The sequence below is a fragment of the Euleptes europaea genome, chromosome 12 (genome assembly GCF_029931775.1).
Source record: "Euleptes europaea isolate rEulEur1 chromosome 12, rEulEur1.hap1, whole genome shotgun sequence".
Classification (NCBI taxonomy): Eukaryota; Metazoa; Chordata; class Lepidosauria; order Squamata; family Sphaerodactylidae; genus Euleptes; species Euleptes europaea.
Genome location: NC_079323.1, coordinates 65,828,281 through 65,972,459, shown reverse-complemented (window position 1 = coordinate 65,972,459; position 144,179 = coordinate 65,828,281). Strand labels below are relative to the sequence as shown.

The window sequence follows — 144,179 nt, the reverse complement described above, 5'->3', positions numbered from 1 at the left end:
TGTTGGTGAGAATCAAGTCTAAGATAGCAGATCCCCTTGTTTCCCTGTCCACTTTCTGGAATATGAAGTTGTCGGCAAGACAGGTCAGGAATTTATTGGATCTTGCATTTTTAGTAGAGTTGGGCTTCCAACAGATATCTGGGTAATTAAAATCTCCCATGACCAGTGTGTCCTGTCTCTTTGAGAACTTTGTAATCTGGTCTAGGAGTTTCTCATCCAAGTCCCCTGCCTGGTTTGGTGGGCGATAGCAGACCCTCACCATGATATCAAACCTTTCTTGACAACACCATCTATGCATCCAGTCATTAATTTGAGTATTCTTATTTCCCTTCTTAAGCTTTGACAGGAAGAATTGACGAAAACACAACTGAGGTCATGTTGATTTTAGTAGGGCAGAGTTGTGAAATAACCAGAGGCAGATGTCATTAAGCCAAACCATTTCTCCAGCTCACCGAGCAAGTTTCAATGCAAAAGGAATTATTGCTTTCACATGATTACCCAAATTGGAATTGCTTGTGTCGCTTCAGTACAAAAGTGGTTTGCTAACAAAATTTAAATTGGGCTTATTCTGTACTACAAAACAGCTCCATTTCTGAAGATAAATTTTGCTTACATACAGATAAGAATAGTGACTAAGACTGCAATAGAAAGAATACTTTTCTGGGAGTAAACACTAGTGAATAAGATGGGATTTCTTAGTAGACCCACTTAGGATTGCTCCCTTAAGCAATTAAATACACCCCCATAATCAAATTCTTTCCTTTCCCTCCATAGGCTCATTTGCTACTACAATATTTGAAATTTCAAAGCTGTCATTAAGAAGGCATAATTCTTTCCTGCTCTTTTAAAGACAGCAACTACAGCATTTTAGAGAAATGGCTTCATTCCTATACACAGAGAAGTTTGCTACCATGAAAGACACATTATCTGTCAGGGGAAGGAAAGGGAATTTGGGGGGGGGGGGAAGAGGAACTCATTTTACTGCTGTCAAACACAAACCACAAGAAGGAACAGAATCTGATTTTCTGTGCAAAAAGGCCAAGGACAATCACATGCCAGTTGGTTTATGGAATCAATGTGAAAGTTGTAATGTGACAAGTTTCCGGACATAAATTCACATGCTAACAGATTATCAAAAAATGTTCGGAAGATTCGGTTTTAGGATAAATTTTTGCTACTACTGTTTGTACATTCATATGTTAAATGCCATCAAGTCACAACTGACATATGGCAATCCCAGCAAGGGGCTTTCAAGACAAGAGAGAAGCAGAGGTGGTTTACCATGGCCTTCCTCACCCATCCAAGTACCAGCCCCGCTTAGCTCCCAAAACCTGATGAGATCGGGCTATACCACGCCACCTTACCTCCCTTGTATATTCATTAAAGGAGCTTAAAATATACCTTTCCCCTAAATTCAAAGTGTCTTCAAAGAAGCTGTAATATGTAGACATTTTAGGTCACTGATTTATCACTAGGTTAACTAATGATTCCTTGCAAAGAAGGAGAAATGTTTTCTGGCGTTTTGTCTGTAATCATAGGAAATGTTGTTTATAACACCCTAGCAGTTATTTCTGCAGCAACACTGTACTGCGTGGCAAAGTCCATTTCAGGATGTGGCTACAACCCACATTAAAGGAAGTAGCTCTGTGTGAGATGTGCAGATATAATCAGCAAAGGGCCGCAGGCTACTGCATGAGGCTTTCTATTTATTTTTGCTTCTGTACAGGGCATTTGCACTTCATTATACCACTAGGCGTAAGGCCTTGTGTCTGGTCAAGAAATATACTCTCAGCTATGACTGATGTCTGCTTTTGTGGGCACTCAGATGTAAGAGTCCATATTTGCTACAATGTAGAAGTTTCCAAGGATTCTCTTCCAGTTAACCTATCAGACCTAAGATTTTTGGCTTTTTGTTCAATCAAAGCTCCACTTTGTAGCTTTAATGAAGTACAATGTGTTGAACTGTAGTGGTGGTAGTGGGAGGTTTTATGGTGGTGACTAGGGAGTGTGATTCCCCCCTTCCCCCTTCTTGTGACAGAAGTCACATATTCACATGGAATCATGGAAGTATACTGTTTTCGTGCTTCCTTGTATACAAGATTGTCAAGATTTTAAAAAGACATTTTCTGAAAGAGACACTAGTAGGCAGGGCAGAATAACATCATTGAGGTGGGCGTGAGAACTGGAACACTTTCCCATGGAGGAAAGGCAAGCATTCAGAGACTATAGGATTCTGCATGGTATAGAAAATCTCTCTATACCACTCCCATACTGCTAGTACCTAATGTACCTAATGAAACTGCCTCATGGAAGAGTGAGGATAGACAAGAAAAATCACATAAACATGGACAATCAGCAAGACTCACCCACAAGACAGGTACAAAATCAAAGGTCCATGGCATTGGATCAAAGAAGCAAGAACAATGTACCAAGAACAAAACAAGATTGAAAGTTCTGAACTATATGGGTAAGGGTTTGAGTTGGCCTGATCGTAGATGACCAATCAGATACATGGTTAATGATGTCAATTAATAATGGAAGCCAGTTACTAAGGATCACAAGGGTCAGAAGAGTTTGATGGCGTGACTAAACCAATCTGCAGCCTAGTCCAGCTCACTTCACAGGTTCTCTTGTCTACCTTTAAGGAGTCTCAAAGTGGCTTACAATCACCTTCCCTTCTGTGAGGGTCTGTATGTTTCTGTGTGTGTCCTCTGAGGCTCGTAAAAGCAGCCCAGTGGCCGTCAGCTCACTCAGCTCACTTTGGTTCAGGCCTTTCAGGCCTCTCGCCTTTCGCAGGCCCCAGACTGGAATGTTGCTTCCTCCCCTTCCCCCTCGCCCGCTCTGTTCTCTTTAGCTTGCTTGACCTTGGTGCTGGTAGAATGGTAGATTGCTGTAACCGCCTTTGAGACCGTTTGATGTGTCTGAGCCAGGCACCGTTATCACCAGGGTTCTCACAACATCCCTTTGACATCTGCTGTACTGTGTGGTTTATATTACTGCTTTTGAGAATTGTCTGGCACTTGCAACTTCGATCCTTGTGAGAGCTTAATCTCCCGTTGCCTCTAATAAACTTCTTTGCTTCTGGAAGATCGTCTGAGCAAATGATTTTATAGAGTTCGCACAGAGGGGTTGGGAACCCTCACACCTTCCTCTCCCCACAACAAACACCTTGTGAGGTACTTGGGGCTTAGAGAGTTCAGAGACAACTGTGGATCACCCAGGATCACCCAGCAGGCTTCATGTGTAGGAGTGGGGAAGTCAACCCGGTTCACCAGATTAGAGTCTGCCACCCGTGTGGAGTAGGGAATCAAAACTGATTCTCCAGATTAGAGTCTGCTCTAAACCGCTACACCACGCTGGCTCTTAGATGGAATGTGGTTTCACAATTCTCAGCCTTGGGAACCAGAAAGGAGTGATAAAGGGATGCTCAGAGGCCTGTTAACTCCCTGCACCTGGATCTCTTATCTGGGTTCTAAAGATCACAGCTTGCTAAGTTTCAAGCAACAGCTCAGTTGTTTTCCAACTTAAACGTTTCTTTTGTAGGCCTGAAGCCTGAACCAATCTTTGGTTCAGAGCCAGCGTGGTGTAGTGGTTAAGAGCAGTGGTTTGGAGCGGTGGAGTCTGATCTGGAGAACTGGGTTTGATTCCCCACTCCTCCACATGAGCGGCGGAGGCTAATCCGGTGAACTGGATTTGTTTCCCCACTCCTACACACGAAGCCAGCTGGGTGACCTTGGGCAAGTCACACTCTCTCAGCCTCACCTACCTCACAGGGTGTCTGTTGTGGGGAGGGGAAGGGAAGGTGATTGTAAGCCGGTTTGATTCTCCCTTAAGTGGCAGAGAAAGTCGGCATATAAAAACCAACTCTTCTTCTTCTTGAGAACAAGAAATTGCATTAAGGGAGCGGAAGTACCAAATAAAAATGACTGGGTATTAAAAATGCTGGAACTGACAGAAACAGCGAAACTAACAGCTTTGATTAATCAGAAAGAAAATGCGCAGTACTTGGGGGAATGGGAGGCTTGGAGAAATTATTGTGAAAATGAATTTCAAATGGGGAGATTCAAAGGTTATACATTGATCTAATCTTTTTATGTAATCTTATATTTCTTAGTAATTTTAACGGAATTTGAGAGATGACTAACTGAAATATAAAGTAATAATGAGATTAGTATTGTTGGGCAGAAGAGTATACAATTTATAAATAGATGGAGGAGGACGGGGGTAAGGCTAAGAGTTTGTATCACAAAATTGTTATCAATAAACACTTGATTATTTTTAATTGTTAAAGAATACTATTTAGTTGTTTATATGTTGGATTATTATGGAATAATATAAAAATAAATTCAAAAAAAAAAGAAAAAAGAAATTGCATTAAAGGACTCAGTTTCTTGACAGTGAACACTGGCTCAAATGGCTTAAAAGGGGGATTAGACCAAATTGATGGAGGATTAACAGCCACCAGCCATGACAGCTAAATGGACTTTCCATGTTCCATGCAGCATACCTCTGCCCAACAGTTACTTGGGTACAACAGCAGGGGCCAGCTATTGCCCTCTTGCCCTGCTTGCAAACTCCACAGTTGGCCTGTATCTGAACAGGCTGATGGCTATTCTTGATTTGATTTTTAGAGTTTTCAGATACCATGAACCGCCAAAAAGACAAATAAGTGGGTTCTATATCAGATCAAGTCTGAATTCTCCCTGGAAGCTAAGTGACCAAACTGAAGCTATCAAATTTGGTCACATCATGAGAAAACAAGATTCACTGGAAAAGACCATCATGTTGGAAAAGTTGAAGGCAGTAGGGAAAGAGGAAGATCCAACATGAGATGAAGCCACAGCCTTCAGGTTGCAAGACCTGAGCAAGGCTGTTAACGACAGGACATTTTGGAGGTCACGCAGCAGCCCATGTTCCTGGCCCTCCAGCCACTACATAAGGAGCCCTATGTGGGCTTTGTGGCCCTTGATGCTGGAAGAACTCCCCCCCCCCCAAAAAAAAAACCACACACCCAGACTGCCACTCTCCCCACCAGCTGCTCATGACCAATCACACAACCACTCCTTATCAAAATCACTCCATGCCACTGCTCACTTATTCACCCAGTCTCTCTCTCCTCCCTCCGCCCTCTCTTATCCGGTCTGCTGTGTTCTGACTCCTTCCTGAGGCCTAGCAGCTGCCGCCGAATATATGTCTCCATCGCAGTAGAGCACTGGAAGGAAAGAAGGGTCCTGTTTCCCTGGCCTCACCCCACAAAGGAGGGAGTAAGATTCCACTGCCAGTGTACTCAAGAGTAAGCATTATGCTCTGCCACAGAAAGCTGCATGCTGCGGTGCTTACTGAACATGTGGCCATATTTGCAATCAGTCTATTAATTATACTAGGGTCAACAAACTAATGACTTTTCATAGTTGTCAAGCTTGAGGGAACAAGACAGCAAGTATATAAAGATTCCAGTCCATTCAATAAGACAAATGCATTATTATTTTTTTAAAAAAAGTTCTTGCTAATATCAGCTGGAAAACTACACAATTGAAGATTAAAAATAATAGAAACAGTGCCCTCTACTGGCCACTATTTTTAAAAGTAATTTTCATTGTTTTTGGCATCTGCTGGCTATGGAAAGGAGTGGAGTGTGCCACAGCACACAAACTGTACACAACGTCTATATTCAGATATAATGAGCAACCCAAGGCTGGTTGGTTATGAGAACAAGCCTGCAGCTTGTGTGCTTCCCCTCCCTCCTTCTCTTATGTGGCCAAGATGGGAGGGGGGGTGGAGTCTTGGTTTAGAACAAATGGCTGTCCATTGCTGCATACTGCACAGCTACAACCAGGGCATTGTGGTGGCACTATGGATACTGAAGACCTCTTGCTTCAGAACACACTGCAAACTATCATTTGCCACAATTTGGATGCAACAACAGTTTGTTCCAAACCAGGAAGTATAAATAAGTGGGCTAAAGGCAGGAAGGAGCGCTCCCAAGTCCAAAGACCTCCCAGGCTTGGTGAAGATGGGCTGTATGCAGACATAACTATTTCCACAATTTTTTTTTTGTGTGTATTTAGAACAAATCACCATCTTCTTTATTCAAAGTCTTTTTTATTTCACAAAATCAAGCCAGATACAATTATGCCAGTAATCTGAGGACTACAATGCTAATTCAAATAATCTTCCAGTGTCTGGAAATAGTCTCATTATTTAGGCTCTGACAAGACCCAGAAGTTTTACTGTACCTGTCCAGAAATAGCACCAAGTGAGGAAACCCCAACCCTGCAATTCTCGATTACCAGCTTCGCTGGAGATTTCACCATGATGGCAATCCACATACACAATTTTTAGATGAGTAATTTACTCCAGCTCACTTCTCTACAGTAATATTTTAACTGCTTGGACCATGATAAGTAATGAATTTTCTTATTGATTATATTCACTTTGTCAAGTGTAAGTTTTGTCTATTATGCTTCACTATGCAGCAAATAGTTTTAGGTGAGGAAGCAGCCAAGTTGTCAGCTGTACGGCCTGAATGCTATCGAAAAAAGCAGAGGGTAATTATTCCACAGGCCTAAACAGTTCCAGTGTCCTGCAATTAAACATGTCAGTCCAATGCAACTCTAAACATGTTTACACAGAAGTAAATCCTATTACCAAATCAGTGTTGCCAAGTCTGCAAACTAATATGTTGCTAGCATGGACATCTATTTCATTTGCCTGTCAGCTTCAACACATGTTTTACCATAGTCCCAATACCATCAAAGATGTGATGCACTTCTGTTTCACACATATAGGCTGGAGTAGTTACCACCTTGTTGTTTGGATCCACATGGGCATCGTGGAGGACAGTTCAGGAAAACACCAATAGACATTTCCAACAGCAGCTTAGCATAATTTCAGGTTATAACAGCCAGTGGTTCCTACATTTTATGTGCCTATTAAGCATTCAACTAGTTACCAGGAAGAAATCCCCTCTGACACTTTGTGCTTCTGCCTCTCGTTCCCACATTCACAGTTTGATACCTCATCCACAGCCTGAAGAAGGATGCCTTACCAATCATTTGGCCAATACTCAGGCTGAATTTAGCCAATTAAATTTCATATGGAAACTTTACCACAAGCTGACATTCCTGATAATTTTTCTGTGGTTACTTGTATATGTTTAAGATTGCATATTTTGCATTGTGGATTCAATTGTGCAAAATGCAATGACTGAAAAATTAATGCTGTATTCATTATAACTGAATACCACTATGCGTAAAGAGACTAGGATGTCAAGTAATTAGGAAAGAAAAATGCCACTTTGTGGGCACAGGCCACTTTGTGGCATTTCCCTATTAGAACAGATTGTATACACTCATCTGAGAATAAGCAGAACATATCTTTTTTCTTGTGTTATTTTACTACTACTGCCAAGTTGGCAATAGGGAAAATGATAAAATAGACATCTCTTTCGAAATTCATTTTAAAGTGTGAGTTTACTGGTATTCAAAACATCATATTTTGTTATTTGTAAAATACTGCAGAAAATTCTGAAGTCTTAGGACAGAGTACAAGTTTAAAAACCAAAAAAAACCTCTTGAGAGCAAAGTCACAATGTTATACTCTTGAGCAAAAATGTAGTTTCCTGAAGCAATGTTTCCATACTTCTTGAGTATTCATAGCAACATTAACCAGCTCACGAAAGAATATTTACAGTGCAATCCTATCCAAAGTTACTCCAAGCTAAGTCCATTGATTTCAGTGGGTTACTGATGTAACTTTGCACAGGATTGCACTGTTATCTGATCTAAATGTATCACAGGTACAAGTTTCAAAAAGTTCTTCTATTCAATAAAAAGAAAGAATACATTTTGTATAAAAGTGTGTTGCTAGGATGTTTCATACATCCTAAACTTACACACTTTGAAGAGTGTCGTCATAAACACAGTTACACCCTTCTAAGACCATTGAATCCCACGGGCTTAAAAGGGTGTAACTCTACTAAGCATGCACAGAAAATGTATTAGTGAGTGTGTGGGAAGCAGTATTCTTCAATCTCTCAATTCATCCAAACCAAAAAAGGATATTGTTACTTCTTTAACACGGTGTTTTCCTCCCATTGCTTTAATGGTCCCAACAGTTCCAGCGTGAGGCCATTTACCACCTTCCTCTTCTTCGTGTCCTACCGTGACTTCAGTACCAGGAAGAACTTTTGCAGCCAAAACAGGTGAAATGCAGCACAGACTAGAAGAAAGTAGACAGAAAACCTCCTCTGACATTCCTTCATAAGAGGATTTACAGTGCATTCATTCCTAAAGAGAGTTACTCCAGTCTAAGCCCATTCATTTTTATGTTAGTGTCAAAAGCAAATGTAGACTATTTAGATTACACATCAACAATAAAGGGGGAAAAACTTAACCCTAAAAACTGCAGAAGTACCCAAAGGTCAAGAAAAAAACAACATCCAAGAACAAAGGTAAAGGTTATATCAATACGAAGTATGTATATATTTAATACAGGCTAAAATCAATAATATATATAAGGCCCTGCAATAGCCTGCCAAACTAACATGTTCATGTAAACATACAACACAAATAGACATAAAATCATAGAATTAGACTTTGACCAAATGCGTGCTGTGGTTGTCAATATCTTTATGGTTAAAAGGTATAGATTATTGACAACCTACAGCATTGATCTAAAATCCAAGTTAACATTTAAGCCTTCAAATGTGAGCCTGCAAATAGAGACAGACACTTGAGAAAAACAAGTTGAGAGACAGGATGTTAAACCACAAAAACCACAAAACAAGGTCAGACCCTGGATAGCTTGTCAAGGTTACTGAAAAGTACCAAGTAGTGAAAAACAAGTTTGTCTATCTTTGTGGTTTTGTGCTTTCAAGTCAAAATGAAAATAAGAATATTTGTCTTTTGTGGTTAACAAGCCTTGAAAGTGTGAGAGAGGGAATTTATTTTGAGAAAGGAAATGTTTGAGTGTTATTCCTATGACATCTGTCTGCCTGATATGAGATCAAAGTTTGGGAAAGAGGTTAGTTAGGATGTTTTATCTTTTAATACATTTAGATGTCTGGAAATTTGACAAGAATTTCATAACAATTTCTTGCTGATTCTCGTTGGTTCTCATAGCCAAAAAGTATATAAAGGGGCTTGAGATTGTGAGAGGTTGGATATTCTTGGTCAGGCTTGCATCCTGCCTGTCTGAGAATTATCCCTGGCGTGACACATTGAAGGATATGTAACTTTGCTGTATTTTTTCATTGTAATTTTTATTGTATTCCAGATCTGTGTTATCTGTTAGATTTATTCTTGTAATCTACTTTTCATATATACTAGTGAGTTTTTTGAGTTTTTCACTTTTTTATTAGTATTATTGAAGCTTGTACAATAAAAAGGATTTTTTTTGAAATTTCAAAGTTGAATTCAAAATTCAAAGTTGTGCTTGAGGTGGCTAGTTAAGTAAGATAAAGTATTTTTTTAGTGAAATACAAGATCTAGAAACATAGCCACTTATCACAGCAATTGATCTGCTTCATGCGTTTCGGCCAAATGGCCTTCTTCACTGGTCAAAACAATCAGAGTCCCAGACTAAAAATGTACATGACTTTCTAAAAATCTTTATGATTGTAGGTACGTTGTGTTCTGAAAGAAAATAAAAACAAAAAGATATAAAAATATTAGTTAAACACTTATCCTGTATACATCAATTATATATACAATTTTTAAACCAATTAAGGCTCCACACTTACTGCAGGATTACAATTAATATATATACACCTGCAAGACTTCCTCATCTGTTTTAGGCTTTCATACAAATGGGCAACTAATCCCTGTGTGTGTTTCCCTCTTAAATGAGATGTTATATTACAGCCTGAAAAACAGTAGGATTATTACAAAGTGATCCAAAATAAATACAAGAATAAAAATAGAAACTACAGTTCACCTGTCTTACCTACCATAAATAAAATTGTCACCATATCATAGTCATAAAGATGTCTCAAAGCCTATTTCTGTGTAACCTTTGGCCTTGGATGTTGATTTTTTCTTAACCTTTGGGTACATAATTCTATTTATATTCTTTCTTGAGACAAGAGAGCTTACAAGGTAAAAATACACCTCATGAAGGCTTAACTCAATTTAAGCACACACTAATAGCCAAAAAGTGCTCAAATCAATTTCCGACTGCTGACACTGATGGGGCCAGTCAGAGGGAGGAGATGCAGCAGCTGAAAAACCCTCCCTTCCCCAAGGAACGTTTTTACTGAACCGTCGTATGCATTGCCTTGATTCCTTTGACCTACTTTGGCAATCAATTTGTGGCTGAAAAAGAAGATCAATCAATTAATTAAAATCTTAACTAATTGTAAACCAATTATGGTGCTTTCAAATGGCACCTTCACCAACAGAACCAGGGAAGCAAAACCAGGAAGGACAAACTATCTTGTCAAAACCTCTCAGAAGAGAGAAATTCAAAAGATAACCTATAGCAGAGGTCCCCAACGTGGTGCCCGTGGGGGCCATAGTGTCCACGGACACCTTTTCTTGTGCTTGCCAAGTGTTTTTAGGAAGTGGGTGGGGTCAGGGTTACAAGAGGTGGAGCCAAACAAAATGTCAGGAAGTTATGCATAACTCTAATAGTAACACTTCAATATTTCAGGCAGAAGCTCTGTTTAAGAGGATGCCTTTTTAAATGCACATGCTGTATAAAAATATTTTCTTGTGTACACACAACTTACCTTCAGTCAAGCACTAAAGACTGGCTGTGGTGGCTGCTGCTGAACACAATTTTTTAAAATCTGCTCAGCCAATCTGATTCTCCAATGGCCAACAAGAAGCCCACTTTCTAAAAACACTTCCTGGGCCCAAGAAAGGTGTTGGTGGGCATCACGGCATCCATGGGCACCACATTGGGAACAATTGCCCTAGAGGGCCACTGAAGGCCACTTTTGGTCCACAGGACCTGAGGTGGAGTATGTTTAGGGAATTACATTCTCAGCACAGAACTGTTAGGTGCTTGTCTAGTCAACACAACCTGGGGTAGACACATGGACAGCGAAGTTAGGCCCTGAGAGAAAGCAGGAGCTACGGTAGGAAGCCTAGAGGCAGCGAGAAGAGTAAAGATCCCATTTTGAAATACTGAACTAAACCAGACCTACATAACTTATGATAAAGGTAAAGGTCGTCACCTCCACAAGCACCTGGTCATTACTCACCCATGGGGTGACATCACTACATCAAGCCAAAAGCCATTTAATAGCCAAGCACTGTAGCTTCACTAGAGTTGATAGACCCCATTTTAACAGTCCCAGGCAGACAATAACATACAAAAGTGTGTCTATAGCATTTCAGATACCACCTATTACACAGAAAGTGTTTTTAAGCATCACTCTTAAAATATACATACCCAATGGGCTTCCCAGCTTTGTAGAAATCTTTTAGCACACGCTCAACTTCTCCATTCACTTTACAGTCTTTCCCGTCCACAGCAAAGGTGGATCTGTCACAAAAATAGAGTGTGCTTCTTATTACATCACAGCACCAGCTTTTCATAATCTTGAGGCATCCATGCTTAAAATCGTTAAGAACCTACCCTTGTTTGGAATTAGTGAATACTTTTACAGTGCAACACCAACGTATGCAAAGGACAGCACACATGTTACATTAGGCGGGGGGAGGTCATGTTTCCATTTTTCTGCGGGCTTGGAAATTCACACAGAGCAATTATAATATTTATTCTAAGGAAACCACATGCCTGCACTAGCTGAGCTTGCTAATTGTGTTGGTTGGAGTAGCTTACAGGAATCATAATTTTCATGCAAAGGTTACTAAAATGTCCAGTTATTACAAATAAGAGATGTATTTCCTCCTGTCAGGCCCTGCTGTGGCCTCAGACCAGAGACCCTCTGCGTTGGCATACAGAGGTGGCCCCTCTCAGGTTCCTCCTAGGCCATTCACTTTACATGGAATTACTGTTATCCTACTTTTAGTGCTTGGACCTATTAGAACTCAGTGCCTCCCCACAGCAAATAGTCCTTTTCCTTGCTGGCCTACCGGGTTTGCCTCCTGTTGTTGGGCCACCTGCCCACTGTCCTGGTAACCCTGGGCTTTCAGCTCCTGGTCCTTGAGACCCTCTGAAAAGTCCTTTCCTTGGTCCACTGTGCCTAGGGCTTGCCTGCTCCCAGCAGCCCCTGTCCAGCTACTGCCTCACCACCAGGGCAAATGTTGCCAGGGCCCCTGGATCCCCCAGCTTCCTGACCCTGGCCCCACCAGCACGTTGGGTTCACTGCCCTGGTCCTTCCCAGCCTCGGTGACACGTGCAACTCCCACTGCCTCTCTGCTACCACCAGCTTCTGCAGCCCACTTCCTGGCCGGTCCACCACTCCCCTCCCCATCTCTCCAGCTGCTGGCATTTTTATCTCCTTGCTGGCACTCGCCCAACAGGGGCAGCCGATCACTTCCGGCCTGGTCCTTTTCTGTTCTGACTGGGCCGTGGGAGGCATCCAGCCACTGCTCTAGGCTTGCAGGGCCAGCTTGCTGGCCACACCTTCATTTATATCCCACCTTCCTCCCCCAATGGGGACCCAAAGCAGCTTACATTATGCTCCTCTACTGTATTTTATCCTTACCCCACAACCATGTAAAGTGGGTTAGGCTGAGTGTGCCTGACTGGCCCAAGGATGCCCAGCAAGCTTCTGTGGCACCAGTGGGGATTTGAACCGGGCTCTCCCAGATCCTAGTCCAACACGCAAATCACAACACCACGCTGGATATCAGTAACAGAATGATAAAATATCGCGGTCGTTTATAGTTAGTACTCACAAGTTTTTGGCAGCTCCGAAGCCCCCAGGAAATATCACAGCATCGTGATCTTTTGCAGTAAGTTTATTCAGGTCTGTAACTTTGCCACGAGCAATCCTTGCCGATTCTATTAAGACGTTTCTTGAAGGGAAAAAAGTACAAGAACAACAATGGTTATTTATGTATGAGTGTGTGCGTGAGTAAACGGTAACATTTTCAAAGGACATTTTCAAAGATCAACTGTGGACTCAAACTGTTACAAGTCATGAAAAAAATACACACATTGAGTCAAGTAGAATGTGGAGGCTTTAGTAAAATCACTATAGAAAAAATGTCTATATACTCTCCTCAGACAGATTCTTGACAAAGTTACAGAATTCAAGTTTATTATGGGATAGCCTCACTCAAGCTTCTTGTGAGTTATCAGACAGAACTATGATCAGAACAATAGGAATACTGTTTACAGAGATTTACAGTGCCATATCAAGCTGATTTATATACAATGTCTTCACACAGTGCATTTTAAATGTAGCTCTCACCTGGTTTCACCCTTAGCAGGCTGTCCTCTGCAGTGGTCAATAACATGCATCTGAGGAATATTTGGAGCATACATCTGAACACTGGCTCCTCCACGGCTCAAATGGACCAATATGCTATAAAACACGGCGAAAGAAATGGAAGGGGAAGACGCACACCAAAATGGGAGGGGAAGACGCACACCAAAATGATTTTGATCATATTACTGAATTCTGACATATCATATTGTTAGAAAAGGGAAGTGGTTGCTTCAAAAAAGGAGAAGCTTTCTAGCACTTGGAGGGGGAATGGGACCTGTATCAAATAGCTCAATCGACTGATCAATTAATTATCATTTTGGCTCTTTACTTTTACAAATATGCTTACGCTGAAGCTTCGTGGATTTCAGTGCCATCATAAACACCACATCCAGATAGAACCTGCAGAAAAAGACCCAGTTTAGCGATTTATATTTTTCTAGGATCACAAAGTTATTTTACTTATTTATTGAGAAAAGGTATATGCACCCTCTTCAGCTGCTTGAGGCAGCTCAAAAAATAAAACATGAAAAATAATAAAGCACCATAAAAATAATCAGAATTAACAAACTATTAAAAACCCAGCCATTAAAAAAAAAACCTGCCAGAGCACAAAATATTTAACAGCCTAAAACGATCTTCATAAAACAATCCTTAGGTTAGAAGCAGAATGTCAAAACTGTTTTAAAGGATCAAATGCTTTTGTTCAAAACCTGGGGGAAATGTTTTTGCCTGAGTTTAACTGTGACCTGGGCCAGTCACTGTTCTCTTAGAACTCTCTCAGCCCACGCGGAGGCAGGCAATGGCAAACCACCACCAAACATCACAACTGTGACTTGATGGCACACACACACACACACACACACATATATACTCAGTTTGGAATTTCAATGTGCAATTGAAACTTTAAGCAAACTTAGCAGAGCGTAAACCTTACTGACCTAGGTGAGACTTTCTTCCAAGTGTTCATGTTTAAGATCAGGCTTATGAACACCTATTCCCTATTCAAAGAACAACCAGTGCTACTATATGACTTTGTTTTTCTCAGATTTGACCTCTGTGGTTTGTTATGGTGTTGGCGTTGAGGATAACTGTCCTACAACGTTGTTGTTTTTTGCCCCAATATGTACTTCCCAGATACTATTACCTCTAGAGACCTCCTTATTAAACAGTCCAGCAGGAGACCCACGCTGGACAGAAACGGAGGCAGCAGGCTTGCCTGTCTGACTTCCCTTCCCCCCCCCCCACCCCCGGCCAGAACATTTCTACCCTGACATGAAAGATTACCACCTTTCCTCCCCACCCGGTTCCTCCGTCTTTACTAGCTGCAGAGCCAGGAGAAACCCGATGTTTGCGGCATTGATCCGACCGTGAAGACGTGAAGCTGCCTTCTGCAGAACCAGACCCTGGAGGGTCCATCCAAGCCAGCATGGTCTCCTCAGACCGGCAGCGGCTCTCCAGGGTCTCAGGCAGAAAAGGGTCTTTCACATCGGCCATTTATGCTTGGGAGGTTTTGCTGCTCTCTAGATGCCCATTTAAAAAGGTCAAGGTCCCCTGTGTGCCAGCACCGGGCCATTCCTGACCCATGGCGGGACGTCACAGCCCGACGTTTCCAAGGCAGACTTTGTTTACGGGGTGGTTTGCCAGTGCCTTCCCCAGTCATCTTCCCTTTACCCCCAGCAAGCTGGGTACTCATTTGACCGACCTCGGAAGGATGGAAGGCGGAGTCAACCTTGAGCCGGCTACCTGAAACCGACTTCTGTCGGGATCGAACTCAGGTCGTGAGGAGAGCTTCGGACTGCCGGACTGCGGCCGACCGCTCTGCGCCCCCTTGGGGCTCCTGCCCAGAGGCCCCCTTGCCCCATCCAGATTCTCAAAACTGGACGGCCGGCCCCCGCGCAGGGGGGCTTTGAGAACCGGAGGGGGGACCGGGCGCGCCCAGAGCGCGGGCCCTGGGCCGGGAGAGGGACCCCGGGGCCCCGCCTGCGTGCCAAGCAGAGGCGCCGCGGACGGAGGCCCGGGGCCCGGTCAGCGGCAGCGCCGGCCAGGCGGAGGCGGAGGCGGAGGCGGGCGCCGCACGCGGAACCCTCAGCCCGGAGACCGGCCCGGCCCGGCCCAAGAGCCCGCTGAGCGCCACCTTGGGCGGGTGCCGCGGAGAATCCCCCTCCAGGAACCATGCGAAGCCCCCGAGGCGCGCTAGCGAGGCACGCGCGAGTGACGAGGCACACAGCCCCCAAGGAGCAGGCGGCGGGGAGGGGGGCCGGACCGTGGAAAGGCAGCCCTCACGTCGCATCTGAAGCGAGAGCTTTGAGCGAGCGTCAGGATGGGGCCTGCGGGGAGGGGGAGGGGGAGGGGGAGGGGGGCGACGCACTCACCACCGCCACCTGGGCCCCGCGCAGCCGCCGCGCCGAGGAGTGCAAGGGCGCGCAGCCCCCGACGACGACGCCCCCCGGGGCCGCCCCGCGCAGCAGCAGCAGCCGGGAGGGCGCGAGGGGGACGAGGCGGGCCGCCAGCATGGCCGCGCCGGCGGGCGGGCGGGCGGGCGGACGGACGGAGGGAGCGTCGAGGCGAGGAGAGCGCTGCGCGCCACGGCCCCGTCTGCACCGCCTGCAGCCCCCGACTCTCGGTCTTTCCGCGACGCCGGACGACGCCCGGAGGATTAAGGTCGTCACCGGCCGCTCCGACCGCCCGCCCCCCCCCAGGGGCCCCTCCGCTCCAGGCCGCCTCCCCCTGCTGGCCGCGGCCGCTTTAAATCCGGCGTCAGGGGCGGAGAGGCGCGGCGGGGCCTCCCTCAGCCGGCCCCGCCCCCCTTGCTGGGTGGGGAGAGGCCTCCGCTCGCGCCCCGCCCCGCGTACAAGGGCGGGGGACCCTTGCGCTCGGGAGCCTTTGAAGACCAAGGGCGCCCGGGGACGGGGGGGCGGGGGGCTGGCCCCCTCTAGGTGCACATTTTTCCTGCCTAACTCCTCGAAACCCTGCATGGGGGCTTCTTGTGGAGTTTCGAGAATTTGGATGGGGGAAATGTGGATTTAGAGAGCGGCAAAACCTCCCGTGCGTTTTTGCCCAGAGTGTGAATCTGCTTAATTGTTTGCTCTGCATATTTTAGATTGCACTTTGTACAGCCGTCACGTTTTTGACCATTGAAGAAGAAGAGTTGGCTTTTATATGCCGACTTTCTCTACCACCTAAGGGAGACTCAAACCGGCTTAGTCATCTTCCCTTCCCCACAACAGACACCCTGTGAGGTAGGTGGGGCTGAGAGAGCTCTGAGAGAGCTGTGACTAGCGTAACGTCACCCAGCTGGCATAATGTGGAGGAGTGGGGAACCAAACCCAGTTCTCCAGATTAGAGTCCACAGCTCCAAACCACCGCTCTTAACCACTACACCACACTGGCTCCCTTAAAATAAACTGTAAGTCACCTTGAGGAACTGCTTTGGTGGAAAGACAGGATGTATAAATAATGCAAAAGTCATCCCTGATAACATGTAACCTAGTACTATACATGCTTATTTAGAAATCTCCTGTGGTGTGAGGTGTAACATCCATCCAAGTGAGCATACATACAATTGCATGTGGTCTTAGTCACAGACTAGCACTTCCACCCCACCACAAGACCTTTTGTATGTTGTTGATGCTAGCTGTGGTACAAGGAACTCAGCTCTGGGACTCTGACCTTGTGCATCTCATTTAAAGTGCACGGGTGCCCTTGCAAAGCAACAACTTTGCACGGGAAGATGCTTTTGCCTCACTAGCCACACATTCAAATCTGGCCCGAGTTGACGATATGTACCTTCAGGGGTGTTGCATGCGGACTCCCCCTCCCTTTTCCAGCAAAATCTATAGGGTTGTGATGAGAAAGAAAGACACGAAGAAATATAAGAATGGGGCCAGGGAGGGATAGGAATACTAATCTCGATGCACCCTAACATTTTCTCCAAACACCAAATCAACTTAGTCTGCCTTTAAAGTTGTTAAAATAATGCAGAGTGAAGTTAAACCATTATAGGGGAAATCAAGCTTTCCTGTTTTTGAAGAAAGGGATGGTTGTACTTTATACGTTGATACCTGCCTTTAGAAATAGCAAAAAGCACATGTGCCTATTTACCATCTTTAACCTTGTTGTCATTATCCTTTGGGAACAGTCATTCACCTACTTTGAAAGACCTGTTATGTAGAGTTAATGTTTAAAACTCTTCTTAATGGAACCTAATGTTGAAGAAAGGCTACATGTGGGAGTCAGATCGGCAAAAGTAAAGATCCTCTGCAAAGTAATTATATATCTGGTTAAACCCAGCAAACAGAAGTAGGACTGTTCTATTGTGAACCCTTGTTTAACATAAAATGTTGGGGGCCAAGATGTTTAACTCAGATTTGCAGAAAAATCTGAAATAAAAAAAATACATTGACAGATTAAAAAGGTAAAGGTCCCCTGTGTAAACACCGGGTCATTCCTGACCCATGGGGTGACATCAAATCCCAACATTTACTAGGCAGACTTCGTTTATGGGGTGGTTTGCCAGTACCTTCCCCAGTCATCTCCCCTTTACCCCCAGCAAGCTGGGTACTCATTTTACTAACCTCGGAAGGATGGAAGGCTGAGTCAACCTGGAGCTGGCTACCTGAAACCAACTTCCGTTGGGATGAAACTCAGGTTGTGAGCAGAGCTTGGACTGCAGTACTGCAGCTTACCATTCTGCGCCATGGAGACCTTGACAGATTAAAACTCCCAAAATAGAAAAATCTGTAGTTTTAAAAAATGAATGCCCATTAAGCTCTCATAAGACTCAGCGGCTATTTTCAGTGTTGCTAGACAATCTTGCTGAGCCTTGGTTTCTGTAAATTGGGGGGGGGGGAGACCGGGAGGCCAGAAGTGCCCCATCCCCTCCTTTGATAAAGTACTCAGCCCAGCAGCCTTAGTCAGCTGTTGCCAGGCCAGAAAACTGGCCATTTCGCAACTCGTTTGTGAGTTACAAGGCAGCAGGGCTGGCAGCAGCCAGTGGACAAACTCTCACGGGTGACTCGCTACGATGCACGCTGCGGGAGTTGGGCTGGCTGCTGTGTGGCTTGTGAAGCTTTGCCAGGTGTGGTGTAGGCATGTGCATGTTTCTTTAAGAGAACTGTATGCAGGTCAGGTGTAGAACGAGCCTTGGATACTCACCATGAAGGCTTCTTCTGCTCTGAGATACGAAGGGCATCTATGATTGGGTGTTTCGGCATCGCTTGCTTCGGGAGGCAGGACTTAAAGAATTTTACTCCCACTTCCTGTCTCCTGGGAAACGCCCCCCTTCCTCTCCAGTTCAAAACTTTCCGAGAATTAGAAGGTTCGTACATAAATCTCCAGGAAGGAAGCAAACTCAGGTAACAGGTTATACACCAGAAAGAACAGTAAGAAACATAAATAAGCAGAAGAAAATGTAATAATGCAATAAGTACCCAAACTATACCCATGTAGAACCTGGGGGAAAAGGGCAATAGACCAACTATCTAACTATTAAGGGTTAAGCTAACTATAGCTGCTTCAACCCTAAAAACTGTTGTCAGTATGGAGTGCAGAACGTCTGGGCGGGGAGATGCCCTTCGTATCTCAGAGCAGAAGGAGCCTTCACGGTGAGTATCCAAGGCTCGTTCTCGCTCTGAGAGAGAAGGGCATCTATGATTGGGACCTACCAGAGCTGTCCCCTAAACGGGAGGGATTAGATGTCCTGCAATACACTCTGGAGGACCGGCCTACCGAAGGCGGCGTCCGCCGAAGCTTAGAGGTTTAACTTGTAATGCCTGACAAAGGTGGAAATAGATTTCCATCTTGCGGCCTTACAGATTTCCTCCACAGAGGCCCTACGGTCAATGGCAGTGGAGGTGGCAGAGCTCCTAACTGAGTGGGCAGTGATCCCACTAGGAACTGGTAGACTACTGTGTTTGTAGGCCTGAGAGATGCAGCTAACGATGGATCGACTAATTGCTGATCTAGACATGGATTTTCCCTTGTTGGGCGAGGAAATATTAACAAAGAATGAGTCTGACAGCCTAAAGGAACCTGTGCGTCTGATGTAAATTCGCAAGGCCCTTCTGAGATCTAGGGAATGCCATTCTTTTTCTTTTGCTGACTTTGGGTTAGGGCAAAAGGAAGGTAATACTAACTCTTGTTCCCTATGGAATCTAGACGAGGCCAATAGGGGGCCACAAGGATCACTGATGCCTGAAAGTTTCGGATGCGACGCAATACTCTTGGTATCAACGGCAGCGGTGGAAAGGTGTAGAGGTGCTCGTTGGGCCACAGCGTCACCAGAGCATCGATCTGTTCCACTCCGTGTTGCTTGTACCTTGAGAAGAATCTTGGCAGCTGTTGATTTCCCCTTGCCGCGAACAGATCCACCGTGGGACGACCGAATCTTAGGGTGATTTGATGGAACACGTCGTGGTGGAGAGACCACTCGGCTTCGCTCAGGACCTCCCTGCTGAGCCAGTCCACTTGTACATTCAGGTTGCCCTGAATGTGCTCCGCCGTGATGGAAGACAGATTGGCTTTGACCCAGATCATCAATAGTCTGGCTTCTCTTCCGATTACCGCAGAGCGGGATCCCCCTTGCTTGTTGATGTGTGCCTTCGTGGCCACATTGTCTGTTCTGATCAGGAGGTCCACTCCTTGGATCAGGGGCGAGAAGTATTTCAGGGCCTTCAGCACCGCTCTGGTCTCCAGTGCATTGATGTGAAGCTTCTTCTCCCAGGAGGTCCATATTTCCTGAGCCGGTAGGCCAAGCAACGTGGCCCCCCATCCTGAGAGGCAAGCATCGGTGAACATCTCTACCGGTGTGGGTCTGATAAATAGAAGGCCTCTGGAAAGACTGGACTTTACCTTCTCCGGCACTGCCAACAGCTTGTCGCGCTTCTTCGCGATGTCCCTCTGGTAAAGGTTGAGGAAACTCTGAAGCGGTCTCACATGCAGTCTTGCCCACTGCACCTTCGGTATGCAGGATATCATTAGTCCTTGCAGTTTTGCCAGCAGCATCAGTCTGGATGATTTGGATGCCATCGTTTTCTTGGCAATGGAGCACACTTTGGATAACGTGTCCTCTGGTAGAATGAGGAGGTTGTTGGAGGTGTTGATGTAGACCCCCAAATGTCGGATGTACTGGACTGGTGTCAGCTGACTCTTCTCGAAGTTCGTCAGGAAACCATGATCGGCCAATATATGTAGGACTACGGCTGTATGGTCTTGACTTTTTTCCCTTGACGACGCGCAGATCAAAAGGTTGTCGAGATAGGCATGAATTCTGATGCCCCTCTCGCGTGCTAGTACCACCGGTGTTATCATCACCTTGGTGAACATCCGCGGAGCAGATGTCAGTCCGAACGGAAGTGCTCTGTGTTGGTAGTGTTGCTGATGAAACTGGAAACGTAGAAACTTTCGGTGTGAGGGATGGATTGGGATGTGAAGGTATGCTTCCCGTAGGTCCACTGAGGTAAGGAAGTCTCCCGGTCTGAGAGCCTCTGAGATAGACTTCAGTGTGTCCATGCGGAACTTCTTGCGATAGACAAATTTGTTCAGAAACTTCAAATCGAGTATGGCTCGCCAATTGCCATCTCTTTTGGGAACGGTAAAGAAGATAGAATAAATCCCGGATCATCTTTCTAGGAGAGGGACTTCTTCGATGGCCATGGCTCTGGCGGAAAAAACCATGGTGTCCAGAGAGGCATCAGCCAAGAAAGAGACAGCTTTGAGGATTCGGGACGCCCCCTCCAAAGCGTTCCTATCGTCTTCGGGTATGAGTTGTGCTAGTTTTCTAACCCACACTATAGCCGCTCTGGAAACTAAGGCTGCTGTAATAGAAGCGCTGGCTGCTAGGGCTGAGGCTTCATGCGATCTTTTACAGGCAAGGTCAGCCTTGCAATCCACAGGGTCTCTAATCATTACATGCCCTTCCTCTGTGGCCAGATCTGCAGAATGTAAGGCTGAAACTGGCGAGTCTACTGGTGGGACACTTAGGCTTTGGCTGAGGCCAAATTGTAAAACTTTTTTGTTATTTGAGGGGCCCGTTTCCCCCCAAGGGCTTGGCCCATACAGCTTTGACTAGCCCTGTGAAGTAATCAGGGACTGGAATACATCTGGAAGGAGCATCATTCATATGGAAGAATTCCTTTGAGCCCTTCCTTTTCTCAGAGGGGGAGTTGGCATCCTCTGATAGATCTAAAGCTGCTAACATTTTAGTCAGGAGCGATGGAAAATCACCCGCATTAAAAATCCTATTTTGCTTGTTTTCTGTGACCGTCTCCTCTTCACTAGAAGAGAATTCTCCCTCTTCCCTTTCCCTATCCCCTTCCTCCTCATCGGTGGAGAAGGGGGAGGAATCAGGCTCATGCAGGGAGCGAGAGGAAGAGGCTTGTGGGGCCTTTGGACTGTGCTCCTTTGTGCGCCTAGAGGAGGAGGCCTGCGGTGCCTTTAGGCCCAGCTTTGTAAGCCGGCTCAGATCCTTATCGCGCTTGGCAGGCAAATTAGCGCTGCGGCTACGCGGGGAGACCTCCGGGGAGAACCCGCGTTGGGAGGGGCTGGGCAAGGGGAAGCTAACTATCTTCAAACCCTCCGTAAAGGAGTCTCTGATAAGCGCAGACAGCTCGGCCCTTAGAAATGCTAATCTCCCCCGCCCCCAGGGGCCCGTTGCTGTTACGTTACCAGTAAAGGCTTCTGCTGGCCCCTGTGAAGCCGAGGCGGCGCCATCTGGTGGAGTCGAAGCGGCAGCCGCCGCTGAGTGCTCCGCGCCGCCTCTAAGAGTCTGAACGGACTCGGCCGTTGTGTGCTCTGTGGCGCCGGCTGGGAACGGAGCGGACGTAGCCACTGTGTGTCCCTGAGCGCTTAGAGGCTGAGGAGGACCTGCGCTCAATTTTGACACCTTCAGGGGTCTATGGATCCGGGCGGCAGTGAGGAGACGTTTGGCCGCTTTGCCGTGGGCCGACCCGGCTTTCTTTTTCTTGCACCCGGCTTTTTTGTCTTTCTTCTCTTTTCCTTTAGAGCCTACCGCCTGACTACAGGAGGGCTGCTCCCTATCAGAAGCCGGTTTTAAAAGAGAAGGGTCCAGATCGTCTTGGACGATGAAGAGATCGCAGCGATCCGACGCCATTTTATTTTGGCAGGAACATCTGCTCCAACTTCCCCCCCCACTCCACAAAAGCCTTCTATATAGGTAGAGATATAGAGGTGGGACAGACCACGAAGGGTACTTGGAACAAGGGAGGGGAAAGGTAGAAGGCAGATAAGAAGAAATTAGAAAATTTTCCTATAGCTGAGGCAGAGAGCTGCGAAAAAACACGCTCTCCCGATAAGCGAGGCAGGAAAGAACTGGGGAGGAAGGGGGGCGTTTCCCAGGAGACCGGAAGTGGGAGTAAAATTCTTTAAGTCCTGCCTCCCGAAGCAAGCGATGCCGAAACACCCAATCATAGATGCCCTTCTCTCTCAGAGCGAGAAAGTGGGAGTGAATGCAGCTGTAGGATGTGTTTTAAATGGTTGGCTGAGACTAATAAACAGACTTGAAATTTGGCATGGAAGTGCTATTGAATAGGCATAACCCCAGGACCAGGGCAGCCGCTGAGCAACTCCCTGCCATGTGACTGCACTGGGCCTGGCGGCGGCCACTGCATGACTCGCCATGGCGCAACTTGGCCAGGCCCAGCAGTGACCTGCCGACGCACAGTGTGAGCAGGCCTGGAAGCCGCCACCACACAGTTCAACAAAGAGACTGGCTACCAAACCTGGCTGGACTTTGCCCAGGAAGAAGCTTATGACGGGAGGGAAAGCTGAAGACAGGGGTGGGAGATGAAGGCAGGCAGGTTACTGGGTAGGAAGGAGAGGAAGATGGAAATGGGGGCAGGCTTTGGGGAGGGGAATACCGAGGAAACGAGATGCTTCCTGCAAGTCCTAATGGGTCCTCCACTTGTTTATTTATAAACATGTGAGTACATATGCACAATGTTGAGTGCTTCCCTCCCAAGTCCACAGCTCTCTTGTGGCAACAAAATATATAAAAAGAATCCACACAGATTATATTTTAAAAAATTTAAAACAATATTTTTTCAACAAAATACATAGACTCTGTTTTACAAAAGTAAAAATCCCTTTTGAGAAGGACTGGTACATTGCCTTTTGCACCCCCATTCATGCCCAGGAAAATGGCATTTTAGACCTTCCTGTTCTCTATAACTGTGTGGCTATGTAACTGACATGGTTAACTGCATGGACAGGGTCTCCCAGACAGTGCAAAAATTATCACTTTTTAAAAAAAGCAAACAAATGGAGGCTTAAGAGATACAGTACCGGCTCATTTTCTCTCTTCTCTGATTTGGTAATCAAAATGCAAAAAATTAAACACATTTACTGCAATACTCTGAGAATCACGTTATGCTTCCCACATTACGAAAAGCAGCCCAACTACATCTTCTGAACTTTGAAGGCTCCCTACCACTAAACTTTCAGTTGGGATGGAGAACAGCAAATTTACAATATGATTTCCTCACTTTTACATGTTTTATCTACTGTCAGAGAAAGAGCCAGGCCTGAGATCCAACCCCCTACGCCACTCATAAGCAGACTCACAATTTTGGCAGCACACCACGAGCTGCCACTGGAAAAGGGAAGGAGGCAGTTAACAACCTCTCCAAGTGTGAGAGGAAAACTACCTGGGGAAGTTTAGATTCTACCCCATATACACTGACACCTCTCTTGACTGACAGATCAACACAGGCATTTTTTGCTTAAAATATACATATTAGTTATGTTATTCTGCTCCTTCAGAAGAATACAAAGATACCAACTTAGTAGGCAGAAGACTACCTCTTTGCTCAATCAAGTTGCTGCACATCCATATTACTTACATAAAATAAGTCCCTATGAGGGCTGTTCATTTCTCCTTTTAAATCCATGTGAATTTTAATAAACATCTTCAAAAATTAATAAAAATAAGTGTTTTTTATGAAAGCACAACTGATTCTTCCATGAGAGAATCAATACTGGACTCTTCCAAATCCTGCTGCTCTTCATCATTTTCAGATTCTTCTGCTGTACGTTTCCTTCCCCGTTGTTTTGAAATGGCCAGAATATATTTCATGTTATAGCAATTCCAGTCACAACTGTACAAAGAACCAGAGAAAGGGTTTAGGGTAAATTTAAAGAACTGTAACCATGCATTCCTGAAGGGGTAGGGGAATGCCCACAGGAGATGGCGTGATTCTGCGCTGGTATCCATGCCACTTGCGCCGTGCAAGCTGGCACGGACTCTGGCATTGGGTGACTTATGCTGGCCCCCTTGGACTGTGGTGGCAGTGAGGCTCTCTGACGCCAGCACAGCCTCCCACTCCCAGATTAGAGTCAGCCCCACTAGTATGGGAGAGTGGGGTGGGAGGAAGGAGGAAAAATGTTTTCACTGAGAGGTGCATGATTGTCTTAATCCAATCAGTTATCGCCTCTTTCTATTGAGAGGGTAAAAGTGTTTAAAACAAAACGAATTCAAGAAAAATACACACAGTTTGGAAATATCTTCAAAGTGACGCTGAATGCTCTTCTGAAGAAACTGAATGGTAGGCAGAAGTTTTCCTGACCTGCAAAAGCATAAAAGCTTGCATCTCAGTCTGTGTAAACATTCTGTACTTTTTAAAAATAAAACTACATTGTTAATTTTTACATTTAATATTTCAAAATGTTAATGTATTAAAAGAAGCAATAAAACCTCTACTTTTTGCAGAAGTAACACACGCACCAACATCTAAAGAATGTTGTAAACATCTAAAGAATGACTGGAAGGTGCTGGAAGGTTGCATTTATAAAGCCAAGCAGAACTAGGCTCAATTAATTCCCACTGAAAATTTTCTGGATGAACAGCAGATATGTCTTTCTAAAAGTTTACAAACCTTGTTTTTAACTTGCACCCATGCAGCATAAGCAATCTTTGAGTCCACATGAGGTAGAATTCCAAGTGACGAGATGTCTCAAAGGAAGAGGCCAAAAATTCCAGGATCTTTTCTATATACAGTTCGGGGAGCGATGAGCAGATCACCTCAACTATGTTTTTAAAAATAGGAATTGTTAATAGTTGAAACAACACAAAGACGCCTGACGTTTATCTGCAGAAAGCCCTACATTATACATGACCCATCACTAAGGCTCCTAGTTTCGATTTAGTTTTTTTAAAAAATCTATGTACATTTCCACATGAAAAAAATCAAACCTAATAAATCCCCTCCCCCCACCCAATTCCTGTTACCAATAACCATCTACCACTGAGGTCAAGCAGAGGATTTGATCCTACTGACTATCAGGCCTACAGTCTGGAACTCCAAAAGGTCTTGCCTTCTACAACCATAACACTGGCTTGACAACACTTTAAAGCAGCAGCCCAGCTTACTGTCATTATATGGCACATTTTCCAAGACTTCCTGGATCAGTTTCTTCTCATTCAGTCGAAAAGCCATGACAATCGCCTTGGTGTACTCCTTCTGACGTAGCACTTTGTGGACATTGCTAGGAGTTATGTCAATTTCCAAGTCAAACGGATCAAAGACCAGACCAGAGTCCAAAGAGTAGATCAGAAGGCCTTCTGTAGTGGTTGCTGCCCAGCTTCGTCCTGCAAAGGGTTATACTAGTTAAGAGCATGCAACTCTGAAGGATAGCATGCAGATATATTAGAGGTGAACTGATAAGAATGTTTTTATAAGTGATCTTAAAATGTTGTCTATTTGAACAAAAACAAATTCTTAAACTTTTTTGCTACTATAAAGCATATGGTCTGACTCTACAACAAACAGATAACTTGACTATCTCATTTTAGGATAATGTAATAAGTGATCAAAATATCTACTGACTAAATCATGGCTAAAGTGTTCTAGCTGTAGACTAGGACAGTTCATTTATTCCATTTAAGCCACCACAAAGCAGCTCCATCAACTCCTGAGCATCAGCTTAAAACATTATTATGCCTTTTCTCCTTCAGCAGCATGACATGCTTGCCAGGCCATGGGGAGATGAATGGGTGGAGAAAACATAATTAACAAACCAGATAAATAAAAACACCCACCAGTAGGAGAGAAGCGGAGGCAAGTCACTCTTATCTCTGGTTTAAAATGTCGAGAACTCATGTCACCTGAAACAAAATGAGAAGCAATTCCATAACATGCTGGATTTATCTTGTACGCACCAACTTTGACACAGAAAGTACATTAAGTTGGCCATAATATCTATGACAAAGACAGCTCATGAATTCATTCAGGTTCATACTGCGGAGGGAACTGATAGTCATAGTGTCACGGATTGTGGCGTTAAGGGGTCTACACTCCTAGAATGTACCACTTACTGAGAAGTGGAGCTATCTATTCAGCGAGACCTCACAGCCAGAAGTCAATGATAATTCCTACTACTACTGTAGGCTTTCTATTGAAGAATGCCCGAAAATTTATGAACAAGGGACTTCCTTTAAATAACATTTATTTCACATAAAATATATATGCATACACTCTCAAAACATGTCATAAAATACATTTTAACAGTCAGCAATGCATAGCCTTTATGTTGTGTACAATTCATTATGTGTAAGCTTAAGGCTGTATTAATGTTTCATGTAAGACTCTGTTGTTCTCTGGCTTTGCCAATCTTCAGAGAATATGTCTACTTAAGAGTCTTCATGAATAAGCCTAATAGGTTCTGTAGATGTTTAATGTAAGCACTGTATTATATGTACCTTGTGCATTATCACAGAGAACAGAGATCCCCCTTTCTCTGCAGGAATATCTCTGGCCTCTTACCCCTAGGAAGTTCTAAGGCCCTTCTATTAGTTAGAAGGGACCTAGGAACAAGCACAGGGAATTATCTATATAGGATACACAATCTTCATGCTTGCCAGCATTTGGAAAGTCAGAACAGGATCAGGTTCCATTAATCCCTGCTAGGATCAGAGGAGACTCAATATACCAAATATGATGAAGATCCAATACACAGACTCCCATCTCTGTGATAGAATAATGGGAATTCTAAGGTCTCCATCTTTGTCATGAAGCAGCCTGTCTGCATTTCACTTCAGATCCCAACCCCCATGAGGACTAGAATTGCTGAGCTGAATTCCCTTTCAAAAGGGATTTCTTAGCTTTTGGCAGGAAGACAGTAAATCTATTTTATAATAAGCAAGAAATGGTCAGAGGGTGAAGCTTGACAAACAGAGTCATCTTCCCTCAATCCCCTAAGGGGTTTTACATCTCCCAAGGTGAAGAGAGCAAAGCCAGTCAGCATTCAGCTGACCTCTAGTTACTCCTTCTTAATCTCAAGCAAGAGATTTAGAAAGCTGATAGCCAGACAATTCTGCATTGTCCTCTACCAACCTTTCTTCCCAAATTTTACATCTTTGGAGATGTTAAGAGAGTGAGGCCTGACAGCATTCAGCTGTCTTCCACCAACTCCTTTCCTGGCAGTTTGGTTCCCCCTTATATTCTCTCCAGATCAGTGTTATCTGATCTGAGAGGTGGAAAACTTTATGCCTTGAGTGACTATTTTTCTGCAATGGTGGTGTGTCATAGCCACCTGGCTTACAGAAAAGGCACCACCATTTTCTTGGCATTAAGTCACAAGTTCACCAGCTGTTACACTGCTTGTGAGCTAGGTCTGAGTCATCAGAAAAATGCATTATTTCTTCTTCACCCTGTAGTTATCAGAGGAACTAAAAACCCAGGCAGAAGTAACCTTCCTGTTAGTGTCGAGGAAAAAACTCCAGCATCTCTGATAAGTGGAGTCTGATAGTATTTCAGATACAACTATGAAGCGGGCAATATTATTTATACATTGTATATCTTGCGGCTTCAGTTTTCTCAGAACAGTTCTAGCAGGCAATTCATGACCTTTACTCTACATTACATTATTCAGAAAAACAGACTTTTATTTCTATATGCTTTATTCCACAGGATTTATAGGAAAACCACATGTACAGGCCATTCTAATGCTCTGGCCGGCGACAATAGATGTTGACTGTGTTCCACTCCCTAAGCAGTTCTTTCTACCCCAGAACGTTTAGTAGCCACAGGGGGTCAGGAGGGTGCACTGCGAGGGGTAAGAGATGAAATCGCTCTGTTTCTCCCATCGGTGCAGCTCTACTCACAGAATAGAGGGGAGAGAGCATTTCCTGCCCTTCTCCCCTCCCCACCGCAGCCTCCTGATGCACGCTGCTATTAGTCTGCATGGGTCTCCACAACCCTGAGAATAAAATTTCCTGTGGTTTGAAAGGACTGCAGGAGGGAGGGGAATGTGGAAAAGATCAGCAATCCCTACATCTTTAGATTGTAGGAACGAATCCTATGTTTTCTTGTTTTCCAAGTGGAAATATAGTAATACTGGTCACTATGATATTAATATTTAAGAGACAAAGTATTCCTCATTCCATAAACCCTCATCAAGCCCACTCAGAGTAGCAAAGGAAACTCAGAGGAGCAGCAACACAAAGGGAAACGTCACAAAGCAGGGACAGAACTGAAAGTGCTGCTTGAGTCAGCCTGACACTGAGCCAAGTATTATTTATTGTGCGTGCCATCAAGTCACAACTGATCCACAATATCCCCAGGATCATGGGGTTTTCAAGGTAAGGTAAGCAGAGGTGGTTTGCCATTCCCTACCTCTGCATAGCAACCCTGGTCTTTCCTGGCGGTCTCCCATCCAAGTACTAACCAGTGCTGCCCGTGCTTAGCATCCAAGCTCTGACGAGATCAGTCTACTCAGGGCTATTCAAGACACTGAGTCAGGAATTTAACTGCATGGAATTGGCTGCTGTATCTACAGACAATTTGTGAAAAGTTAACTTCCTAAGTGCACACGATTCAGTGCAAATATTCTTATATGAGCAGTTTCACTCCCCCTGAGCAAAAACATCATGCTACTGGTTTAAACGTGCAACTTGGTTTAAAGGTGCAACTGTTCGTGAGAAGTAATGTACAATATACTTGCTTTAAATATTATTGTCCTTTCCATACCTGCATGACTCAGCAAGGAAACTTTGCTTGTCGAGTAGAGCAAGTGTCATGGGTGAAATACTGAACATTACTAAAAAGCAACAAGTACCTCTTTTAACCCCTGGAAGAGGAATCGCCACACCATCATCATCCCCAGTTCCTTCATCTATTAATGCCATGCTTCCAAATTCAGTCATCTTCCTGCGATCCAGAAACTCCTGTGAAAAATTGAGTGTTCATCACTTTACAGCCTTCAGGCTGGACAAATTTAGACCAGGTGTCTGGAATTTGAGAATATGAACGGGCTGTGGTGGTTATTTTCAAAAAAGTGATGGCTGAAGTACTGTAATACCCGGGGGGGGGGAGAGAGTTTCTTGAGCAGCACTACAGAGCAACCAGGTTATTTATGAGCCCTGATTACTGTCTTGCAAATCACCTGAGCCAAAGACTAAACTCATTATCACTTCACCACTAGCTGTACAAACTCCTGTCTCATTACCTCATTTAGGTCAATTTCTTTCCCAAACTCAATAGCTATCCCTGTCCCAAAGTTCACAATCACCTTTCCCAAATCTGTCACTAACCTCCATTGCATCTAAGGAAAGATTGCAAGAAATTTCAAATTTCTTCACGATAATCTGTTCTTTGATGTGATAAATACAAACACACTTTGACATCCCTCCTGCCAGAATGGACTGCCCATCAGCTGAGTAACAGAGAGTAGTGAAAGATCTGAAGAAAACAAAAAGTGCAAATTAGTAATTTTATTAATATATTCCAGAGTTTAAAATCTCACAATGTTTTAACCTGTCCCAAGGGTAGTTACTCTGTGGAAACTGCAAACGTCTGAAAGAAAAGTCGTAGCAGCGTATACAACTAGCCTCCCATGAAAATGTCTTCAGCAGGTTTTAGAAAGAGTGCATCACTTCCACATTTAACTTTCTTGACATATAAGTAATGGCAGCAGTAAATGAGATTATCATCAAGGGATAACAAGGGTGCAGACAGTGGAACAATATGCAATAAGAAAACCGAACGTTTAGAGCATGATTCAGTGGCACCTGCAGTAGATCAGAAAATAAAGAATCTGTCCTACCCAGCAAGGGGGACACACAGAGGTGCCTAGTGAACTAAGACATCACCCTTCTTTCTCTCTCTTACCTCCCAACCTCAGTTGAAACCATCTTGAAAAGCATGTTGTGAAGCTACTAACTAAAGAGATCTAAACAGAAGAGGTCAGGATTAAACTATAAACAATATTATGAATAATATAATGTAATGAATTCATACCACAGAGCATTAACCATCTTTTCTACTAGTGGAAGAGATGATAAGTATTTTCTCGTCTTAGACTGTCAGACATGCTCCATGCCACTTAAAGATGTACTTGCAGTAATATTTTTGCAAAAATCAGATAGATAATAAATTCAACAAAATTATTTTCTGAAGAGTTTACCTACCATTCTCTTACTAATTTAAATGGTTATACTAATGAAGAGCACAATATAGTATTGCTCTGAATAATTACTAGGTTATCTTCTAAGATGGAACAAGCAAGGTGTTAACTGTTAATATGACAAGAGCTTTAATAGAGGTGTGAGCCCTGATTAGTCTTGCAAATCACCTAAGCCAAAGACTAAACTCATTATCAGTTCACCACTAGCTGTACAAACACCTGTTTCATTACCTAATCAAACCAATATTAGCACCACCATAGAGATACTGAAACTTCTCCCTGCATCCAAGATATATTGCAAGAATTAAAAAAAAATAGTTGTAATTCGCAGATTCCAACAAAGCCCGCAGGACACACACAAAGGAGTCATGAGAGAGAAGCATGCTATACAGTTTTCCTGCTCTTCCATTAAAACATGCCTAATAAAACCCACATTGAAAAAATGTTCACCAATATTCCACCTACTTCCCCTTAGCAGCTTGTTTGGCTGTTATTTTGTCCAGTTCCTTTCTTCCCATCTGTAGATCATGTCTTCCCTCAATTGAGCCAGTCTGCACTGCATTTTCATGGTCCCAGAAGGTTATCTGTCCATCCAAGGAAGCAACTGCAAGTTCTTTACCATCCGGGGAAAAAGCAACCGCAAGCACTGCAGATTTGTTTAGTGAGAGAAGTCAATGTTAAGCCTCGTTTCAAGAAACATTCTCACACATTCTACATTCTCATGCACGGTGCAGATGTAACACCCCAGCAGAACTTGGTATATGAATAAGCCTAAGGATTCTGATGTTTGATTTTTAGACATATGCAAAGAGTGGAAGGGGCTGGGAAGAAACATGCGAGCTTGAGGATTCTCAGGCTTAGTCACATAACAACCTGCATTGCTGTTAATTTATTGTTTTTATTTATTTTCATTTTTATGTCACCTTTCCACCCATCAGGATCCCCAAGGCAGTGAACACGAAAGCATGGTGAACATGATAGCATCTTTACAAATTAAGATTCCGTTTAGATTACCTGCTAAAATGCATTCAAGTGGCAAGAGTTGCATCACAGACAAGATTTCCTCACAGTAACTGCTCTTAAGATTAAAACTTCAACCAGGCAGGCTATCCCGAAATCACAAGTATCACATGAACAACGCTTAGAGAGATTTGCGTTTACCGTCTGAGTTCAGGGCTAGGGTTTCCTTGGTCCTCCAGCTATCCAGCATATCCCACAATCTGACTGTCTTATCCCAAGAGGCGCTTGCTAGAACACACTTCATTGGGTTAAAACATAGGCTACTGATGGGGCCTTCATGGCCAGCTAAGACCTAATGGAGGAGAAAAAATACATGTAAAACATGGAATTTACAAAGAGAATACCTACCTAAACACAACATTGTATCAAAGCATTTAAATGGATGTATCTAAAGCTATACCAGGAATTTCACTATCAGGCTACAATTACATGCAAAGTTCCTCTGGTTCACACTCCTGCACCCACATGCACAACGCAAGGCATAGCTGCGTTTGTAGTCTTTTTAATACATGTACGACTCATCAACTGTGGCAACAACAAATAGGGAATATCTTTTGATGCAACATTTTAAATATACAAGTGTGTGTCTGTGTGTGTGTGGGGGGTGTCTCTTCACTGGGGATAAAGCTGGGCTTAGGAAAGGGTTTCCAAACAGTTTGAGATTACAACAAAGAAAGTCTATTTCTTACATCTAAGAGTCGTCCACTCTGTACAGACCACAGAAATACTTCAAAAGAGTCCTGAGAACCAGCTGAAACTATCTCGCCACTGCTGTCTACGGCCAAGGAAGAGAACTGAGTTGGTCGAGGGGATGTAAATGTGCGGAAATTGCGGTACCTGTTAAAATATACAGAAATATAATTTAAGCACAAAAGTTAATTCTTCAGTTTAATACTGCCAACAACTTAAATTTCACATCTGAATATTTGAAAAGCATTTTTCATTTTATTTCCTATGACATGCTGCTTCAAGGCTTGATTCTGATATGGGATACTTCAAATTACCAAGTGTACCCATGTCATCTAAAGTGGTAAAACTATGTCAGAGGACTGTACTATAAGAATTTGTATATTTAACTGTGCCTTAATTAACCCAGTAAGGAGCCCCATGGCGCAGAGTGTTAAGCTGCAGTACTGCAGTCAAAGGTTCTGCTCACGACCTGAGTTCGATCCCAATGGAAGTTGGTTTCAGGTAGCCGGCTCAAGGTTGACTCAGCCTTCCATCCTTCCGAGGTCGGTGAAATGAGTACCCAGCTTGCTGGTGGTAAAGTGTAGATGACTGGGGAAGGCACTGGCAAACCACCCCGCAAACAAAGTCTGCCTTGGAAACGTCGGGATGTGACGTCACCCCATGGGTCAGGAATGACCCGGTGCTTGCACAGGGGACCTTTACCTTTTTAATTAACCCAACAAAGGAATTAATAACATAACTTTAGAATGCATCTAAATTAAGAACATTCATCTATAAACCCACTGGTCTGTACACCAAGATAAAACAAAACTCAGCAAGACTGAAAACTAAATGGACAATTTACCTGTGGAGATCAAAAGCTCGCACTGTTCCATCCAGAGATGCACTCAAAATTACATAACCTGAGGAGGTAAATGTTACAGCAGATATGCTGCTGGTATGTTCTGTAAAGGTAACAAAGCAGAAGCCGCTGCTGGTGTTCCATACCTTAACCTGAAAACAAAAACAGAAAATCCTTTATTAAGCTTTAGACATATTTCTTTTTCTGGGATAGACTTCCACAGGTCCCCCAGCCCCCACACTCCTTCCTTAATGGAGATAAGCTCCCACCAGGTCTTCCTCTAAGCATGGAATTCAGAATCACGCCACCAGCATCTCAATGGCAAGAACACCTCCTTTCACTCGCAACTGTACATCCCATTAATGATGTGGCTATATATCACGAGCAGAGCTGCCAACTTCGAATCTAAATGACTTCAGTATAAGCCAAGTGTGGATTTGCTCCTATTTCAGAACACCACCAATGCTTTTTCTAAAAAATAAAGCAAACACTCAGACGCATCAGACCTCTTTACAGTATATATTCGGAAATTGTAGGGCTGAGATAACTACAAATCCAGTTTTCATCAACAGTGGCGGGCTTACCTTCCCATCATCCCCACCAGTTGCCAAGTATTGTCCATCAGGGGAGTATGCAAGTGACACCATACTGTTGAAGTGGCCTTGCTGCTTCAACACATAGGACTCACTTTGCCACTCCCACACCAACAGCTGTCCCAGACCTGTCAAGAGAATGGAAAGGAAGGCTGGACATTTAGCTCAGATTTAAAGGAACCAGTTCAAGCTATTATTTTTATTTATTTATTTAATTAGATTTCTACCCCGCCCTCAATCCCCGGCCAAAGCCAGGCTCAGGGAGGCCAACAACACGATATCAAATACAATAAAATACTATAAAATGCAATAAAATCACAATATCAAGAAAACATTTAACTTCCCATAAAACATCAATAAGTTAACAGACAAGTGGTGCTCAATTGTTGACCATAGAGGTCACTATGGGCCTGGAAAGGCAGTCATGGTTCACCCCACAAGTGGTTGAAAAGTATATAAACTCAAAAAGGGAGAGTAGGGGGGAGGAGCAGAGAGGCCAGCACTGATGGGAAATCATAGCTGCCCTCAACTATAGGCCTGGCGGAACAGCTCCATTTTACAGGCTCTGCGGAATTCCCTGAGGTCCCACAGGGCCCTGATCTCATTAGGAAGGAGTTCCACCAGGCCAGGACCGAAAAAGCCCTGGCCCTAGGTGAGGACAGCTGAACGCTCTTTGGGCCGGGGGCCACAAGGAGGTTGTTACTGGCAGAATGTAATGCCCTCTGGTAGGTTAGGCTAAGAGCATGTGCCTGGCCCAAAGTCCTCCAGCAAGCTTCCATGGCAGAGGGGATTCGACCCTGGGACTCCCAGATCCCAGTCAGACACACTAACCAGTACATCACACTGGCTCTCAGTTTCTGAACACCATCCTGACCCAAACATTCATTTAGTACTGCTTGTTTCTGTGGCGTTCAGCTTCTTGTTGCTATCATTCCTATTGGGAATGGTGTGTGCTTATCTACTGCTCAAACATGATTCCGACTTACTTCCTGGAATTACTGGCTTGCTTTCCATTGCAGCAAATAAGAGTCAGTGCACTGTCATGCCAGAATATCAAACAGGAATCTGGGAGTCCCAGGTTCATGTTCCCACTGTCCCCCATGAAGTTCACTGCATGCCTGTGGGGCAGTCATTCTCTCTCAAGACTAACCTACCTCCCAGAGATGTTAAATTTCCAGAACATTTGGGGGGGGGGGAGACACAGAAATTTGGGGGGAATTAGAACACATGTGATACTTTCCTATAGAACAAATTTTTTTTCCTATTTTAAAAACATTAAATGCATCATTTATAACTTAACATATAAAATGTATTATTTGGTATCTTTATGGAAGTTTTAAATATACATGCCCTCATTTTCTATAAGAAAAATTGTAAATATACTCCATAGTTTCAATTATTTATTTCAAAAGGTGGCACTCCACACCAATTTGGTGTACATCTAATTTTTTAAAAGTGCAAGTCTCCACAGGGTTTCAATGTGATTTAAGGTGCCTCCTGCCCTGGATGGGGTTGCACTTCACTTGAAGGAGCATATGCCTGTAGGTTGGGTGGTGGAGGTGACCAGGCAGGCTTCTACCAGCTTCCATTAGTTAGCCAACTGTGGCCTTTACTGGACAGAAAAGATCTTGTCACTCAGATCTTGATAACATTTACATTACTGCAATGGATTCTATGTGAGTCTGCCCTAGAAAAGTATTCAGAATTTCAAATGCTGCAGCCAAAACACTGACTTGAGTGGGCTGTAGGACCGTATCACCCCAGTCTTAGTCCTACACTGGCTTCCAATTTGTGTTCAGGACCAATTCAAAGTGCTTGTATTGACTTTTAAAGACCTGTATGGTTTGGGACCAGCATACCATAAGAACTGCATACTCCCATATGAACCTATTTGACCATTACAGTCATCTTCTGACTGTAAAGTGTATGCTTTACAGAGCAGTTGTTTTATGTTCGCAACCCGAGAGAAGGCCTTCTTGGTCACGGCACTAAAGTTATGGAACTCTCTTCCAGGGTTATTTTTCCCCTTCTATCACTGTCTTCCACCAGCAGGTGAAGACTTCTTTGTTTCATCTGGCAGTCCCTCAATGACCCTTCCTGCCTTAGGTTTTAATCGCTGTCTTTGTGTTTTATGTATGTATTTTAGTTGTGGTTTTATGATCTCTTCTTAATTATAAGCTGCCTTAGCAGCCCTGATTAGGCAGAAAGGCAGGATACAAATTCTGTAAAATAAATATCTTTGGTCATTTACAGGTTGTTACGTTTTTCTACAGAACATGAAATTTATTTGTCTCTGTGCGTTATAGACAATAGCCCCGCCGTGTTTCACATTATTTCTCAACCCAGAATCAAACAGAAATGAAATCATAAGCTTGTAAATTAGCTGGAATTTGACAGCTCTCAAGAATGGTGATTCATTTGTAAGTGAGCTTTCAGTGGTTGAAGCAAGTCAATTGTTATCCCAGCACAGCATTGATCAACAGTTGCACACCTGAGCATCCAAAGGCGATCCAGTCACCAGTACTGTTGATAGAAATAGCCGCAATCTTCTGGTCCGAAATGCTAAGTTAAAAAAACCAATAAATTTAAGTTCAGATAGGCTGACTGAGCCCTGACCTGGATGGCCCAGGCTAGCCTGATCTCGTCAGATCTCAGAAGCTAAGCAGGGTCAGCCGTGGTTAGTATTTGGATGGGAGACCACCAAGGAATACTAGGGTTGCTGTGCAGAGGAAGGCACTGGCAAACCACCTCTGTCAGTCTCTTGCCATGAAAACCCCAAAAAGGGGTCACCATAAGTCGGCTGCGACTTGACGGCACTTTATACACATATATAGGCTGACTGAAAACAAAGCTTAGCTTCTTATGCTGTTTTGATAGGGACATAATATCAGATAAAGACATTAAACTACCAAAGTAAAGAAGACAAAACAGAACCCTGGAAGCATCTAATAGACTAACATTTATTCCAGCAATATAAAGGAAAGAAGGATACTGAAGCCAGTATCTTTTAGCACAGTGAAATCAGGAGGGATTTCGTAAAACAGTGAAATCAGGAGGGATTTCGTAAAATGGATCCTAAGGCCCACTCTAAAGCAAGATACACAAACATGCATTTCTATTTTCACCATGTTTGTTTTAAAATGTCCCACTTTAACCCGAGAATATCATTATGCCGAGGTCAGTGGATCTGCATAAGTGTATGCTTTACAGAACAGTTGTTTAATGTTGTGCTTCTTTAAGGTGCTGAGAAGAGCGACAGCTTTACAGCGAATGCAGTATGTTATGGGCAGGCTGAGAGGAGACTGTCTGCATCCGCTGATGTGCATTATACTGAGGCAGCATTAAACCCTTCCAGTTAAAATACGCTAAATATGCTAATACTGTGTGATTAGCTAAATATCTGACGCTGCTTAATATCTGCAATATTCAGATTTTTATCTGGCATTCAGTAATTAAATTACACTTCATCAATTGTAAGCGATGGATGGCAGTCAGTGTCTCTCTACATTACCAAAGATTCTTTGATTTTAAAATAACAGCCTCCTTGCTCAGATACCATACAATTATAACTAGCGGCTTTTCAGAGCCATATAATGCAAAGTGTAAACCCATTCAGTTCAATACAGGAATAACTCTACCTAGGATTGCACAGAAAAACTAATGATGTTCAGTGTTTCCTTTAACAACATGACACTAAAATGTCTTCAATCAATAAGGACTACCCATACTAACCTTAAAGAATGGATGAGGTTGAAGTATGGAAGCTCATGGAGATGAAAAATTCCAGAAGCAAAGCCAGTGACAAGTAGATGGGTTTTCTTGTGATATGCTGCAGTGGTCAGGTTGTTAAAATCTCCTTCTTTGTTGAAAAAATACCTGTATGAAAAGTGAAATGTTAGGAAGCTGCAAGAGGTACTAGTGACTCATATTTAACACAAGACATATGCTAACTAGTATTTCCAATGCAAGATAGAGGACTGGACTAAACAATGTGGCAGTCCCATTTCTCTAGGCGTTACAATTTTGGGTACCTCAGAAGAATTACAGCCAACCCTACAGGTCTCCTGAAAATGACAACCAGAACTTTATAATGCCTAAATTGATGGCACAAAAAGCCAACAGGCACGGAGGAGGGAGGCTGCAATAAAAATAAAAAAAAAGGAATTGGACAGAAAAAAATTGAAATATTGTTTCATAATTCTTTCTCTTGGCTGTGGCATTCTGTGCCTAGTGGCCTTTGTGAGAGCCAATGTGGTGTAGCGGTCAGACCATCACTGAAATCTAAGGGAATCCCCACTCAGGCCACGGAAGCTTGCTGGGTGACCTTGGGCCAAGCTCCACCTACCTCACAAAGTTTTTGTCAGGACAAAATGGAGAGGAGAACTATGTAAGCTGCTCTGGATTTCTCTTGAGAAGAAAGGTGGGGTATTAAGTAAATAAATAAAATTCTGTCCTTAGGGGTTCTGTGATTCCCAGCAATGCCTTTTCAAGGACCACAGAAAGCTGCTGTGGGAAAGGAAGGGTGGGGAAAGATGTACCCCTAAGCAGGGCAAACGACTGCACCGAGGGCTGAGAGTTCTTCCACCTACTCAGCCCCTACCTCCCCATGCACAGCTGCTCCTCCTCCTGTATTGTTACATTGTGATTTAAAATCATTATTCGTTTTTTGGTTTGTTTTTGTAGCTCAGAAGTCTACTTACAAATTAGCCACTCACTTCAGTAATGCCCGTAACTCACGTAATACAGGGCACATGCTGAAAAGAAACCAATGGAGTTTGGTTTTGGCGGCTAAAACAAAAAACTTATAAATCATGGCTTTGGATGCAAGACAAATATGTTCATTAAAACAAATTCCTCCTGTACTGCCATAGCCCCCTGAAAGATCACTTACTTGGCAGCACATGAGTATTTCACTTTCTTTCTATTCTCTTGTTCAATTTCATTGACTTTTCCTCGAATCTCTTTGCCCTGTTGCTCTTCTGTGAACTCTTGGTCTTTTGTCGATTCCTCTTTGTCTTCAGTTTGTTGTTTGGGCATTATAGGTTTCAAGCCATTTAGTTCTGTATCACACTGCCACACACACAAAGCCCCATCTCGACTGATAGTGTACAGCTGGAACACAAACACATATATAACTACTACAATCACAACACAATAGAATCGAGCATTAAACCAATGAATTAAATAGAATTTCATGCCACTAATTCAATAAGAAATTAAGCAAAGGTTGGTCACAGTTCACTAGAATCTGTTAGCCACTGAAATGCATTTGTAAGACAGGGTCTCTTAAAAATCTACCTAGCCTGTAGTTATCAAAATCACTCCCTCTGTTTTCTATAGTGTTTGGGTTTTAGGAGAAAAACTGAGCCAACAAGACCTTCATATTAAGTTTATTGTTCAAATTTGGGTGCCAGATATGTATATAAATTAATATTAGTTGCCAGTGCCCAATTCTACAACCAGATTCCCATATGAGATGGGTTTAGAGATTACGAACATAATTGGGTTACTCTCAAGAGACAAGTTACTAATAAACTTAAAACCACTTCTCTAGTCCTCATTAATGATAAATTTGTTAAAGAAACAAACATTTTGACCTGAGTACACTTATGCATGTGCCTTCTCTGTTCGGGCTCCCATCTCGTGGAATGGCAGGCTTGAAGAAGTCAGGAAGCCTCCTGCTGTCCTGGCTTTCCACAAACTGTGCAAAACTGAATTATTCAAGAGGGCTTTTCTACACAGGCAATAGAGTCCCACTAAACTAAATTATTCACAAAGATACTTGGAAAAATTATGAGGGACTGCGGTCTATACTACGGTGTATAGCTTGCTCAAACCAGGATCCTGCTATGTAATTCTTGCATCATTTAATATGTCACGTTAATACTTATGCTTTACTTCAGTTCTGTTTTTAGACTTCTGGTTGGTTCTACAACTCAAATTCCTATTGTACGGTCCACTGAATGTCCCAACCTGTCAATTTTATTGACTCACTCTGTGTAATCCACCTCAAGTCCAAGTGAGAAAAGCAGGCTGTAAATAATGTACATAAAATAAAAATTTAAAAATTCCATAGTTTCCCCAAAACAAGCTAGCTGATAACCTAAAAACATAGATGATGTGAAAAAACACAAAAAATGTACATACATCCAGACTGTTTTCTTCAAAAAAGCAGGAAACTATGGAATCCTTATGACCTCCTAGAGCATAATAAATCAGATTGGCCCATCGTTCTGCACCAAAAATCCATGTTGACATATCCTTGCTGCCAACTGCAAAACATCTGCAAGAATTAAAAAAACAACAGCAAGAAATATACTTAGAATATTTGAATGGACAAACCAATAGTTACTGCATAGGTCAAGCAAACAATCTAGTACACAATACAACTGATTAACAAAACAGCTGATGATAACCATGGGAAAGACACCGAGGACTGAAGAGAGAGAGAGTTAGATGCAACTGTGCCCTTCCGTTCATGAAGGGAGCTTTACACTGGACTCTTTCCATGAACGGAAGGTAACTACTGGATCCATTTCACAGCCCCCAATTCTCATGCCTTCAGTGGTTCTGGAGATCTGCTCAGTTTAAGCTGGAATATCTACTTAGGCAATGCCTTACTGCTGATGCCTAAATTGTAAGTTTTCTAGAAATGTCCAATTATATGAGATTAAAGAGATTAAACAGATCAAGAGACAATAAAAATAATTTCAAAGTGGCTGACTAACTTTTAAAGATAGTAAATGTGGAAAAACAGCTGATATTGGTTGATCATCAGGGAACCATGTAAAGATTCATGTTTAAATAATACAGCATCTATTTAAAAATATTTGTTTTGAAAATGTCTATGCAACCTCTCCAAAATGTTTGCTCAAGGTGGCTTAATTGAATTATTAAAATGGGGATGATCCCATTATAAATCATGGGTTTATCATATCTAATGGTAAACATTATCCTCCCCCCATATTGACCAAAACATTCATGGGGGAGGGATCACCCAGGGATGTTAAAACCCCCAGGTTTTTCACAAAAATCTGAAAAGGAAAAAAATGTAAGGAAGGTTTTCAGAAAATTGGAGGTGCCTGCACTTGCAGACGTTAGAACTTCAATTAAAAAAGAACTCACAGTGTAGCACCACAACTGCCATTCTAGGGCTGCTACTGCAATAAATATTACTGAAGCATGTGGCAGCGATGATGAGATGGTGTGGGGGGGGAGAAGTCTGAGAGAGAAGAAGAAGAAAGTGAAAGTGGTGGTATGTTCAGGGGGAGAAGGCAAGAGCAAGCAGCGATGGTGTTAGGAGGGTTGGGCCAGAGAAAGGCATGGCGGCAGCAGAAGAGTGGGGAGCTGAACAAGGGGTGGGGGAGAAGAAGGGGCCAGCAGGGGTGGGTGGGATTTTGCTCCTTGCAAGTCCTTCATGGTCCCAAAATTGTTTTATTCTAAATTGATTGACATTAATGAAAGATCTAGGACAAAAAACAAAAACAGAAGTGTGCACAAGAGATACAAAGCCTAAACTGACTAGAACAGGGGTGTCAAACTTACGGCCCGCTGGCCGGATCCAGCCCCTTGAGAGCTGTTATCCGGCCCGCTAGCCAGCCAAGGCAGCCACCCCTCCCCCAGGCTGGTTGGGAAGAGGCTGGTTGAAGCACTTGCCCCGAGCATGGGGAGACGAGAAGTGCAAAAGCGAGGCTGGCTGCAGGGCAACTCTCTGTGCCTCCGAACTCCCAAGATCAGCGTAGGGGTGCGGGGTTCGTGCTCCAGCCCCACTGCCGCCTGCAACTGCTACCACTCAGCTCCCAGGCCCAGCCAGTGCCACCCGAAGTCTCTGCAAAGGGGCTGTGCCAAGGGAGGGTGGAGCGGGGAGGGGGCAGAGCGGCCTGCCACCCGAGTCCTTGGATCCCCCGCTCCCACTTCTCCGAAGGCTGGGTGGGGGAGGAGGGATGAACAAGAGCTCATCCAAAGCGTGGCTCAGAGAAAGAGCTCTACAGGCACTTCAGTAAAGCTCCAGTGAGCGCCTGCTTGAGCACAGGCACGTGGTGGCGTTGGGCGTGCGTGGGGTGAGGTAACTGCACGTGGCTTGCTCTCTCCCTTCCTCAGCGTGGTGCAGCGTTGTGCTGCTAGCGGAGCTCCTGGACTTGGGCCCATCTAGGAACAGCCCCACCCCACGCCCAGTAAGGAATGCGATGTTACCCACACACCTCGATTCCACAGCCATTTACATTGGCGTCTGCATAAATCCAGGCATGTGTATTCATTCTATTTGATCAATCTCTTCTCTCTTTTTTTTTTGCCCTCCCATGTATTCTGGTCCCCGTGTAACTAAGTGCAGACAAGAATCGTTCTCAAACATATTCCTCAATGGGGTGAAAAGAGAAAGGGGGAGGGGAGAGAGAAAATGCTGGGAATTCTTATACTTGATCACTTCAGAGGAAAGGGAGCCTGGCTGGGAAGAGCGCCACTGAAAACATCCACGGGATGTACTACAATGAAGGACAGGATTGTTCATTAGAAACAATGGGAGAGGCTGCACAGCCCATTGAAGATAATAGGAGCCTGGATAGCCAATTGACTTGCATGAGCTCCATTGAAATACATTACAGCACAAAAAGAGTTGCAAAGAAAATGTGGAATGGATTTTCCAGTAAGGTTTCTAAGCCCAGATACACTACTCTGGGGCTGAAATGACAGCCCCCCGAGTGGAATGACGGCCCCTGGGACTGGAATAAAAGTACCCAGAGTGGAATGACAGCCCTGGGACAAGCAGATGTATTCTGGGACTGGAATGAAAGCCCCCAGACTGGAATGATGGCCCCTGGGAAGAGCAGAAGAGTTCTGGGACTGGATTGACAGCCCCAGGGGTAGAATGACAGCCCCTAGGGCTAGCACAAGTGTTCTGGGACTGGAATGAAAGCCCCCAAGATAACGTAAAAGTGTAATTATTCTTTAACAATTCATAGAGGTCAACACAATTTATTGTTTTAAAGAGTTGTTGATTATATTCATATATTATATACGTTGATTATATACGTATATTTAAAGAAAAATATTTGTATAAGGGGGGTGCCATTTTATACTTTTGCCCCCCTTCAAAAAAAATGTAGATCCTGCCTGACACACACCCTCCCCGCTCCTGATCTAGGCTGGAGAGGTATGGCCCGGCCCGGCAACACTTATGTGCAAGTCTCGTAACAAATAGGTTCGATACCCCTGGACTAGAACAAAATGTCCAGAAGTTTGCAAGACTGTCAAAATGTATCACAAGAAGCACAAGTTTGAACTGATTTTGCATATATTTGCAGATTGTCTTTGATGGAGTGACAAGTTACATATTTTAACACACTTACTTTGAATCATCAGTCCAGGCTATGCATGTTGTTTCATCATACGCACCATAATAAGTTGTGTCAAGAACAAACGCATTAAATTCTCGTTTCTTCCCTGGGGCATGGTACATCAGAGCAACCTTGTCCTTTGTTACCACAAATTTCCTGTTGCACAGAAAATACAGAGTAGGCGTGTTGCATATAATTCAGCAGGGCAAGAAAAATCAATAAAACGAAGCCAAACAATATTAGGCAAGAAACAATTATTCAGAGAATTAAGTAAAACTGTGTAAACGTCCAAGACAGAAATTATCAACAATTATTTTTTGTCCTTATTCTATTATCTCTAGAATATACTTGCATACAGGACAAAAACTACATGTCCATCACTGTTTAAAGCAGAGGCAATAGAATATTTTGTTCCTCTTCTAAGAGTCTAAAGCAGAGGTGTCAAACATACAGCCTGCGGGCTGGATCCGGCCCCTTGAGAGCTCTTACCTGGCCCGTGAGCCAGCTGAGGCAGCCGCCACCCCCCACTCTCGATCCAACCCCCTCCCCACATTCCCGATCAGGGCTGGAGAGGCATGGCCCGGCCCAACCAAGTAATATTTGTGCCATATCCAGCCCTCATAACAAATGAGTTCAACACACCTGGTCCACAGATTTTATTTATTTGGCCCCTATTTTAATAATGGGCCAAATTTAATCTGGGGATAATTTCTACTTGCACAATTTTGTCAAATGCAGGGGAAAAATTGAGTTTAAAATAGTTCCTCTTACTTTCCATTTGGGGAGAAGCAGACACTATGTACAGGTTTATGAAAGTGGAACTGGTGAATCACAGATTTACTGATCAAGCTGACAAGCAAGGCAGCTCCCACTACAGGAAAGAGAGCAAAGAAAAATATGCTTCTATAGAACAACATTCAAACAATATACTCTGACACAGTTTGAAGCCCCCATTCTAACTAAAATAAAGTTAGTTTTATTCAAGGGAATTTAATTCAGTTTCTCAGCAATGTCATCTGTTGGCCACAACAGAATATACAAAACAGAAAAATATCATTGAAAGCGTATCTAATATTATTACAGCTTAATATTTATGTTAAGAAAAAACTTCTTACTCATGTTTATATTTCTCTTTGGCACCTGTCAAAACAAAATAAATACCTTCGTCAACAAGTATGGCAAGGTTTCCATCTAGAGAAAGTCCCACGCATGTGATATTGTATTGGGCTGCCAGTGGTAGCGTCTCAGACTTGTTACTAGGGGAAAGAATCAATAAGATGTTTGGGTTTTCTTTTTTAAGCATGCAAAATAATAATCAAAGTCATAAGTTTAGTTATACTCTTCAGTTCAATTCAGCAATGATGATTCAGCTAGAAAAAGACTTATGCACACAAATCAACCTTAAAGACTGCGTTTCTAAATGCAAAAATACAGCTATTGAGGTTGAGAAGAGAATAGGAGCTCTGTGCAGAAAAGCTCACCCGCCCATTGACTCACTGTGCAAGGAGGGAGAGTGGGCACAAGTGCACTGGCCCCATCCCCCACCAGACTCCTTCTCTTTCCCCTTGCAACAAAATGGCTAAAAGCACTTGGCAGAGGTTACCTGTTATTCCTTTCTACTAGTGAATGAGTTTGTGAGCTTTTGCTGTAAGAGAATCAACTCTCACATCAACCCCTCGCCACCTCAACTTAGTGCTACTCAGAGGATTTGTATACCCAAGGGAAACATGACCCTCCCCCTTTAGAAAGCCAAACAAAGTTTTTAAAGTCATCTTATTTTGAGATAAATACAGTGTGAAGATTATCCAACATACTTCATCCATTTAGAGAAGTCCTTCAAAGGCTTGCATTTTGTTTGGGATAGTTCTATTGTAACAATAATGAGAAAAAGAGCTTACTTTTTCAAGTCAAAGACAGTAATTCTGTTTCCCACGGGACTAATCAGAGAGTTCCCATCTGGAGTGAAATTCAGGTTTCCACATCGATAAACTGTGCCCAGCAAGTTGGAGAACTAGAAGATAGCAATAATATGAATGTGAGTGAACCAGAAAACTGAGGTAGACAAGTCCATATCACTACTCTCTTGAGAATTGCTTCAAATATTAATTTTTGAAGTTACAAATGAAGTATCTTAACAGAACGTAAACTTCAGAATGAATCAATATATCTAACCCTCAACGTGGCCTGATCTGTGGATTCTTAAATCCGGAGACTGGAGCCATGAAAAGACCAGACAGATCTTTTTACAAACCTGAAAAATGCCCTGGTTTGCAGAAAAATCTGTAATCTTAAAAAATGAAAACAAAAATTTCAGGGTTAACTCTCCCAAGCAGCACCTATAGCTCTAAGAAAGGAATATCCTCAGTGGCCATTCCTAGGCAACCACACAGCCTTCTAAACTTGGTTTCTGTCAGTAAAAGCCAGGGCCCTTTCCAGGGCTGTTTTGGCCTTTGAAAGAGGACTCATTGGGCCCAGGCCCAGTAGCAACAACCAGGCGACTTGCTACCACACAATTTGCATAACCAACCCAGGCCTGGCTGCTTGCTACTGTTCAATAGCAGCTACATCACCAAAGTGTAGTGATTAGTGGTTAGAATTTCAGACTAGAATCTAAAAAACCAAGATACAAATCCCCATTCTGCTGTTAAAGCCTGGGGTGATCTTGGGCCAGTTATACATTCTCAGCTCACCTCACAGAGTTGATGTGAGGATTCAATGGAGAAGAATGATGTCAGCTGCTCTGGATCCCCATTATGGAAAAAGGAAGGTGGGTACAAATGAAATAATAAATATAACTGAAGATGGGGGAGCAGATAAAATTTAGGTTGGTGGATGGGAGGGAGAGAAAGAAGCAGGGAAATGTGAGGATGTGGGGATTGCCAAGAGGAAGAAAAAAGGAAAGAGTGTGAAAAAGGTGATAAAAGTGGAAATGAGGTGCCTCCCGCAAGTCCTTGGGAGTTACCCACCAAGCAACTGGGCCCAGTCTGGCAACCAACACCACACAAAGCCATAGTTTTCCTTGGCCGAGGCTGCCCGGGGGAGGGAAGGGGATCACACTGAAGACAAGATAGCAGATAAATGTTGGTTAGTTCATGGGCGGGAAGGAGAGAAGGAAGAAGGGAAAGGGGAGATATTATAATGGCTCTCAGGGAAGGGGGAAAAGAAAGAGTTGGGGGAGAGGAAAATCAGATGTCTCCACAGTTCCTTGCAGGGCCCCTGCTGGCACACACCTATTTTCCAAACATGGTATTCATGTGAGAAAAATTTGACAAGGAGCCCAACAATTCTTCCTTGAAAAATTGACAAGACTAGAGAAAGCAGCTGGGATACTATGAAGACTGATAGTAACTAAGAAGAAATATCTTCGCAGAGAGGGAAGCTATGGTGAGATGGAACTGGAAAGCTGCTCTAGAAAGGGAAGAATACAGAGTCAGAGCACATGGAGGAGAGGGAAATGAGGGTATCTGACTGGAAATCTGCCCTTTTCCCAGAAGCTCAAATAGAACAAACATGGAAACGCAGGGATTAAACCTGAGGCCTCTTCGCGTCTCTGATGCCTTGCTCCGCCTGCACAAAAATTGGATCTGAACCATTGCTGGGAGGGGCCCAGAGACGCTCACAGTCTCTAGGGGGGGGGGAGTATTCCGAAGCGACGGCGCAGAGCGGCGACAAGGCCTTGCTCAGCCCCCACGGCCGTCGCCGCCTCCTGCGCGGGCTGAGCGCGCCCCAGGGAGAACCACAAGGGCGCTGGTTTCAAGAAAAAGAAACCCGACCCTTCGTGCGCCGAGGAAGGCTTCGGGCGCACGGGCCCCCTTTGACCTATGCAGGAGACGAGGATCGACCCGCCTCCCCGCCCCCCCCGGCGAAGACCGCGCATCAGGTCTCCACGAGCCCCGCCGGCCGCAGCGGCTTCAGTCAGAAACCGCTGGGCAGATTTCACGGCCACGCGGTTGAAAGGGGCACGAGGAAGGCGGGGGGGGCGCGGGGGGAGCGCGCCACACCGGCCCACCTGGTAAGCGAACTTCATCCTCGCGCCGGTCGCCACGCCGGAACCACAGACACATGGGGGCGAGGGTGGCCCGGAAGCTCAGCCATCTTCTTCCGCCTGGCCACAAGCACGAGCGGAGGGCCTCGCCGGCTCCCTGGCTGCGCCCCCTGGTGTCGGGGAGGGGGAAGGCGAGGGGGGCCGCCGCGCCGGCTTCCAGCGAGACGCTCCGTCCTGCCGACTGCTGAGCTTGGGGGGGGGGGGGACGTGCCGCTAGAGAGCGGCAGACCCAAGGCAAAACCTCCCGCGCCCGCGCCGCGTACCGTCTGTCCCCGCAGACTCCGGCCCGGCCGGCATCTATACTGCCGAGGGGAAGGAGTTGGTCGAATGAGCTGCACTACTTCATAGTGCAAATGAAGGAGGACGTTTAGGAAGTCATGGCAACTACAAAGCGAGCCCAAGTGAACTGAAAAGGCACACCCGCTCTGCTTGCTGCGCCAGTTCCCTGCCTGCGTGGAGATCTGAACATTTCGAGATGGAAAGACGCCACCATGCGTGGCCTGAAGGGGCAGGCTGCAGCCCACCAACGCATTCTGCGGACAAGAGCCCCGCCTGATCCTCCTGGCAGGTGGAGGACGTGCGCGCGACCTGGCGGGCCTGCAGCGCCTCGCTTCCATGGACCTTTCGGCCGCTTCGCGCGCCGCCGCAGCCGCCACGAGCCCGTCGCTTAGTGCTGCGCGGGTAGGCTGGTGGCCGGCCAAGCAAATACTGCGCGTCCACCAGTGCTTGGAACGAGACGGTGGGTTTATCCAAGAGCAGGCAGTTTAGCAGCCAGCGTCACATTGAAATCCGGTCCGAGGGGGCAATCTGGCCTCAGGGGCTCCTTTTTTGCCCCTCCATATGTTTGAGGTTGTGTTGTGTGTTAGGTTTTGCCCTCTCTACAATTGTAGTTTGTTTGGATGCATTTTTCCCAGAACCACCTTTTCTCCCTGCCATAGCCCCCCAGTTGAATCCTCCTCCTAAAAGAGGAGCTGGGGCTGTTTTTGAGGCACTTTCAGTTATGTAAAACAGGGTCCAATGCAGAAAGCCCCATGTTCTTAATCCCAGCTGTCAGGTGATGTCAAAGACCTCTGAAGCCCTGCGGAGCAGCCACCAGTCAAGAGTGGACAATTCTGACCTTCATAGGCTAATGGCCTGACATAGTATCCTGCAGTTTGTTGCTGGTCCTTCCCTATATTACCATAGCAGCCCTGTGAAAGAATGAGCCTAACCCAATGAACTTCACCAACAATACCCAGCTTCAGGTCTTTTTAGATTGTAACCCCTGCACTCTTAAAACACCAAGGCTTTGCAGGAGGAAGATCCACACAACTGTTTTTTAGCAGTGACTGGATTTTGTAGCAGAACACTAATGTGACCGTCATTCCTCATTTGCTTGGCAGAATTTTAATCCTGGATCAAGTATTCTTAGGCTAACTGGTGTTCCAGCCTAACACCGAGATTTAGTTCTCAAGGGTCATCAGCATATCTGTTCCAGTCCTGGCATTCACACTTATCTACTGCAAACATAATGCTGACGCAGTCATTTTAATTTTGGAATCCTCAACACGTTATAATATTTATACTTTAAAGTTCACAGCTGTTCTCATTTTGTCCAAAACTAACCTATCACAACCAGAATTTGAGCACATTCCTTAAGGTGATGGCAAAATATGACAAATCAATGTTACACATTTATTAATACCAGCCACAGCAGCACAGAACTAACTGTATGTAAGCCTTTGAGATTTCCAGAACTCTTCATCAGGCTGGATGTTAAGAGGGGTGGAGGCAGAAATCTTAAAGCCTTTGTGTCTGCTTGAGAGTCCCACAGGTTTAGCAACCAAAATCCCACTACTTCCTAACTGGGGCAAGATAAGGCTGGGGCAAGATAAGGCTGGCAAACCAGGACAGGCCTGGTAGAACTGCCCAAGGCAGACACAGCTCAGCCCCGAGGTTTGAAGGGGCAGAAATGGGCCAGTAAAGGGAACTGTGTTCGCTAGTAAGGAAGCTTGTGCGGACTTAGCATTCAATAAAGAAGCAATTAAGGAACACCATGGCATCTGGTGAGTCTCTGCTGCCTATGGAAGTCAGTTATCATGTCCTGCTCTCCCCCCCCCCCGGGGGGGGCACACAGGCAAAGACAAGTGCAGTATTTAACATATTTGTTTTTGAGCCACAGAAAAGCCTGGACTGAAATGAAAGTTAAAATTGGCTGCAAGCCTAGTGCTGCAAAGGGTTTTAAACAGTGGCACTTTCACTCCTCACCTCCTGGAGGGCCACATCTGTATATCCCATCAACGAAAACATTACTACTTGCACACCCTGTGTGCCACCCCAAACACGCGCACAATAACATTAGTATTAAATATGACTAACCATTTATATTACCAGAGTACCTCTGAGCATGTTGTCTGTCCATACCACTGCTGAACATTAGCCAGCCCTTCTTTATCTGGAGTGAGGGGAATGGCTGTCCTCTTGGCCTTCTCATTCTCTCCTCAGCATCAGGCACAGTCCCTCAGGCAAGAGAATGAGACTGCCAAGGAGCAAGCTGGTAATAGAAAAAGGGCAGTAAAATCACCCCCCACACACACATGGGCCTTGACCTGGATAGCCCCAGGCTAACCTGATCTTGTCAGATCTCAGGAGCTAAACAGTTAAGCTAAGCAGGGTTAGTATTCGGGAGGGCGACATCCAAGGAATACCAGGGTCATGATGTGCAGGCAGGCGATGGCAAACCACCTCTTTCCTTGAAAACCCTAGTTACAAGTCAGCTGTAACTTGATGGCACAATACACACACACACACACAAAAAGAGTAGCCAGCTTGCTCTTTACCTGGGTGCTGCCATCCTGGTTTTACTGTCTTTTATCTATGGCTAGCTGTCTCTCTTCCTGACAGCTCCATGAGTGCTAAGATGAATGTGTGCGGGATATTGGAAAGAATGGAGAGGTTGGGCTTTTTACTTCCATCCCTGACATGCAGCTCAGGGTAATTTGCAGCTTACTTGTCCTTCAGTTTCTTTCAGCAACTGTTTCAAGATGGGAACCACCTTCCAACCCACAAGCCACTCTGAGCAATACCCTTGCCCACTTTCCTGAAACATGGGGTGGATTCCACATTGGGGAATGGTGCTCAGGTCAGCACAGGTTTCTCTGGAGCCACTGAGTATCAAGGACACTCTCTTATGGCTCAGCTTCCTTTTCTAGAGCTAGTTAAGTGGAAGACTGCAGATGCCTAACAGAAGAACTACCTGAAGTATCTGGCCACGGGACAGTTGCACAGATGGGTGGCCTCTTCATACCTAGAAATCTCAAATTGAAAACAGAAACAAATCAAGCTTGAAGATCAGGAGAACTGTAAACAATTACTGTTTAAAATATTAAAGATATTTATTCACTTTTTACCCACCTTTTTTCCAGTTTCTTTTCCATGACAAATTTATTTCTTAAACCTGTTTTAAATCCTTCCCTTGCTATTTTGCTTGTGTATGTTTAATCCTTAGTGGATTATTTTAATAACAGAATCTTACAGAGCTGCAGATAAGAAATGCCACAATCTTACATTAACTTCAACAATTTCCATACTAGGAGTTAATTTTTCCAGTCACAAAGAGGGCTGTGAAATTCATAAAAATTATACTCCTTTAACCCATTTGATAATGTTTACAAACTTAACAGATACCAATAAATAGAATTCTCTTCAGATACACATATTGCAAATTTTAATCAATTATTTACATTTGTACCCAGAAATCAATCTCCTTCCCTAATATACACAAATATCTCCTCAAGTAGTGATAAGCTTATGCGGCATTTTAGTGAAGTTCAGCAGTTCCAACATAGTTGCGCAAATGTTATTCTTCTTTAAAACCTGGCAAGAGAAAACTCATCTGGGCTAACTGCTAAATAAAACTGTCTTGCTTATGGACAGTTCACAAGAAATCAAATAATTTAATATGTTGAAATTGTACTTTCATATTTTGCTCATGTCCAAAAACATTTGTTAAGTGTGTTTGTTCTGACATTGTGTAGTCTCAATTCTTCTTATACAGTAAACAAAAAGACAAAGACAGGTGATTTTGTTGCTAAATAAATGTTCTTGGATTACTGAATTTTTTTCAACTACTCAAAACAAGTTATCCAGCTGATAATAGGCATTCATGAGCATAGTATTCAAATTAAAGTGTAAATTTCTAGTCTAGGTAGAAAATGGATTTTAAATTTCACAATAAAGTACTTTTGGTAAACATTTTGGAGTTACCATTCTCCAGCAAAAATATGCTCTTAAGTTATGAAAGTAGTAAAGAGTTAACAGAAATGCTCAATGCTGGAAATGCACACTATAGAAGGACTAGATTATTGTAAAGATTTGGTTTCCTACAGCCCCCAGGGATATTAAATCTACCAAATATTCTTGTTGTTACTGTAAAATTCATTAATTCATATGCTAGAGGCGGCTAGGAGCTACATAAGTTGCAACGAGGGGGGAAACTGTGTAACCCAGGAGAGAACAGCAACTAAGATTTTAGCACTGAATTTCAGAGAAACGCTTATGTACAAAAATACATTATTTCTGAGAGATGGAAAGTTCCCACACACTAAGACTTATTTACAAGCTGTAACTTACACATCAATAAAAACACATTTATTTTGTCTTTGATTTCTGGTGTAAATTATACACAATTACATCAGTTAGACTTTTTTAAATAATCATTTGTACAACAAATTTACAACTGAAAAATAATCAGTTGGTATGGTGTGACTGCCGTTTGCTGGACCAGAAGGAGTTCAGCTGGACTTTACATCTCCCTGTAACTGCACTGGAAGAGTAGTCAAAAAGGTGCTCTATAGTTCTTGCCTTTATTTGCTGCTGCTTCTCAGATTTTTCTACAATAAGGTGCAAATATATATATATATATATATATATATATATATATATATATATATATATATATATATATATATATATATATTATTGTACAGATTTGAAGACTGTAAAGAGCCATACACACACACACACACATATATATGGCTCTGTTGTCCACAATAAGTTAACAGTAGTTGAGAAAGGGGAAACAAACAAACTTTGGTTTTAAAAAATATCAAATGACAAATATTTAATAAAAGCTATATACTCAAGCTCAATATAGCAGTTTCTAATTATTTAAATTCTCAATTTAATTTTAATTATCAATTGGAGGAGAAGCTTGGTCCAATGAACCTTTATTCCTAACTTAACCACTTATGTGCCACTTTACTACTTGCATCAAGAAGGTATTATGTGTGTTTCCCCAGTAATGTAGCATAATGTCTCTGTACATAGTATGGTTTCAGAAGAGTGTTAGTAGACTAATAAATTTCATATATCCCAAGGCACAGAAGTAGTTAAGTAAGTCTTCAAGAAAATATATATACATATTTAAAATCTTCTAGATAGAGTGATTCTGAACCCCACAGCTATTATACAGAAGTCTGAAAGCTACCCTGGTACAGGAAACCAGGCAGTCATGTGACAAGAAAGGCACACACTTCAGCCGTTGACAGACACACTGCAAGGCTTATCGTATGTCAACCTGAAATATTCTTTGAACAGAAACCTAATGTTCCCAAGGAAATAGAAGTTCTGGAAGCTGTTCAACTTAAAGAACCAACTGCAATAAGCATCTTTTATTTCATCATGGGATGGGATGGGAGGGCAGGGAAGAAACCAAAATTCATTTTACACAAACACCCTAATGTAGCAATATAAACTAGCTGACACAAGCTTCACTGTACATTTTAAATTGATACAATTGTTGGATGCTTCCATGGCCAATAAGAGTCAAGTTGCCATAGGCCTCATTAGGGCTAGAATATTTCATTGAAGAACAATCAGGTTATGATCCCTTAAAGTGCATTCACATTCAAGTCTCATGTATGTATGTATACACACATGTACCAAGAGCTGTCATGTGACATTAACCTCTAAAATATGATCATCCTTGCTGGGAATGACAAGGACCTGCATGCCAGCGCTGGAGTTGAAGACTTGCCCAGGGGAAAATGACTGCAGACGGGGCATTGGCAAGCCTTTGTGTTCTGCACTGGTTGCCGAGTGTACACTGTTCCTGCTCTTTATGCTACTGTTGTCAGCTTGATCATCCATATTCTTGTCCACTGAGAGAGTATCGTTTTCAATCCAACTGTCTGTTTAAGGAGAGAAAATGCATAACTTTACTTATTTAAAGAAACAACTAAAATATACAAAAGTATTTCAGTGAGGAGAAGCCTTAACATGTATAGGATTTCCAAATACTTAATAGAGTTCCCACATGTGAAAGGAACTGTTAGATCACAGCTCTAGTATTGCACAATTCTTCCCATATAAGCACTAGCGGCATCTAAAGATGTAATTGTCCATAATGAATGTGTTTTCAGAACAGCAGGCTTTATTTCAGCCTTCAGGCTGAACAGCGTACCGATGACTTGAAACAGAGCAGACAAAAATGCGTTCTATAGTTAAAGCCATCTAAGATGATTGCAAATCTCTGATTCATCTTTTGGATTAACTACAGCCTTTATTGGACTGAGCCAATACTCTGTTCTAAGCAGTTATACTACAATAGGAGGTTAAAAACGCCTCTGAAATGGATTAATGGTCGTCTCAACATCAGAAAACAAGAGAGATCCGTAAAGTATTTAACTATTATTATTAACATTCTTGCCTGTCTTCACTAGGATTAAAAAAGAACCCTATGCTGTACTGAGAAATGCTAAAAAAAAGAACCCTATGCTGTACTGAGACACAAAGAAACAGCACACAGCTCAAATACAATACACAAATCTATCAATGTCAACTTGCAGTAGAACATCTGAGAAGCACACATAGTGAAAATACAAAATACAGAATGCAAAATACAAGCAGCATCAACCACAATCCTTGGAGTGTCCGTGTCTGTGCTTACCTGTCAAAAATTTACGTTCCATCTCATCGGGCTTTAAATTCGAATTACGCCAGTTCTCTAACTGATCTTTTAGGTTTGTTGTTTATTCGATTATTTGCCTTTGCAAACTTATGTATGCAGGAAGCACAATAAGATATATTCATACTCGTATCAGTGAACACAGGTCGCGCATTCGATCTAGTCAAGGAAGCTCTGCTTGTGAGCCATTTCCTTGAAAAAGGACATAACAGTATCGCCCCCGTTTATACAATCATAAGGACGCACAACGGACTCTCCTTCAACATGAGATGAAGTTCATTTTTCTGTTTCAGACCTTGGCCCCTGGTGGTCTTAATACTGAATTTGATCTTTCTTGTTTTCTTTAGCAAGATCCCTTTAATTCTCCCGCTTTCCGTTTTAAACGGTACTGTCTCTTTAAACAGACATTGATTGCAGTTCCCTTCTCCTGTTCCTCATAATCAGCAAGAGCTAGATCTTTAGTGAACATACCGTTGCTGCAAGCTTCCTGTAAGAACCCTCTGTGGTCATACTGAAACATTCTATTTAGGTAGGTGTTGGTTGTTAAATGTTAAATATTGTTATATATTACATTATTATTATTATTATTCAGAGTGTTCTATAAGGTTTACCCTAGTCATAGTTTGTATGTAAGGATGGAATACTTGAGAACCACTATTAAGAATTATTATTAGACCCACATGGCACTTGGGCGTAACTTTTTAATTGGAGTTGTATGTTAGTTTGTATATGTGATGTCTTTCCATTTTGCACAAGCTTTTTGTTTCCTTAGGCTGATGAAGCCTTACGGCAAAACGTGGTCGTTTAACTAGAATACACATTCCTGGACTTTATCACATTCCCGGTGGAGTTGGTCCTTCAGCTGGACTTTTCAGCTATTTGTGAAATATGCCCGTCTCTCAGCTGGACTATTCAGCGTGGTATTGTGATCTGAGTCGCGTTTTGCTTATTTGAGGACATTTCTGTTGACTTACGACTCTCTTTCAGGAATTCTAAAGGTTTCCTGCGGGCTATATATACGGACACTCCAAGGGTTGTGGTTGATGCTGCTTGTATTTTGCATTCTGTATTTTGTATTTTCACTATGTGTGCTTCTCAGATGTTCTAGTGCAAGGTGGCATTGATAGATTTGTGTATTGTATTTGAGCTGTGTGCTGTTTCTTTATTTGAGTATGTCTTCACTATATATATATATATATATATATATATATATATATATATATATATATATATATATATATATATATATAGTATATATATATATATATATATATATATATATATATATATATATATATATATATATATATATATATATATATATATATATATATATATATATATATATATATATATATATATATATATATATATATATATATATATATATATATATATATATATATATATATATATATATATATATATATATATATATATATATATATATATATATATATATATATATATATATATATATATATATATATATATATATATATATATATATATATATATATATATATATATATATATATATATATATATATATATATATATATATATATATATATATATATATATATATATATATATATAATCTATAGGCTACAGAAGATGCCGAAGAGTCTTATTTTTGTGATGTGCTCTGCTGACCAATTCCTTATTCAGAAGAACTTGGCTATCACATAAGCATCTAAATAAAATGCCAAAGATATCCATGATTAGTCAACAATGTCTAAGGGATCAACTATTGTTTTTAAATGGAAATGCATATACATAGGAGTTTCCATGATTTTAGGGTGGAGGATCCCAACACAGCCATTAAATAAATGCATTCTTACCAGCATCAAGCTGTACAGAGTGGGCAGAGTGATGAGGGAGGTATTTAAATAATCTGACATCAGGAACAGGGAGGCATCCAGCAAAGAGAGGCATCACTTCCATGTGCACTTTGTGGGTTGCCTGAGCTGCTATGGGCATAGATATTACTCCAGAGCTCTTCCCACAGACTGCCCAGTTACTACTGTTATCTACAACTGAAACAAATGCTATTTTAATACACTATTAAACAAGGAAACATTATTGACATCTATTGTTCATATACTCATTAGTATTACTGTACAACCTTCAGTATGACAGACCTGTGCAAAACACATGAATACAGATTCAGCTGGATCAGAAAGAACCAGGCTTCTCCTATTACCCATAATCATAAAGTACTAATTTAAGGGTACCTGGCTTGCTTCTTAAAGAATTAACTGTATGGCTGAGTAGAGTAAGAGCAAGAGATGGCAGCTGGATGGCCCAAGGCTGGAAGCCAATTTTGGGAAGTGGAGGAAATTGTAGAAATGTCCAACAGCTAACCCTTCCTCATGGCAAAAATTTCAAGAAATGCTCCAGTGACAGTACCTGGAAGTCTGTTGGGACTGACCTCTACTTTGCAACTATTAAGCTACAGAAGTTACTATGTTTATTTATAAGGCTGGGAAATGAAATTCTGTAAAAAAAAAATACGCCTACATTTCCATAAGACACTACTGAACTTAGTAAATGGAAGGTACTATGAAATCATTAACTCCTCAATAACTACAGTAATCAGTAGTTAAAACAACTGAATAATTGTAGTGTTCCAGGGTTCCAAAGAAGATGCATCTGCTCTCAGGACTAGCACTGGGATTATTTTATGAAACTACCACTATATAGACCAACTGAGGTTAAGCTGAATACCCTAAACTGTCCTACCATAAAGCTGATCAACTTGCCTACCTTCATACAAAAGTTTTGTTGTACAGTATCCATCTGATTCTGTTAGTGCCTCATCTTTATCCACATCCAGGAAGTCTGAAAGGCGGGTAATTGATACTTCCAATGAGCAGAGTGAGCCCGTTTTACAATATTCTGCCCCCAATGGGGGGGAAATCTCAGCTTTCACATTATATAATGTCTGGAAGGAGCATAATAATATTTATAGGCAGTATACAAAATAAAATGCAACTCTCTCTACGTAATTTGAACTGGTCAGATAAGAGACTTCATGTATTTGCAAGATGGAATTTTTAGCAGGGTAGGAGACGTTCTCACATATAGGAGCAGCCACTTACAGTTACAAAAAAAGGAGCCCCTCTCCTAAAACCCTGAACCTCCTCACCTAGGGGCCCACCCATAATCCCCAGGGATTGCAGCATGGGATGCACGAGCTGAAAGTACTTGACAGAACCCAGAGGAGTCAGACTAATCTCACTGGTGGGCCGGGAGGCTCCTCACTAACAAGCACACACAGAGCATTGAAGGAGCAACTGGTGGGGATGTCCAACTAAGCCAGGCCAAGAGAAAGAAGGCAAGTAGAGCTTATGTAGGAAGAGTTTCTGCAGGGATGGGTGGGTGACCCTGAATGTATGATAAAGAGGAATCCTCTCCACCACCAACTGATGACTTCACCTCACCTTCCTGTCCCTCCCAGTGTGCATTCAAGGAGAAGCAGGAAATATGGTGTCCTTGCTCTCTATACATTTGCACTGGCAGGAAGCCCCAGCAAAAATCACAGAAATGGTGGCATCACAGGGATTTGTATGTGCCCCACGTGACCATCATGACCCATAGATTCAAGACCACTGCTTTAAAGCAACCCAAAATTGCTTCAAAGCTGTATGAAGGAATATTATGAGATATATTTCTCAATCCAAGTATGTCTTGCTTCTACCCTGAGAATTGTTATCAATATCATTTCAAGATTGCTTTGTTTTATATGGTTTATGCTTTTAAGCCCCTTCTTGCTTTTTTTGACATATTCTTATTTTATTGCTGTGACACTTCTATTGTTTTGTTTTAGCTGTGAGCTACATCGTACAGGTCTGGAGAGGAGGGCATACATTTTCTAAATGAGTAAGTATAGCAATGATTGAATAATCAAGCAAGTTTAAAGGAGGCAAACATGACAAAGGAAGAAGTGCAGAAAAAACTTAAGGGATTTACGGACTTCCATTTTTGCCATCAATTTGTTTTGCTTAGAGCTGATCTAAACATTACATTCACAGCTACAGGGTTTCTATAGACAAGTATCCTGTCAGGAAAAATGCCACTCGGGCGTTGCTGTACCCGGGAAAGATGGGACAGGGTGTGTGGGTGAGTGTGCAGGGCTTGCTGCAACCAGAAAGGGACAGGGGTGGCTGGGTGGGCACGTGAACCTGCTTGGGTGTCACTGCACTGGAGAACGACAGGGCAGGGTGCATGGGTGAGCACATGAGGCTGCTCGGGCCTTGCTACGCCTGGGAAAGACAGGGTGGGGTGCATGGGTGGGTGCATGGGGCTCGCTGTGCCCAGAAAGGGACGGGGGTGGCTGGGGGGGTGCGCATTTTTCACTGAATGCAAGATCCAGACGGGCTCTTGACATGAGTTCAGGCCACGTTCTGGCCACAAGTCAAGTCCTTGGTTCCCAGGGCTTGGAAGCTCCTGTGTATACTTCGTTAGTGCCTGTTATCACAGCTGTGGCGTGTTGTGTCTTCATTCATGGGAAATGCCTATCTCGCTGTTGCCTAGCAATGTTTATCTTACTCTCTTGTCCTAATGTTTTTAAGCAGGTAGCCTATACTTGCTTTCCATTGCTATCCTTGCCTCCCTGCGTGCAGTTAGTTCTTTTAATTTGCTTTTTAGTTCCTAATAAAGTTTTACTGCTTCAGATCTACCTGTCTGGATGAGTATGCTTGAGGGATGCTAGAGACAAACGCCTGAGACTGACATGCACGAGGTGCAAGCAGTCTCGCTGTACCCAGAAAGAGAAAGGGGTGGCTGGGTGGGTGGGCAAGTGAGGCCGCTCGGGCATCGCTTTGCCTGGGAAAGACGGGGTGGGTGTGCGGGGCCGCTCAGGCCTCACTGCACCCAAGAAAGACAGGGTGCGTGAGTGGACGCACGAGCCCGCTTGGGCCTCAATGAGCCTGGAAAGGACAGGAGGAGGTTGCTGGCTGGGAGAGTGGGGCCACCGCAGTCCTACGAAACCCATACATGGAGGGGGGGTGGCTGCCTCAGCTTGCAGACCAAAGAAAAGCCCTCTGGGGGCTGGATCCAGCCCACGGGCCGCCTGTTTGACACCCCTGCTCTACACCATCACTAGCTAATATCAGGAAGTCCAGTAGCAACATGGAATCCATGATTGCAACACTCTACTAGTTAAGCCCCTTTAGATGCTGTAGTTGCAGTGCAGCTCACTAGCCAAGCAGAGAATGTTTCAGCCTCTAGATAGTAAATGTAAAGTACAAACTAGCACTCTTAGACTTCTGGTACTGCAAGATATACTGTACTGACTCTTTTGCAGATTTTCACTATGCTGTACTGAACCTGTCTGCTTCCAATCTGACAGTTATTGTTTTTCTTTAGTAAGGTATCAGTAAAACTTACAAAAAAGTTTTCCAACTGGAATTCACAAATGTACGGCTTCAAAGAAAGCGAGTGCTCTTCAGAGGGAGCTGAACGGAAGCTCACTGAAAACTGGCACTGCAAGGATGAGGGAAGATCTTTTGCCCACTTCAGTTCCCATACAAAAAATACTGCTTGCTTATTATAGATATGCTGAAAGAGAGAGACACACACAGAGAGGGAGATTCATCCATAGCTATTGTACTGTATACTGTGCAGCATAATCATATACAAGAATTAGTTTGGACGAACTCTGCATAGAATTGTACTGTTAATATGTTGGTTACATTTGTAGGTAGCCACTCAAAACATGGGATATAATTTTTTTTAATGAAAGGGGAAAGAGCAAAACATTATAGCAGTAGGAATAATAAAGGTGTTTGCATTTCAAAAATGTCATTTTAATTCATTAATTTCTACTTTTAGAAAAATGTTAGTACTGCATCAAATTCCTATCTAAAATGTATGCAACACCACCCTTCATGGAGGCAAAATGAATCTTTGGATTTATGCAGGTATAATTAGCTAAGATCCCCTTGAGCTGCGTTTTTACAGAAATGACTTCTGGTTCTTTCTCATTTTTACTTTGCATGTCTTATTTTCTTTGCAACCACAAGAAGAGATCAGCTGCACACAAGTTTGGGGTTTATGCCAAAACATGAACAAGTATTCATCTCTCCCCAATGGCCTTTCTGCACTTACTTTTTTCCATAGTACATAGCAACAAGAAAAAGGACTCCAGTTTAAATCATACATGACTATACAACTAAAGGAATATTTGTATAATTTTGGTATAAGATACAAGTACAAATGTATTTTTGATCACAACATTTGGGGCTTGAAGTGTGGTATTTCAGACCTCACCTCCTTTCACATTGCCTTCTAGTTTTTCTTTTCTCTTTACTAACTGAAGTTTAGTATAGGTGACAAATTGCTCGATCTCTACCCTAAAATTGCAGTTCAAGTAACCAGCACAAATAAAGCAGCTGTTTTGAGCTTCATTACTTTCCAGAAATCTTTACTGGGAATTTTTCAGGCCCCATTATTCCCACTGCAGTAATTGATCCCAAAATACCAGTTGGAAACACACGAGCAAAAGAACCTTAACAGCTTGGGATCCATGTTTCTTTTCAAATACACTGAAAGTGTCACAGTAATTATCTGTTTCTCAAAACAGGCTTTTGTCTGCTTGCTCTTTTACAAAAGCCATGTGACCTTGTGCCACACTTCTGTCTCAAGCAATTTGTTAATGCCTCAATTCTCAGATTCCGAGTAAGTAATATAGAGCTAAAGTTCACATAATTCAATTCAGTTCAATTTACTATGGTCATTGACCAGCAAATCAAATAGTCAAAGGGATTAACACTGATTCAAGAATATTAAACTTGAGATAATTTACCTGCTCAGCTTTGGCATTTAGAGGATCCAGAATTAGATCTGTACAATTCTCAGAACTTTTTAGATTACTGTCAGATAAATGAAAACAGATTTCGGACATGTTCTGAACACAAACCTGTATATATTTTCTAAAATAAAGGGGAAAGATCAAAATATGTATTTTAATATTGGAAAGAGCTATTATATAATATATTTCATCCCTGTTACACTTTTTTAAAACATAGGCTTAAAAGCAGTGGCTTCAAAAGTATTCATCTCACTGTTTCATTGTGCTAATTTATATTTAAGCAAAGTAATTGTTGTCATAGTGTGAATTTTTTATATATATTCTAGATTCTCATTTTAAAAGGAAACAAATAAAAAAGAAATACTCCAAGATGCAATTAAAGCCAAAAGATAAAGAGAACATTAGACAGCTGGGTACAGAGATATTTTTCTGAACTCCTTGGAGTCAAATTAAATTCACTGGGGCAGTGTTGAGGTATGCCTTTATACTGGAATAGAGAAGAAAGAAGGTTACCTTTTGCCTGCTGATAATAAGGAATATTTGGCCTTAAAGGGTATACTGAATGTAAGTGCAATAATTGTAGAGTAAATTGACCATGGACAATCAATGGTTACCTGTAAGGAAAAATGAAGTTCTTATCTAAAATACTGAATATTTATTCTCCCCCCTCCCCAATTTTACACAGCTTCAACCTTTTGCAGAAGTTGTCTATCAGAGGAGGGCAGGAAAAACACCAAATAAAATCAAATCTTTTCTGCCTCTTTGCAATTTCAGTATACTATTCACACAAGCAGTGTTTTAACGCAAGGTAGCCAGACTAGGAATAAAATCATGAAGTTTGCAAATCCTTTGAATACTTTTTTTTTAGTTCAGGAAGCAATACATTTGAATGAGACTTTTTTTTAGTTTAAAAGTTACGTATTGTCCAAAATAGAGTTGTCAAGTACTCCCTGGCAACCAGCGGGAGAGGAGGTGGGTGGGGGCTTACCAGCTGTAAATTGAGGCCTAGGCCTGGTCACCATCAGCATGATAACATCACTTCTGGAAATGACATCATCACGTCACCAATGACGTGGGAGACGCTCTTGTATTTGGGCTAAAACTCTCTCGTAGAAGCTGTTTTTACCATACAGCTTTGCCCAAATACTACAGCATCTCCCACATCATCGGCAACGTGATGACATCATTGTGCCCACATTGATCAGGCGAAGGCTTTAATTTAGGGTTGGTAAGACACTCCCTGGCCGGCTGAACAAGTAGGGAATCCCCCGCCCCTTATGGGGGCCTGGCAGCCCTAGTCCAAAGTAGTATGGAAGTACTGAACTCATAAATCTTTCTAACAAACCAAAAATAATGATTTCAGTCTACTTTAACTGTAGCATGTAACAAGACATCCACCTTCCAAAGAAGAAAAGATTTTTTAAAATAAAATGTCAATTTTTTTTGTTCAATTTTAGTTGTTCTTTTTAATACTCTCCAGTCAAAACTAAGTTTTAAAATTAAAAACCTGCTATTCATACTTGCTTACTTTTTGGTCAATTGTAGCCATGAGATTGTGGGAAGTCTCCTTCTCTTTGCTTTTTCTCCAAAGCTCTTTACCAGGTAGGTTTTCGTTTTCCACCATACATACTGGGGTTGATGGTAAGTATAGAACTTCAAGCTCAAAGGCAATCACATGATAAGCAGGAGCCATCGGCAAGCTGATGCTTGTGATTTTCTCAGATGATTGAATCGTTAGTGATGCTTCTGATGCCTTCTCTAGAAAGATTTGAAAGGTTGTATTTTGCATGTAATGTGTGAACATTCAAAGTAAAAAAAGAGAACGCAGGAGAGAAATGAAGTAAATGTTATTTTATCTCTACTAAAATGCTCAGGACAGGAAGCATGGTGTAGTGGTTAAGGTGTCGGACTAGGACCTGGGAAACCCAGGTTCAAATCCCCACTTACACCATGAGATTTACTGGGTTACCTTGGGTGACCTACAAATGTCTCTAGCCTAAGGGGTTGCCATTAAGTCAGCTGTGACTTGATGGCAAAAAAGCTCAGAGCATGGTGTTCCTTTGGTGCTTCAACATTCTAACCACTGTGTAGCATCATTATACAAATTCAGCCAAGTCAATCTAACACTTTGGATGCACAGCCCATCAGTTTATAGTGACTTTCCATTAGCAACTCCTTACAGCTAAACATGATTTTGAACTCTCCTGACTTAAAACAAAAGGGTGGTCTGAATCAAGTATCACTGGGGAAGGGGGGAGAGCAGACAACATGAACACTCAAAGCAGTTTCTCCACTGAAAACTCTCACACTAAATCTCTCCTCCACACAGTGCAAAAAACTCAGGAGAGATGCAAAATAAATAATGGAAAGAATCTAACAGAATAGCTTTGGTAAGCACTTCCTGCCTAAAGAAAGAAGTTATCTCATCCGGAGAAGAACCACTTAAGGAAAATTAACAACTAACAACTCGGCTTTGAACTGCTAGGGCTCAAAGCTGCACCCAAAGTTAATTCCCACACAAGTGTTTTCCATATTGTGTGCAGGGAAGGCAATGGACAAGTAACAATATTTATCCTCTGTCGACTGCCACATGTACCAAGGCTTTTTGATGACCATGTAGGCCACCTACATGGTCATCAAAAAGCCTTGGTACATGAACTGGTACTCTAAAGTAAAAGTGCCACTGTAAAAGTGATACTTGCACAACTGTTATTACTACTGTGCTTAGGTATATTTTTATACCCCATCTGCTGGAATCCCCAAAAGCAATTAATATAATACCAAAACTGCATACCCCTGGTGTTTGAATAAATCACTGCTTTGCTCTCTGGATGGTACAGGATTGGCATGGCATCAGCATTACTAAGCTGCAAGGCATCACCATTCTTCATGGTGTAATGGCCAGTGGTCACCGTAAATTTTACTTTCTGAGGAATCCCAGCCAAAAGAATGTCTGTTAAAAAAAAGGAGATAAAGAGAAACACTTAAGTGTTGGCCTGGGCACCTATAATTAACTTATAAAACCAACAAATAATGTATGAATAGGCTTTGGGGAATTAACAACCCCATTCTGATACATTTCTCTTTGTCAAATTTTTATTGCTTAAAAGTGATATGTCATTATGCCAAATACATTTCAGTTATTCCAACCTTTCTAGATGAATGGAGGGGCCTTAAATCCAGTGGATTCAGCTCTGCAATAAGCTCCCACAACTAAAGCTATACAATCCGAAGGATACATTTCAAAACCTTTCTCTTTCAGAACCTTTCTCACATATACCTTGAACAGTTCATTGCATTAGAAGCCACAGTTCAAACAAACTTCCTAAATTTGAAAAAGGGGGAAGAGGAAAAGCAAACCGCACCGCTACATTTCACACCAAGGATATGCTCAGACGTTGAAATTAGTTATCAGAAAAGGATGGTGGTACCTTTAACTTTCTAGTAAGATGTATAAAAAGTGTCTCCTTGGTCTCACCAAGTTAAACTATAGTATGTGCATTGTCTCCAAAGAGTAGAATGGTGTCTAAGTAGAAAGGTGTCTAATCACCCAAGTCATTAACAGCTATATTTTCAGATCACTTCACATCAGCATTCTGTTTCTACCAGTTGTTAGTCAATACTCTTAAGTTATTTTGAAGTACTGTGTGTGTAATTGACTTGTAACAAGCTAGTAATTTGGATGGATCCAAATTCTCACGAACAAAAAAGTACATGGAAGCAGATATTCCCTGACTTCCCCAAAAGTCCCCTGCACACACAAGTCGAGTTTACTCCATTTCTGGAAGAGAGAGAGAATGATGTTGGTTCACCCTCCTCATTGGAGCCCCCTGCACTATATCACATACTGCTCAGAAGAGTCTCAGCAAGGACTTGAGAAGGGGGAAGCAGGGAAGATCAACTTCGATAAATTCAAGGAGGTCAGAATCCAACCCATGTTTCTTGAAGACAACATTCATAAAATTATCCAACACATTGCATTTTAAGTAGCAACTCTCTTGGACACATAGCAAGAGAAATAAACTAGTACAGCTTCTAATTAGTTTACCTACCAGTACAGGGTTCCACTTTTAGCTGTGGCTCCTGACAGTAGACATCATACTGCACAACTGGGTAAATATGAGGAAGGGCAAACTGCATTTTGCCCACTGAAATGCATAACTGCCTGAGAGTATATGTCCCAGGCTCCTTGCCCTGAAAGAAATTTTAAAAGTATACATATATTTTAAAAAATAGTTTCCCCTGGCACCTAAAATCACTGTTGATAAAATAGGAGAACACTACTAATTTGAATAAAAGAACAAGGAAGCATTGCTCATTCCAATAGACTAATAAATATGCAAGCAATCAAGTCTGTTTCATTGATTTTTCCAAGTACATGAAAAACTCATAAACAACAGTAGTTTTCAAAAATGCTTACAAGAATGCTTGTTTGGCTCATGTTCCTAAAATACCAGTTGTTTTGTTTTTAATAAAAACTTTATAACATACATAAGATTACATACATATATAACATTGGGGAAATGAAAATATATATATATCTCAATCAAAATTACATACCGTTACAGATGTAATAATAAAAGATAATGAACTCAACTACACATTTTAAAGCCAGCAAAAACATTACTTGTCTTCCTCTGCCACATATGTATCATTTAAAATAAGTTTTCCCTAAACGTAAGGCTTATAGTAAAATTAGAACCCTTTGTGAATATAAATGCCCATTTCTTTTTATCTAGTTCATATCCCAATTTATTACTCCATTTCTGTTGTACAGGTGGCTTATTTGGCCTATTTTTTAATTAATAATAAAGCATAAATTGTATTCACAGAAATTTTGCTTGAAATCAATAATTGTTCAAATTTGTTTAGGGTTCTATGAATTAATTTACTCTTTTTAATCAGAGATACTAAATAATTTCTTATATGAAGATATCTGAAAGGGGATAATACTTTTCTGCTTTCCTCAGGGAGTTCTATATAAGAGATGATTTGCTGACCTTTAAGCCAACATTTACATTTAGATATTTACATTTATCATAAGCATTTAATTTATAGGTAAGCTAAGATTGTTTAGCTATCTTCTCTACCATCAATATGATGCTAATAAAGATTTTCCTGGTATTAATTTATGCCTTATCTGATTCCATACATTTGTTAAGGTATTAACAATCCTATTATCATTGTTGTAATACTTTTATCTATGCATTTTTTATTCCATAATCATTTCTGCAGTGGAAACTGTATAAAATCTTGTTCAGTGTTAACAAACGATGTATTATCTTCTGGGGTGAGCCAGGCTAAATAGTACCCAATAAAATTTGGATACCCCGTTCCACATTTCTTTCTTAAATCATATAAATTTGTGTATTTAACTCTTGGTTTTTTATTCTGCAAAATGAATTTATTGTAGATCTGTTGCCATTCTAAAATTATTATTTTTGGAAACTCAATAAACAAATTTTTGAATAAAAAAATTAATTTAGGAAGGAACTTCATATTAAGTTAATCCTACAAAAAAAGAAATCTTAAATTTCTGCCAAGAGTGAATTTGGATTATCATCCCTCAAGTAATTGGATCACAGTTTAACTTTACATTTTTCTTTTGATCTTTACTTATTCAGATACCTTAAATATTTAACTTGGTCAACAATCTTCATCCCTTCTGAATTTTTATACTATTTACTTTATTCTTTGCAAGATCTAAAAAAATCTGTATAATCTGTTTTTCCTTTGGTTCTCGTAGGTTATCCGGGCTGTGTAACCATGGTCTTGGTATTTTCTTTCCTGACGTTTCGCCAGCAGCTGTGGCCGGCATCTTCAGAGGCGTAACACATCTTCAGAGGAGTCAGTGTTACTCCTCTGAAGATGCCGGCCACAGCTGCTGGCGAAACGTCAGGAAAGAAAATACCAAGACCATGGTTACACAGCCCGGATAACCTACGAGAACCAATGAACTCTGACCGTGAAAGACTTCGACAATATTTTGTTTTTCCTTTATTTAATTTATATTCTGAAATTATCCCAAAATTAATTTCTTCCAATAAAAATTTACTCGAGTTCTCCACCTCTGTTAATACAATTACTATATCATCTGCATATAAGCTTACTTTATGTTCAACCCCATTTATATCTATTCCTTTTATAGCTCTGTTACCGTATATACTCACGTATAAGCCGAGTTTTTCAGCCCAAAAAAAGGGCTGAAAAAGCCGAACTCGGCTTATACGCGGGTCAATACGGTAGAGGGGGGAGGGAGGGGGAACTTACCGCCGCCGCCTTTTCCCGGCCGGGAGCGGCCTCCAGAGGCCCCCTGCGGCCGCAGGGAGGCCGCTCCGCCGCCCCCGCCGCCTTTTCCAGGCCGGGAGTGGCCTCCAGAGGCCCCTTGCGGCCGCAGTGAGGCCGCTCAGCCGCCCCCGCCACCTTCTCCTGGCCGGGAGCGGCCTCCAGAGGTCCCCTGCGGCCGCAGGGAGGCCGCTCCGCCGCCCCCTTTTCCAGGCCGGGAGCGGCCTCCAGAGGCCCCCTGCGGCCGCAGGGAGGCCACTCTGCCGCCCCCGCCTTTTCCAGGCCGGAAGCGGCCTCCAGAGGCCCCCTGCAGCCGCAGGGAGGCCGCTCAGCCGCCCCCGCCTTTTCCAGGCCGGGAGCGGCCTCCAGAGGCCCCCTGCGGCCGCAGGGAGGCCGCTCAGCCGCCCCCGCCGCCTTCTCGCAGCCGGGAGCGGCCTCCAGAGGCCCCCTGCGGCCGCAGGGAGGCCGCTCCGCCGCCCCCGCACCACTTCCCACCACCAGGAGTGGCCTGGGGGGGCCTCCTGCAGCTGCAGGAAGGCCGCCCCCATCGGATCCGCCGCTTCCCGCCGCCAGGAGCCCAGAAGGTAAGCCTGCGGGGGGGAGGGGTTATAAGCCGACCCTTGGCTTATACGCGGGTGCCTAATTTTTCCCCATTTTTGGGGAGAAATTAGGCACCTCGGCTTATACGTGGGTCAGCTTATACACGGGTATATACGGTATTTATTTTTACAGTATTTATTAGTGGTTCAAGTGAGAAGGCAAATAATAGAGGAGAAAAAGGACAACCTTGCCTAACCCCTCTTGAAATATTATAAGGAACCGATAATTCTCCATTTATCCTTAGAACCGATAATTCTCCATTTATCCTTATTTTTGCATCATTGATGGTATAAAATATCTCTACCCATTTCTGAAAATTGTAACCAGATAAGTATTTACTGTCTCCTTCAAAAACCTATGTTCTACCCTGTCAAAGGCTTTCTCTGCATCGAGGAACATAAGGACTGCTTTTAATTTATACTTTTTAATTGTTTCAATTAAATTATTAACTTTCCTTACATTAGCCGACAGCTGTCTTTGAGGAATAAACCAATTTTGGTCGATTGATATATATTTCCCTATAATCTGTTTCAATCTATCGGCGAGGATTGTAGCGAGTATCTTATAATCAGTGTTTAGTAGACTAATTGGTCTACATGAACTGGGAGAGGTCGGGTCTTTATCAGGTTTTAAAATAACAACCACAATGATCTCTGACCAAGAGTCAGGGAATTTCCCTTGCTTGAAAGTGTCCTTTATTGAGTTTAAAAAGGGATTTTTAATTAAATGGGGGGGAAAATCTTTATAAAACTCTGAAATAAAGCTGTCCAGGCCTGGTGGCTTATTAAATTTTATTTTTTTAACGACTGAAAACTAATGATATAAAACAAAAATCTGCAGTCAACAATGCTTGCTCAGATAATGATTCAAGTGAATAACTAGAGATAAAAACAGTGGTAATGGTTTACTGGAGATATGAGAATCAGAAAATTATCTTATGTCCTAAATAGAGATCCATTTAGCACCTTTTACTTATTTAGTAATCCTGCTTTTAAAAGTAAAAAGTACACTTACACTAAATTTGGGGGGGGATCAAGTGGTGTTTCAATGATGTATTCAAACAAATTCAAAGCTTTATGTGGAAATGATTTTTATTGGAATAACAGCTGTAAGAAGTTTCAGACAATATAATTAAAAGCTTTTTTAACTAGCATGCTGGCTGAATGACTGGGTTGCAGCTGGATAAAAGCTTTTTTAAGCAGCATATCTGATTAACTGGCAACCTCAATTCCTTTCAGTGTAGGATGTACTTTGTACATATACAGAAAAAAGTGGCAGCACTTCCTTTACATTATTTAAAGAAAAGATTTGGCGGCATCCGCTTGCTGTTGCAGTATCTTTGCACCATGGGAATTTTTGGCTTTAAAAAAAGTTGATTAGATGTATTTGTGGTTTTATTCTTCCTGCCCAGGTTTACAAATCAATAAAACACACATTCATTTTTCTCACATGAGAAAATTCCTAGGGATAATTACTTGAAACATATTAATCACAACTTTTCAATCAAGGCAAACATTTATGATTTGGGTAAGGACTAATCCTAATTTAAGATCTTGTTTTGTACTTGTGTACAGCTTGCTTTCCGAATACTATTCCTTGACACTTTCAATTGCTCTATTGGGATAGAAAATCTTTAGTCTAACCTGCTAGTCCAGGTACACACAGAGATAACTGAGATGAACAACCTAAACATATCAGGAGCTGTTGATGTTTTTTTTTGGGGGGGGGGGAATAGTTGTGAATTTCTTGCATTGTGCAGGGGGTTGGACTAGATGACCCTGGTGGTCCCTTCCAACTCTATACTTCTATGTCAAAGAGGGAGTACTGAAATTTATATAGGCTTGGAAGCCCCAGTTATAACCACAGAGTGGAGGAGATACATTGCAGAATACCCAGCAAGTTTCTAAAAAATTTAACTTGAATATCAAGATGTTCTATATGGCCAGTGTACCAAACTGGAGCAGCATGTCTAACAATCAAATGCCTAGACAGAGTCTTGAATAGGTGGATTCAGGGAAGTAAAGTTCAGACATATGAAGAACTTAAAAGCCTAGTAGGCTTGGAACAGTTCTAGAAGCACGTTCCCTCACAGTTCAGTTGGTTACTGAGGGACAAAAAGCTGAAAATGTTGGAGCAAGCCACTACTTTGCTTGATGAAATAGAAGGGGACATGGGAGGGTTCATATTCCCAATATCCAGCAAGAAACGTAGAGTTTGGGGCTCCTCAGAAAAGTCTGATCCATCTAAAACCAACCCTGTGAGGCGGAACACTCCTCCACAAAGGAGAAAGGGAGCGATCACTTGTTATTACTTTCTAGAAGTGGGACATATAAAATTGTCCAAAATTAGAAAAAGCCAGAGCATGAACTTCTGCCAAGCCTGTCAAAGTTATTAAAAAGGCAGACCATGTTGTAGACCAACCCAATACTCTTGTTCAAGCTGATGCGAGCCAACCTGAGATACCAGCCAAAGTCTTGCACGTCTACAGAGTAAAAGAAGATCTAAACAGGGATTATATGGAGGCTGTAACTATAAATGATGAGGAGTTGGTAGGCTTGAGGGACACTGGGGCAGAAATCTCTTTAATTAAACCCCTTCTGGTACAGAAAGACCAGTACTTGCCAGGCCGATCCTATCATATTAAACGGATTAGTGCGCCTGAGTTTGAAGTAAAACTGGCAGAAATTCCTATCAAGTATAAAGACTTCCAGGGAACATGTATAATGGGAGTCTGGGATGATATAGAGTGCTTATTTTACTGGGAAATGATTTAGAATAATAGATTAAAACAGTGACTGTAATTACCAGAAGTAGGCCTCAGGCTTCAGAAGGGCAGACCCTATCAGCAGAGCCAGAAACATCACAAGCCAAGCCCAGTGAAAGTTATGTAGAGGAACTGATACAAGGAATCCATGTAACAAAGTTTCTAGCAGAACAGAGGCAGGATGATGCTTTGACAGAACTGTGGCAGAAAGCAGAAAACTCTCCAGATGAAGTGACTGTGGAGAATCCCTGCACCTTCACAATTAAAAAGCAGAGTCTGTATCGAGTGGCCAGGAGACAAAACTGTACTGTGCTTTGGGAGAAAAGAAAGCAGCTAGTCTTTCCAAAAATGTACAGGCTACAGATACTAAAGCTAGCTCACAAGACAGCGATGGCTGCTCATTTAGGCATCAACAATACAGAAGTATGGGGAAGAACATTAGAGCCTTCTGCAAGACTGGTGAAGCATGCCAGCTGGTGGGCAAAGCTCAGGGCAAGACAAAGGGACTCTTGCAACCCATACCAATCGTGAACGAAGCATTTTCCAAGATTGGAGTGGACATTGTTGGGCCAATATCCAGAGTAACCAGAAGAGGAAAGAAGTACCTCTTGACTATTGTGGACTATGCCGCAAAGTACCCTGAAGCAATACCACTGAGGGACATCAAGGCAAGGACCGTTGCTGATGCCTTGTTGACCGTTTTTGCAAGGTTAGGTTTTCCAGAAGAGATGGTCACAGATTTGAGAACCACCTTCATGTCCCAGATCATGAAAGAATTGTTGAAAGCTTGCAGCATCAAGCACCTGATGACAACTGCATACCATCCACAGGCAAACGGCCTTAATGAAAAGTTCAATGGCACCTTGAACCACATGCTGAGGACCTACACACACAAGCATCTGAACAACTGGGACCAAAGACTGCAGCATTTCCTTTTCGGGTACTTAGATGTGCCACAAGAAAGTTCAAGGTTCAGTCCCTTCGAGCTGCTCTTTAGATGTCAACCAAGGGGGCCGATGGACATCCTGAAAGAAGCATGGACGGGATAGCATCGAGAGCCAGGATGATGTCATCTATCTCCAACCGCTCCAGGAGAACTTGAAAGAGCTGAGATCAGCTTCTGCAGACAACATGCACAGAGCCCAACAGAAGCAGAAGACCTGATACAATGCCAAGGCCAGAGACAGAGTTTTTAAACCAGGAGACCAGGTCCATGTGCTGAAGCCCAGGAGAAAACACAAGCTAGATGTAGCTTGGGAAGGACCTTTTCGTGTTGTAAATACAAGTTTCCAATGTCAACTATTTGGTAAATATGAACTCTGAAGGGGAACTGTGTAGGCTTTTTTATGTAAATATGTTAAAGCCTTACTATGATAGAGGAAACCTAGTACTTATGACTAGAGGTGGGGAGAGGGAAACTATCACTTTAACAGATTGGGAAAAGCTTACTAAGGGGAGTACAGTAAATGAAGTGGTTTTGTCTCCATCCCTGACCAAGTACCAAGTCAGGCAAGTCCAAGCGGTACTGATGGAGTTTCAATCCATCTTTTCAAACCTCCCCGCGAGAACCAATCTAGCCTTACACAAAATTGACACAGGAGAGGCTAGACCCATAACCTTACCACCTTACAGGGTGACTTGCCCTAATGATACAACTTTGAAATTGTGCATATCAGAGGTAAGGATAATGTGGTAGCTGATGCTCTCTCCAGAAAAATAACATAATGTACAGGTAATTAAAATGTTGTAACTGAAATGTTTATGCTGGATAAAATCTGAATTAATGCTGAAAATGTAGTGATAGTTTAAGTATGTAATGTTTGTTATTGAAAACGTTTCAAAGATTAACTAGGTTTTGCATGTACACCCATTGCACAAGAGAGGCTTGAGATAACCTCACCTTTAGCAATGATCTCAAAGGGTGGGACAAACAAAGAGTTAATCTTTGAGAGACGCTCAGAGAAAGGGAGCAGGCAGAGCTAATGAACTCTCATTAAAGGAATTGATTCTGATTTTGGTAACCTGCGTGTTCAGTAGCTATGTTGGACTCTGGGACTTAGAGAGGATTAAACAGAGTGAGTCAATACCATCTACAAGATGGGACATTCAGTAAACAATGAAACAGAATTTGGGTTGTAGAAGCAACCAGAAGTCTCAAAATCGAACTGAAACAGAACATAAATGTTAACATGACACATAAATGATGCAAACCTATGCTACAGGATCCAACCAACAACAACCTATACACAGCAGTACAGACCACAGTCCCCAATAATTTCGCCAAGTAATTTTCTGAAGCCTTTTGTACAATGCTACCCTATTGACTGCGCAGAAAAGCCCTATTGAGTACTTCAGTTTTGCCTAGTTCGTGGAAAATCAAAAGAGTGGGAGTCTTCCTCACCTCCTCAGGCAGGCCAGTCCACAAGGTGAGGTCATGCAGAGCCAAATATAGTCCTTCCTGCACCCACCCGACCATACATATAACTGCTTGGCCACATGTTGAAATAGCCCTATGCTGCAGTATACTCCCTGAACTTTTAAAATATTTTGTAATCAATCTTGAGTTTCAACGAGAACGGCAGGCTATAAAGTAAATAATAAATAATAATTGCATGGTTGTATTTTGATGTCTGTTTTATATTAGGGGAAAGATAGTATCAGAAGTAAACAAATATGTGGACTTAAGCACCCAAAACTGAAAAAAGAAAAAAGTAATGCTTAAGAGCATAGGATTCTTTAAGCGTCTTGACATATTTTAGACAAACCTTTTTAGATTCTATACACTAACAAAATTATGAAGACAGAATGTATGGAACTTATCACTTGTAACTGATTACCATATTTTAAATGACCCTTCACCACTTTAAACACCTTAAAACTAGTTCTCAGAAAGTTTGATCAAAACCAAAATAATCTTACCTTTTCTGTTGCCTTTTTGACAAAGAATACAATAGTTGGGAAAAGATGGAATATTTATTTTAAATCTAGCTATTAGTGAAACACTTAAACTTCAGAAGAGTAACAAGAACTAAAATAATAATTTAAGTGGTTTTGATTAGTGTCATCCTGGCTTTTTATAGGTGCATCACAGAATCTGCCAGCCTTCCAGATAAGCCAAGATTTGGTGCAAGAGGGATGAAATGTAGAATCAGCCAAGCTGTGACAAGAGAGCAATACTGCCTTACAGAAAAACATACCTGAGTTCTGAAAGTTATTTTATTGACCCCTGGTTCCAGTATTAAGTTGCTACATTTTAACACATGGGCACCATCTTCAAGAGTAAGCCCTGTGGGTATTTCCAGAGAAGAACTGCTCTCCTGCCTCCGCAACAGCATATGCACATTTTTGCAGATGATGCCTGTAGTGTTCAAAGAATTATCCGAGGGGCTCCTTTCATACATCTCATACAATTCCAGCATTGGCAAACTAGTTCTTGAGAGAGAGAAACCTACAACCTCATTTGGAAAGTGTATAATACCATTGGAAATCTTGTGTTTTGTGAGCCATTCAGCTGTCTTCCGGTAGCTATTTTTTTCAATGCTGAAGTGGACATTGATGGCAATCTGATCCACATTGACTGTGATGGGCATTTGGTTTACCAATTTCAGTTCAATTGACAAAGTTCCACCCACATGGATCACAGCATTAGGAGGATCAAAATGTAGATTCTTCAACTGTGCGAAGGGATGCATGGACAGTAAAACTTTCTGACCTGAAATGAAGATAAAATTGAAAACTGGGTATTTCAGTTTAACCAAACTCATGCTTCCATTCACAAATACCCATAAGATGAGGGGAAATGTCTCCTCTGAAGGGAGGGCTAATCAAGGCCAGTATCAATCAATCAATTTTATTAATGTTTTACTCACAGACCTTAACAATAATCAGATTAAAACCATACAAGATATATTACACTCACTATAACCCACAACATCCAGAGTGACATTGAATAAAAGTTTTAGAATGTTACAAACATTCACATTTATACATATTATTACTGATTTAAACATTATAGTTCCTCTAAAATATTCTTATGAGCCCCGTGGCGCAGAGTGGTAAGCTGCAGTACCGCAGTCCAAGCTCTCCTCACAACCTGAGTTCGATCCCAACGGAAGTTGGTTTCAGGTAGCCAGCTCAAGGTTGACTCAGCCTTCCATCCTTCCGAGGTCGGTAAAATGAGTACCCAGCTTGCTGGGGGTAAAGGGAAGATGACTGGGGAAGGCACAGGCAAACCACCCCATAAACGAAGTCTGCCTAGGAAATGTCGGGATGTGATGTCACCCCATGGGTCAGGAATGGCCCCGTGCTTGCACCTTTACCTTTTTTACCTTAAAATATTCTCGCTATGGCAACTTCGGTGCCTAATTTTCAACAAATTTCTTCCTTAACTTAAACAGTAACATAATTTTTAAAAAGCCACACTAAGCGTGATCTTAGAATTAATGTCTGCCATTAAAAATCTAACTCTACCCTCAACTGTATCTAATACATCTGGAATATGCTGGGTTAATTTGAAGCGAATGGAGTCATAAAATGGGCAACTGAACAGAATATGTGAAAGGTCCTCTGAACCTGTGGAGCAGAGACATAGCCTTAGATTATGCCGGAATTTTTTATATCTGCCATGGGTGTAAACTGAGGGCATCATTTGAAATTATGCCATTGTAAATGCTCTCCTTAACGCTGGATCTGAAAGTTCCATTACATAATTTTGGATTATCTCCAGGTCATCCAATGTTCAACCTAATCCTTCAGTTCCAGCAGATTTATATTGCATTTGCCATGACAATGAAGGTCGGAAAATTATACCTAAATATTTAAAATTGGTCCTGCTCTACTTTTTGGTTTTCTATTGTCCAACTGTGACTAATCCTATGATTGCCAAAAATAACGATTTTAGTTTTGTTATAACTAATTTTTAGGGATTCCCTATTACAGTATTCAACCAGCGTCTTCAGCCTTTCCTTCAGCCCAGTTTTCGTGAGAACCAAAATAGCCATATCATCAGCATATAACAAGGTTATTTTCCTTCCAGCCAAAGTGGGGGAGAAGTATGTTAACGCATTCATCTTTTGCACTATGTCATTAACATAAAAATTGGAAAAAAAGGTGCTAGCAGGCAGACCTGTTTCACTCCTTTCGTTAGGGGAATCAGTTCCATTACACTTCCAGCGCCTTCCATTCTAACTCTAGCTGTGATATCCGTATGCAATTCCCTTATCAATCTAAAAAGCCTGTGGTCAATAGAGGTGTCCGCCAACTTCCACCAGAGTCTATTATGGTCAATGGAATCAAATGCTGAACACAGATCGACAAAGGCTACAAAAAGTTGGCATTTTAATTTGACCGTGTATTTCTCAATTAGGGCTTTAAGAACTAAACAATGATCAATTGTGCTATGGTCCTTACGAAATCTGGTTTGTTCCTGATGAAGGAGGTCTACCTGTTATGCCCAATCTAACAGTTTACACAGGTTGCAAGTATATAGCTTAGAAGCAACGTCTAGAAGGCTGGTAGGTCGATAGTTGGCAGCAACAGACCAAGAAAGGGATCTTGGGGTGGTAGTGGATAGCTCAATGAAGATGTCAACCCAGTGTGCGGCTGCTGTAAAAAAGGCAAATTCCATGCTGGCCATAATTAGATGAGGAATAGAGAATAAAACTGCTGATATCATACTGCCCTTGTACAATCTATGGTGAGACCACACTTGGAATACTGTGTACAGTTCTGGTCACCACACCTAAAAAAGGATATTACAGAGCTGGAGAAGGTGCAGAAAAGACCAAACAAAATGATTAGGGGACTAGAGCAACTGTCCTATGGGGAGCGGTTAAGACGCTTAGGGCTGTTTAGCTTGGAAAGAAGGCGGCTGAGGGGAGACATGATAGAGGTCTATATAATTATGCATGGTTGGGAGAGAGTGGACAGGGAGACGTTTTTCTCCCTCTCCCATAATACTAGAACACGGGGTCATCTGCTAAAGCTGGAGGGTGAGAGATTCAAAACAGATAAAAGGAAGTATTTTTTCACACAACGCATAGTTAAATTGTGGAACTCCCTGCCCCAGGATGTGGTGATGGCTGCCAGCTTGGAGGGCTTTAAGAGGGGAGTGGACATATTCATGGAGGAGAGGGCTGTTAGTTAGAATGGATACTAGTCATGCTGCATACCTATTCTCTCTAGTATCAGAGGAGCATGCCTATTATTTTGGGTGCGATGGAACACAGCAAGATGGTGCTGCTGCACTCGTCTTGTTAGTGGCTTCCTAAAGGCACCTGGTTGGCCATTGTGTGAACAGACTGCTGGACTTGATGGGCCTTGGTCTGATCCAGCATGGCCTTTCTTATGTTCTTATGTTGGCAGGGACTGTGTTATCCCCCTTCTTAGAAATAGGGACGATAACACTTTCTTTCCATCTGGGTGGTATCACGCATAGATTGTTAATTGTTGTAAATAGAGCTGCTAACACTGAAGCCCACCAATGGATATTCAATTTAAATAATTCTGGAAGGATATAATCTTCTCCCGGGGCTTTCCTTCCAACTAGCCCCTTAATCAAATGGACACATTCCTCTGATGACACCGGATCCCATGTGGGCAATGAATTTTGTTCTTTAAACATAACTTCCATGGGAGAAATATCCCTGGAGGTGCTTTAAAGAGAGAGGAAGTGATTTTGCCACCTATCCGGTGTAATATTTGCCATCACATAATTACTAAGTCTTATACCCTAGGCAATTAGCTCCCAAATTTTTTATCATTTTTGTTAACTACGGACATAGCTAATTCTCCCCACTGTCCTTATTATACTATAATTTATTTTGCTTCAAAAAATTCTTATATTTATAGCAAAATTGTGCCAGTCGTTCAATGCAATTTGACCATTCTGCCTTGTAAGTATCTGAGGGATTTCCTCATTTTCCTACATTCGTGGTCGAACCAAGTGTTTTTTTTTATTATGCCTATCTTCAATGGTCTTTGAAAATTAAAATTAAAGTTAAAATTCTGTGCCAAGAAAAGCCCAATTCTGTAACCTGCATAGCATGCAAAGTATATTTGTTTTTTTCTTGCTTTTGGTTGCTATGGGGAGTGACAAGGAACTATGCAAAGCTCTGAAACATTGACCCCACCAACTCACGCCCCTAGCCACTGGAAAACATGTTCAACCTAATCCTTCAGTTCCAGCAGAAACATATTTTTGTTTTCATGTACCGGTATATCTTCACTATCACAAAGACTAGAAACTTGTTTATTGATAGAAAATGAAAGATGAATTCCTGGGAAACTGAACACCTCAGCCACATTAGGCAAATTTTCTGTATGCTTGCAGAATCATATCATGAACACATACTGGTTAAAGCCAGAACTTGCACTGAAATTACAGGGGGAAGGCAGGTCTCCCTCTTTTGCATAACAGCTTCTTTAGCTACTGTTTTTAGAAGGGTATCAGGGAGGTATGATTTGATCATGATCCATTAAGCTCCCCCTCCCTCTACAATTTGAGCCAGGATGCCATGCTACTCTCTAATTTCCTGAAATTGCTAATCATCAAACGAGACACCTGATGGAAGAAGAAAAGTATTTTATAGCTGAGGAAACATTAAAAAGAAAACTGCAAGCACATGCAGAAAGTTACTAATAAAAAGGTGAAGTGTTGGCATGCTAGGGAACCCAAGTCTTGCTTCAGAAGCCCATCCTATGAAAGTGCTTAAGTTTTACAACTAGCCTTTTTTCAGAAGTCTTACCTTTGCCATCTGAGGGCTGTTTGGCGAAATTTAAGATCTCTTGGCAAAAGTGTTTGCGCTTTTCTTCTGTTAAGTTAGTATCAGCAGCTAAAAGGCTGCTTGTTTGGAGATAGCTGGCACAGAGTTCAGGCATAACAAGAGAGATTGTGATGTATAGACAAAATGAATTAATATTATATTTATAAATATTTATACAAACTTTTGTCATCAAACTTTATGAAATTTGCTCAATGCGTTCATTTCATAATACTGAGATTGTTTTATTCTGAAAGATTTAGGATGGAATGTGGGGCAAAAATTTAAATTAAAAATGAAATCAATAATCCTAAAACAACTTACAATTTAAAATTATCTTGTATAATAGTAATATTTATATTGTATCCAACTCTGCCAATTGGCAAGCCTGCTACTTTACATAAAACAGCAACAATAAACTATTTAAAGCAATTAAACAGAAGGGGGGGAAAGATACACCAACTTCTCTGTCTGCTATTGTTGCCATTTCCCAAGTGTTCACTGAACTAGAAGTTCAAGGAACTAGCACCAGCAATCACCATGCTATCAGGGTAGAAGGGAAATCAAGTGAAGTAACGTCAGGCTGTAATCATTATTTAGTCCACTACCCAGAGAGCCAGATGGGAAAGACTGCTAGTGCTATTTCCCCCTCTACAGCAAAGAGGTGTGTGTGTGTGTGTACACCCTGTGTGCCTGCTTCCTTCTCCTTTGCACCAAAGAGAAAAAGGAGAGAAGCTGCTCCAGTAGCTTCAAAGGGAAATATAAGAGTGATTACAGCAACCCTGGAGGAGGGGCAGAGCTACTTTCAACTTCTTGGAGAGTCATTCCTAAGTGACTTTCTGCCCATCCCTGTATTAGATGAGAAAGGAAAGAAAGAGTTACTAAAGGCAGCTAGACTAACTGCACAGAAATTAAATTAACATTGTCACTATTCACTGAGGAAAATGTGAGGAAGTTTCCGATGCTGGAACCAATATTCTCAGGGGGATGGCACCTGCAGAACTGAGTCAAATGGAGGTGATTCGCTCTGGGGCTAAGGCACAAAGGCATAAGCCACCAAATCTGGACGATGTACACCTTGGGTCTTTTGAGGACACCAAGGAGAAATTGTTAACTACCTAACAAAGATATGCAACTTATCAGTGAAACTGGCCTCCTAGCGGTGAATTGGGAAGCAATTAAAAGTGAATACAGGAAGTAGAAGGCCAATTCGCCTAATGTGTGCTCAGGCTGATTGGTAGAAACTGTTATTAAAGAGCTATAATTATAGAATTAAGCATACAGAGAAAGAGGCTTTACTGAGGAAAAGGACCAGTATGGCTTCTAAGAGAAGTTCTATCTGATAATTCTTCAGTAACCACTATTCAGTGACTTAATCCATCCCTGTGGCTCTTAACATTTGCTTACTCCTCTCACAGTTTTTTTAATAGCCTCTCTCTACCACTTAATATACCTTTTATCCATTCATATTCTAATAAATATTTTTGTCTACTTCTTTCATTGAGTATTATGTGCAAAGCTCTCTGCCCCTCTTGGTGGCCCTAAATGCTAACACTGACCACTCTTCCTACACACTTTACACTGAGAGACACTGTCCTTCAGTGTTACTACTCTGAAGATGCCTGCCACAGTTGCTGGCGAAACGTCAGGAAAGAAAATTCCAAGACCACGGTTACACAGCCCGGATAACCTACAAGAACCAACTGACCATATGATTTTTATCAAAAATTCTCAGTCTTTAACAGCTACAGAAATGAAAGAAATTGGGCAGCGTCTGTTCAAACATATTTTAGCTTCTCCTCCACACCCTTTCCCTATAAATCAACCCCCAACCTTCCTCTTCTTTTGAAGGATACTTCTCAATTTGTCCAAGGTGTTTCTGACAATCTGCTAGTTGTTTCCGTGTATGTGTAATAAGCAATGGCCACCCCTCAGCAAGGTAGGTTTTTAATGCTCCTTGAAGATATACTTCAGCCTTTTCGGGACTCCTCTTCTTCCTTTGGAAGAGTCACAAGTGGGAGAAGAAAGAAACAACAGCAATTTAATACTTAAATTGTTCCTGCTACCAATATGAAATACTAACAAAACTGAGTGACTTACAGCACAATCCTGTGCAGAGTTACTCCAGTCTAAGCCCATTCATTTCAATGGGCTTTGACTGGAGTAACTCTGCACAGGATTGTCTATGGGGCGAATTGTTAGAATATCTCTGAAAGCTTTTCAGTCTCTAAAAGCTTTTCAGTCTCTAATCAGTTATACTGGCCATAAATGTAACTGACAGAAAAACTCACTTCCCCTGCACCACAGATTCCTTCTTATGCAAATTAATGTATGTACTGCATGTTATACATTCCTGAACCACAGAACAATTATTTCTTTGATTGAGATTCCATATCCCTGCAAAAGGAAAGGGAATGGAACTTGGGGGTGTAAGCTATCGGTATAGCGAATTAACTATTCTAAGCAAGGGTCTATTGCTGTAGCATGGAGTAACAATATTTGATTTGCCATTACTTTGCAGAACAAATGCTTAACACAGCAATCCTGATTGGGGAGGGGGTAGTTGGGCCAGTCCCAGAGACAGCATAGCTGTACCGTCTCCTGAGCAACTTGCTCCCAGGCGCAACAAGCCAAAAATGCTTTTGTTAAGAAAGCCTCATGAAACTGCTCCATAGGGTTTCACGGGGCTGCAGCACAATTTGTGTAGGCACAAGTTGGCACCTGCAAAAGGGGGTGTTCCTGGGGTGAAAGGCTTAGGTCAGCTCAGTCCCTGGGAATGCCTCCTCTGGCAGCAGCACAAGCCTGTGCCAGAGCTATGCTCCCACAGCAGCAGTGCCGGTGCCCAGGTGGGCCCTGCGCTGGTATAGGTGCCACTTTAGACTGCGTAAGTGGCATCTACGCCAGAGCAGGGGTCATACCACTTCCTGAGGTGTTTCAACCCCCCTTAAGGATTGCTCTGTAAGTTGCTTTTTAGTGTTCTTAGACATGCCCCTTTCAGAATATGTTTTAAAGAACAAACCATTAACAATTTAAGTTTTAATTAGGTTGAAAGGTCCTTTGAAAACTTAAGTTTTAAATGGCATATAATTTTAAAGATTTATTTACATATAATACTCTGCCAGATCCTTTCCAACAAGCTTAGCTGAGCGGATTCGTCCAATGTTTGTGTACATTTCAATGGTGGCATGGGAAAGATCCTATGTAAGAGAAAGGAGAAGGTTTTTAGGAAAAAATGTATTATGGTAGATCTTTGCTTCCAGAATCCACAAGAACGGTCTTCAAACCAAGGGTTGGGACCCTCAAGGGGTCATGAGCCCCTGTAGAGCCACCAATATATTTTGTTTCCTTTTGGAAATATCTAGATGCAAGCGAGCATGCACAGTGTGCAAGGGGCACCATTCCTTCTGCTTCTCTGCTCACATGCTGATAGGAGTAGCAGGAGAGATCATTCAGCAATGGAAAGGATTCATTATAGCGCTGAACCTTAAGTTGTACCTTACTATGGTACATCTTCTGGTGCTCAGTTTGTGTTTCCAGCGTGGTGTAGTGGTTAAGAGCAGTGGACTCTGATCTAGAGAGCCAGGTTTGATTCCCCACTCCTCCACATGAGCGGAGGAGGCTAATCTGGTGAACTGGATTTGTTTCCCCACTCCTACACACAAAGCCAACTGGGTGACCTTGGGCTAGTCACATTCTCTCAGCCTCACCTACCTCACAGGGTGTCTGTTGTGGAGAGGGGAAGGAAAGATGATTGTAAGCTGGTTTGATTCTTCCTTAAGTGGTAGAGAAAGTCGGCATATAAAAACCAATTCTTCTTCTTTTGTTTCCCTGGCTCTCTTGGCCCATTAACCATAATCCTAGCCTTGAATAGTGAAGCCATAATTCTGCTCCTCTTCTTCCCAGTGCATGACTCTAATGATATGACCTCCTATCGCATACTTGCTGCTCAATGGTCTCATGTCCAGAAACGCTGAAGACCACTGCAATAGTGTTCATGTTTAACCAAAATGTATTCAGAAACACATGCTCCATAGATTTTTGGTTGATACGCCTAGAAATGACCAATATTTCATGACTTCTTTGACAATTAAAGAATCTGTATTTATTTATTAAATTTATCCCCTCCCCACCTCCGCTGGGGCACTTAAAATGGCTTACATTATTCTTTTCTCCTCCATTTGATTCTCACAGCTATGAGACAGGTTAGGCTAAGTGTGACTGGCCCAAGGTTGCCCAGAAAGGTTTCATGGCAGAGTGGGGATTCGAACCCAGGTCTTCCAGATCCAATCTGATGACACTCTAATCACTGTACCACAATTATGTGGAATTTTGACTTAAAATCAGGTGAATTTATAAAGATAGTCACGCATACAAAGTATGTACCATGCTGCCTTGTAAGCTAAGGCTGAAAGATGGGTTATGAATCATTTTAATAAAGACAAGTTATTGCTCTTTTCAGTTAGTAAGGATAGAAATACATCGAATAATAGAAGCTTCAACAAGTACACAATTCTGGGAAGGAAAACACAAAACTAATCAACCTTCTCCCATTCTTCCCTTCTCTCAATTGTTAGCCTTGCCTCCCTCTTTTTGAGTCTGACCACTACTGAAATTTAGAGTTGGTGAAGGAACCTGTTTGATGTTTCTTTCTAACAGTGCATTAAAAATAAATTAATTTTAAAGGCTAACAATAGAACAAAATTAGTGTTATTCCCACAATTCATTTAGCAGCAGGGGTGTGCATTTGGAGCTGAAAATATACCCCAAAAATACCTTATTGGCATTTTTTGGGTATATTCGGCATCCCAAATATATTCTGGCATTTTTCAGGAAACCAAAAAAATCTGGTCCCAAAAAGTCCCAGAAATTTTCAGGATTTACCAGGAAGATGAGAAGCCAGCGTTTGTAAGCTCCCAGGGACTGTTTTTTTGTGTCCTCCCCTGCTTTCCCCCCCCCTTTGTTTCGTGTCTGGGGGGGGGGTGTTCTATGGGCTTGCCAGAATGCTTGTGTCAATTTCAAGTGTTTCAAGAGTTTTTTTTTTCTTTGTTTGTGTTCCCTTTGCGGTTTTTACAGTGCTGCTCACTGCTCGAATTTGTTCTGCTGTAAATTCACATTAGTTCTGTTGAGCTTGCACTGCCACAGTGGGACTGGGTTCCACTGGGCATTGTGTACATTGCCATTTGTTCTGTTGGGCTTGCGATACTCCCATATCCCTTGCTTAGATTTGCTCAGTTATGATCCTCCAGTTTGACATTAGTCCTGCTGAACTTGCACTGCTACACTAGCACTGGGTTCTGCTGGGCATTCTGTACACTGCCATTTGTTCTGTTGGCCTAGCAAAAGTGCCCCCCCAACTTGTTTTCACTCCAGAGATTCTCTGCTTTGACATCAGTCCTGTTGAGCTTGCACTGCTACACTGGCACTGGGTTCCACTGGGCTTCTGCATATTGCCATTGGTTCTGCTGGGTTTGCAAAAATGCACCCCCACCTTCAGTTTCCACTGCAAAGATCCTCTGGTTTGATTTTGTTTCTGTTTGGCCTGGCACATCGGCTTGTGGTTCTACTGGGATCACTGGGTTCTGCAATAGTTCTGTTGGGCTTGTTGTATTGGTTCTTAAATGGAAGGCATAATTTGACCAGTGATTATTGCTTGCAGGCATAGGTTTTGCCCTGGAAGCAGCATGGAGGGTTTTTTTCTCCCTCCATAGGAAATAATGGAGGATGGCTGGGGGCACCCTGTTTAGGGGCCCACAGAATTGGTCCCCTTGGTCCAATCTACTTGAAATTTAGAGGTTATTTAAAGGACAGCCACCAGCAGCAATCCCTGAAATGTTGGTGCCCGTACCTTTAACACACACACCCCAGCCACCCAGAAAGTTTCCCCATAGGGAACAATGGAACCAAAAAAATCAGAAACCCCAAAAAACCTGAATACCATATTGGTTTTGGAATTCATGAAAACTGATTATTTCAGGAGTACTGATACGGCTCCAATATAAGGGTAGGTCCTGTCTCACTAACCTATTAGAGTTTTCTGAAAGCATCAATAAGCATGTGGACAGGAATGAGCCTGCAGATGTTGTATATTTCGATTTCCAAAAAGCTTTTGACAAAGTCCCCCACCAAAGACTGCTAAGTAAACTTCATAGTCATGGGATAAGAGGACAAGTCCTCTTATGGATTGAGAGCTGGCTGAAAAATAGGAAGCAGAGAGTAGGAATCAATGGTCAGTTCTCACAATGGCGGGATATGAGTAGTGGGGTCCCTCAGGGATCTGTGTGGGACCGGTGCTTTTCAACCTGTTCATCAATGACCTGGAGTTGGGGTTAAATAGTGAAGTAGCCAAGTCTGCAGATGACACCAAATTATTTAGGGTGGTTAAAACAAAATTGGACTGTGAAGAGCTCCAGAAGGATCTCTACATACTGGAAGAATGGGCATTAAAATGGCAAATGAGATTCAATGTGAGTAAGTGTAAAGTGATGCATATTGGGGCAAAAAATCCCAACTTCACATATGGGATTTGTGTTGGCAGCGACAGACCAAGAAAGGGATCTTGGGGTGGTAGTGGATAGCTCAATGAAGATGTCAACCCAGTGTGCGGCTGCTGTAAAAAAGGCAAATTCCACGCTGGCCATAATTAGATGAGGAATAGAGAATAAAACTGCTGATATCATACAATCTATGATGAGACCACACTTGGAATACTGTGTACAGTTCTGGTCACCACACCTAAAAAAGGATATTACAGAGCTGGAGAAGGTGCAGAAAAGACCAAACAAAATGATTAGGGGACTAGAGCAACTGTCCTATGGGGAGCGGTTAAGACGCTTAGGGCTGTTTAGCTTGGAAAGAAGGCGGCTGAGGGGAGACATGATAGAGGTCTATAAAATTATGCATGGTTTGGAGAGAGTGGACAGGGAGACGTTTTTCTCCCTCTCCCATAATACTAGAACACGGGGTCATCTGCTAAAGCTGGAGGGTGAGAGATTCAAAACAGATAAAAGGAAGTATTTTTTCACACAACGCATAGTTAAATTGTGGAACTCCCTGCCCCAGGATGTGGTGATGGCTGCCAGCTTGGAGGGCTTTAAGAGGAGAGTGGACATATTCATGGAGGAGAGGGCTGTTAGTTAGAATGGATACTAGTCATGCTGCATACCTATTCTCTCTAGTATCAGAGGAGCATGCCTATTATTTTGGGTGCGATGGAACACAGCAAGATGGTGCTGCTGCACTCGTCTTGTTAATGGCTTCCTAAAGGCACCTGGTTGGCCACTGTGTGAACAGACTGCTGGACTTGATGGGCCTTGGTCTGATCCAGCATGGCCTTTCTTATGTTCTTATGTTGGCAGGGACTGTGTTATCCCCCTTCTTAGAAATAGGGATGATAACACTTTCTTTCCATCTGGGTGGTTCACGCATAGATTGTTAATTGTTGTAAATAGAGCTGCTAACACTGAAGCCCACCAATGGATATTCAATTTAAATAATTCTGGAAGGATATAATCTTCTCCCGGGGCTTTCCTCCCAACTAGCCCCTTAATCACACAACGCATAGTTAAATTGTGGAACTCCCTGCGCCAGGATGTGGTGATGGCTGCCAGCTTGGAGGGCTTTAAGAGGGGAGAGGACATGTTCATGGAGGAAAGGGGTATTCATGGCTATTCGTTAGAATGGATACTAGTCATGCTGCATACCTATTCTCTCTAGTATCAGAGGAGCATGTCTATTATTTTGGGTGCAATGGAACACAGGCAACACAGTCGTCTTGTTTGTGGCTTCCTAGAGGCACCTGTTTGGCCACTGTGTGAACAGACTGCTGGACTTGATGGGCCTTGGTCTGATCCAGCAGGGCCTTTCTTATGATCTTATCCCAATCCAAAAAATACTTTTTTTCACACCCTTACTTAACACTAAAAGATAGCTGCAAACATTTTAGCTGCTATTAATTTTCATTATCCATTTCCAAAATGTTACATCTTTTATTCAATATACTGAAAGTGTTTCTCATCTGATAATCTTGTATTTGTTAAAACAATCCATAAGTCTAGTACCGAGTACTATGTTGAAAATGTTGCCATTAAGTCCAACAAATATATCCAACACAAATGCCTATTATAAATGTACTGGTATACTTGTCTCTTATTCAGCTTGTATACATAGAACATTCATAAGGCATACTTACTAAATAGTGCTTTTCAAAAGCTTCTACAGATGATAAGGCCTCTTTCAGTTTCTTATAAGGAGACTGTGCTGTATTGGCTTCAAAATAAAAACAGGATACGCCATATTAAAAGAGATTACTGCTTGATTTTCTGCACTAGATTTACGAGGTGACATGCATTAACATTATGCGAGTTTACAAAATTTGTCATATCACTCTAGAAGTAATTTTTCGAATCAGAACATCCGACCTAGTGAAAACTCTACATGCATACACAAGCCAAGTATACTGCCTATAAGCAGAGATGTAAAAACTGAAACACCCCAGCAGGCAAAGGCTCCTAAAAATTGGGCTTGGTTGCTGAAGATGGCAGGAAGCAGGTCCCTCTCTTCCCAAGTACGCTGCAGTATGGAAGATCTCTGCCTCATTTACATCTTTCCTGATACTTCTACCTCTACTCTTCATCTAGACTAATCTCTTTTTTGAGAAGAAAACAATGACACTTCGATATTCATTTCAGGTGGCGATTGCTGGTGTTCAGAAAAAAAAGCAGTTTGCCTATCTCTGCTAACTGCACTGGAAAAGAGGACTGGTTTCTAGCCTTCCTTTTGCAAAAGGCACCACCAGCAAGACACTGCAAAATCCCAGCACACACTCCTCTAAGTTCTCTGCACATGCTACAAGACTCAGGGGCAACTATTAATAATGGTTTGGTTAATAATCCAACCCCCAAACTTGTGGGTCCTAATGAACTTCTTCAAAATTCAACTCTCTCTCTCTCCCGGGTGTGCTTTTCTCTTCCTCAGCTCCCTCCTTTCAGCCTCTTTTTTTCTATTATCACACCCTTCTACTTCTTCTTTTTTCTACTCAGCTTTCCCACTTGTCATAGCTCCTACCACCAATTTACAAAACACCGTCTCATTATCTTATACATCCTCCTTATATGAAAACCCTCCCTCAACATTTTGTTTCAAATTTATTAATATGGTCAACTGACCAATCACATTTCAAAACATTTTGTTTCCAATTTCTCTTGCCCTCTGCTTTAGTTTCAGTCTTTTTCACTTTTCATACTTTGATGGGGAAGAGGGAAGAGAAGAGACTGGAATTCACATAGAAAAGATCCTTCCTCACACTGAAATGCTCAGGTTCCTCCCAACTGGCTCCTAGAAAAGTGTCATTACTTTTTTCTTTTGCCATTTTTGCAGACTTAGAGCCTGGCTATAAACTTTGTAAAACTATACAAAGTTATGCATGTTGAAAACCTAAATTTCCCAGTATTAATGTTATACGACTAAAACATTGTGATACTTTTCCATTGCAGTAAAAGCAGCACACATGTAACTGAACACAAGAACAAACTACTATCATGGGCCAAACAATGGCCCAACTAAATGTATGAGGGACAAGATGGAAATATTAATCATCTATTTGTACTAAGTTTGTAGTTGCAAATTATTTTTAAAGATAAGTTAGCTTTGACAAATAGACAACCTGGCACTGTCCTTTGCATGCTTTATGGCTAATGGAGCTCCCTCTCAATATCAAAATTATTGAGAAAGCATTCACATTTAAATCATTTGGTAAAAGCTATCAGTGGTACCTGTTTCAGGGCGTTCAGCGCCAAGTCCTGCTAGAAGATCAACTGTTCTATTAAGATCTTCCGAATTGGGCCCATTTTCTGACACAAGTCCACACAGGTAACCCAGAGATTTTAGCTGCAAAAACAGATCACATTATGAAAGCACATTTTATAACAAGGGCTGCATTCAGATGTCACAAACAGAGGAGAGTTCATAGCAGGCATGAACCTTGCTCACTTCCATGCTTGCACACTTCTTGATCATGCAGCGTGACTGAAGACTTCCTGGGCACAGCTTCCTTTTCTAAGCAGCCCCCACATATTAGCTACTCTAAGCTTGGGGGTCCCACAGGAACAGTGTGAGATGCAGCCCAAGGACAGCAGCAAGGGCCAATCAGTAGAAATCTCACACATGCACAATTGAACAAGCTCTGAATAGAGCAAAGGCTCACAGCAGCAGAGAGGAGGAATACCTCTGCCGCCACCACCCCTTTAATTCAGCCCTTCATGCAGTATTCTATGATTTTCCTGAGTGCATCCCAACGCTTGCAGTGAGTTGCAATGATACAGCAAAAAAGAGCCCTTCTGTGAACCTGCTCTATTTGCAGAAGTACTAGATCCAACCTTTTGAAATTAATTTTAACTGCTTTAACCAGTTTAACCAAAACTCTACAGAATTTCTCAGAACATCTGTAATCAAATTTTAAACTACGGTGCTGGGTCAGACAATGCTGCATATGGTTCAACATGCTGTCTGCCAACAGTAGCTCACCACATGCCTCAGCATCGTTTACAAGCATGGCACAATGGCAACATTCATTCACTGTCAGTCTCTACCATATGGCAATCAACAGATACAAAACGTTTGAGAAAGGAACAAAAATGGACAAAATTATATTGAAGATTGTTTGGCCCCCAACTATGAGCGCATTAAAACATCAACATAAATATATATTTATGTAAATATATATTTACTAAATATATATTTAGTAAAAATGTTCGTTTCTCTGGATTAAGCTAAATAACCTTTGTTGACTACATGATTTATCTTACAGTAGTTGCCTGATACAAGCACTATACAGTTTATGAAGGAGTGCCAACATTTCAGCATTACAACTCCCAAATCTTTAATAGTTGTATACAGGAAGGATTTGGGGCTGGTGAATCAAAGCCCTGTCATATCATCATAAAACAAGCTCCACCTGCCCAACATCTCTCATCTACACTACTATTAACAGTACAAGAGCCTTAACATTGGTAAGATAGCCGTCCCTGAGGAATTAACTACACAGTACTCTGTTTCTGGGCCTGGCCTGGGTCCTGTGTCTGGAGCTCCCAGCAATTTCTGAAACTTAATTCTCAGGCAGCTTTGGGCGTGATTTGCAGTAGGATTCCAGCAAGTGGAGAGAGAGGTCTTAAGCCGCCATCCCCTGTGCAGTTTCAAGTTTGACAGGACCTAGAGTAGGCCCAGAAAAAAGTGTAACGTGTACTTCAACCCCAATTCACACTATTCACTCTCTTCCAATATATTTCAAATCCAGTTATGAAACACTGTCAATTAGAGCAAACGAATGAATTCACAAAAGAGCTTTCTCCCCCTTTTCCCTGCAATCCACTGAAAAGCTGATCCTGAAGGTCAGGAGACTCCTAGGAATACAGTGTGGTGCAGCACTGGAGCCTGAAGCTCAAGGGACTAGTGGAAGAAGTCAGCTCCCCTCCGCCGGTTGTATGAACTCCCTTGCCAATGCAGCAGTGGGGGGGTAGATTTCTACAGATACCCCATGCCTCACTGCACACTGTTCATAGACCTACAACTCTGAAAAGTAGCTTTTGGGATGATGCAGGAAGATGGTGGTCTCATTCTATTCATAGTTCACTGGATTCTTTTCCCCCAACTGTCATTCTTTTCCCCCAACTGTCATTAAAAAAATAACCTACAGAAGCTATAGAACACGTTAATCCATATATATGTGTTCAAAACTTAATATGTTTGATGCAGCTGGTATTTTACTATTTTAGTAGCTATTAATGTAGAACTATCATTTTACCAAATGAATTGCCTTTTTTTAATGTAGATTTACAAGTTTAGCTATACTGGCATATGTAAGAAGTTTTGGTTTCCATAATTTTGAGCTTAGGACACTTTAAGCCATGGAGCCCCTGATATTCTGACCTTAGAGGTCACCCTCAGCAACAGCATAGAGGGCAAAGTGGAGATCTCCATTGGGGGTGGGAATTGGCAAAAATACTGTCCTCCATCAATGCAAGTCCCATTCTGCTGTCTAACACACCTTTGGATCCAACCTTTGGTATAAAAGAGGAGAAATGTATTTCAGATCCAAGTTGAGTCTAATAAGATTAATGTATTTTATATTTATCCAAAAAGCATGTGCATTGGGGAAGGAATTGTACATATGGAAGACAGTGACTGGTTCCCTAAATGCCCCCCTCCAACAATTAGGACTATAATTTCTATTTGTCTTGTGATGCTTACTGGGTGTCACATCCCATCTAGTCATCATTTTTATACATCTCACTCTCTTTCTCAAAAAAAAAAGTGTGTGAGAAACCATTGCTATGACTTCATATGTGCTCCAACTGAATAAAATACACTTAGTATCCTACCCTTTGCCCCATTTAATAATTCAATTGTTCACAATTTCTCATTTCAGTTGCATCTTTGATATGAGTGTTACGGCCTTTCACCTATACGCCACATAGAATTATATAGAATTGTATAAATTTGTAGAATTTTCTATTTAGGAATCATTGAGTTCTTATAAGTATCCATTTAAAGGTTTGTCTTTCTCTAGTACACTGGTTCCCAACCAGGGGTCCATGGACCCCCAGGGGTTCACGAGAACTAAACCAGGGGTCCGCGAAACAAAGTTATAAACCCATAATAAATTAATATTTACGCGGGCAGCATGGTGGCGGCTCGCGGGCGCAGAGCGCGGCGGCGTGCGGTGGTGACTCGCGGGAGCGGCGCGCGACAAGTAAGGAACATGCGGGGGCGGGGAGGCCGGGGGAGGGTGCAAGCGAGCCTCACACAACCACACACAATAGGAGAAACACTTGTCAAACCTTGTTTGATGATAGCTGTCGAAGAGGTTTTAGGAATGGAAGCCAAAAAGAAAATACAAGAAATACCTCTAACGAACAACATGGTAAAAGCTCGAATTGAAATATGTCAAATGACATCGAGGAGCAGCTTGTTTTGAAAATAAAAAATTCGCCATGTTTCGCTTTGCAGTGTGATGAATCGACAGACATTTCTAATTGCAGCCAGTTGCTCGTATTTGTCCACTTTTTAGACGACGACAACACTATTAAAGAGGAATTACTGATTTCGCGGAAACTGGAAACGACGTCAAAAGGTATCGAAGTCATTAATATAATAGTGGAGTATTTTGAGAAACATAGCATTATGTGGGAAAAGCTCACCGGCTTCTGTACGGATGGCGCTCCAGCCATGTTAGAATCATGCTCCGGTCTAGCAACATTAATAAAACAGAAGAATCCTTCAGCAATAACAACTCATTGTATCATACATCGTCAGGCATTAGCTTCCAAGACTCTTCCTAAAAGCCTTGTTAATACCATGGAAATGGCCATAAAAGTGGTCAATGTTATTAAAAGCAGCGCCTTAAATACACGCCTTTTAAAAAAACTGTGCACTGAAATGGACTCCGATCATGAGACTCTTCTTTTCCACAGCAAAGTTCATTGGCTATCGAAAGGCAATATGTTGGGAAGGTTATTTGAACTAACAAAAGAGGTTGAGCTGTTTCTAGCCGAGAAGAAAATTAAAGATTTACTAGAGCTGTTTTCTGATTCGAAAAGTCAGATGCATTTGGCTTATCTTGTGGATATTTTCTCACATTTGAATAAACTAAACTTACAGTTGCAAGGTTCTGGAAACAAATTTATCAGGTGTGGGAAACATTTTTATGTTTGAAGACAAACTGCGTGCCTTTATTTGCAAACTTCAATTATGGGTAGGCGAAAACAATTATTCTGTTTTTGTGACATTAAAAGCACTGGTCGATGATAGTAAAGATCACCGCAAATGTACAAGACAACATCAGAAGTCATCTGCAAATGCTGGTCGATGAATTCCACCATTGCTTCCCGGAATATAACCAGACAGAATCAAAAGATACCCAAAAGCTGATTCACAATCCTGTTGAAGAGGTTGCAGAAGAAATCCAGGAAGAGCTCATTGAATTCCAAAATGATAGGCACTGTAAGGATGCGTTTGAATAAGTTTCTCTTATTCTGAAGAGTTCTGGTGTAAAAAAGCAATTTCATATCCTACAGTTCGGGGATTTGTCTTGCGATATCTTATGCTCTTCTCCACAACTTATTTATGCGAACAAGGGTTTTCTGCTTTGCTTATAATTAAGAACAAGACCAGAAACTGATTGGAAGCAAGTGATGATATCCGTGTAGCTCTGAGCAACAGTATTAGCCGCAGAATTGCCCAGCTTGTAAAAAGGATGCAAGCTCAAAAATCACACTGATTTACAATTAAAAGTTCTCTATTATAAAAAATATATTCAAATATTATTCTAAGTTTAATGTTTAACTAACAGTTATGATTAAAGTTTATTTTCAAATTCTCAGAATTTTTATTTTGAACCTTGGGGTCCCTGCACCAAACAAAAAACTCCTAGTGGTCCCTGGTCAAAAAAAGGTTGGGAACCACTGCTCTAGTAGGACTGGAGAAGAAAAAAAGGCAGGCCAGGCAAAAAGATCTTTCCCTATAATATGCAGAGGGAAGCAAAATTCTGTCTGTCTTTCTTAACATCTTATTAAAGCAGTTTTTGGCTGTCCTTCTCTGCTGTCTCTATAACTAACACTGAAGAGACCTTGAGAATGGAATGTACTTTGATCTTTCAGTTACTACCTGGCCTTAACCTTTCTAGTAGCCTCAAAGCATTCAACTTTAGCGTGTTTCCTTTGACAGCTAAGGGATCCTCTATGGTATAAGGGTCCAAAGAATGAATATTATAATGGTATTTAGATTTCTATATTATAGGTATAAGATACAATAATGGTATTATACTCATTTTAACCGAATTTCTTAGAATATGAAGATGCTAATAGAATTAAATGACATAAATATATGGAACTGCTAATATAGCTGATTGTTGTAATGAAAGTAAACTGTTTAAGCTATTGACCTTTGATGGGTTCACAGATAGCAGCAACATTGGACTTCTTTTCAGTATTCAATCCGGACTGCTGCAAGGTATGGAGACTGAAGTGGACTTAAGAGTTGGGGCCATCTCAGAGTCCAAACCATATTATTTAATTAATACTGGTGACACATAAATACAGGTGCAGAAAGGCAGATAAGTTAGACCCCCAAAGGCTAGGGGTCTCATAGATCTCTTCGATCTTTGCGTAGTTTGGAAGCTGTCAGAGCTTTCCAGTCCTTATGGACTGGAAGTTCACAGATCTTCCTAGCCTTTGGGCTAGGGCCGTGTTGGTGAACTTATGGCACGCGTACCGACTCCGGCACGCGTAGCCCTCTCTGCCGGCACGCACAGCTCAGCTGGGCGGTGGGGGCCCACCCCTTTCTCTGGACTCCCCGCCGGCCAGCCTTTCCCCTCTCCCTCCCCCCCTTCCCCGGCCAAAAGCCCCTTTGCGGAGCGCACGAGGCGGCTGCCGCCCTCCAACCCCCTTCTCCCTCTCCCCCTCCCCGGCCAAAAACCCCTTTGCGGGGCGCACAAGGTGGCTGCCGCCCTCCAACCCCCTTCTCCCTCCCCCCCTCCCCGGCCAAAAACCCCTTTGCGGGCGCACGAGGCGGCTGCCGCCTCCAGGCCCCTTCTCCCTCTCCCTCCCCCCCGGCCAAAAACCCCTTTGCGGGGCACACGAGGCGGCTGCCCTGCAGCCCCCTTTCCCCTCTCCCTCCAAAACCCCTTTCCTGGGAGCGTGAGGTGGCAGCACGCCGGCCCAGAAGCCCCATTCTCTCCCCCCCCCCTGCCGGAAGCCCCTTTCCTCAGCTTGTGAGGCTGCAGCTGCCTCTCATGCTGGCCCAGAAGCCCCCTTCCCCACCAAAAACTCCTTTCCTTGGCGCGCAAGGTGGCTACCGCCTCGCTCACCAGCCCAGAAGCCCCCTTCCTTCCCTGGCCAGAAAGCTCTTCCTTCCCTTCCCTTTCCTTCCCTCTCTCTCCCTCCCTCCCTGAAAACTTTCCTGATTCCAACAAATGCCTGCTAGGTCTCTCCAGGACTTCCTCAAGAATGGAGAATACAACCCTCCCAAAACTGGTAGACGGCCTCTGAATGTGAAGGTACCACTATGGATGTCTGGTTCCTAGCTATATTAGTTCTAATGCAGTTTTTGCAGGCAGCGCGGAGCAGTTTAAATGCCCTACCCCCGCCCCTGGACTCCCCGCCGCCCAGCTTTGAACTGCCCCCCCTTCCCTGGACTCCCCGCTGCCCAGCGGGGAGTCCAGGGAAGTTGTTTTTCTAAACTAAAACCTCAGTATACAGGTTAAATTGCCATGTTGGCACTTTGCAATAAATAAGTGGGTTTTGGGTTGCAGTTTGGGCACTCGGTCTCTAAAAGGTTCGCCATCACTGGGCTAGGGGGAATCACACAGAACTCTTTAGTCTTTGCGTGGACTAAAGGTTCTCATAGAGCTCTCTAGTTCTTGCATGAACTAGGAGTTCACACACAGATCTCTCTGATCTTTGCCTAAATCAGAGGTTTCTCCAACAAATGGAGAGGCTCATAGACTCAGTCCTTGCATGGACTGAGGATTCTCAGAGATTTCTCTAGTCTTTGCATATACTAGAGATTCTCAGAGATTTCTCCTACAAATGGAGTGTCTTAGAGGTCTACCCTGTCTGTACATAGACAGGGGACTCTCAGATCTCTTCAGTCCTTATGGACTGAAGGATTTCACAGATGAATGGGTAAAGTATGTCTACTTACTTACCGTATATACTCGTATATAAGCCGAGTTTTTCAGCACATTTTTTAAGCTGAAAAAGCCCCCCTCGGCTTATACTCGAATGAGGGTCCCACTTACCTGTTTTCTGGTGCAGTGCGGGTGTTCTCCGGTCTCTCCCGCTCATCTGCGGGCGCCTGCAGCCTCTGTAGGTGATCCGATGACAGCTGATATCTTCCGCGCATGGCCGCACGCCCACCTCACGGGTGGGGGGGAAGCGAGGGGGCGCGTGAGGGTCCCTCGGGGGGGGGACTGGTGGGCCCCCCCTCAGTGAGGGCAGCTCAGAGAGGGGGCTTCGGCGGTTATGAGGCGGGAAAGCAGTGTGGGGGGAGGGGCACCTCCGACCCCCTCCTCCTCCTCAGAGAGTTCCAGCGGCCGCCGCCACTGAGGGGAAAAAAAGACGGAGCGGCGAGGATGGAAGAGGAGGAGGGGGGAATGGAGGCGCCCGACGCCGAGGGGGAGCGCACGCAAGGCGTAGGATGAGGGGGCGTGGCTGGGGAGTGCGTGTTAGGGCTCATAATATACACGCTGCGTTGTGTACGCACTTTGTTACTGCATGTGTTGCGTTAGCACTTCTTTTTCAAAGTCTTTTTTTTTATTCTGTTACAAATGGATCCCAATACTTCTAATCCTGGACCAAAACAAAAATGCAGGTCATACGAAGCTGGTTTCAAACTTAAGGTTGTGGCAAGAGCAGAAGAAAGCAATAACAGTATTGCAAGTAGGGAATTTTGTGTTGACGAAAAACAAGTGAGGGAGTGGCGGAAAATGAAAGCTGACTTGGAAAAGATTCCAAAGGCAAAAAAAGCTCGACGTGGTTTAACGACTTCATATGGGGCCCTAGAAACTGAATTGCATAAATGGGTTATGGAGTGTCATCAAAATGGTTACTGTGTAACACGCATGGGAATTCGCTTACGTGCCCTTCAAATGGCTAAAGACGACAAATTAAAAGCACCAGGCATTGAAAATTTTGTTGCATCAGCAGGATGGTGTACCCGCTTCATGAATAGGTTTGACCTATGTTTGCGGCAAAGAACAAAGATTTCACAGAAGTTGCCAAAAGACCTTGATGAAAAAGTGATGTCATTCCATTCATTCATCATAAAACAAAGAAGGATCCATAACTATGACCTGGGAGATATTGGGAATATGGATGAAACACCTATGACCTTTGATCTTCCAAGCAATAGAACTGTGGCAAGTTTGGGAGACAAAACTATTTTACTCAGAACCACAGGAAATGAAAAAAACCATTTCACAGTCGTTCTGTCATGTTTGGCTAATGGAACTAAGCTGCGGCCTGTCATTATTTTTAAAAGAAAGACCTTGCCTAAAAAGGTCAAATTCCTATCACAAATTACAGTGCGCGCACATATTAAAGGCTGGATGAAGATGGAACAAAAAAATGGCTGGAAGAAATTTGGAACGGACGAGCAGGAGAAGCCTTAAAGAAAAAACCATCATTGCTAGTTTGGGATATGTTCAGAGGCCACACATCTGATGACATAAAAAAATTGGCAAAGTCTTCTCAAGTTACTTTGGCCGTTATTCCAGGTGGGCTTACATCTGTATTGCAGCCCCTAGATGTGTGTTTAAATAAACCTTTCAAAAACCATGCGCGAAAGATGTGGCGTGAATGGATGTCATCTGGTCAAGCCCGACTGACAAAAGTTGGAAATCTGATTAAGCCCGACATAGAATTGATAGCAAAGTGGGTTTGTGATGCATGGGAAGAGATTCCAGAGGACATGGTGCAACGCGCCTTCAAGAAATGTGGCATTAGTAATGCTATGGATGGCAGTGAAGACAGCGCTTTGTATGAGAACGACAGCAGTGATGGTGATGACTGCGAACTCAGTGATGATGACAATGTCTATGCTGATAACCTCACACCAGCTACAACTGAAGCTCTGTTTGGACATACAGATGATGAGGAGGAATCCAGTTTTGAAGGATTTTAACTCTTGTGTTTTAGCTTGGTTTCTGATTGAGCTAAGGTTTTTGTACTTTTAAAGTTATTGTTGATTCAAAACCTAAAGTTATTCAAAACCTTTTAACCTACTGATGCCTCAATTAATGTAATTTTATTGGTATCTATTTTTATTTTGAAATTTACCAGTAGCTGCTGCATTTCCCATCCTAGGCTTATACTCAAGTCAATAAGTTTTCCCAGTTTTTTGTGGTAAAATTAGGTGCCTCGGCTTATATTCGGGTCGGCTTATACTGGAGTATATATGGTATATGCTATTCTAGGTATTTTGAATTAACTAAATCTGATTTCTGTAACTCTATCCTTTTTATGTATGTATATTTATGTATATCTTTAATTTGCTGGTCTTGGACCAAATTAAATTTATTGACTGATTGATTTCTGAAACTGTTTTGTTTTCTAAATGAAATATTATTACTGTTTTAAGGTTTGAAACTCTAATATAGAAGTTTAAGATAGAGACTGCTTTAGGGATTGCTTGTAATATGAAATATGTTTAAGACTTATAATATCTGAACTTTTTGTAACATTTAAAGACTGCATCCATCTACATACATACTTTATATGTTAAAGACTTTACATACACATACATATACATTTTGATTGAAGCACTACAATAAAAAAGACTTACTTTTGTAAGTAAATTAACTTGTGTCCTGCTTATTAGGTGACTAACTGAATAAGATAACATACCTCTTCTCAGGAAAGGGTCGATTCTAAGAGCACAGGCACTGAAACGCACTGACCTGCTTCATGAGTCACACACATTTACAATACAGCTTCAAAGTCTGTTTGTTAAGATCTCTTAACTGGAAATTCTAGTCTTAAAAAATTGGAGGGGGAGAATCCAATACCTTCATAATATAAACCTTTAAGTCATTTCCACAATTCAAACAAACGTAAGTTTCCATTTTATTCCCCAGTCTATGACATAGTGGGAATAGTTGCTTCAACCAGTGCACATACAAGCATTATATTCAGGCAAAACTGCTGATTAGAAATTCGACGCAAACCTAAAGCATTGGCTGGGATTGTTGGGGATTTAAATCAGGATGCAGAGTAGTAGTAATTATTACACCATGCTATCAGAGCCATCCACTCCAACATAAAAGGTAAAGGTCCCCTGTGCAAGCACCAGGTCATTCCTGACCCATGGGGTAACGTCACATCCTGACATTTACTAGGCAGACTTTGTTTAAGGGGTGGTTTGCCAGTGCCTTCCCCAGTCATCTTTCCTTTACCCCCAGTAAGCTGGGTACTCATTTTACCGACCTCGGAAGGATGGAAGGCTGAGTCAACCTTGAGCCAGCTACCTGAAACCAACTTCCGCTGGGATCGAACTCAGGTCATGAGCAGAGCTTGGACTGCAGTACTGCAGCTTACCACTCTGCGCCACGGGGCTCCCACTCCAACATAAGGAGCAAATAAGCAACCTGTACACCACAAAACTGAGATGTACCTACACTTACATCTCCCCTACCTCAACTAAATGTAGTAGTCCAACACATGATCATAGAGAGCAGATCATATACTGAAGGAGTTGGGGGGGAGGGTAATGTGACCCAGCCCTCAATGCATAACCATGGATGTCTCCATTGGATCTTATGCACACAAGTCAGGATTTTATTGAAAAACCAAGTGGCAACTTGTTGGACTGATGAAGCATTAAGAACACAAAAATGCATATGCTGGAACACAGACAATCATCTTCTAGTATTACAGTGCTTTGTCTTAAACCTAAAGTGCACTTCATTTCCAAATCTCCATCTGCCCCTGAAGCAGAACATCTGTATCATACTGCAAAGAGCAACTTCTTGATTAAAGAATCTTTCACAAAGTACTGCTGAACACTCTCTCCAATAGCCTAGTTAGATTCAAGTCCAGCAGCACCTTAGAGACCAACAAGATTTTCAGGGTATAAGCTTTCAAGAGTCAAAGCTCCCTTCATCAGATTGTGACCCAGTCTGTCACCAATAGCTTAGTAACACTTTACTTACTTTTTCAGTAGCATAGCTCCATAAGCCAACCATGTGAGAAACATTGGCATCAATCTGAGGCCGATCACAGCAGCCTTCTATTCTTTGCAGAACCTCCAGGCAACTCAAGAACACCCAACAATCCAAAGCACCGGGAGGAACAGAGACCTTAATATCAAACGGTAAAAGGCTCTGTTCAGACATGAAATTCATTCTAACAGAACATAGTTTGGCAAATAGAGAACAAACGTTTTAGGAGAGTTGGCAAATAATAAAAAGAATTTGTGATTCTTATCATTTGGAAGAATTTTAATTCCCAACCACCACCACATTATAATGAATCACCATCAAGATAAACTGTGAGTAGTAAAAATAATACGACAACTCTGCCTCAAAAATTGAATAGGAAATAGAAAAAATCTGGGGATGGGTTCCCCCCCCCGCCCCAAAAAAGAACAAAGGATCAAACACCACCATCAGAGCAAGTAGCCACAGACACAAAGCAAATGTATAAGCTAGAAAATGAAGGCACTAAAAACAGATGGAAGGCTTCTGGAAGTCGTTTAACAAGAGAGAGCTTGGCAAGCCAGAAGTGGAATATAAAGGCACTAAAGGCACTAAATGAAGGCACTAAAAACAGATGGAAGGCTTCTGGAAGTCGTTTAACAAGAGAGAGCTTGGCAAGCCAGAAGTGGAATATAAAGGAAAAAGTACCAGTGAGAAAGGTATGAAAATAAATATCAGAAAAGTAGGCATTAGACAAGTGCCAGAAAAAAAATACACATACATACACACCCAGTTTTTATCAGTTTGTGGACAATATTTGTTGCACCACATATTAGAAGAGAACATGGCATATCAACTACCTTCATGTACTATGACTTACATGTCTTACACTACAGTAGACATTACAAAATGACTTCCTACCAACCAGATACTTCAAACTTTCACATAATTAACTGACTAAACACTGTCCAAAGGACACTCAACCTTTAGTCACCCTAACCAACTTCTGTAATCCAGAACAAGTGATAAACAACTTGGAAGGAAGGTTAAGAATTAGTCACTTGGTTGATTAAAGTTACATTGACTTACTTCAAGGAGCTTTAGCTCTTGTACACAGTTATGGAGGAGTTCTAGCGCTCGCTGGGATACTTCCCATGGCCTCTGAAGGAAAATTAGCAATGTGCACTGGCGAGAAAATAAGTAACTGCGCAAATCTAATAACGTGGCTTCCTGGTTCTGAATCAATTCTCTTTTTTCCATGTCTATCGGTTTGCGGAGTACCAGCCCATTCCAACTTCGAACTGGCTGGCAGAAAAATGTCAGCCAATTTGCCCCATCTAAGTAAAGCAAGCAACAATTAAAATTGACTATGTAGCTTCTACTCAGATCAATACTACTTTAATGTTTCTATTAAGTTCACATTGTTGGATTGTTCCTTTTTAATTTTTCAGAGGAGAAACAGCAATGTCACTTGTTGATTTAAGGACTTACCACCAGCACCAAAGTTGACAACATACTGAGAGAACAGGGCATCCAGTTCATCATACTGCACCAGGGCATCCTCAAATTGCTGCAGCATTTCAAAGACAAACGCCAACTCTTCCTTTTAACATCCAAAGAAAAGCATGTGTTAGTATGTAACATCAGGTTTGGGGTGCAAAACAAATAATGAATTATAAAAACACTAACAAAAGTTGTACTTGATCTTATGTTGTTCCCCTCCCCGCCCAGCCCCCCAAATATCTACAGATTCTCCTTCTGAAATCAACAGCAATGTTTCAGGGGGAAAAGCCTGAAACTCTTGCACAAAACTGATACCTTCTAGTGCCTTTAGGTACCATGTCTAAAAGGCATTCTGAGAGATCCCTGACTTTGCTTCAGCATGTTTACTTAGATGCACTAAATTCAGCACTGAAACAGAATCTTTTGCTTATAGCCTAAGCTGTCCTGGATATTAAGAATTCTTAATGTGAAAGCACTGCTATATGTGAGTTGCCCAGTAAACAAACTTCAGACTTTAGACTGACTGAGAAAATAACGTAATTTTTCTATTTCACCATACCTGGACCATAAAATATTCACAAAAACTCCATCCTGGTTCTGTCCTCTTCTCCCTCAATGTTCTCATATCATCCTCAAATTTGCCCAAGTTTTTGGTAAATGACATGAGAAGTAGTGTCCTGAGTTTTGTCAGGAAGGCATTCCATGACTCCTGAGAGCGGGAAGAATCTTTCAAGGGGTCAGACAACACTACACATCTGCAAAGAGATTAATATTTTGGTCAAAGATACCCAAAACAAACAGGAAGTTACCATTATGATCAGAAAGCAGGAAGGCTGTATTAACTTTCCCTCTTCCAGCAGGATCAGCAAACTCAACTTCTCCTCTGGAAGGGAAAACCTTCCACATTTCAGTACATAGCTAAACAAGTAGTGTACTACAGACAAAAAGCTTCAAAAGACACGTCCACATGGGCAAAGAATAGAACAATTGGAATAACACTAACTGAAAGAATGGTTCAACAAAATTTTCCATGAGAGCCTTCAATATTAAGAGGCCCTAGTGAGAGATTCCATGTAGAACAAAAAGATTAACAAGGGATGCTGCCCACCAACATATCTGAAATGTATAGCAGAGAGACAGGAAAACCACTCTGAACCACTTAACACAGGGCACACATTAAGACCTTTTAAGGACATTTAGTATGGAACCCTAATTCAGATCCTACAGGAGATCAGATTCAGTCCGAGGCAGTCTAGCTTAAGTGGAGGCGGTAACCTTACATAGAAGCCATAGAGCTGGAAGGTACCCCAAGGGTCATCTAGTCAACCCCCAGCAATGCAGAAAATTCACAGCTACTTCCCCCTCACTCCCCCAGTGACCCCTACTCTGTTGTAAAAACATAGCCTCTAAAAACCTCATTCTTCATTGTACAGATTTTATTGTTGACTGACAAAAGGCCACGGTGGTCTAGACCATACCCACTGAACACCCATCACATATCAGGAACTGCTTCTCAATCATCATGTACAATAGTAGCATTGATGGGTTTGGGTGAAGCATTTGCCCACGAGACAGAATGACCCTTGTTTACTCACCATGAAGGGTCCTTCTCTCTGAGATAAGAAGGGCATCTTCAGATCTGGGTGGTTCTCACAGCTTGCCAGATCACAAGATGCCCTTCCCTCAGTGCAGAATTTGTCATTCTTTACACACAGATAAAGACACATCAAATCTCAAAATAGCATAAAAATGTATACAAAATTAATGTGTTTAAAAGCTAATGTTTAGCTTTCCCACTGCATTGCATGTCAAATTTCCCCACTGTATTATTCCCACTGCATGTCAAGCTTTTAAAACATTTATTCAAAACTGTCACAACTGAAATTCTGAGAACTGAGAATATAATTCAGTTTCCCTATAGCAAGTTTCCAATTTGTGAATCTAAGATTACAAAACAAATTGCTCCATGTACACAGACACAGGAACAATTCCTAAATTCATAACATGTAACCTTCCCATGCAAACAAGATGAAAATCTGAAACGAACTTCCTTCTCTCTATTACCGTATTTTCCGGCGTATAAGACGACTGGGCGTATAAGACGACCCCCAACTTTTCCAGTTAAAATATAGAGTTTGGGATATACTCGCCGTATAAGACTACCCCTCTTCCAACGACTCCAAATAAAAATTAAAAATAACCTCCTGCTCCGCTTCCCCCTCCCTGGAAGGATGGGGGGTGGGAGGGGACGGGAAGGGCTCTCCCCGCGCGGCTGCTTGAACCGGGATGGGGGGGAGAGGCACAAAGATAGGCGCGGAGGCCGTCACGGGGACGGAGGAGGGGGGTTCCTGCGGCGCCCATGTGGGGAGGGGGGATTCTCCTTCCTTTTCCTCCCTAGCTTCTGGAGCAGGGGTCCTCAAAGGGCTTTTTTCCAGCCCGGGAACCGAAAAAGCCAGTCCCCCCTTGCCCCCCTCCCCAGAGCTTTTCTGGGCTTCCTGGCCGCGTGCGCCCAGCCAGAAGCCTCCCTCCCGCCCCAGTCGCCCCCTTCCCTGCTCCCTCTCCAGCCCCAAACCCCCTTTTCTGGGCGAGCGAGGCATCTTGCCACCTCGCATGCCACCCGGTTGCCTCCTTCACCCTCTCCCTCCCACCCTCCCCGGCCCAAACCCCCCTTTCCTGGGCGCACGAGACGTCTTGCCGCCTCGCGCACCGCCCAGTCGCCCCCTTTGCCCTCTCCCTCCCAGGCCCGAAATCCCCTTTCCTGGGCCCGGTCGCCCCCTTCTCTTCCACAGCACGCCCCATCGGGAGACTTCTCCCATTGCCTAGCTTTGTGGCCTGGCTGGGCCTGGCCTCCTCGAGCTCCATGCAGAGGCGCCTGGTCCTTCGGGGCCCTCCACGATGCAGCCCAACATGGCCCTGGCGTTCCTGTTTTGGCTGCAGTCGGGCAGCGTTCTCACGGCTCAGGGCTCTCTGTCCTCCCGGGGGTATCCTTGTGGCCTGGAAGTAATTGTAAGGGCCCCTTGGGGGGGGGGGTGCTGGGCATATCTCCAGGGAGAAGAAAAAGACTTGTAGCCATTGATGAATGGGAGGTTTTGCCTTGGAATTGCCGCTCTCCAGATGCACATTTTCCCCATCTGAATTCTCAGAACTCAAAAGTAAGCTCCCCCCACCCCCGGGCAGAGTTTGGAGAATTCGGATGGGGAAAATGTACATCTGGAGAGCGGCAAATCCAAGGCAAAACCTCCCGTGCATAAATGGCCTTGGTTTTTACATGCCGACTTTCTCTACCACTAAAGGGAGACTCAAATTGCCTTACAATCCCCTTCCCATACCCTCCCACAACAGACGCCCTGTGAGGCAGGTGGGGCTGAGAGAGCTCTAACAGAGCTGTAACTTGCCCAAGGTCACCCAGCTGGCTTCGTGTGTAGGGGTGGGGAAACCAACCTCCGCTTCTCACGTGGAGGAGTGGGGAATCAAACCCGGTTCTCTAGATCAGAGTCCCTGCTCCAAACCATCACTCTTAACCACTACATTTGTAAGGCACAGGCACTTGCCGCAGACTCCAGCCTCTTTATTCCCCATTAACTCGCCTCTGTGCATGCGTGCGGAGAGGGCAAGGGAGGCTGGGGCAGGGGCGAGGCTGTGTCTGCCGCAGAGCGAAGGGGGAAGGTCCGGGCTCGGGAGGAGGATGCTTTTCAGGAGAGCCCCCTCGCGCCGCTTCCTCCTCCTCCTCTCCCGCACACGCGGGGAATTTGTTCATATTTTTTTCAAACTATAGTCCGGCCCCCAACAGTGTTTGAGGGACAGTGAACTGGCCCCCTGTTAACAAAGTTTGAGGACCCCTGTTCTGGAGCCTTCAGGAGAAGCGCTTCGTGGCTTAAAGGCCCCTCCCCACCCCCCCGCTCTTGGGATCTTGCACTTGGCAAATGGAAGAGAGGGAGAGAAAACAGAACACCCCTCTTCGCCATTCAAAGAGGCTTAGTGGCGGGGGATGGTCTGCTGATCGCCAGGCTGGAGCATGGCACGGCTGCAGTTGCGATGCTGGAGCGGGTGGGAAGGAGCCAGGAGGCGGAGAAGGACGCTGGGAGAGCAGCCGCCCCAGCCCTGGCCAGCCAGCCGCCTGCCTTGCGCTGCCGCCGGAGCGCTACCCTCCGTGCGCCCAGGCGCGCCTGGCTCCGACTCCCAGCCGGGCAGCGAGCGCCCTCGCTGGGCTCGCCTCCCCTCCCTCCTCTGGCGGACATGGACATTTTCCAGTCCAGCTCGGAATTCAGCACCCGCCTTTATATACCCGGCGTATAAGACAATCCCCGACTTTTGAGGAGATTTTCCTGGGTTAAAAAGTTGTCTTATACGCCAGAAAATACGGTACTTTAATTCAGCAAGGCTCACACGTTGCTCTACTAATGTCTTGAATGATGGACCATCAAAAATTACTATCCTTTTGAAGACTACAATAGTTTACTTTACAACAAGCACCACCAATTACATTTAACAGTACTAAAAACTTACCTATCACTCTGCTTGTTACAGAAGTCATTTCTTATTTTATCTACTATAGATGTTCGGGGAAGGATATTGGTTTTGTTTTTTTTCTTGGCATCACAATCTACCACCACAATTAACCAATCCATGGAGCTATGGACTTTCAGAACATTCTGCCATTTGGTGATGTCATCTTTTACTGTTGCTTTGTATATTTCTGTGTCCTAAAGAAATAAATCAAAGATCTAATTGAGTACTGAACAAACTTGAAATGCTTAATCTACGTCACCAGAAAAAAAAATTAAGAATTCATGTCACTGAATTAGAATAGTGACACTTTTATTTGGCAGATATCATTTGATTTTTACCAAACAACTGCCTAATGCAAGTAGAACAGACTGTTAAAAGTAAAGCTTATTTTGCTGTCTGACATACAAAACACCCCTCACCCCCACTTTAATATCTTGCCCTGGAATACAGCCATAACAAGATGCAGTTCCAAATTACTTTCATCTGTCGTAGGATTGCCAGCTCCAGGTTGTAAAATACCTGGATATTTGGGGTGGGGGTGAAGCCTGAGGAGGGTGGGGTTGGGGAAGGGAGGAACTCAATGGGGTATAATGGCATACAGTCCATCTTCCAAAGAGGCCATTTTCTCCATGTGAACTGATCTCTGTTACCTGGAGATCAGTTGTAATCCCACACAAAATCTCCAGCCACCACCTTAAACCATGGTCAATTTTTGCGTCAGTGCTTTGACCAGTACTTACACAACATTCTGTCCAATAAATATGGAGAAAGGGAAATGTTAGAAGAGCTTTGTTTCCGTCTTTAGGCAGTAGTTCTTCTTTAAATTGTACAAAATTAGATTCTAGATGAATCATCTTAGGGGCACGGCCATAAGACCTGTACAGTATATAAAACACTGACATTAATTGATATACAGAAAGCAAAGCTAGAATATGGACCAAGGGACTCTAGAAAAAGCTTTTACACCTAAGTAAGATAGCAAGGAAACTGTCCAAAAATCTAAACGTAAAAGCCCATGTAGGAATACATAATTAAAATTTCATATAAAGTCAGCCTAAAATCTTCTAATTTTCATGTACAAAATTTTTTTTGACTTCTTTAAATTCTTCCAAATTTAGGAACTACCAGAACATTTTTAGGCCTCATTTTGAGAGATTTGTACTTTTTATTCTCATTACTAACATATAGATTACTCTTACGCATCAACAGGTAGATATTGCAAGCTTAAGCTAAAGATACTTCTAGATGGAATTCAGTTTTTATTCTGTTTACCATTTTTAAGTAAAACAAGGCATAACAGGCAGCCCAATCCTGAAGGCGGGCAGCAAAAAATGCCTTTAAAACATATAGAGGAAATGGGGGGAAAAAACCATTGCCTACAACTGGGCTGTGCCACTGAAAAAGGTGGTGCAGCCCCACCACCGCTTGAGGGGGCATTCCCGGGATGAAAGAACTGTGGAAGCTGCCTAAAAGCAGCTCCACCCACAGGAACGCCCTGGGAACACACACACCCCCATGGCAGCACAGGCCTGGGGAAAGCCCTGCCAGTGTGGCTGCGCTGGCGGCCGGCGCCACCCAGAGGCTGGCGTGTTTGCACACGCACCAGCGTAGGTACCATCTTATTCCATGATGGGGTGGCAGATACACCAGGGCGGGGTCACATCGGCTCCTAAGGAGCTTTGCCCCCCCCCTTCAAGAATGGGCTCTAAGAGTAGGAACAAAAAACACATAGCCAAATGTTATTGCACAGCCCTGAACTTGGAATCTCTGTTCTTCGCTTTCAAACATATTGCAATTCTTGGCATGACACTGTCAGAGGATGCCAGATTGTTATACTACCCTTCCACTTAAAACAGTATCTAGGACAGATCAGAACAGCATCTAAATGAAAAACAATAATCAACAGCACAATCCTAAGCAGTCTACACCCTTCTAAGTCCATTGACTTCAGTACTGCATAGGACTGTACTTAAAAGAAGCCATTACAATAAAAAAGCAGTAAAATACAGGAAAAACTCAGAAGCAGACTGAAACATTAGTTAAAAGCAGCAAGATAATTTTAAAAGTATTAAATTCACAGCAGTACCCAAGGTGTTCATTTCATGTTGTTAACTCTTTTATAACCTATCTTAAAAGAAAAGTATTGTTTCTGTTACCTTCTCCATTCCATGGGCTCTCTTGGGAGCTGCTGAGAAAGTGTGGGATACAGAGAACTGAAGAGACTCTGATCTCCAGCACCTAAAAGAAGAGAATGTAACAATCTGAACATTGTTCTTGTCAAAAGTACAAAGAACATTGAATTATCAAAATTAGTTCTAATGCCTAAATCCAATTTTTGAAGATTCACCATAGCCACAGGCAAGTGGTGTTCTGGATAAAAATCTGGAGACAACAGTCATGGTATTTATATAAGTATGTGGAAGAACACAAACTGAATGTAAGCTCTAGCCCTGCGCTCCATCCCTCAAACAGAATTCAGCAGACAGCAAATCTACGAAAGCAGTTTTATTGGGTAGAATTGACAGGTTACAGAATATTCAGAATGATACTAGTAAGGGGCTGAGGTAAGGCACATGGCATATATAGAATAGCAAAAGGAGATAACAAGTAACCCAGGCAACCCCCCTCCCAGAGGCAGGAAGGCATACTTGGCAATTCCCGCACTAAAGGAATTCGAGAAGGACTCTAAGAAGTCTAAACACGGGGCACGGACTGGCCTTGGAGAGAACTACAAAACAACACCTGAGAGCACAACCATGCACTGGCTTCATGGCCTGCTCCTGAGATTCTGCCCCCCTAAAGACCCCCCTTCACCCATCCACCGAGGGTTTGTGAGGGTAGGCAGACTAGGCGGGGGGCGGAGACGTCACGGGCACGCACCCATTCATCTTGGGCGGGACCAAAATGTTTCCAGCGAACCAGGTACTGAAGGGCACCATAGCGAAAGGAGGAATCCAGTATTTTAGCCACTTCAAATGTTCTCCCACCATTACCATTTCAGGCACTTCGGGTTGTGGCTCAGGATGCCATCTTTGGGAAGGAACGTACGGTTTTAAGAGACTGATATGGAACACAGGATGAATTCTCCTTAGAGACTTGGGCAAAGAGAGTTCTACAGTTACTGGATTAATAATCCGGGCAATGGGGAACAGACTTACATACTTGGCACTGAGTTTGTCACACGGGGGGTGCATCGTAGGTTCTTGGTGGACAGATAGACAAGATCCCCCACCCTGTATTCCTTACCGGGGGGAGGCAATGTTTGTCAGCCTGAGCTTTGTACTTTCGTTTTGCTCGCTCCAGATTTTTAATCAGCCATGGCCAGGTTGTTTGAATGGAACGCACCCATTCAGCCACATCAGCGCCCCCCTCCTCTTCAGAAACATCAACATGGCCCACAGGATTAAACTCTTTACCATGAACAATCTGAAATGGGCTGAACCCTGTGGATTGGTGAACCGCATTGTTGTAAGCATACTCGGCAAAAGGCAACAGGTTTACCCAGTCATCTTGATGGTAATTGACATAACAGAGCAAATAACATTCCAAGACCGCATTTACCCATTCGGTTTGACCATCCGTTTGGGGATGGAAGGCACTAGATAGCCCCTGTTCCACTCCAATCAGTTTGAGGAAAGCTTTCCAGGATTTGGCCACAAAATTTGAGCCCCTGTCCGTCACCACCTTGCGCAGGAAGGAATGTAGACGGAAGACATGTGACACAAAGAGGCAGGCAAACTTCGGGGCAGAAGGGATACCTGCGCAGGGCACAAGATGCCCTTGCTTTGAAAACAGCTCAGTAATCACCCAAAGTACAGTCTTTCCCCCACTAGGGGGTCAATCCGTCATGAAGTCCATTGCAATAACTGCCCAAGGCTTAGAGGGGGTCTCTAACTTTTTGCAAAAGTCCGGGCGGTTTTCCCTGTGCCCGTTTGGCAGCTGCACAGATGGGGCAGCTGCGGATGAAGGAGTCCACATCTGACCGCATGCCCGCCCACCAAAATTGGCTCCTAAGTAAATGCAATGTCTTAAGGAATCTGAAATGTCCGGCGGTCTTGGCAACATGAACCAAACCTAAAACCTCCCCCCGCAACACCTCTGGCACATACAGTTTAGAATCCTTGTACCAAAATTCCCCGCGTTTCACTAGAGAAGCTGGAAGGATCTGCGAGGAAAGTGCAGCTTGATAACTACGAAGAAGAGTGTCCCTAAAGGACTCGGACAGACCCTCCAACCCCTCCGGAGTAGTGTCGGTGGGCAGCTGGACTGGGGAAGGAGTTGAGACAGGAGGGGGGGCAGCTGAACACGGTGCTCAGGTCCCCTTGCCTTGGGAGACATGGCTGTAGATCACTCAGAGGGAGGAGGAAGCTAGATGGGTGGCATCACCAGCTCGCCCGGGCGCAGGGCATCCGTCCCCTCAGGAAGCGGCAGCGGCGGGGAGTGAGACTGAGAATGGGTTTGCACAGCCAGAGTGGGTGTTAGACCCCGTTGGACAGGGGTGAAGAGCGACTCTGTGGGTCGGGCAACCTTGGTGGGATATTGGGGAAGTCTAGATAGGGCGTCAGCCAGCAGATTTTGCTTCCCTGGTACATGCTTCAGGATGAATCGGAATTGGGCAAAGAAGTCTGCCCAATGCACTTGTTTTGCGGACAGTTTGTGGGCCTCCGTTAGGGCGACCAGATTTTTGTGATTGGACCACACTTCAAAAGGCACCGTGGAACCCTCCAAAAACTGTCTCCACACTGTCAAGGCATGTTTTACAACGGCGGCTTCCTTTTCCCAAATAGCCCAATTGAGTTCAGATTGGGTAAACCTTTTGGAGAAATAGGCGCACGGACGCAGGTGTCCATCCTCCCCCCGTTGCAGAAGTGCACCCCCCATTGCTATGTCGGAAGAGTCTACTTGAACTATGAACGGTTGAGTGCAGTCGGGGTGTTGTAGGACCGGCTCGGACGTAAAGAGCTGCTTTAGACTATCGAAGGCGGCTTGACACTGGGGGGTCCACTCCACCCGGGCGTTGGGTAAAGTGGCCGAATCCCCCTTCCCCTTAGTTTTAAGGAGATCTGTGATGGGCAGAGCAATCCAAGCGAAATGAGGGAGGAACGCCCTGTAAAAATTTGCAAACCCGATGAATCGTTGGACTTGCTTGCGAGTAGAGGGTGGTTCCCAACTGAGCACAGCACGCACCTTTTCTGGATCCGTAGTGAGTCCATGGTGCGAGACAACGTATCCTAGGAAGGTTACTTGCTTCTTGTGAAACTCACACTTTGTCAGGCCTGTATCTCAGTTACTTTGTTTTCCTTTCATTTCTATCGCTGACCTGACTACTGACTAAGCTCAAGGACAAGCCTGCATACCGAAGCCTGTTTGAAGTCCTGGGAACAGCAGCTATGTTTGTGTTCTGTAATCTCTTGCAAATATCATAGCCTTTATACTGCTGAGTGTTAGACAGCGAGCTCATTGCTGTCAGCTTTTCTTCATGCTCTGTACTCCTATTTAGACCAAGTAAAACCAGCTTCTTTTGGACCTGGCTGTCTCGATGTGGTTTGTTTTGGTTCTGATTTAGGCCAAGGGCTCACATTCTGACAGCAATCATTCATCACCCTTTTTATCAGTCAGGCTGGAGCCCAGGAGGGTTCGCCTGCCACTCGGATGGGAGCTAAGACAGAGCTCTCCGAGTGAGTTTACCGTGGCTGGAGCCCCGTGTGGTTCACCCCCGGTCCCGGTGGATCTGTTCCCCGGGTAGCGGGTTCCTCGCCGGAGCCCTGGAAGGGTCTCATCCCTGATACCTTCCTTTTAGGACGCCCTAGACAACGTTCAACGGGCAGAAGTGGAACGTAGCCGCCTGACTGGACTTGTATGGGCGCAGCACGGAGGCCAGCGCCCGCCACGACCTCCTGGCGTTAAATTGTCCAGTGGAGGGTGCTCGACTGGCCCGGGTGTGCGGAGCCGGGCCAAAAACACTGGCGTAACGGATGGTTGCACTCTTCCACGGAATGACCTCGACCACCACTTCAATGGCCGGGATTGATAAGCCGTCAACCCCCGCCTCTGGTGTCAGCGCAACAACCTTAGCGGTTCGGATCCAGACGCGACTGGATCTTCCGGATCAAACCGGACCTATTCTGGCATGGGAGCAGGAGGCTCTGCCACTAGTTACCATGGCCCTGACCACCAAACTCGAAGAAGACCAAGTTTTGGCGGATCGTAAGGGGGTCAAAGAGGACTTGCACTATGAGGACACTCTCTGGGCTGCAAACCTCCGAATCAGCCAGCCCCGTCGCTTAGGTGATGCGGGCGAGGATATGTTTTTGCTCCAAAAGCACAAGCGGGTACACGTAGACCGAGTGGCCCGCTTGCAGGATCAGATGAACTTTTGGCTTCACGACAACGACTGCTTGCAGCAGATACAAGCCGAACCGGATGACTCGGCCCCAGCTCCACAACCAGGGTCTCCTGATCAGGCTCAACCGCAGCAACCTGTGGCACATCTGGGCGGAGCGCCCATGTTGCCAGTAACTCCAGCAGTGCCTGTGGCGCCAGGAGACTCCGGAGCTCCCGTCCTGCCACCGCCAGGAAGGCCAGGGGCCCCGTTCCTTGGATCTACACCAGCACCCGTAATACTTCAACGCAGAGCCACCGCGGCCACCCGCAGTACAGTACCGGGACGGCCCACACCCTCTGCACTTCCTACTTCTGCAGACCCCTCCGGGTCCTGGATTACAAGTGCCCCAGTGAGGGACAATTCCCAGTGGGGGAACGCATCGCCCCGAGCTTGGGGACGACTTCAACGCAGAGGCATCGCGGCCACCCGCAGTACAGCACCGGGACGGCCCACACCCTCTGCACTTCCTACTTCTGCAGACCCCTCCGGGTCCTGGATTACAAGTGCCCCAGTGAGGGACAATTCCCAGTGGGGGAACGCCTCGCCCCGAGCTCGGGGACGACTTCAACGCAGAGGCACTGCAGCCACCCGCAGTACAGCACCGGGACGGCCCACACCCTCTGCACTTCCTACTTCTGCAGACCCCTCCGGGTCCTGGATTACAAGTGCCCCAGTGGGGGACAATTCTTCACCTTCGAACAGGGATCTCCCCAGCGTTAACCCTGGACTCACCTCTTGACCTGTCACAAAACCAAGGAATGCCTCAACGCGAAGGCACCGCGGCCGCCCGCAGTACAACGCCGGGTCGGTTCACACCCCCTGCATTTTATTTCAGAGACTCTCCCGGTCTTCCTACTTCTACAGACCCCTCCGGGTCTCGGATTACAAGTGCCCCAGTGGGGGACAATTCTCCATCTTCGGACGGAGATCACCTCCGGGATACCCCAGCGCTAAACCTGGACTCGCCTCTTGACCTGTCAAATAACCGGTCACAGCCTGTGGTGAATGGAACGTCCCCGCAGACCCCCGCAGTTTCTCCTGTAAAACCTACGAAACCGATGAAGGTGAAAGAAGTAGAAAATACGATGTATGTGGACGCAGTGTTACAACGCTATAAAGGGGGTCCCCAACTGCCTGTCAGGGCACTTATTGACTCCGGCTGCGGTCGCACTTTAATTAGTGAAACCACATTCGCAGCTCTCAAAGTCAAGTCCGAGGCGCTACCAGCTCCCGTCCAATTTGCCCAGATGGATGGAAGCCATTTCAAGGGGGGCCCAGTTGATCATCGCACTAAAGGGGTGGCGATGGGTATTGGCTCTCATTGGGAGCAAATAGACTTTACCATAGCCCCTATCCGATTCGAGGTGGTCCTAGGAATTAATTGGATTAAGGGTCATAATCCCTATATAGATTGGGAGACGGACACTATCTCCTTTACCAGTTCCAAATGCGAACAGCACCGGCAGCACGTCGCGCTGCTGGCTCCACCCGCTCCGGCATTGACCTCTGATATCCCATCGCCACCGTCCCTGCCCGATGTATACCAAGACCTTGCCGATGTCTTTGACATTAAAGAATGGGATGCTTTACCACCCCACCGTGCCACAGACGGTGCAATTGAAGTAGTAAAGGACTGCACACTGACCAAAAGCAAGATTTACTCTATGAGCGCTGCCGAGCGCACTGTGCTTCGGGACTTCTTGGATAAAAATCTTGCTCGAGGGTTCATCCGACCATCGAACGCTCCTAACTCTGCTCCTGTGTTCTTTGTCCGAAAAAAGGAGGGCGACCTGCGTCTATGCATTGACTTTCGAAAGCTCAACACAGTCACCCAAGCCAACGCCTACCCCATACCATTGATTTCGGATATTTTGGGACAGTTACAAGAGGGATGTATATTCTCCAAATTGGACCTAGTAGAAGCGTACTACCGCGTCCGTATCCGCGAGGGGGACAAACCCCTCACTGCCTTCTCCAGCTGTTTTGGAATGTTTGAATTCCTCGTGATGCCCTTCGGGCTAAAAGGGGCCCCGGGGGTCTTCATGCAGCTCATCAACGAAATACTACATGATTTGCTGTACCGCGGGGTGGTGGTTTATTTGGATGACATCCTTATTTATTCAAAAACCATGGAGGAACATGTTGCTCTGGTCAGAGAAGTTTTACAACGACTCCGTAACCACCAGCTCTATGCAAAACTGTCCAAGTGCGAATTTCACCGAAAGCAGATAACTTTCTTGGGATACATAATCTCTCATCATAGCCTTAGCATGGACCCCGCTAAAGTCCAATCGGTACTTGACTGGACTCCGCCCTCCACCCGCAAGCAAGTGCAGCAATTTCTGGGCTTTGCTAATTTCTACCGCGGTTTCATTCCCAACTTCGCTCAAGTGGCTTTGCCAATCACTGACCTCCTGAAAACAAAGGGTAAAGGGGTTTCTGCAACGTTGCCCTCTGCCAAAATACTATGGACTGATCAATGCCAATCCGCCTTTGTAGCCCTCAAATGGCTTTTCACTTCTGAACCTGTGCTGCAGCACCCAAATCCGAAACAAATGTTTATTGTACAGGTCGATGCGTCTGACGTAGCCATGGGGGGGGCCTACTCCAGAGAGGACCAGACGGTCTCCTTCACCCCTGTGCCTACTTCTCGAAGAAGTTTACACCTTCCCAATTAAACTGGCCCATTTGGGAAAAGGAAGCTTCAGCCGTCCACCATGCCCTTATGCTGTGGAGGCAATTCCTGGAGGGGTCCGGGATCCCCTTTGAAGTTTGGACCGATCACAAAAATCTAGCTGCCCTCACGGGGACCCATAAATTGTCCGCAAAACAACAGCGTTGGGCGGACTTCTTTGCTCAATTCCGTTTTGTTCTCAAACATGTACCTGGGAAACAGAACGTGCTTGCAGATGCCCTATCCCGGTTGCCTCAATACCCAGTAAAACGGGATCGGCCGACAGACTCGTTTACTCCGGCGCAAAGGGAAGCCCTACCCCTACTGGTCGTGCAAACCCGGGCCCAAACCCGGCTCCAGCAGGGGAACCATACCGTAGCTGACAAGGTATCCAGCCCTAACCAGCAGGCTCCCTCGCCTGTCCCCCTTGCGCCAACTGTATCCAGCGCTCCACAGCAACCAGCCTCTCCTCCCCCTCCACCACCATCACCTCATGCTTCTCCCTCTCCCACAAACGGAGAGGGGGTGATCATCTCCAATACCTTCCTGGACTCCCTTCGGGCTCAGTGCCTAGCCGAACCCACTGCCCAAACCTTGCCCCAAGGTGTACTCGAGCAAGGTGGTTGTTGGTACAAAGACTTAAAATTATACGTGCCTAAAATACTTCGAAGAGAAGTTCTACAGTTAGCCCATGGAGCTAAGACAGCAGGGCACTTTGGGTTCCTGAAAACTCTTCACCTATTGCATAGACAGTTTTGGTGGGGGGGGGGATGCGTTCTGATGTGGACTCTTTTGTTCGCAGCTGCCCTATCTGTGCCACAGTCAAACGTTCTCAAGGCAAACCCCCAGGACTACTGCAGCCGCTGGAAATCCCCAGTAAACCCTGGGAAGTGATAGCCATGGATTTCATGACGGATCTTCCCCTTAGCGGGGGCAAAACTGTACTATGGGTTGTTACTGACTTATTTTCCAAACAGGTACATTTGGTTCCCTTAGCGGGTATTCCCTCCGCCCCCAAGTTGGCCCGTCTCTTCCTGTCACATGTCTTCCGGCTACATTCGTTTCCGCGCAAGATAATCTGCGACCGCGGAAGTAGTTTTATTGCTAAATTTTGGAAAGCTTTCCTCAAATTAGTGGGGGTGGAGCAAGGATTGTCTAGTGCTTACCATCCTCAAACGGATGGGCAAACTGAATGTGTCAATGCTGTACTGGAATGCTATTTGCGTTGTTATGTCAATTATCACCAAGATGACTGGGTAGAACTGTTGCCTTTTGCAGAATATGCTTACAATAATGCCGTGCATCAATCTACGGGCTTCAGCCCTTTCTATGCTGTGTATGGTCAGGACTTCGGTCCTATTGCCCCTGTAGAAGGGTCTGAGGGGGAGGGGGATCCTGATGTCGCCTCATGGGCGCATGCCCTCCGTACTACTTGGCCGTGGCTGATTAGCAACCTGGACCAAGCCAAACGCAAGTACAAAGCGCAAGCTGATAAGCATTGCTCCCCCAGTAAGGACTTTCAAGTCGGGGACTTAGTATATCTTTCCACCAGAAATCTGCGCTCCACCCGTCCTTGTCACAAACTCAGTGCCAAGTACATTGGCCCATTTCCTATCGCCCGAATCATTAACCCTGTCGCCGTGGAATTGACTCTCCCCAAAACCTTAAGGCGTATCCACCCCGTCTTCCATGTCAGTCTCCTGAAACCCCATGTCGCCTCCTCGGACTGGCATCCAGAGCCGCCTCCCGAACAACCAGTGATGGTGGGAGGGGAGGAACATTTCGAGGTGTCCAAGATCCTGGATTCACGTATACACCATGGATCTCTGCAATACCTATTTCGCTGGAAACACTTCCCCCCTGCCTATGACGAATGGGTGCGTGCACAAAATGTCTCCGCCCCCCGCTTAGTAAATGCCTTTCACACCACCTACCCGGACAAGCCATCCCCCTTGCCAGGAGGAAGGGGGCCTTAAGGGGGGCAGGATGTCAGGCCTGTATCTCAGTTACTTTGTTTTCCTTTCGTTTCTATCGCTGACCTGACTACTGACTAAGCTCAAGGACAAGCCTGCATACCGAAGCCTGTTTGAAGTCCTGGGAACAGCAGCTATGTTTGTGTTCTGTAATCTCTTGCAAATATCATAGCCTTTATACTGCTGAGTGTTAGACAGCGAGCTCATTGCTGTCAGCTTTTCTTCATGCTCTGTACTCCTATTTAGACCAAGTAAAACCAGCTTCTTTTGGACCTGGCTGTCTCGATGTGGTTTGTTTTGGTTCTGATTTAGGCCAAAGGCTCACACACTTAGAAAGTTTGGCATAGAGCTGATGATCTCTAAGACACTGCAACACCTCTCTGACCAAAGCAACATGTTCCTCCATGGTTTTGGAGTAAATAAGAATGTCATCTAAGTAAACTACCACCCCTCTGAACAGCAGGTCATGATCTCATTAATAAGTTGCATGAAGACCCCCGGGGCCCCTTTTAATCCAAACAGCATCACTATAAATTCGAACATCCCAAAGCAACTGGAGAAGGCTGTCAGAGATTCATCCCTCTCCCGAATTCTGACTCTGTAATAAGCCTCGACTAAATCCAATTTAGTGAAAATGTGTCCTTCTTTCAATTGTCCCAAGAGATCAGAAATGAGGGGGATGGGGTAGGCATTTGTTTGAGTAACAGCATTGAGTTTCCGGAAGTCAATACACAAACGTAAATCTCCCGTCTTTTTCCGTACGAAAAAGGCTGGTGCCGAATAGGGCGCGGTGGACGGTCGGATGAAACCGTGAGCTAAGTTTTTGTCCGAAAACTCATGGAGCACCGTTCGTTCTGTAGGGCTCATTGGGTAAATCTTACTTTTTGGCAGTTTGTCATCCCCCACCACAATAGCACAATCAGTCCGGCGGTAGGGAGGTAACGCATCACACTCCTGCACATTGAATACATCCACAAAGTCCTGATAGTCGGGTGGCAAGTGGGTTTGACTGGAGGGGTCCGAGGCAAGAGCAGGGGTTAACAGCCACGTCATGTCGGTGTAATTCGCACAACAGGCTATTGAATCCCAGTCTATGGCGGGACTGTGTCCTTTGAGCCAATTTGCTCCCAATACCACCGCATATCTAACATTAGGCACAATAGTAAGGTTGATTTGTTCCCAGTGGTGGCTAATTCTCATTGCCAACCCCGTCAGTGCGACAATCTACCGGGGGCCCCTTGAAGTCACTGCCGTCCATCTGGGCGAACTGGACCGGAGCAGGCAGAGGGACTGACTTCACCTGGTGCGCCTTAAAAGTGGTTTCGTTTATTAACAAGCGGGCACATCTAGAGTCAATTAAGGCTTTCACTTGTAATTGAGGACCCTTTCTATAATGTTGCAATATGACATCTACATACACAGTCTCTTCCATTTCACTCACCATGAAGGGGGCTTCGGGTCATGTCCCGGGCTTTGCAGGAGCTCCTAAGGGGGTCTGCAATATTGCCCCCTCTACCGCAGACCCAGTCTGTTTTTTGGCGGTTTGAGGGGAGACTTCAGATAAAGGGCAGGGGAGTTCCAGTGGTCACCCTCCTCGGAGGAAGCGGAGCTGATCTCTCCAGGGGTAGTAATTGTAATCCTGGACCCCGACGGGTCCGCTGGCGAAGAGTCCGTCGTCACCTCTCCGGCAAGCAGAGCTGGGGGTGCTTTTCGTCTTGGAGCGACGCTTCACTCAACCGCGGCGCCTCTTCCTCAAGCACACCCCCTCCCGCGAGGAGTCCCAGCCGGCTGGATAGAGGGACTCGGCGGTCCCTGACGTGATGGGCAGGCTGCTGCAAAGTGGTCCATGGCACAGCAAACGAGGCAGGCTCCCCGTTGAAATCGCAATGCTCGGTCCGGTAGAGGTGGAGTCGGCCTCTGCGGGGCCTGAGGAGCGGCTGGTTTGAGAGGGGTTTTCTGGCTTCCCCCCTCCCTGGCCTGCCGTCGAAACTGGCGGCGACTTTCCACCTCTTCCGCCAGTAAAATCCATTCTTCCAAGGTGGCTGGGTCTCGCTGCATATATGCCCAGTTTAGAATTTCGGGATGCAATGCTGCCCTGAAGTAGTGAACTCAGGTCGCTTCAGTCCAATTAACTATTTCATTAGCGAGTCTTTGGAACTCGTCTGCAAACTCGCGGACTGAGGAAGATCCTTGCTGAAGTTGGAGGAGGGCCGCCTTGGCCTTCTCTCCCTGGAACGGATCCTCGAAGCGTCTTAACGCTCGCATGAATTCATTAAGCGACCGTATGGAGCGGGCCCAGGTATCAAACTGGAGAACCATCCAATCTGCGGCTTTTTCAGCCAAAAGCGAGGAGACGAATCTCACTCGGCTATCTTCCGTGGGGAAGGAATGCCCCTGTTCTCTCATGTAACTGTCCACTTGGTGTAGAAAACAGGGCAACGCATCCGCAGAGCCATCAAATGTCACTCGTAGACGGGGTTGTTTTCACTGCACAACTGGGACCACAGGGGGTGGTGATGGTTGCCCTGGAGCTGGCAGTATCGGGGCTGGCTGCCCCGGCTGCCCCGGAAGCAGCTGCACTGGTTGCACCGGGGCCGGCTGTCCCAGCTGCGCCGGGGGTTGTTGGTCTGGGACAGGCGCCCCTTGAGTATGCTGCAGACGACCGTACTCACGCATCACTAAGTCCAGTTGGTCCTGCATCTGAGCCATACGTTCCATTAGCTCTCAGTTTTGAAACCGCAAAGCATGGATCTCTTCCTCAGTTCCCCCAGTCTGGCGGGGTCAGCTAACTCGGTAATTGGTATTCCAGTCGCCTTCTGCGACGTACTCTGTCTCCTCCTCCTTATACTTGTGGACATCACGGGCAAAGGTGAGCCACTGTCTGCGTGCTACTTCCTGGGGTTGTCCTGGTTCCGGGGAGCCCCAGGAGAATGAAGGGGAAGACCAATCCCCATTCCTCCAGTAATTTTTGAACGTGTTTCAGTCCCTGCAGTCGCCCGGGCGGCGGCCGCCTCCGCCAACAGATGGTCCTCTGCTCGCCTTTGGTCGGTCACAATTGGTTCAGCAGCTTGTTCCAAGAGCATTTGGATCTCCTTGTGTTGGCCCAACAGCAGCAGGACCTGTGGGGCCAGGTTTGCCGAGGCAGGACCGAACTCGGGAATCAGCAACCTTTCGACATCGGACGCCGTCGTCGCGGCCGGCATTAAATCCACGAGCACCAGGACCGTCCTGGCGGCTGCGTTTTGTGCTTCCCTGCGGCATAGGGTGGGATCCGGAACAGTTTGCAGAACGTCTCCCTCCCGAGTCCCCGGATCGGGGCCGGCGACTCCTGTCGCGGCTCGCCGGGCGTCAGCTCAGACAACAACCGAGTTAGCAAGGCAAGGTCCTCCTGCGCCAACCAGGTCTCTTCCAGCAAAGTATCCCGTTCCAAAAGGTCGTCGCGGGCACGTAGATCAGTGTCCTGGGTCCCCCAGGGGGTCATCTCTGCCAGGCGACGCCACTGAGCAGTCACTAGCCCAACCAGCCGGGTGGCCTCCGCGTCAGTTCATAGCGTCTCCTCCAAGACGTCACGCAGTAAATCGGGATCCTCAGGGAGCTCGTCTCGCGCCCCAAGCCAAGGAGACGAGTGCCTAGGCGAACCCTCCAGGGCTCGAGCCAAGGTCAGCAATTAAAACCGATGAAGATGACTAGTATCATAATGTAAGGTCTAGCCCTGTGGTCCATCCCTCAAACAGAATTCAGCAGACGACAAATCTACGAAAGCAGTTTTATTGGGTAGAATTGACAGGTTACAGAAACTATATTCAGAATGATACTAGTAAGGGGCTGAGGTAAGGCACATGGCATATATAGAAAAGCAAAAGGAGATAACCAGTAACCCAGGCAACCCCCCTCCCAGAGGCAGGAAGGAGTACTTGGCAATTCCCACACGAAAGGAATTCGAGAAGGACTCTAAGAAGTCTAAACACGGGGACGGACTGGCCTTGGAGAGATCTACAAAACAACACCTGGGAGCACAACCATGCACTGGCTTCATGGCCTGCTCCTGACACAGAATCACTAACAGCAACCAAATACCATCGCTTAGACCCACTGTGGAGTGCCACTCTAACAAAGCAGGTACAATTGCTAGATATCCAATTACCTAAGCTTGTTTTCATGTCAACTGTGGATGATGTATGCTTCCTCCCCTCTTGCCTTACACTAAACTGCAAAGCATGCAGAGGCTGACTTTTTTCCTTCTTAAAAAGAACTGCCGCCGCAAAATGGCTTATGGCAGCCACATTATATTCACTCTCAGTCTCTCTCATCCAAATTACTATTGTATACGTGTTGGGCTTGTATGTTGGGAAGCTGCTGGTTTCTTCTTCTCAGCAACTGGTAGCCTTTTATGGGGGCCCTAGAAGCGACATGATACAGCCAGTGGGAGAATATTATTGCTACAAGAGTAACAGATGAACACAACTATAGACTTAATGTGGTAAAACACTGTACCCGGTCAACACAGAGACTTATTAAATAACAGCATTATGTGATCACGTCAACTGGCTGTACTAAAAGAATTCTCCAAACTTGAGCATGCCTGCCATTGTGGACAAGATTTTAACAATCCAGCATTAAACTATCTGGTAGAAAATTACCAGCTATTGTAATTTTCATAGTAACAATTCTCTCTCCAACAAGATCTGCAGTGTTCTTAGAACTGTGATAACTTCAATAACTTTGATTTGGAGAGAATGGACACTGAATAGGAAAATTTAAGCTATTGTTTTCCATCAGACTGCAGGCATACTGGAAAAAAATGCACACAATGAGGATCACATTCTTTCTCCAAATGGAACATTCTGTCAAGAGCAGCAACTTGCAGCTTGCTGCAGCCTCTGCCATTATCTAGCTACAGCAGTTGCCAACATATTCCTAGCAATTCTCCAAGTAACCTAGAAATATGTGCTTTTCAAGGGTTCTGCCAAAAGGACATGCACATTCTGCAAGAATATAAGCATCTGTTCTGGGCACTCCTATGATCTAGGAGTATATTCTCCTGTTTAACAGAGAACTGAGGTGGTACCACGGCTATTTCACCTGTCCTTAAAGAGTCTGGGAAATACCAATGCAACTTTGCAATAGTGAGTTTTCAGAGGTCTTTTTTCAGGAGAAGAAAGAATAGAATCAAAATAAGAGAGTTTATCAAGTGAAGGAAGATTTAGATGACAGAAAGAACAGCAGATGGCTTTACAAACTTATTTGAAGGGTTGGTAGACCAGGCATGAAGCATTGGGCCTCTATTAATCGCTGGCACAGCTACGTGAAAATTCTGGTTTGGAGTGGTCACAGATGTTCTAAACCCAACAGCACCAAGACCGGGAGAACAATCTTGCTGGATTTGTATTCATGCAAGTGCAAAAAGAAAAAAGCATAGGGCACCAAAACTTCTGCATAGAGAATACATTTCTTAATTTATTCTGTTTGCGGTATACTAGCCAGGACTGAGCAGCAGAGTCTAAGAAAGCAGCTTGGGCAAGAAGACCAGAACAATAAGCCACAAGAAACAAATTACAGAAATGATTTGACATTAAATCTAAGTGTGGTAGCAAAAGGAAACCTCAATTACTTAAGCATTTAGACCAGTGGTTCCCAACCTTTTTCGAGTCGTGACCCTCTTTTACAATTGCCAAGTAACCTGCGACCCCACCACATTTGCAAGCCATAAAATGACATTTTCAATAGGATAAAGAAAACACATTAAAAGCTTTACCGGGGTGATTATGCTGCTAAAAGCTAAAATGATTAAACTGCGGCTATCACGGGAAGACAAGACTCACTGGAAAAGACAATAACGCTAGGAAAAGTTGAACGCAGCAGGAAAAGAGGAAGACCCAACATGAGATGGATCGACTCAATCAAGGAAGCCACGGCCTTCAGTTTGCAAGACACGAGCAAGGCTGGTCATGATAAGACATTTTGGAGATCCCTAATTCTGAACTCAGAGGCTACTTGATGGCACACTGTGCACATGGACAGGCCCTCCGTTCTTGTGGTCCCCCACCCCACAAGGCGTAAAAATCAGGCTCTTTGGCGAAGGCCAAGGCTGTCAGATGAAGGAAGGGAAGGAAGGGAAGGAAAAGATTGGACAGAGGTAGTCTGGAAGCCGATAGCCACCTGCCCGCGTGCCTAGGGCTGCCCCCCCCCTTCCCTGGCCCTCTCCGTTGCCAATCACGCCGCTTTCCGCTTCCGCCTCGGCTCCGGGGCTCCTTGCAGGCTGCGGCCGGCGAAGGGCGCTTCCTCGCTTTTGGGCAGGACCCCGAGGAGGGGCAGCAGGCGGGCCTGGCCCTTTGAGGCCGGAGGGAGGGAGGCAGGGGTCGGCTGGCGGCGGGCCGGCGAAGGGAAGCCGCCTCCACCCAACTCGCCTCCCGCCCGCCTGGAAATGGCCTCCCGCCCGCCTGGAAATGGCCCTCAGGTTCGCACACCCCTTCAAGCTGATCTGCCTGTGGCGACCCCCTGTCCTTCCCCGCCGGATCGCGGCCAGAGGAATCCCGCCCCCGCCCGGGTGGCTGCGCGCTTGGCAGGACTGGAGGAGCCTGTTAATGCCGCCCCAGAAAGAAACACCCTGGGAGCGGGCAGGGGGCTGGCTGGGAGAGACAGAGACACACACGTGGGTTTGGGTCCCCTCTTTTCCAGACAAGCCCTTCCACGCATTGCCGGGAAGCGGAACTTTGCCCCTCCGGCTGCCACCATCACTCCCCCCCCTTTCATATCTGCCTCGTCGAACTATTTATTGATGGCTCTATACTATAGATAACGTGGCGACGAATCCCCAGAAAATACTTCGCGACCCCCTTGGGGGTCGCAACCCACAGGTTGGGAACCACTGGTTTAGACAAACCTGAAAACAATATCAGATATAGTATGCTGAACAACTGCACCTTGATTTTATAGATATTTAAAACATTTATATGCCACCTTTCCACCCAAACCAGAGTCACCAAGGCTGTGAACAATCAAAACAATTACTTTTAAAAACACACACACATATTTAAAACAATTAGTGGGGAATTATTCTTCTAGTTTTTCTGCAGAATTTGAAGCAGTGTTGTTGAACTGGAGGAAGGGAGGGAGAAAGAACCTGGCCTGCCAGCCCTGCCCGGCCAGGCATCTCCTTGGCTAGACACCTACTTCCCTGCCCAGCATGATGCTTGGTGGGGCCATTCACCTCCTTCCCCACCCTGCTAGGGCCATCCCCTTGCTTGGGGCCCACTGGGATTTTGCCTGATAGCCCTAATGGCCAATCTGCCCTTGCTGGTCAGCTCTTCCCTCCTAGTTAGCAGCTATAGCTGTTACCACTTACTGAATGATCAGAAACTTTTGTCTAGTTTTTCCCTCTTGGCTTAGGAAAGCTCACTATAACTTTTAACTCTATTTCTTTTCCTACTCCTCCCACCCCTGGAAACAAGTAGTTGGGGTTTCTAACTCATTGTGAGTTTTAACTATCTTAGCAAAACTTGAAACTCTTTGCCCATTACTGGTGTCAATTAGCTTAACAAGATCAGTAACGGTCTCAGATATTTTCTTATACCTCTTACATAAAAGAGTTACCTGTGAGGATCGGCTACAAGGCACCTAAAAAAAGTAGGGTCTAGTCCACAAAGGCCTATGCTGGAACAAAACAATGTTAGTCTATAAGGTACTGCAAGACTTCCTTTACTACTTGAAAACTGAGAAAGTGTGGTATACTAGTTAAGAACATCAGAATACGATCTGGGAGACCCATGTTTGAATCGCCACTCCATGGAAGCTTGCTGGGTGACCTTGAGGCAGTCACACATTCTCAGCCTAACTACCCTCGGATAAAGTGGAGGAGAGAACTTTAAACTGATACCACAAGGGAAAGGAGATGATCAACATAGGGATTTAAATAAGGTAGAGCAAACAGCAGTGACCCACCTGGGAGGGATGGGTCTAAAGGAGACTAAGGTGCAGGGCTTCAGGTGTCTATGTACCAGTGCCCAAAGCTTGGGCAATAAGAAGGAAGAGCTTGAGCTTCTAATGCAGTCAGAGGGATATGATTTAGTAGGCATTACAGAAACTCCGCGGGATGGTTCCCATGACAGGAATGTAGTAGTGGATGGATACGAGTTGTTCAAGAAGAACTGAAAAGGTCGAAGAGGTGGTGGACAAGCACTGTATGTGAGGAGAGGGACTGCTTGTCAAGAAATACTAGAGGAGGAGGGTAATAGCCCAGTGGAAAGAATCTGGGTGAGGATAAGGGAAGGACAAACAGTATTGTGGTTGGAGTCTGCTACAGACCACCTGGCCAGGGTGAGGAGGGAGATGCTGCCTTCTTTGAGCAGCTTGACAGGGTATCCAAACAACATGAGCTGGTAGTTATGGATGATATCAACTTCCCTGATGTATGCTGGGAGACAAACTCCACAAAGCGACATTGTGGACATTGTCAAAAGCCTTCTGGAAATCCAAATACACAAATTCCCCCACCAAAGACTGCTAAGCAAACTTCATAGTCATGGGATAAGAGGACAAGTCCTCTTATGGATTGAGAGCTGGCTGAAAAATAGGAAGCAGAGAGTAGGAATTAATGGTCAGTTCTCCCAATGGAGGAATGGGAGCAGTGGGTTCCCTCAGGGATCTGTGTTGGGAACGGTGCTTTTCAACCTGTTCATCAATGACCTGGAGTTGGGATTGAACAGCAAAGTAGCCAAGTTTGCAGATGACACCAAATTTTTTAGGGTGGTTAAAACAAAATTGGACTGTGAAGAGTTCCAAAAGGATCTCTACAAACTGGAAAAATGGGCATTAAAATGGCAAACAAGATTCAATGTGAGCAAGTGTAAAGTGATGCATATTGGGACAAAAAATTCCAACTTCACATATACACTGATGGGATCTGTGCTGGCAGCGACAGACCAAGAAAGGGATCTTGGGGTGGTAGTGGATTGCTCAATGAAGATGTCAACCCAGTGTGTGGCTGCTGTAAAAAAGGCAAATTCCATGCTGGCCATAATTAGTAGAGGAATCGAGAATAAAACTGCTGATATCATACTGCCATTGTACAAATCTATGGTGAGACCACACTTGGAATACTGTGTACAGTTCTGGTCACCACACCTAAAAAAGGATATTACAGAGCTGAAGATGGTGCAGAAAAGAGCAACCAAAATGATTAGGGGACTAGAGCAACTGCCCTATGAGGAGCGGTCAAAACACTTAGGGCTGTTTAGCTTAGAAAGAAGGCGGCTGAGGGGAGACATGATAGAGGTCTATAAAATTATGCATGGTTTGGAGAGAGTGGACAGGGAGAGGTTTTTCTCCCTCTCCCATAATACTAGAACGCGGGGTCATCTGCTGAAGCTGGAGGGTGAGAGATTTAAAACAGATAAAAGGAAGTATTTTTTCACACAACACATAGTTAAACTGTGGAACTCTTGCCCCAAAATGTGGTGATGGCTGCCAACTTGGAAGGCTTTAAGAGGGGAGTGGACATGTTCATGGAGGAAAGGGGTATTCATGGCTACTAGTTAAAATGGATACTAGTCATGATGCATACCTATTCTCTATAGGATCAGAGGAACATGCCTATTATCTTAGGTGCTGTGGAACACAGGCAGGATGGTGCTGCTGCAGTCGTCTTGTGTGGGGGCTTCCTAGAGGCACCTGTTTGGCCACTGTGTGAACAGACTGCTGGACTTGATGGGCCTTGGTCTGATCCAGCAGGGCTTTTCTTATGTTCTTAAAGCTACCACAGTCATGCAAGTTTCTCACCTGCCTGGCTTCTTTCATCAAATGGTGGAGGTAGCTATGAGGGGCTCAGCCATACTCGACTTAATATTGACCAACAGGCAAGAGATGGTAGATGAGGTGAAGGTGGTAGGGACCTTAGGGGGAGTGATCATGTCCTCCTAGAATTCATTTTGTTGTGGAGGACCAAGGAAGTTCATAGCCACACACGTCTGTTAGATTTTGGGAGGGCAGATTTTAATATACTCAGAGGCATGATGAGAATCATTCCATGGGCAAGACTGTGGGAAGGGAAAGGAGCAAGTGAAGGGTGGGCTCTCCTAAAACAAGAGCTCTTGCAAGCTCAAGCCCTCACTATTCCAACAAGAAGGAAACATGATAGGGGATCCAAGAAGCCAATGGGGATGAACAGAGAACTTCATGAGTTAAGGGAGAAAAAGGAAATGTTCAAGAAATGGAGGGAAGGACATACCTCTAAAGAAGCGTATCTGCGGGTTGATAGGCACTGTAGGTCAGCCATCAGAGAGGCTAAAGCTCAAAGTGAGCTGAGGCTGGCCAGGAAGGCTCGCTACAACATGAAAAGTTTCTTCAAATTTGTCAGTAGCAAACACAAGGGGAAAGAGGCCACAGGCCCACTGTTGGGTGAAAATGGAGAAAGTCTGACAGAAGTCAGAGAGAAAGCAGAAAGACTCAATGCTTATTTTGCTTCAGTTTTTTCCCTGAAAAAGAGAACAGGCTCCTCTAGAGATAACAGTAGGCAAGTCACGGTGTCCAGGCTGCTGGATGACATGAACAGAGAGGTAGTTGAGAAGCACCTGGCTGCATTGGACGAGTACAAATCCCCCAGGCCGGATGGTATGCACCTGAGAGTGCTCAAAGAACTTTCTAGGGAGCTTGCAGAGCCTTTGTCCATCTTCTTCCAGACCTCTTGGAGGATGGGAGATGTGCCACAAGACTGGAAGAGGGTGAATGATATCCCTATTTTCAAAAAAGGGAGGAGGGACGACCCAGGAAACGACAGGCCAGTCAGTTTGACCTCTGTCCCAGGGAAGATACTGGAGCAGATATTAAAGAGATCAATCTGCGAGCATCTGAAGGACAACTTGGTGATGCGGGAAAGTCAGCATGGATTTGTCCCCAACAGGTACTGCCAGACCAACCCTGTTTCCTTCTTTGATCAAGTGACAAGCTTACTGGATCAAGGGAATGTAGTTGATGTTGTTTACCTGGATTTCAGTAAGGCTTTTGACAGGGTTCCCCATGAGGTTCTGATGGGTAAACTAGATGGACTGGACTTTAGGATAGTTAGATGGATAGGGAACTGGTTGGAAAGCCATACTCAAAGAGTAGTTGTCAATGGCATTTCATCTGAACGCAGAGGTGTTCAGTGGGGTGCCACAAGGTTCAGTTCTGGGCCCGGTACTTTTCAATATTTTTATAAATGATCTGGATGAGAGTGCAGAGGGACTACTCATTAAATTTGCAGATGGCACCAAATTGGGAGGAGCAGCGAACACACCAGAAGATAGAGATAAAATTCAACAAGATCTGAACACACTGGAAAAGTGGGTGGATGTGAACAAGATGTAATTCAACAAGGATAAGTGCTGAGTTGTACACCTGGGTAACAAAAATGAGAGACAATCGTACTGGATGGGGGATACACTTCTGGGTAACACTGTGTGTGAACAAGATCTTGGGGTATGGGTGGACCGTAAGTTAAATATGAGCAGCCAGTGTGATGCAGCAACAAAAAAGGCTAATGTGATATGGCATTACATCCAAATTGCAAGATGTCATAGTTCCACTGTACACTGCATTGGTCAGGCCGCACCTGGAGTATTGTGTGCAGTTCTGGAGGCCTCACTTTAAAAAAGATGTGGACAGAATCAAGCGGTCGCAGAGGAGAGCAACAAGGATGATCAGGGGTCTGGAGACGAAGCCCTAAGGGAGTTGGGAATGTTTAGTCTGGAGAAGAGGAGGTTGAGGGGGGGACATGACTGCTCTCTTTAAGTATTTGAAGGGCTGTCACTTAGAGGAGGGCAGGGAGTTGTTCCTGTTGGCAGCAGAGGATAGGACTTGCAATAATGGGTTTAAATTGAGGGCGGTAAGGCACTGGCTGGATATTAGGGGAAATTTTTTTACAGTAAGAGTTGTTCAACAGTGGAATCAGCTACCTAGAGAAGTGGTGAGCTCCCCCTCACTGGCAGTCCTTAAGCAGAAACTGGACAAACATTTGTCAGGGATGCTCTAGGCTGATCCTGCATTGAGCAGGGGGTTGGACTAGATGGCCTGTATGGCCCCTTCCAACTCTATGATTCTATGTAGGCAACTTTAGGTCTCCACTGGGGAGAAAAATGAAGTATAAATGAAATAAAACAATATGAAATTACTTATTGTTCTGAATAATGCTATTAAAGGATATCTGAATGGTAAATTCCTTACAGTCCACAATTTTTCTGGCTTTTTCTCAGGCCTTAATATCTCTCAATTTGGAAGCAATAGCTGAGAAAGCCTTACCACTGGGCCCAGCTAATTTGACTGTTGGTAAGGTGGTTTCTGCAGGAAGATGCCATCCACTGACTTCAAAAACCACGTAGGCTGATACAGAAGGAAGTGGTCCTTTAGGTACCTAGCTATTTTTGAGTCGGGACTGCCTTTGAAAACAGTTCAGAAACATGTAAAGTGCATTACAGTAATCTAACCTGGAAGTGAGCAAAGAATCAGTTAAAATCCAGAAAGCCTTTGAGCTAGGTAAAAGAACAAGGGGACTGCACTGTGCTTTACATTTTTATCTCTGCTGCATCTTGTTATTGATCTGCCTAATGGCTTCATGGATTGTTTTGGATTTTTTAAAATCAAATTTGTTGTATATTTTAACTTCTGATCTGTTAGTCACCTGGACAACCCATCTGGGTGGAATAAGTGCACTAAATATGTTGCATACATAAGCTTTTCAAAAGATTATGGTCAAGGTATAACTAAACACATCTAAGCATTTACTGAGCCAATTTTTTGTTACCTTTACCCACTATACAAGTCATGTTGCCAGAGAGCTGAGAGTCCTGCATCTAAAATACTTCTAATTTGTAAATCCACAAAGCATACATTTCATATCTCAAAAGTTGCCATAACCAACTGGAGCCCTGTAAAGGGTAGAGAGTAATTTTATTTTGAAGGTGCGCAGAAAGCAAACATGGTGCCTTTTAGTACTGTAAGTATACACAAACAATTGAGAAGGTATTACTGAAGTGCAAAAACAAGCACATACCATGAAGTGTTTGCTTCAGAGCAGCCACACCATGAAACTTCAAGATCTTCTGCCAGTCAGAAGCTCTTTCAGACCGTTACAAAACTTTTCAGATTTCTTGGCCCTCATTTTCAGACTGGACAAAAGATTTTGGATCTTCTACCCATTCTAGTGTATTTATTGCCATTCACATAACCAATATTCTGCACTGAATGACTATTAGTATTCCTTGACAGTGACAGTTCTGAATAACAGATTAGCATGGCTCATAATACCATTAACCTGTAACTAAGTAATATACTCTGTTACAAATGAAATATGTAAAATATTTGGTTTCTTGCTTCTGAAATCCTGAGTTTGTGTAAAAGTAATACAACCATAAGATGCCAGTTTTACCATAGAGAAATAAAAATAAAGCAGTGCGACAATGACTGTATTTTTAAAGTTAGCTCTATATGTTACTCTTGCCAAACGTAATAAACACTAAAAATGGCACACAGAAAATAATTTTGACAGATAAGTTTCCTTTCCTAGGATACAGCAAGCTTAAGAAAGTAATTGCCTATAAAATACAACACATACAGAATGGCTGTAATAAAGTCAACATCCTGAGGTACTCCAAAATAATCTATTCCACAATCAGATGCTGGTGTAACCAGAAATTAATTTTCCTGTGTCTCACTATTTCTGGTAACTTTCCAGCCCTTCACGTTTCAACAGACCCCACCCCACCAAGCTCACTGTCAGTACCATAAACCTCTACCAGCGTGACTCTTTTGCTGAACTTCGTGTTTTGATACTTTCAAATGGTATACTGATTTCTTCCACATAAGCATTTGGGAAGTAATTCCTAGGACCCAACCCTTCAAATTGCTTCTAAGTTTAGTTGTTACCTTGTGAATTTGGTTCTCTAGTTTACTTTTCTTCATACGTAAGGCATCCCTCTCACTCTCAGTCCATTTTACCTGATGAAGCACTCCTTTTGATGAACACTCGTGCCAACCAGTTAGGACTCTGTCATTGCAACAGACTAACATAGTTACACTTCTGGAATTTGTTCTGAACACATAGTGTATTTTTCTGTCCACTGATACTTACTGCAGCCTTCACCACAGCAAATAAGACTACACACCGTCAGAAACATTCTGTGGAAACATTCTGTGGATGACGAAGAAAGATCACTACCAAGTTCTACTGACTCCTAACATTCAACCAAAATAATAATTTAAAAGTAAACTCAATGATAATCACATACACCGATTATTTAGTGAATAGTCTCTAATCAAGTAATTTACTTAGTCTTAGTAGACTGACAGTTAAAGCCTATTGTCAAATGACAGCAAGATTAAAGTAGGATTGCTACTAAATCCTTAAATTGGCACAGCAATTACAGTGATGTAACCTTCAGCAAAAATGCTTTGCCATAACTATTACCGTATATACTCGCGTATAAGCCGAGTTTTTCAGCCCAAAAAGTGGGCTGAAAAAGCCGGCCTCAGCTTATACGCGGGTCAATACAGGGGGATGGAGGAAAGAGGAGGGAGGAAGGGGGGAAACTTACCGCCGCCGCCGTGCCGTTTCCTGCCGCCGGGAGCGGCCTTGGCAGCCTCCTGCAATTGCAGGAAGGCTGCCCCGCCCCCCCCCGGGCCGCGCCGCCGCTTCTCCCCGCCGGGAGCGGCCTGGGGCAGACTCCTGCAATTGCAGGGAGGCTGCACCGGCTTCCCCCGGGCTGCGCCGCCGCTTCCTGCCGCCGGGAGCGACCTGAGGCAGCCTCCTGCAACTGCAGGAAGGCTGCCCCGGCCCACCCCTGGCCGCGCCGCGGTTTCTCCCCGCCGGGAGCGGGCTGGGGCAGCCTCCTGCAATTGCAGGAAGGCTGCCCCAGGCCCCCCCCGTGCCGCGCCGCCGCTTCTCCCCGCCGGGAGCGGGCTGGGGCAGCCTCCTGCAATTGCAGGAAGGCTGCCCCGCCCCCCCTGGCCGCGCTGCCGTTTCTTCCCGCCGGGAGCGGCCTTGGGCAGCCTCCTGCAATTGCAGGAAGGCTGCCCCGCCCCCCCCTGACCGCGCCGCCGTTTCTTCCCGCCGGGAGCGGGCTGGGGCAGCCTCCTGCAATTGCAGGAAGGCTGCCCCGCCCCCCCTGACCGCGCCGCCGTTTCTCCCCGCCGGGAGCAGGCTGGGGCAGCCTCCTGCAATTGCAGGAAGGCTGCACCAGCTTCCCCCAGGCCGCGCAGCCGCTTCCTGCCGCCGGGAGCGGCCTGGGGCAGCCTCCTGCAGCTGCAGGAAGGCTGCCCCGCCCCCTCTCGGGTTGCGCCGCCACTGGACCCTCGCCGCTGGAGAGCCCTGTAAGGTAAGCCTGCGCGGGGGGGAGGGGTTATAAGCCGACCCTCGGCTTATACACGGGTGCCTAATTTTTCCCCATTTTTGGGGAGAAATTAGGCACCTCGGCTTATACGCTGGTCGGCTTATACATGGGTATATAAGGTATGATGCCATAAAGGAATAAATTGAAGATGAGGATGCAATCGGAAAGACTGAAGGAGTGACTAGCTTTGTTCAGATCTTTATGTTCCAACAGGTGTTGGTCCTGCCTGTTCCATCAATGTAAGCTACACCTACAAAATAGGTGGTACAAGTAAAAACTTTCAGAGAATATAGATACTAGAGTCTAGACCCTACCCAGACCCCAGCCAAACTGATGCCTAGGATACTGATGCCTAGGATATCCCAGCCAGTAATGGGGCAACACAAGGAGAACACAACCCTCAGCAAGGGTGCACAGGTCTCAAATCACAAGGAGTGGTACAAAACAACATATATAAATCCAGAAGCATTCAAAAATATAAATGGGAACCTTGATAAAAGGGCACAAAATAGCCAGCCAAGACTACCAAACAAAGGCTAATGGATCAAACCTTTTATTCTTAGATTTGTTATAGTTAGTAGTCCCCCCTTGAATGTAGTACGTACACAGAGTTTTTGCCTAAACAACTTTACTCAGCGGGTAGTGGCATTGTTCATCTGTGCCCTCTTTGTGGGAGGCAATGTACTATGAAAGAAAATGCTCACTTCATACAAGGACAAGCAGTAGTGAGCAGTAATTTTTACTGGATGAACACCAATTATTCCACCTATTAGTACTGTTGGCCAAATACCTCTGACTCAGTCTTGCATGTAGGACCAGGTCAGGAGACATGGGACCAGAATAAACAGCAACTCCCCTTCACTGGATGATCACTGTCTTAGTGACGTCATCACATCCCTCAGAAGGTGAGTCTTCATATGGATCCCAGAGACCAACCAGGTAAACACACTCAATGGAAGAGTGGGGACTTTGGCTGGGACATGCAGAATAGAAATGTACTCATACCCTCAACTACTAACACACCAATGACTAATGAGCACAGTCACAGGCACTGTCTTTTGCAACTGCTACCCAGGTGGTTCTCGACTCTTCATAAACAACTGTCCAACATTCAGAGGAAAGGATATGCCCAACTCAGTGCTCTGCAAACACCCCCTCCCCAAGCAAGGCATGCAACAGTGAACAGTGGGAAGCGGCTTTTCCCCTCCCAGGGCTTTTTTATTTTTTTAAAATCCATGAGAAGGAAAAGTAACAACCTAGAATGCAGCTGAAGTGACAGGGAAAGCTGCATTTGTTACTGCTTCAACAAATGCCACTCAAAGGCCAAAGAGCTTGGCCGGAATAGAAGGGCTGGCAAATACATTTCTGTATAATGTGGTCAGAATACATTCCCATCATGGGTATTGCTCAATGAAAACAATGCATTCATGCACATAAGATGAGCTGATGGGGACACCCTCACCTGTACCCGATTTCTTGATGCTATGACACAAAAAGGGAAGGGGCATTTGGCTCTCCAACAAGATTTCCTTACTCATAGCCTTGCCATTACAACACCATAAAGCATGATGGGCAATGAATAATGCCAAGCAGCTGAATGTGAGGGAAGATGTCGGTGGAGGTAATGAAGAGAGCTAGACAAAAGTATTCTGGGAGATGGGTGAGACCATTACTTGAGAAAGGCCAGGCTACAGCATTAGCCTTCTATGGATACTTGGAATCTAGTCTCAGTACCACTCAACTTTTCTAACTAGAGTATTGTTGCCAATAGAACAACCAAAAAGTACACTCTGCCTTACAGGGGATCTCATCGACCCTTACTAGGAGTAGGAAACAAATACACACATCCCAGTTCTGTGCTCTTTCCCAAGGAGCTGCCAGGTTACAGTTCCCTATTGGGATCTAACATTGTAGTTTCCATTCTTGCTTGCCCATGTGGCCCTCCCTTGCAAAATGATTTTGTCATCACAATCACCAATACAAACTTACTCTATATAGAAGCATGATTTCTGCAGCAAGACTTAGGCCCTTTTCTATATACAAGCCTCCTAACCTCACAGCTATGGAAGTTTATGATAGGGGAAGTCCATAATGTATGTGACATTAACTTGTTGTTCCAGCCAGTTACCGCATGTTTATTGGTGCCTTTCATGATGCATTACTAGTTCTCAGCTAACCACTAATCTGCTAATTCAGTTTTATTTGCTTCCTGTTTTGAACTTTCCTTCATCTTCAGTAATTCAGATCTATCCTTATTCAATTGCAAATGCCTTCAGTGATATCTTCGCATGTTTATTCGCAGATGTTATTAAAACCATGCCTTTTCTCCAGAAAGTTAGAGCAGGACTCAAAAACATACTAGTATTTTAAAAAGCACATTCAAACCTTACTTTGCCTTCTTCTCTTCAACCCTATTTGACTATAATGACGCTGGCAGTTTAGAAAGATGGAAATTTTAGATGGGATATGGGCCATATCTGAGTGGCCCCTTCTTGCCAACAATTGACATTCTTACAAAATGAATCACATGCCCTGGTGCCAAGAGTTAAAACAAGGTAAGGCTTGAAAAGTACCCTGCTATTCCCGGAAGTTACTGTCAGTTCTACAGTGATGTCCCTGTCTACTTAAGTAAAACGGTAACCAAAAAAAAACCCCACATGAAAAAACCCCACAAGAAAATTGCTCACACAAAAAACCCCCACAGTCATAAATGCAGACTAGAAAAAAGCCCACATGGAAAAAAGCCCACATGGAAAAAAGCCCACATGGAAAAAAGCCCACATTTGAATACTTAATATTATTTATTTATTTTGTTTTTAAAAAATTACAGCCATAACATAATTTTTACAACCCATAACATAAATTTCACAACTATTAACATTAACAATTACTTAATAAAAAATAACTAGATCAGAAAGAACCGTATTTTATTATTTCCAAATCATGAAAACCACTATTTGTACTGGTATGATAATACCTGATAATTATTCATTTTTTATTCTTACATTTCACATTAATTTTATTCACACTTCTGTAAAAGTCTCTTATTTGTTATTTAACTATATACTTTATTCCTTTACAGTGATTATTTGACATGAAATTAAAGCCATTTCACTGTTTTAATATCCCTGCCAGTTCTTTCATTTGACATGAAAATGAAGCTATTACACTGTTTTTATCTCTGCCAGCTGTTGAAAACAAACCCGGAATGAATGGGGACCCCATGGATTAAATGAGGGACCAACATTCAACAATAAATCGAGTAAATAACAATTAAGATATAAATCTTTACTGCAAATTTTCTGTGTGGGCTTTTTTCTTGTGTGCATTTATGACCGTGCGTTTTTTTTGTGGGCAATTTTCTTGTGGGCTTTTTTCTTGTGGGCTTTTTTCATAGAATTAAGTAAAACATCCTTAAAGGATTTGCAGAGCTCATTTAATTGAGAGTGCATCAAAAATATTTGCAGAACTCAAGAACTGAAGTGTTTATCACATTGTTTTTAAGCAGGAATGCTTGAAAAGCTTCACAATGCTGCATTAAACTAGCAGTGATTTAAACAAGATCAACTTTACTTTTATCAGAGTAAGCTAGGAATTAAAAACAAGCATTTCTTGTGTTTTTTTTAAAGTGTTCGAATTTTGAAGTTATTAAAAGGTGACCCATGACTCAATGAGGGAATGGATGTGGATAAACCTTTAGCAGGAACATACATTTTGAACTTTATGTAACAACTGAATACTGAGACTCCATATGCCTCAACCATACACCTCCCAAGCGGATTCTGTCTGCCTCAGCATGTGCCACACACCCTCAGACCTACAATATTAGGGTAATGCCTGCCTTTTAGAGTCATTGTAACAACTGCTAAGAATTGCTGTGTCCAGTGCCCTGAACACCCTAAAGTGCTTTATAAACGCATGTGCATTTTAAGTCAATTAAGTTCCATCAACTTTAATAGAACTAAATTAGCTATGTTACCTGTTTTTCTTAATAACAATCAGATTGGGGAATCAATTCACCAGGTCTTTTTCAAGATCTGATGGCACAAAATAAAATGACACAAAAGCCACTACCGTTTCAGTATTACAAGTGCTAGAAAAGATGCATCAGTATGCTACAAAAACAAACACAAAATAAACACATCTCAGTGTCATCCTAAGCAAACCCATTGAAGTCAATGGCTTAGAAGAGAATAACTCTGCTTAGGGTAACTCTATCAGCCACAGAACTAACCTACACCCTAATGGATCTGCACTCCCTCTCAGTATGCTCAGTAAATAATATACCCATTATATCACTCTAGACTTCAGAGCAATATACATTGTGATTTTGTAAATCATTGCCAATGTTTTGGAAGATAGAATGCTGTTATTTTTGTTATGCAAATGGAACTGAGGCTAAGAAGGGCAACTTCTCCAATAGCACACAGTGACATAACCATGCTTTAAACAATTGTTTGCTTTGATGCATATGCCCTAAAACTGATTAAGCAACAACTCCTTATCTTTTCTTAACATAGCTTAATAATTGTATTCATATCCTGAAAGCTGGAAGTCAACACAGAAAGTTACTTTTTATGAAGTACATGCTTACTTTCAGGACACGATAGGGCATCTCACCCGAGAGTCAAAAGAGGAGGCATTTCTAAGTGTGCCCTACTGTTTTGAGGGCAGAAAAAACTACAGGGGAGGCGAGCCTGGAGTTTCCCTCTGCACACCAGGCCAACGGCTGTGCTTGGCCCTGCGGCCTGAAGGGGTACAAGCCCCAGCGATGGGGGTCGGCGGCCGTTGCCTTTTGCCTGATGCACCCGGCCTCTGCCCTGGACACCACGGGCCGACCCCGTCCTTGCAACGGCTTCACAGGGGGAAAGAAAGAGACGCTCGAAGAAATTCGTTGCAGGTGCCGCGACAGCTGCCCAATACAGGGGGGGCCTCCGTCAACCGGAAACACGCGCTGCCACCGAAGCAGCAGCAGCAGAGCTGGCTTGGAAGAGGCCGACTTTCTCTACCACTTAAGGGAGACTCAAGCCGGCTTCCAATCAACTTCCCTTCCCTCCCCACAACAGACACCCTGTGAGGTAGGTGGGGCTGAGAGAGCTGTGACTAGCCCAAGGTCACCCAGCCGGCTTCGTGACCAGACTAGCCTCCGCCGCCCCCGCGCCGCACACGGCCCTCCCCGCTTCCTTTCGCGGAGGGGCGGGAAGAGGAGCCACCCGCGGCCTCCCCCCCCCCTTCCCGTGGCACCGCCTGCTCGTCTACGGGGACAATGCGGAGGGGGGCGCCCCCCCCCCCGCGAACCCGCCTCCCCCTTCCCAGCAGCTCACTCACAGGTCACGATGGGCTTGTTCTCCATGGTGTAAATGACTGGCGGCGCCTCCCCCGCCGCCTCTTCTTCCAGCCCCACCGCTTCTTCCGTGGCCGCCGCCGCCGCCGAGGCGGGTTCCATGGGCGGGCAGGGCGCTCAGCCCCCCCGGCTCCCCTGCCCGCTGCGCGCCATGGGCTCGCCCACACCCCCACCGGCAGGCCGGCCGCCCGGCCCCCCGGCCGCCGCCCCCCTCTTCACTAACGCGGAATCAAACCAGCCCTTCCTTCGTCTCCCCTCCCCCCTCCCGAGCCCCAACTGCCCCCACAGATGGGGAAGAGCCCCCCGCACATTCCCTTCCTGTATCACTAGACCAGCATGACCGCTTCCGGCAAAGGAAGACGCGAGTTAAAGGGGAGGGCGGCGGCGTGGCCTGTGGCCTCCGATTTAAACAGCTCCTTAAAGGGGAGTGCGGAGAGTCGAAAGAACAGGGGCGTGGAGAGGGAGAGGCGGTGGGAACGGGGCTCTCCCGCCTGTCGTCCGGGGTGCGTGGATTTATTATTTCTGTAAAAATAAAAAATAAAGAGAGTCTTTTGACTATTTAGACAGGAACAGATTCATGGCACAAACTTTGGTGGACATATAGCGAAGCTAACCTTGGCCCATACTGCACAATTTCTGACCCACAAAAAACACTGCTGCTTGCCCATCAAGTTACACCGCTTTGGACTTAATGTGTGATTTCACTGCTTCTAGAGAGCAGAAGTTATTTTATTAATGTTTAATTTGCGTGGAGCGCCCCCTCACCTTTTATTAATATTTTGAGCTCCATTTGCTACTTAGTGATCACTGATCACTGAAACAAACAAACATTGGACAGTCACCACTTTGTTTAATTACATTAAGATTTAATTTCAGGAGCATATATAATAAATGAGTTTCTAAAAATAAGCTACATAAACAAATATTAGGTTAATAGTTGACTGAAGCCCTTTGGAGGTGGATTTGTTACTACTTTTCATTTTGATTGTGTATGTGTGTGTGATGTTTTTTTCCAGAATTTATAGCTGGTTAGCAGCAAAATTCTGTGGTTTGTTGTGCATATCAAAAAGTAAATTGCATTAGATCCATGAGACTATTTGGTTGATTCCATATGGACCAGGAAAGTCCATATGGACTTTCTCACCCACACAGCAGGCACCCCAACTTTGCTCTGAACTTTCCAAAAAACTTCATACTAAAGTAGGTTTTGGATTGCAGCAAAGCCAGGAAAAGCCAAACGCTACGCAAATGCACCACAATGATGTGTGAAGTGTGTGTGTGGGGGGTCTGCTTCACATCTGCACCAGGCCAGACCAAACACCAGGTATGGAAGTGACCTGAGTAGCTGCAATGTGCCAATGCAACCTATTGTACTGGGAGAGCAAAAGAGAAGAGAATAGGTGCACTTTGGAAGACCATCTAGATTCGAGTCCAGTAGCACCTTAGAAGACCATGTGTGAGTGAGATGAGGGCACAGAGAGGGACTAAATGACAGAGGCAAGATGCGGGAGGACAACACTAAGCACAGTCCTGTCTATGTGTCAGCAAGGGCATCCATTCGGGCCCCGGATAAGCAAGCTCCGTTCTCTTCCCCCCCCCCCCATTCTTTCTCTCGCTCAGCGTTAGCGTTTCAATAGACATCCGCTGGGAGCTAGCTGGAGTCGCAGGACTATGCCTGGGAGCCCGAGAGATCACCCAGTCGTTTACTAGTCAATTTCACCAGTATGTCTCTTAATGGGTAATCACTGGCAAATACTTCCTTATTGTAAACTTGTATCCTTTCCCATTCAGGACAGCTCTGCTGCATCTCATCCTTTTGTGTTCTGCCAGCATTTCCCCCATCTGTATTCTGACCTTAAGTTTGTATGGACCTACTGACCTCGTTTTGCTTTCTTAATAAAACTTTTAACTCGCTACACCGTCTAGAGTGAAGTTTACTATTACTGATATGCAACGAGGTACTGAAGTCCTGACTGATGACTGAAATTCTTCCCCCCCCCCTTTTGTAATTCGTTGTGCATGGTTTTCTCTGCCTGCTTCACTTACCAAAAAGCAACCCAGAGAGATCTGGATGGAAAAGGAACCTTGCATACAGAGAAGCACTCTTACACAGTCACTCTTAAACAGCATTCCAACCATATGAAGATTAAATCAAACAGTTTTATTGAACTTTACAAAAAGAATATAAAGCAAAGGAAAAGGCAATACTTAACTAAATATATATGACAGAAAGTAACAGACTCACAGACAGACAGACAGTAACAAAGGCCTTTAGAGAGACAGAGATGGCAACCATTCAGTGGGTCTGTGGTCTCTCCGTGGAAGGACAAAAGGCTGGATATTTGGACCCGCCCTTTATAGGCTGGACCGTGAGGAGATGGTCCCCAAAGGGCCCCCTCCTTCCAAATTCTTCAGGATATGAGTTTTCACAAATCACGGCTAAAATTGTTTAGACATATCTTGTTCCATAATAATTATTTCAGTATCTGGGTCTGATAACTGATTGTTCTGTCCATCACTCAATGTACCAAAAACAATCTCCCCCCTACATGGGCAGAATGGCCTTGCCCTCACAAACATAATTTTAGGACATCCGATGTGGTGTGGGTGATTAACTCTAAGCAATGCAATTTCCTATGACCCTTTAGGTCAGAGTCCTAATTGGAGCTGAGATCAGCTAAAAGTCAGGTCTTTCTAAGCTATAGGTTAATATAAGCTACAGGTTAATAATAATGGTTTTTCTTAACCCAAACTCATTTAATATAATAAAATATAATATTTAATATAAACTAATGTTCAATACCAAAAAATTCTCGCGACACTGACAGTAGGTCAGAATCCCAGGTTTCCTTAGCCTTCCTTTTTATTTTTATTTTAGTTTATTTATTTTTTTGTCTAGTGAATAGTTAGTATTAATATGTCTGCACGATCCTCAAATCCACTCTCTCGGGAGAGGACCTCAGTCAGACCGTTATTGATATTGATGTTGGCCTGGAAGAAGCGACCCCGGAGCAGAGCCCGCCCGGGCTTACCGATTTCCCTGGGATGCCGACGTGGACCTCCTTACCCACGCAATCCGAGCAGCGATGGAGAATCGGGGCCAGCGAATGGGCAGCGTCGGAACCTTGGGGCGGGTTGTACCGAGGACCGCTAACCGATTGGTACGGAGAGGGGGAAGAGCGGAGCTGGGAGGTCATTCCTAGAGAATGGTTGGAAGGACCCTCGATCACCCACGCTCCGGTCACCCCAGCCCCCATCGCCACGGAGGAAGTCATCCTGCTACGCGGACAGAACCAGGCGCTGGCTCTACAGAACCGGGACCTACAGGCACAGATGAGCATTCTGCAGAGGGACTTGGCTGCAGTTTTGGGGGCAGTGAGGGATCTCAGACAGCCCTCGCAGCAACCCTGAGCCAGCTCGCTGCCTGCTGCTGAACCACCCGTCTGTGGAGAGGTGCCCTTACCCAGGCGTCCTACTGCCAGGGATCTGAAGGTGTCCTTTGACGGATCCAGCGCGCAGTTACCCCATTTCCTACTCCAAGTCTCCGGGTTCATGAAGGACCAAAGGGAGACTTTTTCCTCTGAGGAAGCCCGGGTCAGGTACATGATCAGCATACTGGAGAAAGAGGCGGTAGAATGGGCAGTGATGGCGGCAGAGACTATGCCCGGGGTCTTGAGGTCTCTGAATTAGTTTTTTTCTGCTCTGTGATGCTGTTTTGAAGGCCCTCATAGGGGGGAGAAGGCCAAGATTGCCATGCATCGTTTGAAACAGGGGGCCCACTCCGTAATTGAGTATGCCCAGGACTTTCAATCCTTATCCTGTAAGATAAGGGAATGGAGTGAGGCCACCAAGGTTCAGCACTTTCGCGAAGGACTGTGCTGGAAAGTTCTGGACGGCTGCCTGACCCTGGGAGACCCAGAGTCGGTAGAGGAATGGATTAAACTGGCGGCCTTAGTGGAGAATCGTAAGCAGACCCTCCAGTTCTCCAAAGATCGCCCGTCAAAGGAGCCCCCCGAGGGTCCCGCCAAAGGGGGCAATGTGTGAGCACTTGTCCCGTGATAATCCTTGAAACAACATCCACAGACAAGAAAATAGAGTTGATTTATTAGGAAAAGTCTACAGGTTTACAGCAGCAGAAAAGTAAGTTGGCACGAATGAGAACTAAAAGCACGGCCTAAGGCCTATATGGAAGAGCATTGGTCATATCAAATAGTGGTGGCAGCCATGGCAACCGCCCCCCCCCCTACGAGAGCAGTTCCCACAGAGTTAGAAAGAGGAATTTCTTTTTTATATATATAAATTTTTTTATTGCTTTTTCCATAAAGTTGATACAATAATCCCATTCGATATACCATCTAGCTTATTTTTCCATATATAAACAATAATAGTACAATGCTGAATTGATATCCTCATAGTAAAATACATATATCAATTTGAACTCCCCACCACCAACTTCCTCTAACCCATTCTTAATCCGGTCACTTCTTTGTATTACTCTTTGCCTATCCTTCTAAAACAGTATATATTTATTTTTATTTATCTATTTCTTTCTTATATCCATGCATACGCCATAACTTTGTAAACCTATCTGATATGATTAATTAACATTGAAAGTAATTAAAAATGCTAATAGAGTATAAATTATTTCAAAAACTAGGATAGAACTACACATACTTGACATTATCATGTAAATTGGAAAAAAAAAAATTCCCTACACCTCCCCTTATTCCCATTATTTTAATACCCTCCAACCCTTCATCCCTTCTTTTTAAAAGACTTCTTCTGTCGGGGGTTTCTACTGTTCTTTTCTTGCTTTCTCGGTATAGTCTCTTGAAGTCGATGGTGTCCAGTTGCTACATCTTGCCCAGTTGAGTCTTCATCCCGTCGCATTTCTTCTTGGTCTCTGCCTTGAATTGGATCTGTCAGTTCTTTGTGGCTTAATACAAATCTTTCAGCTTCAACTGGTGAATTGACGGCACATCTGCTCTGTTTATAGATGAACGTAAGTCCTTGTGGTATTAACCAGGCATACTTTATTCCATTTTTCCTCAGCATCATTGTGAAGTCTTTGTAAGCATTTCTCTTTGCAACCAAGTGGCGAGGTATATCTTTTAGCATTATTAAAGGTAATCCATCTGCCGAAAGAGGACTATCATATTGGATTTGCATGATTGTATTCCTCATTTTGAGATCAAAAAAGACAATCACAATCTCCCTGGGTGTTGATTTCTGTATTTTTGGTGACAGGGGAACTCTGTATATTTTATCTATTGTGTATTTAATTTTTGATCACTTAAATGGAAAATGTCAGCAAGTGACTTTATCATAGTCTCTCTGGTATCCCCATATTTTTCCGCAAGATTGCGTATTCGTAGATTTGATTCTCTCGATTTCATCTCCAAAAATGCCCTCTGGTCCTTCAGAATCTCCCCTTGTATTTGTAGGTTTTCAATTTGTTTCTCATTATCTTTGGTTTCCTTGTAAATTTCCTTTTGTTCTTCCTCCACTTTTGTTATAGTAAGTTCCATCTTATTCATGTCTATTTTTAATACCTTCACTTGTTCTTTAATTGACTTAATCTCATTCATAAGATTGTCAAGTTTCTGGTTGAGTAGTTGAGTCATATGCTGTGTTAGATGTTGAATTTGCTTGTTAAGTGTTTCAGTTTGCTGCATCAAAAGTTCCTCCATTCTTTTGTAATCCATGGTTCCTTGTAGAATCAGTTGCATAGGCGGGCAGTATTGATGTAACACCCACCATCGAGTTTCAAGAGTCTTCTACTTAGGTCTGTAGGGACATCCGGTGCTTCTCACTGAGTCTCCTTGAGACGTGGCAGGAAGGCTCAAAAGCGAAAGTATTTCAAATCGGAAATAAAACTTCTTCCCTCCCCCTTCTAACTCGAAGTCTTCAGTTGCTGCGTGCAATGTCACTCAAATCCTCAGTTGTTATGTCTACCCGCAAGAAAGATTTATAATCCTCAGTCCGGTTGGTGATTTTTCTTATTTATTATCAAGTTATCTCATGGTCTTGGGAAGGGGGGGTGCGGGTGTACAGCTAATTTTAAAAAACTCCTCCGTCTTTTTTTTTTTAAGAAAAGCAAACAAAAGAAGTTCTTGGCACTTACAGGTCTCGGATGTTGGGGTTTCTGATGATTAAAATATTTCAATAGCTGGTATTAGGTAGAGGAGATCTGATCCCGGTTCCATTAGAGGCACTCGCAGCGATGGTCCTCCCTCAGCCGAGCGGGACAGCCTCAACCCCCCCCCCGGTTTTCGTTCCCGGGTGTCAGCCCTTGGCCCACAGAACCAGAAATCACCACAAAGTCATATAGAGTCCAAACAGATGGCTTTTACTGGTCAAATAGGCATACAGTGCAAACGAATAAAATGACAGCTATGAGAGACTCACTAGCTGGGAGATAATATAAGGCAGAAAAGGCGGGAGATTACAAGCATAGGCTGAATACAGTTTCCCAGGAGCTGAGTTCCCAGGCCTAGGTATGCGACCTTGAGGGCCAGACAGTACAGCGCAGAGACAGAGGCAATAACGAAACCGAGATAGCAGCCTGACATTCTGCTCCCCTCAAGGCCCCCTCCCAGTTCGCAAGGGGGCTGGCTTATCCGGGTAAGCAATGTGAAAGGCGTTGACGAGGTCGGGGGCGGAGACATCCCGTGCGCGCACCCATTCGTCATAGGCAGGGGGGAAATGTTTCCAACGGACTAAATACTGCAGGTTGCCATGGTGAACACGGGAGTCAAGGATCTTGGAGACTTCGAAGTGTTCCTCCCCCCCCACCATGATGGGTTGCGCAGGAGGTGGATCCGGATGCCACTGTGGAGAAGCAACATGGGGTTTGAGGAGGCTAATGTGGAAAACAGGATGCACACGCCTCAAGGATTTGGGGAGAGCCAGTTCCACCGTGACAGGGTTTATGACCCGGGTGATGGGGAAAGGGCCAATGAATTTAGCACTGAGCTTATGGCACGGACGGGTGGAACGGAGATTTTTGGTGGAAAGGTAAACCAAAGCACCCACTTGCAGATCACCCCCGGGGGAGCGATGTTTGTCAGCTTGCGCTTTGTATTTACGCTTGGCCCGGTCGAGGTTGCTAACGAGCCAGGGCCAAGTGGTACGGAGGGCGTGTGCCCAGGAGGCAATGTCGGGGTTCTCCTCCCCCTCTACATCATCTGCAGGAGCAATAGGACTGAAATCTTGTCCATACACAGCAAAAAATGGGCTAAAACCTGTGGATTGATGCATGGCATTATTGTAGGCATATTCTGCCAA

At 44.0% G+C, this 144,179-nt stretch overlaps 3 protein-coding genes across 3 annotated transcripts; all 3 read right to left on the bottom strand.

Annotated features, from left to right (window-relative positions):
- Positions 1–6,635: 6,635 nt before the first annotated feature.
- Positions 6,636–13,742, bottom strand: GATD3 (glutamine amidotransferase class 1 domain containing 3). Its single transcript, XM_056858463.1, has 6 exons — positions 13,695–13,742; positions 13,331–13,444; positions 12,813–12,932; positions 11,398–11,490; positions 8,064–8,220; positions 6,636–6,832 (listed from the first exon to the last, which is right to left on the bottom strand). The coding sequence occupies exons 2-6, from the start codon at positions 13,402–13,404 to the stop codon at positions 6,704–6,706; spliced, it is 573 nt and encodes a 190-aa protein (XP_056714441.1). The 5' UTR covers positions 13,405–13,444; positions 13,695–13,742; the 3' UTR covers positions 6,636–6,703.
- Positions 13,743–24,293: 10,551 nt separating this feature from the next.
- Positions 24,294–47,283, bottom strand: PWP2 (PWP2 small subunit processome component). The gene is made up of 21 exons (XM_056858556.1): positions 47,252–47,283; positions 45,141–45,253; positions 44,404–44,498; positions 44,014–44,113; positions 43,255–43,398; positions 40,055–40,190; positions 38,799–39,019; positions 37,640–37,783; positions 36,399–36,469; positions 33,899–34,035; positions 33,318–33,466; positions 32,473–32,620; positions 31,925–32,075; positions 31,229–31,409; positions 29,892–30,039; positions 29,417–29,525; positions 26,400–26,465; positions 25,731–25,949; positions 25,237–25,387; positions 24,853–24,927; positions 24,294–24,459 (listed from the first exon to the last, which is right to left on the bottom strand). Exons 1-21 carry the CDS (start codon positions 47,267–47,269, stop codon positions 24,300–24,302), a joined length of 2,736 nt encoding a protein of 911 aa, XP_056714534.1. The 5' UTR covers positions 47,270–47,283; the 3' UTR covers positions 24,294–24,299.
- A 5,022-nt stretch (positions 47,284–52,305) lies between these two features.
- Positions 52,306–136,994, bottom strand: TRAPPC10 (trafficking protein particle complex subunit 10). Its single transcript, XM_056858284.1, has 23 exons — positions 136,877–136,994; positions 107,314–107,395; positions 105,898–106,033; positions 105,155–105,351; positions 101,208–101,403; positions 100,637–100,748; positions 100,235–100,482; positions 99,161–99,307; positions 88,230–88,344; positions 86,648–86,724; positions 81,565–81,656; positions 80,316–80,456; positions 78,445–78,557; positions 73,897–74,411; positions 65,103–65,244; positions 63,845–64,003; positions 62,579–62,808; positions 61,564–61,664; positions 61,045–61,171; positions 59,628–59,798; positions 57,003–57,180; positions 56,078–56,272; positions 52,306–53,457 (listed from the first exon to the last, which is right to left on the bottom strand). Exons 1-23 carry the CDS (start codon positions 136,992–136,994, stop codon positions 53,219–53,221), a joined length of 3,831 nt encoding a protein of 1,276 aa, XP_056714262.1. The 3' UTR covers positions 52,306–53,218.
- Positions 136,995–144,179: the final 7,185 nt, after the last annotated feature.

Coding starts and splice junctions, on each gene's coding strand:
- GATD3 (XM_056858463.1), bottom strand. CDS start 13,404: ATGTATGCTCCAAATATTCCTCAGATGCATGTTATTGACCACTGCAGA. Junction 12,933..13,330: donor CCTGCTAAGGGTGAAACCAG/GTGAGAGCTACA, acceptor TTTCCCTTCAAG/AAACGTCTTAATAGAATCGG. Junction 8,221..11,397: donor AAAGCTGGGAAGCCCATTGG/GTATGTATATTT, acceptor ACTTTCTTCTAG/TCTGTGCTGCATTTCACCTG.
- PWP2 (XM_056858556.1), bottom strand. Junction 32,621..33,317: donor CGAGCTTTTGATCTCCACAG/GTAAATTGTCCA, acceptor ATATTTTAACAG/GTACCGCAATTTCCGCACAT. Junction 24,928..25,236: donor GGGTGCAAGTTAAAAACAAG/GTTTGTAAACTT, acceptor ATGCTTTTGCAG/GTCAGGAAAACTTCTGCCTA.
- TRAPPC10 (XM_056858284.1), bottom strand. CDS start 136,994: ATGGAACCCGCCTCGGCGGCGGCGGCGGCCACGGAAGAAGCGGTGGGG. Junction 107,396..136,876: donor GAACAAGCCCATCGTGACCT/GTGAGTGAGCTG, acceptor CTCTTCTTTTAG/GTGCTGGAGATCAGAGTCTC. Junction 81,657..86,647: donor CTTTTGAAAAGCACTATTTA/GTAAGTATGCCT, acceptor TCTCTTACATAG/GATCTTTCCCATGCCACCAT.